Here is a 144,179-nt window from a genome sequence, read left to right as displayed (position 1 = left end):
GATACAGATAAGTTTCAGGACTATGTAACAGGAATTTGAGAGTGTTCCTGATTTGGGCTGGATATTTGTAAGAAGGAAAATATTTTACCCAGGAACTTTCTCAAATTCCTGTGGCCAAGCCTATAGACTTACTGCATTTTCCCTCACCCTTAACTTCTTCTCTTCCGTGGAACAGAGAGCTGCCCCTCCACCTCTGAAGTCCAGTCCTCCATGTTCATACTGACCTTGTTCTCCTCCAGTCTGCCCTTTACAGTGTGGCCTTCCTCTTCATCACTACTTCCTTCTCCAGCTCTCCTTTCTTTCTTCTGTCTTTCACGGTTGAGTTGTCTGTGCTTGCTGTTTCTGTTTTCTCACTTGCTCTGTCTCTGTGTACTTTAATCTCACCCCACTGACTCCACGGCTGAATAGTTCTGAGAGAGAGATCCAGGTCACCAAGTCCAATGGCTGCTGTGCTATTCTCATATTACGGGAATTCCAGTAACACTTCACCTAACTGACTTTTACCATCTTGAAATATTCTCTTCCCTGGTGACACAACACTCTTGGCTTTCCAGTAAACTCCCTACCCACCTCAGTCTTTTTTTGCTGAACACTTAATGTTGGAATAACACAAGGTTCACTACTGGGCTCGATCGTCTTCTTCCTTGATTTCCTTTTCCCAGTTTATCTCATTCATGCCTGGAGTTCCAGTTGTCCAATTATACACTCTAAATTTTGTCTCCAGCACAGATCTCTCTTCTAATAAGTCCAGATGAGTGGTATACCCAACTTCCTACTCAGTTTTTCCACTCAAATATCTCACAGGATCTTCAAACTCAGTGTATTCAGAACTGAGCTCCTAATCTCTCTCCATGCCCTTCTTCCCAGTCCACCCCAGTCTTGGCCTCCCTGAGATAGTATATACTGGTTCTCCCCCACCCCACATATGCTGTATAGGGGATGGTTCCACGATTCACCCAGCTGCACAAGTAGGACTCCAAGCCTCTTATTTTGTATCTCTTTCTTCCTCATTGTTAATATCTAATCAATCACCAGTTTCTAAATGTCATTTTATCTCTATGGCGACAATCCAAGCGGGCTCATGCAAAGCCTTTTCATGAGTGGGTGTGCCACACCCACACTCCTCTAACTAAAATTCTGCAATACCCTCAGAATGCATGGGGTTGGGGTAGGGGCAAAATAGGTGAAGGGATTAAGAGGTACAAACTACTCTGTATAAAGTAAATAAGTTGGGCTTCCCTGGTGGCGCAGTGGTGGAGAGTCCGCCTGCCGATGCACGGGACACGGGTTCGTGCCCAGGTCCGGGAAGATCCCACATGCCGCGGAGCAGCTGGGCCTGTGAGCCATGGCCACTGAGCCTGTGCATCCGGAGCCTGTGCTCTGCAACGGGCGGGAGAGGCCACAACAGTGAGAGGCCCACGTACCGCAAAATAAATAAATAAATAAGTTAAAAGATATTGAGTATATACTCAATATCCTGTAATAACCTATAATGGAAGAGAAAGTAAAAAAAAAAAGAATATATATATTGATATATATATGTATAACTGAATCACTCTGCTGTACACCTGAAACTAACACAATATTATAAATCAACTGTATTTCAATAAAAATTTAAAAAAATAAATAAATAAGTTACAAGCATATAAAGTACAGCACAGAAAATATAGCCAATATTTATAATAACTTTGTATGGAGTGTAATTTATATGAATATCGAATTACTACCTTGTACACCTGAAACTAATATAATGTTGTAATTCAACTATACTTCAATTAAAAAAAGAATGCATCTATCTCAACATTACCATCACATTAATTTACTTTGTGACTTAAAACTCTAAAATTGACTTCCATCTGAGTATTTCCCCGACTTCTTAAAACAGTTCACAGACCTCTACACTATCTGGTCCACTGTCCACCAATCTCACTGTGCCCATCATCCCCTAGGTCCTCTCTCTCCAACCACACAGTTTCTCTGGTTCCTCCACAGAGCCAGGCTCATTTATACTCAGAATCCTCATGCATTTTATTCCCTCTATCTTCGCATCTCTCCCTCTTTGCTTTTGCATCCTTTAGATTCAGCTGAAATTGTTTCATGAAGTAAGTTCTTATCCCCCAACAAGACCAGTTCTCTATAAAATATGCTCTTTCATATAATGCCTTCACGTCTTTACTCTTTGATCTTTTAAGTATTATAAGAAATGTATTTAAATTACTAATTATAAAATTAGTACTTTAAGGCTCATTTCTCCTCTTCATGAAGACAGAGAAAAAATTGTTTTGTCTTGTTTTTTACTGCTGAATCTTTCTGCTATAGCAGGATTTTTGAAGTCAACTGATAGTTACATGAATTTACAGTAAGTTAATTTGACCTACTGCTATCACAGCTAAACTGTAGAGGCCAATCTATAGAATAGGGAACAAAGAAAGAATTAAAAACCCAATAACAGTAATAGTTGCAGTACTAAAACGTTATTGACAACTTTGCAGCTACATATCTTTCTGAGAAGTACAAATACAGATACCTTAAATTAATCTTTTTGAATGCAAGTAGAGCAGCCTTTCTCACCTTTTTTTTTTCATTATTGCCCTCTTAGGAGCCATTTTGTTCAGTTTTTTCCTACTTATCCCTCTCAGTAAATTTTAATACCACAGATATACTGTATATATCTGTTTATGTACTACAAGTATATCTGTGCTTTACATATAGAAAAAGTAAATTAAAAAAAAGAAAATATTTTTCACTCTGCAAGGAAAAATTATGGTTACTTTGGGGGGCAGTGCTGCCCAGCTGAGAATGTATGAACTGGAGTGATTCTTTTAAGATAACAGTGCATAAGTAACAAATTAATACATACCCCTAAAATGACTGTCAGAGGACTGAAATATGCAGACCACGTCTCTGCCATCTTGCCAGATCTATAGAGTTGTCTCCAGTTACCTGACTGAATGTATGAAGCAAATTATCTGGTTATGGTATCACACTGCTCCATGTGGGCACTGTGGCTCAGTCAATGCTGCCTTCAGGAACGGAAGGGTATATCATCCAGAACTAATTGTTCTATATAAGATCCCCAAATTGCTGCAAATGTTGACAGCCTAAGATATTATTGAACAAAATTTAGGCTTGAGAATATAATATAATACTAACATTATCACAAAGGAAAGAATTTCTGGGTAGAAAGTGGAAGGTTTTGCTCAACTTAGTGTTAATTACAAAATATAGAATACTGGAGGAAATACCAGATGAAGATTATTTTAAGAAAATATACTTTTCTGGAAAAAAGACCCTGTTACTCACCAAATTACTAAACATCTGGAAGTCAATCATAGTTATTATTTGAATCTCTTCCTGCAGTTGATACATTTGCTACATGTATATGGCCAAAAATGTTTCTTCTTGATCCTTTCTTCTATTATTTAAGAAAACTTTAAAAACAAATTAAAAGTTGCATGTGCATGAGCTTGACTTTTCATTGACCAAGTTTTAAGGCTTTGAGGGACTTTGGGCTGGAAACTATGGTGATGGCTTTTGTAAATATCACATTAGCATAATAAGCAGAAGGTTTTGACTTTGCAATGGGAATACACATTTTATCCAGTATTAAAAATAGATTATTGAGATTATCTTGAAACCAACTTTAGTAATCCTAACACATAAAATGGATCATATGAGAAAAATCTTGTGTTCCAAAGGAGTTCATTGCTCTAAGAAGTAAGCAGGTGTGCTGTTGGACACATCATTTAACTAGCTTTCAGTCCTCTTAGATAAATAATTTCTTTTAAAGACTAAGAAGATTCACAAAAGAAAATGACCTCATATCACTTGATTATCTAAAACTACATAAACTTCTTGGAAGAAAAGCAATGTAACAACAGTAAACAAATGGTCCATTTTATATGCATCATTCTTTTCTGGGCTGAAGAGTGTCTTCTTAAGGTATTGTGTTTCAGATGCAAGCATGATGATAAAATACTTACTAGAGAAAACTAAATTGCCTAGTGATCATCTGCTTAGAAGTATTTTCTGTTTCTTGTCAACAACAATATCAAACATAATTTATTAATACATCTTGATGTTTTTCATCATTTTTGTGGATCTTTACTAGTCACAACTGTGTTACCTTCAATGAAAACAGCAGGCAAATCTTCATTAATAAGTCAGTGGTGGCCTTAATAGCCTGAGCCACTGAAATACCACAGAACTTAGGGCCAAATATATCTGGACATGCCTGAAGAAAAAACTGCAAAAAAAATGAGACAAAATTGTAGATGCCATCAAATAAATAAATAAATAAATAATAAAATACCAAAACCAAGTGGGATTTATTCCAAGTGTGCAAGATTGGTTCGATATTCAAAAATCAATTAAAGTAATCCATCCCATCATCAGACTAAAAAAGAAAAATCACATGATCATATCAATATATACAGAAAAAGTATTTGAAAAATCCAATACCCATTCATAATAAAAACTTTCAGTAAACTAGGAATAGAGGGGGACATTCTCAATTTGATTAAGACTATCTACAAAAACCCTAGAGTTAACATCAGGTTGAGAAACTTGAAGCTTTCACACTAAGATCAAGTACAAAGAACAGATGTCCTCTCTCTTACCACTCCTTTTCAACCCTATACTGGAAGTCCTTGCTAATGCAATAAAGCAAGAGAAAAAAAAGATATACAGATTGAGAAGGAAGACATAAAACAGTCTTTGTTCACAGATGACATAATCATCTGTGTAGAAAGTCTGAAAGAACTTAGAAAAATCCCTAGAACTAATAAGTGACTAAAGCAAGGCTACAGGATACAAGCATAATATACAAAAGTCAACTGATTTCCTATATACCAATGAATCAGTGGAATTCAAAATCAAAAACACAATATCATTTACATTAGCTCCCAAATAAATAGAATACTTAAGCATAAATCTAACAAAATATGTACAAGATCTATAGGAAGAAAACTGAAAAACTCTGATGAATGAAATCAATGAAGAATTAAATGGAATAAATGAAGAGATATTCCATGTTCGTGGATAGGAAGATTCAATATTGTCAAGGTGTCAGTTTTTCCAAATTTATCTATAGATTCAGTACAATATCAATCAAAATCCCAGCCAGTTATTTTGTGGATATTGACAAACTCATTCTAAAGTTTATATGGAGAGGCAAAAGACACAGAATAGTCAACACATGGTTAAAAGACAAGAATAAAGTTGGCAGACTGACACTACCTAACTTCAAGTCTTACCATAAAGCTACAGCAACCAAGACAGGGTGTTATTGGCAAATAAGAGATCAATAAAACAGAGTAGAGAACCCAGAAATAGACCCACACAAATATAGTCAACTGTTCTTTGACAAAAAAGAAAAGGCAATACAATGGAGCAAAGATAGTCTCTTCTACAAATGGTGCTGGAACAACTAGACATATACATGCAGAAAAAGAACCTAAACACAGACCTTACACCCTTCACAAAAATTAACTCAAAATGGATCACAAACCTAAGTGTAAAACACAAAACTATAAAATTTTTAGAAAATAACATGGGAGAAAAACTAGATGAACTTGGGTATAGTGATCTCTTTTTAGATACACCACCAAACACATGATCCATGAAAGGAATAATTGATAAGCCACACTTCATTAAAATTAAAAACTTCTGCTCTGCAAAGGACAACATTAAGAGATCAGAAGACAAGCCACAGTCTGGGAGAAATTATTTGCAAAAGATACATCTGATAAAAGACTGTTATCTAAAATATACAAGGAACACTCTTAAAACTCAAGAATAAGAAAACAAATAACCTGATTAAAAAGTAGACCAAAGCCCTTAAAATATACCTCACCCAAGAATATATACACATGGCAGCTAAGCATATGAAAGATGCTCCATATCATATGTCATCAGGGAAATGAAAATTAAAACAACAATGAGATATTGTTACACACCTATTAGATTGGCCAAAATCCAGAACACTGACAACACCAGATCCTGGCAACAGGAACTCTCCTACATTGCTGGCAGGAATGCAGAGTGATACAAACACTTTGGAAGACAGTTTGACAGTTTCTCAAAACCATACATACTCTTACTATACAATCTATCAATCACACTCCTTGGTATTTACCCAAAGGAGGTGAAAACTTATATCCACACAGAAACCTGCAAGGATGTTTATAGTAGCTTTATTCATAATCACCAAAACTTAGAGGTAACTAAGATGTCTTTCAGCGGGTGAATAAATAAATAAGCTGTGACACATCCAGACAAAAGAGTATTATTCAGCACTAAAAAGAAATGAGCTATCAAGTCATGAAAAATCATGGTGGAAACTCAAATGCATATTACTGGTGAAAGAAGCCAATGTGAAAAAGGCTGCATGGTTCCAACTATATGACATTCTGGAAAAGATGAAACTATGGAGTGAGTAAAAGGATTAGTGGTTTCTAGGGATGGGGGTAGTAGAGATGAACAGGCAGACCACAGAGGATTTTTAGGGCAGTGAAAATACTATTATAATGAATGTTATTATAATGACAGATATATATCATTATACATATGTCTAAACCATAGACTATACAACACCAAGAGTGGACCCTAAGGTAAACTATGGACTTTGGGTGATTATGATGTGCCGATGTAGGTTCATCCTTGGTAAAAAAAAATGTACCATTTTGGTGAATGTTGTTGATAATGGGGGAGGCCATGCACGTTGGGAGCAGGGGTTATGTGGAAAGTCTCTGTACCTCTCTCTCAATTTTATCGTAAAGCCAAAACTCTTCTAAAAATAATAATAAAGTGAAAAAATTGTAGGTTCTGGAAAGCAGAGTTGTAGAGTATAAAAAGGATACTTAAAGATTGTGGTGGTTGTTTTGTTTTGGTTCCCCCCTACTCCTAAGAATCAGTACTACTTAAAATAGCTAAAAGGATTTCTTCAGTCTGAAAGTAGAATTATTGAAAAGTTAATCTTTCAGCTTTTTCTAAGAAATTAATTATCATGCAAATCTCTCTGATATGCTGACATCATTTCCTTGACATAGACATTGTTTTGGTTGACACAGCAAAAGAGTGTCTTCGTTTGGTCTGTGTACATAATACACTTCCTAATTCAGCTTCATGCATGCTCTCTAGAATCAGCTTCCAATGACCACAATCAAGATCCTGAATGTGGAGTAAGTACAGAGAAGACAGAAATCCCTTTCTGAATCAAAAATGTGCATTTTTTTGTCATGAAGAACCTAGGGGTAAGACAGGAATAAAGACACAGACCTACTGGAGAATGGACTTGAGGATATGGGGAGGGGGAAGGGTAAGCTGTGACAAAGTGAGAGAGTGACATGGACATATATACACTACCAAACATAAAGTAGATAGCTAGTGGGAAGCAGCCACATAGCACAGGGAGATCAGCTGGGTGCTTTGTGACCACCTAGAGGGGTGGGATAGGGAAGGTGGGAGGGAGGGAGACGCAAGAAGGAAGAGATATGGGAACATATGTATATGTATAACTGATTCACTTTGTTATAAAGCAGAAACTAACACACCATTGTAAAGCAATTATACTCCAATAAAGATGTTAAAAAAAATGTCCAGTTTTTGATGCTGTGACTACAAGAAGAAGCCTACTACAATCTCATCTGAGTTGCATTAATGACCTTGGCTTCTTTCCACAAGCCATTTCTTATTTTTTCATCTTTGTTCTGTCATTTTAATTAATTAATTAATTAATTAAAACAGGCCTAATATTTGTTCCCAGAATACCTCTCAATGTTACTGATAACAGAAATTTCAGCTTATTTGACATATATTTTAAGTACAGCTATCTGGACAGGATAATGCTATTTAAGAGAAGTAAAATACCAGATGTTTGTAAGATGAAATAACAAGCTGTACTTTTATTTTAAAGTTAAGGTAGAAAATAAGTTTTACATGCAAGGAAAATGGAACTTTTGGTTTGGTTTGTAAATATGTATCATATTAATGTATTAATGTCCACAATATTTCCCTATAATGTCTACCTCTATTGGGCTTATATAAAAGATATTCATCTGTTTCAAAACTTAGATTTTCTCATGGACTGGAGAATGTTAGAAATATATTACAATGGGCTTTGGGCTTTGGGCAGAGGTCCCAGGAATACCCACATTCTATCCCAGCCCAGCCACTCCTCCTATGAGAGCCTCTGGTGAGTAGTTAAGCATGGAGGAATGTGGCCAGGAAAAGTACTTTCCTAGCTGAACGCTTGGCCCCTAACCCAAACATAGAACATTCATGAGGAAGGCGATGGGTGCCATGAGTTGCTGTTGCCTACAAGCCATCTTGAAATAAGAAAAGCAGAAAAGCCTATTCTTTGTCTTTGCATTGGAGCCCATGCTTGCATCTTGACTGTTGATGCTGTGGTGGGAAGAAAGCTCAGAGCAGAGCATGCTGGTCACTTCAAGGAGGAAGTAAGCACAGGGACAAGTGAGTGATACTGCCTCCAATGCAGGGAGAGCCTACTCAAATCTACCAATTCCAGGTTTGTCTAAGCCTGAGGATCTGAGAACCCAAAGAAAGACTGAAGAAGGGAGCCAAAGAAAAAGTGAGATTCCTCCTCCCGTATTCTAGGAACAAAACATACCCAAAGGAAACAAAAGATGAAAGAAGTGGATGGGCCTTCTCCCCGCTATGGTGGAAGAAACACAGAAAGAAGTGAAGCTGCAGCAAGTGTTTGCCCCAATACAAGTGCCTTCACTATAGACACCACATTAAAAACTATGGCTCAGTTAATATCCTTGACTTTGACTAAGTCATAGCCACATTCTTCCTTAGGAAATCTGAGAGTTTGAGGACTTTGATAAGAGCAACTATGGGTTTCAAGTCTAAATTTGTCATGATTTTACTCTCCAAGGTATTTTTACACGTCATATCTTTGCATCTTCATGTACAAATACCTGTACATGCACATAGTCACATGCAAATAGCCTCCTCCTCTAATTTTAAGTAGAATACTTTTAAAGTCCTTCATATTTATTAGCTTCTGTTTACAGTAGACAATCCTTGAGGTCAGGAACCATACCTTGCTCTACCAACTCAGTAAACATGAACAAAGGATTATGAACCAATGAGAATAAAGTTGACTAAAGGTGATCTGTCTTGCTTCGTATATCCAGGAAATCTTCACTAGTCTAAAATTCAAAACAGATGGACAACTTGAATTTTTTTATTTCCATTTTTGCTGCACACCTGGTAGTAGTTCCTATTCTGTGAAAGTATAAATTGCATTATAACAGGGGTCTGTTGTTTTGGGAATTGTCAAATTACCCTTGACTGTGAAAGAAACATGTGCTATATATGAGTGGTCAAATCAAAGAAGTCTGTATCCAGAATTGAACCTCAGTCTTTTTTCAGGGGCTGAGTCACTTCACCCAACATTTATCTACTGACTATTCTGTGCCAGGAATTGTCATAAGTGTTGGAGATTTTAAGACAAATGAACACTATCTGAACCCTCGTCAAGCTTATAAAATATAGGGAAGACAAATAGAAACTTAGGGCTATAAACTCATCTCTCCCAAGAAGCCTTTTTGTAACTTAAACCATGCATCTACACTAACTCTGATCCCTTCTATTGGCACCAATTTTCACTTCCGAACTCCTGACCTGAAGGCCTGGACCCTTTTCATGGTATGCCCCATTCTCACATCCTTCTGAACATGCCTTTGAATAAAATACTTCCAGAACCTATTAGCATGAAACCCTGTTTATGATTTTTACTACAGAGGCTCTTTACCCCCAAAAGCTGTGTGAGCTTTTCCAATAGAAGTAGGTTTAATCCCACGTCCTCAAAGTGGTACCCTGGTGGCACATGTCAGAAGTTAGCAGGGAAGAAGCCTTCCTAAAGCATCCAAATTCTGATAATTATACAGAAGAGATTCTCCATACTCACTAGGCATCAGAATCATGAATGGGAGTTTTAAAGTGTACAGTTTACTGGACCCTAATCCCAGACAGTCCTGTTCAATTGGTCTGAGAATGACTTCAAGCATTGTTTTTTAAATTAAAAAAAAATTTCAATCTCTAGGTCATTCTAGGGTGAACGAGGTTTGAGAATTGCTCTATATAAAATTTGAGATGGGGTGAAGCATTTTCTCAGTGTGAATGATGTTTGACTGATGTTGAAAAATAATAAGGGGGGATCCTTATTCTGCTTCTTGAGACCCTGAGCATTTGGTATTTCTGCCTCTCTTATTAAAGTGATTTAATTTGTGTATGGCCAGCTTCTCAACTCATTCACTCTCTCTTCCTGCCTGTGATAGGCTGAATGTGTCCCCCTCTCCCCAGATTCATACGTTGAAGCCCGAATTCCCAACGTGCTGGTATTTGGAGCTTGGGGGGTAATTTGATTTAGATAGAGTCATGAGGGTAGTGCCTCCATGATGGGATTAGTGCCCTTATAAGAAGAGAAAGAGGCGGGATCTCTCTCTCCTTGCCATTTGAGGACACAGAAAGTGGCTGTCTGCAAGCAAGAAAGAAGGGTCTCACCAGGAGCCGAATCTGCAGGCACCTCGATCTTGGACTTCCCAGACTCCAGAACTGTGAGAAATAAATGTCTGTTAAGTCCCTCAGTCTATGGTATCTGTTACAGCAGCCCGAGCTGACTAAGATACTGCCCTTGTGTAAAACTCTAACTTGCTGACTCTTTTTTAGTTCCTCGTGATGTTTACTGCCGCCTTACAATTTTCAGTGTTGAATGAATGTTGTTGTTTTTCTATGATCACATTTCTCAACCCAAAAGGAAAATTCAAATTTTGGCCAGATGACACTTTATCTGCTCCCAAATTTTGCTGATCCCAGGAGTCACACAAGAATTCCAAGCACTGATTGTCACTTGCAGAAAAGCAAGACACATTATCCTTTTGGAGCCTTATAACTGCTGCATACTTATCACACGGTGAACCCAGTGAGGCATTAGTCACTCCACAAGGAAGATCAATGTCCACCTCAAAACCCCAGTATTCCTTGCAAAACTGAGACTTCAATTATCCTTTAAAAAGTATACAGGGCTTCCCTGGTGGTGCAGTGGTTGAAAGTCCGCCTGCCGATGCAGGGGACACGGGTTCGTGCCCCGGTCCGGGAAGATCCCACATGCCGCGGAGCGGTGGGGGCCGTGAGCCATGGCCGCTGAGCCTGCGTGTCCAGAGCCTGTGCTCCGCAACGGGAGAGGCCACAACAGTGAGAGGCCCGCGTACCGCAAAAAAAAAAAAAAAAAAAAAAAAAAAATATATATATATATATGCATATGTTCAATAAGATAAATTAAAAAATATACAAAGGATGGCTTTTGGCTCTGAATTGAATTCAGACCCCAAAATTATTTTAAATATTTAAACTGATCACTTTTATTAAAATAAGGTGCAAGTCTTTTTAAATGACTTGCCTGGAGATCAATGAATGAAAACTATCAATTCATCTGAATGGGTTGGGGCGTCCATAAGAAACGAGGTGCCCTTGTGCATGGCTCAAAACTCATAAAAATACTTGTTTTAGCAAGGGCTTTTGGGCATTCAGGTAGGTAATTGGTTTTGAAGGGTTTACACGTCAGAAATCTTTAACTGAGCACCTACTATGTTGCCAGGACAGTAATAGAACATCTGGGAGGTGGAAAAGTTACGAGTTCTGGTTGAAGAAGACAAGACACATACAATATGAAGACAGTAATGAGCCATTCTGGGGATTCTAAGTAGAGGGAGGTCAGTGGGGGCTAGAATCATCAAGAAAGGCTTCTTGAAGGAGGGAGACATTGAGGTGGGCCTGGAAGGTTGTGTAAGATTTAAATAGAGATGAAAAAGAGTGCATGTTAGGCAAGAGGAGCAACACAGTTGAAGAAGTCGTGTCAGGTTATGTGCAGCGTTTAAGAGAACGGGTCTGACAGACCTTGAGCATATGTTACTTAACCATTCTGAGCCCAGCTCTGCTCGCGTGTTCAGTGGAGACAGTAAGAATCAGCTAATGAGAATAACTCATAAGGTAGTTGTGAAGTTAAGTGAAATCAGCCCTTACAGTAGGGTTTTGAACAAAAGGCATGCAATAAAAGGTAGCATGGTTATGATATTTAATATTGCTATCATTATTTAATCAAGTATCCAACAAGAAAAAAGTGGAAATAACTACTGGCTGTAGAATGTGGCTAGATTATGGAGTACTATAAATTTGAGGAGAATAAATAATGAGGAGGTAAATGTTTTGAACAGGTGAGTAACTTAATAAAAAAACAGTCAAGGGGGACCCAGGAGGTGGGTTGGGGTGTATTTATGGGGGAGTGAGAGACATTCTAACACTCTGTGACTGACCAACTTATTGACTTATAGACACCCTTTCATGAAAGAATAACCAACTGAAATGCTATCATCTGCCTGAAAAGAGATTTGGGCAGAAAAGTGTGACTTTTCTCACCTCACTTATTAAAAGTCATGAAAGCCCCTTCTCAGTTATTCTTAGAAAGTCAGATATGTTTTGGCAACCACATACCATTTAGGAAGTGGGAGCAGTTTATTCCGAACACCCCTTTTAACAAGGGTATTCCATTCTTATGACATGCTGAGATACCTATTTCTGGAATTCTGGGGCGGGTGGTGGTGGTTGGGTTGGGTTGGGTTTGGGGTTTTTCAGGAGAGAAAGCGAGGAAGTGACTCGACAGTAAAACACTCCTTCATGGCAGAAACAGATCCTGGGGTTTTCATTAGGAAGCAGTGTAGTGTCTGTTCAGCTGAGCAGTAAATCAGGGGTCTGTGGGGATGGCCGGCTCTGACAACTGAGGTTCAGCTCTCCTCCTTTCAGAAGAAGTTGGCCACTCATCCTCACATTAACTTCAGGCTTAACTGCAGAGTAAGGCTTGGCCTTCCAATCACACTCCACCCTATTTCCACCAGCAAATGCAAAAAAGTAGAGCCAGCTACACCCTACAGAGCCTGGGAAAGGCTCTGTGTCACTTTCCGGCTTAATAATTCTCTCTACGCCCATCATTTTGATTCATCCCGCAGGAAAGTGTTCAGGTCAACACCTATTATCTCCAGGGGAAAGAGTCTCAGAAATTACAAAGTGTTCCAGAGCAATCTCCTGTATTTTAGGCATAGGAAAAAAAATTACCCTGGACAGAGGAACGCAGACTGTGTTCCTCCCCAATTAAATGCATTCAAGGCAATATTCCTAACTGAAACCATTGCGGCAGGACACACACACATGCATAAAGCATCCTGTTTCTTCTCTCTCATCTGAGTGCCTAAATTTTACACTTTTGTTGATAATCAGCATTAGAAGAATGTCCTTAAAGGGATGATACATCAATATTTCAAATTTGCTACTTTTTAAAAACTATAAAAGCTTTAGTGTGAGTGAAGGTCAAATGTGTTGGTTGAATTATACTTCTCAGATTATGCTTGTTTAATTGTGCATTTAGCATCACTAATGCTGCCCTTGCAGAGAAAAATCAGAAGCTGACTATTAACACATAAAGGATTACAGAGAAACTAAATGTGATGAAAACAATAGGTAATTTTCCTTTATGAATTTGTTTTCTCACATGCAATAAAGTTTTCCTGTGTGTGTGTGTGTGTGTGTGTGTGTGTTACGCGGGCCTCTCACTGTTGTGGCCTCTCCTGTTGTGGAGCACAGGCTCCGGACGCGCAGACTCAGTGGCCATGGCTCACGGGCCCAGCTGTTCCGCGGCATGTGGGATCTTCCCGGACCGGGGCACGAACCCGTGTCCCCTGCATCAGCAGGCAGAAAGTTTTCCTTTTTGTGGGATTAAGGTGAGGGGTGAGGATGGACATGAGTAATTAGTATAGAAGATAAGGTCTTAAACTTCTCTCTGCATAAAAACCACCCGAGGGACCCTCTTACAGCAAAGATTCTAAGGTGAGGCCAAGGAATCTGCATTTTTAACACACACTCCAGGTAACTTTGATTTAAACTGTCCTTGAGCCACACTTTGAGAAATTCTGGTAGAGCTGAACCCCTTTAGCCGCTGGTATTGAAGGAAGGAACCATCTCCCACCATGTAGCCTATATGGTAGCATTTTGGGGAATTTGCTATAGCTGAAGCCCCATTGCTATAAGGCATGGATTAGCAGGTTGGCTTGAGTGAGGGCAAAAGCCTAAATACCCATAGGTTGCCAAGTGTCAGATGTATACATGACATCTTATTAGGTACCAGGGAATTAACAAATATCCTCACTTCTACCAGGCTCTTCAAAGGATGTGCTAAGTTTCACACTAGAGCTATTTGTTAGTTCAGGAAAGAGAAAGCCACGTGAACTCCAAACTACTCGCCATTTTTTACGGTGCATAAAAATTCCCCCCAGGGGCTTCCCTGGTGGCACAGTGGTTGAGAGTCCGCCTGCCGATGCAGGGGACGCGGGTTCGTGCCCCGGTCCAGGAAGATCCTACATGCCGCAGAGCGGCTGGGCCCGTGAGCCATGGCCGCTGAGCCTGCGCGTCCGGAGCCTGTGCTCTGCAACGGGAGAGGCCACAACAGTGAGAGGCCCGCGTAATGCAAAAAAAAAAAAAAAAAAAAAAAAATTCCCCCCAAACTATTTTTGGTCTCTTTTCAGAATAAAAGTTAGATTTTTTTATCTAAGAAAATTTCATGCTGTACAGATTTTAAATTTGTAGTTACCAACCCACATATTTCTAAGAATGTTATGAAATTTTAGTCATGAAGCAAAAGGTATAATAAAGCCTCTTATAAATAACAATAATCTTGGAAACTTAAAAAAATAAATCAGACATCAGTAAGAAATGTCTATTCTTGATCATGCTTCCTAGCTCCAAGGCACATCCCAAGAAATTATTGGAGATGATTTATTAAAATCTCCAAGCCAATCAATGCTGAGGAAAAGAATCTGGAGGGTTAAGAGTAAGGTATGAACTCTAATGGACACATGGGCTCCCTTTAAAGCTTCCTCCAGGAAGGCACCACTGTGCTGTTATCTGCAGAAAGAGCCCACATCTTGGCTGTACCTCATATCAGCTGTGTCACCACAGGCAGCTTACTTGGCCTCTCTGATCATCTGTTTTCATATCTTTAAGCATGGAGATAACAAAGCCTACTTACAATTGTGATTATTTGGAGCAAATGAGATAAAGTAAGTGCAAGCATTTATCACGGTACTTGACTCAGAGGAGCTGCTCAGTAAATTTGATATTTTCCCTATAATAGCATGAAAACATTTAATTTTTGAAAGAAAGGAACGCAAGTAAGGACAAAATAATTTAATTGGATTGGAGTCTTATTTTAAGTTTTTGAAAAAATGTAATATATGTGATCAGGAAAGTTTAAGACATGGCTTTTAGAGAAACTCAGGTTTAAATCCTAACTCAGCCCCTTAGTAACCTTGTTATTTGAAGTTTTTAGGCTTGGGCTCCTCATTTATAAAAATGGGACTAACATAGAGATACTGTGAGAATTTCCAGGAGAAAGAATATAAACTGCTTAGTATAAGGTCTGGGACAAGATGAACCCTTGGTTTGCAATAGTTGTTATTCATATCATTATCTCATTATTATCATTATTATTCATTAACGATACAGAAAAGATCAAGGCCCTTGAATGTTCATTTATAAGCAAACTTATTTGGTACAAGTCCCGTAAGTTCGCAAAAGGTCAAATTGCATGATCTTGGCCTTTTGGCAGAACAACTTTATCAGCCTCAGAAGTAACCTCTAAACTGTTTTCCAGATCGTTGGAGGCCAGCCACATAATATTTGGCTTCCAAGTCCTGGAATGATTGTCATCTTTGCAGAGAGCTCCAGCCAGCCGAATTGGAGACCTGGCCCACTCCTTACAAAGTAAGCAAATCCTGGCCCTTTGAGTAAGAATGTGGGCATTAAGTTAACCCTTACAGTTTAAAACACAAAGAAATGCCTGTGTCTCCAAGAATCCATTCAATTCTGAGAAAATGGGGGTCTTGTATACACTTAAAGGGATTAAAATGTGTATAGATTCAACTAAATTTTTCAGGGTAATAAAAGATTTATGCATGATATGCAAATTAGGTGGCAGATATGCAAATCATAAGCCAAGTCTTTCTTTGAACGAGAAACAATTAAGAATTGGCTCCACCAGTTACTTCCAAAGAGGATAGGTAGGGAAGTGTAGCCCTCATCTGGTTCCACACAACTAAAATATCCAGGTGTTTGGAGGAGGGAGGGGGCAGGAAGTGGATCTGAGTGATTCTGCTATTTCAGACCCTTAAAAACGATGTCTAGGGTGAGAAGGAGTTGGGAGCTTCTGCTCCTCAACCTGACCCTTGTTATTTCCAGCATGTGTTGTCAAGAGCTAGTGGCAGCAACTTTCTCAGAATGATTCTAACCGGCAAGGGATTCTGAACTTGACACTGGTTTTAGGGTTTTTGGAGAGATCATTAAACAGGCACCTCTAATGCATTGGAAGACGGCCATATTTATAAAACCTATTTTCTCTTTTTTAGAAAGATAATTTTCTCCCCATACTTAAAGATTTACTTTTACAAATATTTCCTGTGCCAGGCCCTGTATGAGGTACCCATGTACATTATTTCATTGCATGCCCCATGACGTAGGCACATCAGCCCCAAGAGACTTGGAGCTCGTAACGTCCACCTCATAGCCTATCCTGCTACAAGTCACAAAGATAACAAGTGGCAGAAGCTGAGAAAAAGGGGGGTTGTGAAGATCTATCTTTGTAATAGGGAAGAACAAATCTGACTCCATTTTGGATGTTTCTTTTACTTTAACCTTTGTATTCTATTGCTTTTGCTGCAAGTTAATCACAGAAGGGATGTAGCCTACAGCCTAAAGTATTATAATGGCCCATCTCCCGGAACCCTGCCTCCCAGGTAATGAGCATTAAGCTAAAATACCTTTGTTCAGCTCACAGGAAACATCCTGATCGGGCTCACCTATGAATGGATGCAGAAAAGAAGAAATTAACACATCCCCTCCGAATTTATCACCTTTTTTACTTTACCTCTTCACCTCCCCCCCCTCTCACGTTCTATAAAAGAAACTAACATCCAAACCCAGGCAAGATGTTTCTTCGGAACACTAGACCACCATCTTCTTGGTCTGCTGGGTTTCTGAATAAAGTCTCTCATTTTCCTTGGCCCAACAACTTGTCTCTCGATTTATTGGCCTGTCATGGGATGAGCAGTACGAGCTTGGACTCAGTAACATGCTGACCTCAAACCCATGTTCCTTCTCTAGACATTAATGAAAAGCTGAAAAAGGATGATGCCGAGTCTCTGTCCTGAAGGAGGAGGGTACGATCTAGCAGCAGGAATGTACCCATGTGACACCAAACAAGGTAGAGAAAATAAACAGAATACAACTGCAAACAAAATCCTTGCACGGGGGTCGGGGGGGGGGCACTTAAAGAAATGAGAAGTTGCATCTGCTTGGAACAATCAGGAGACATTTCATGGAGGAGGTTTCATCCCAGAGGTGTTAGAGTAGCAGAAGGTAAAAACATGCAAGGAGGATCCAGAAAAACACTTTGTAGAATTATCCTAGAAGGTAAGTTCCATAATGGTGACTGAACACATACTGTACTAGTTAATACTGTTGGTGATGAAGTTTCAGTACTTTAGCAAGGGAAGCAGTGAGATAAGAACTGTTTTTTGGAGGATTAATCTGGAGCCGTGAATAGGAATGAGCAGGTTGGGGGAGACAGAAGGCTGGAAAACTCATCAGAAAGCCCAGTAAGGGTCTGAATGAGGATGGGGGAGGGGAGCAATGGAGGAGGGGCCAGTCAGGACTCTCTGCCTTCACCAATCTTTCCAACACAGAGCACAGTGCCTGGTACTAAATTGGTTCTCAGTATGGAAGAATGGAAGCCAGGGAGGAAAAGAGAGAGAGAATGAGGGAAGGAAGGAGGGAGGAGGGATGGAGAGAGGGCAAGTATTGGCATTGCCCATGAAGATTTGGGGAACTCATATTGAGTATTTTCAACTTGCAAATGTCAATCCAAAAAAAAAAAGTGCATATAAAACGGGTTAAATCCAAGTGAGATCTGTTGTCTCGTTCACTGTATTCTGCCAATGTCAATTTCCTGGTTTTGCTACAATCCCATCCTATGTAAGATGCTAACATTGGTCAAAGCTGGATGAAGGAAACATGGGACTTCTCTACATTTTTTGCAACTTCTTGTGAGTCCATAATTAGTTCAAAATATAAAGCTTTCTAAAAAGTGAATACAAGTTGTAAAATACATTCATCCGCTTGTCCTATCGGACAGCTGTCCTTGCACTTACTTTCTTTGGCAGTTCACCAGGCTAAGTTAGAACAGTGTGACCTGTGGGATGAGACAGTGTCGGTTAAGGATCCCAGTCTCAGGGACATGCCCCTTAATCTCTGGCATTCCTCAAAAAGCCTTTATTTCCCTAATCTCCCAAAAGAGCTGTTATTTTTTCTAGTTGTATCAAAGTTCACAAGTTTTCCATTCCAAAACCATTTCTATTCCAAGACCCAGTACATCAAAAGAGCTAAAGATGTTACCTTTATATTCACATTTTCTATTAAATTTCCTTCATCTCAGAGTTGTTCAAATCAGTTTATGTTATTCTGTAAATGTTCTATAGATCTTTGTTCTTCCCCAATTTTATACCTATGTGATATTTTCAGCCTCTTACTTTGCCACAAAAAACCCACTTTTCTGTAAAACTCCTAAAATCCTATAAATTTCTCCATACCACCTCTGGTTTTTAAGATTCCCTGATTATATGATGAAATAAGCATATTCATATAAAATGCTTAGAATAGTTCCTGTGTCAAAATGGGAAGTTAGTAAATTATAGATAATACGATCAGTAAGTTTTATTTGCCACCTCGCCCGATAATGCCTTTTAGAAGCGTGACTTTTTAAAAAATTCTTTAGCTTAGACTTATAGTTTTACTTTTGGTATTATTTAATATTTTGCTTTATTTTAAATCTAGTGAAAGAGAAACATGTAAAGTTAGAAAACAGAAAATATGAGAGCAATCTCCCACATTCAAAACTGGTTCTGAGAAGAAAGCATTTTAAAAGTTCTCCAATCTTCATTGCCTACTGCCTGTAGATAATGTTCCAAAAGATGTGGCATCTATTTATAAATCTATAATCTATTAGTCTGTAGTTCAGCAATTATTCTAACTTAGAACAAATTAACTTAAACAAAGAATCAAAAAGCTGAGTCATCCTATTGGAAAACCAGGTCTTCCATTTTTATTTTAGGCATTCAAGCTTTGCTGCCTAGAGCTTATGTTTACTGTAGAGGTAAAGAACTCTCATTTTCTTGGGACCCCTTCTTGGGAGGGGGCCACTTATTGGAAGGGTGAGGTCAGTTCCAAAATTACTGGAGAGAGGTGTCTGTCTTGTAACAGAAACAAGAGCTTAGAGAGAACCCAATTGAGCTTCAGGAAGGGGATCATTTTTAGATTTCGCCCTGCGGGTATCACCATGTGGGCGGCAGTTTCCAGGTGAGGGCTGTGAAGATGGCATCTCCAGATGGAGAGAGGCTGGGAGATAAGAACCAGAGAAATTGTGCCAATCCTTTGGAGTTGAGGAGTATACATCTATATTAGTCTTCTAGGGCTACCATAATCAATTCGATTTTTAGCTTAAACAATACTTGTTTTCTCACAATTCTGGAGGCCAAGAGTCCATAATCAAGGTGTCAGCAGATTCAGCTTCTGGTGAGAGCTCTCTTCCTGGCTTGCAGATGGCCACCTTCTCTCTGGGTCTTCATGTGATCTTTCTTCTGTGCATATACTTGGGGAGAGAGAGGTAGAGGGAGAGAGTTCTCTAGTGTGTCTTCTTATAAGGGTACTAATCCTATTGGATCAAGGTTCCATCCTTATGACCTCATTTAACCTTAATTACTTCCTTAGAGACATTGTCTCCAAATACAGCCATATTGGGAGTTAGAGCTTCAACATATGAATTTGGGGGAGGGGAGACACAAACATTCAGTCCATAATAACATTCTAAGAAAGTGTGCAGAGCAGGTCACCTGGAAGCCATCACTGAGACATCATGACACCTTAATGGTCATGTCCAAGTAACAAAGATCCCCTGTGTACCACCCACTTAGGGCTCTACCTAAGTTCTTGTTTCTGCTGTGAGAGACACCACTGGGTAGGATCTGAAAGTTATTCTTTTAAAAACATGCTGTGTTTAACCTTTACATGGAAGCTTCTGGATTTATTTCTCTTCTTCTTTCCTTGGTATATGTAAAGTCTGCTCTGAGTTCACTTTGTCTACATTCAGATTTGGGACAGAGACCTGAGCAATAGAGCACTGGCTTCCTGGAGTTATAGAGTCACCACTGGAGGTGGGGTGGTGATAGTTAAGGGTCCAAGTCAAGGCAGCTGACTCAACCCCCAGACCCATCTGGAGCATCTCCTTTCAGATCAAATCCTGAAGGTTCAGAAGTTACGAACTTAATAAGTTAGGAGGTATTCTCTTCCATAGTCCCTCACTTTTCTACTATTATGTCTAATTTATTTCCCTTGTATTCTGTTTGCTAGAATATCCTGAGAATGTTTCCTGAATGTTGGTTGTTATGTGTTGAATTGTGGCCCCACAAAAAAAGTCTTAACCTTCAGTACCTCAGAACGTGCCCTTATTTGGAGATAAACTCATTACAGAACTAATCAAGTTAAAAGGAGGTCATTAGAGTGGACCCTAGTACAAAATGACTGGTGTCTTATAAAAAAGGGAAATTTGGACACAGAAACACATACAGGGGGAAGATGACATGAAGACACCCACAGAGAGAACACCATATGAAGATCAGAGTTATGGTGTGTAAGCCAAGGAACTACCAGAAGTTAGGCAAGGAGACAGTAAATTTCTATTGTTTTCTGTTGTTTAAGCCCCCTGGGGGTAGTTAATTGCCACATCCCCAGAAATATATTGGCGAAACAAGCTGAGTCAGGTTCTTGTTGGCATTAGATTACACACATCTTGCTTTATTCCTTGCAGTAACAGCCACTGAAAATTGGGGACCTTTATGGTTGATTAGGTCAAAGAACTATATGCCTCAAAAGGTGAAAGACTGAAAAGGACAAGATGGGCATTTCAGACAAGACCTATCCCCCAAAATATTGATTGCAAGGTAGTGAAGGATGGTGTAAAGGGAAAATTATAGAGATGACAAAATTATAGAAATGGAGAATAGATCAGGGTTTCTAGGGTTTCGAGAAGGAGGGAAATGTGTGACTATAAAGAGGTAATACTAGGAGCTCCTTAGTGTGGCAGAGCAGTTCTGTACCTGATTGCTGTGGTGGTTATAAAAATCTATACATGGAATAAAATGTCATATACACACACACCCCAAGAAAATAATGAATACATTCAAAAGCTGGTGAAATACAAGTAAAATCTATAGTCTAGTTAGTTGTATTGTTCTAATGTCAATTTCCTGGTTTTGATAATGTATTGTTGTCATGTAAGATTTTAGTTACCACGGAAGGAAGCTAGCTGATGGGCACACAGCCTCTCTCTGTAATATTTTTGCAACTTTTTTTGTGAATTTGTAATTATTTCAAAATAATAAATGTTTAACCAAAAAGAGAGCTTAGCTGGGAGATACGAGATAGCGATTTCAATTCTTCTTTAATTTCTACTACCCACATGGCCTCAACTTTTGACCTCAATGGCCCCAGTTTAATCATCTGTTAAATTAATATCATAGAATGTGAATATTTTCATAATCACAACTAGTTTTAAAGAATAGATTTCAAGGGCAACAAGAGCAAAATTTTAAGCATGTACAGTTGAACTCATTAGAATTTCAGCTCTTAGTTTAATATTTATTCCAGCCTCTCTACTAATTTCTGCTCTAATCAAACCCTGTTAGATACTTGAAAGTAATATAAAAATGGAACCCCCTTGGGACTGTGGCACAGGTGGACTCCAAAGCAACTTCATGATTCATCAGTTGTCAGCTGGCAATCACTGCAATTATCAAATTCAGATTACCTCTAATCCTGCACCAACATTAGTTTTACTTTTTAAAAAATGAAATAATTGATTCTAATAAGTGGTCCCAGACTTGTCATTAGGGTCTTTTCAATTTCTCCCTGGTGTTTCTTTTGAGCTCTAATCAGATCCAGTTCTCTTCAGTACAGTTTGCAGGCAATATTCATATATTCTATTTTCAAGATTTATTTTTAAAATGATGGTACTTAAGATGCTTGGTAACTGAATAAACAAGCTACAGAACTGGATTATGGATAGTCACATTTCTCTATGAAATACATGTGCGTGGGTACAGGCACATTACATTTATTTTAATACATTTATAGAAAGAATCTGGAAGAATAGACTCCATGCTGTTATCAGTAGTTATCTCTGAAGGATTGAGATTGTAAAAATGCATTTTCTAAGGAAAATGTTTCCATAATATTTAATCAATAAAGATTATGTTACGTTTGATGCCCTCCCCAATCATATTGGCCAACAATATGCATATATTAATCCCATTCCTAGCTATCTATACATCACCACACACAGACACACACACACACACACACACACACACACACACACACACAGCAGATCACCAACCCTGCAATAATAATGCAGAGGAAAGCTTAGATTACAGGGAAGAATCACAGGCCTTGTCATTCTTTCCTCTTACCTTTTAATCCAGCCTAACCTAGACATACATCTCAATGCTACTGGTCCATTATATCCTGTTCCTAACACTTTGACTCCCTGTCTGCCTCTGAACCTCCAATCCTAAAAAATTTGTGTTTACAAGTAGCCTGTTGTGTTTGAACCTTAGCTTGGTTTACTCCTATGGCAAGGAAACTTTGTGGCAATTTTTCCCCTTGGACCCAGCCTTGGGAAAAGATCCCAAGCCTAAGCCCATCTGTTCTGAGAGTGGTAGCCACAGCAAAAGATGCCTAGTAGGGTGGGTAAATAGTCAGGGAGGAAGAGGGTTCTCAGTGCTGACAGCTTGACAAACATGCAAGAGGGACTGAAAATGCTTGTTCTTACGTAGAGCATCACCCAAACATAATGACATCATTTCTGTAAAAAAAAAAAAAAAATTAAGAACATAAAGAAGAAGGAACAGAAGGTCACTGCTGATGTGGCTTTTGTACATCCAAGTTCAATACACATGTATGTATTTCAGTCTAAGAATTAAGAGAGAGCTAGAGTTCTCCATGAACAAAGGAAAAGGGAAGACAACATATGTAATGTGTCACTGGTCTCCCAAAGGGGAGAGCGGATGCTACCTGGCAGATTGAAGCATGGTGGAAGGAGAGGGGCTGCATGTTGCAGGGGACCTCCAAGTAGCAAGGAAGTCTTCAAACACTGTGTCCTGCTGAGAAGTTGGTTCTTTGGGGGCCACTGGCTCAGGACAAAAGATAAGTCTGTTGGCAGTCCAAGCTCCCTTTTACTGATAACCTTCCCAGCCTACATACAGAATTGAGCCAAAAGTCATGACACAGTCATGAAGAGATTGTGTCATGAAGAGATCATGAAGAGATTCTTCTGTGGGAGAAGCCAAAGATCAGTTCACAAATTGTCAGTATTGTGGTGAGGGGACCACAGTTCTGAAACGTTCATGAGTCATAAGCTTGAACTCTGATGAGTTCTAGATGCTGTTGCCTGAAGAATGTGTCCATGTACACTCACAGAGAAGTTTGCATAATCTCAGGGATTTCAAAAACCCAGCCTAAGAACTTTTAAAAAGCTGTATTTCCTTGCAGAAGGTTAAAACTCAGTGGAAAAACAGGAAGTTCTTAGCGTGGAACTTAGAATACTTAAGAAAAATTGGGGTAAATGAAAATAGGAAAACTAATAACAAAAAGAAAGCCAAGATTAATGGGCTTAGTAAAATAGCAAAATCTCTTTGGACCAGACTTTAAACAGAAAAGTCATTTAGTAAAGCTGAATGTTTCCTCAAAGGAACAATAGAAAAACCTCAAGTGTCGGGATGGGGGTGGGAGGCTATCGTATATGAAATAAATAGAGAAGGAGCAAGAAGAAGCCAAGTTGACTATGCAAACACCCAAATTACAAATTAACATTACAAAAAGAAACTTGGCCAGGACTTCCCTGGTGGCTCAGTGGTTAAGAATCCGTCTGCCAATGCAGGGACACAGGTTCGAGCCCTGGTCTGGGAAGATCCCATATGTCAGGGAGCAACTAGGCCCGTGCACCACAACTACTGAGCCTGCACTCTAGAGCCCACAAGCCACAAGTACTGAGCCCATGTGCCGTGACTACTGAAGCCCATGCGACTAGAGCCCGTGCTCTGCAACAAGAGAAGCCACCGCAATGAGAAGTCCGCCCACCCCAACGAAGAGTAGCCCCTGCTCACCACAACTAGAGAAAGCACGCATGCAGCAAAAAAGACCCAACGCAACCAAAACAAATAAATTAATTAATTAAAAAAAAAGAAACTTGGCCAGCTTACCTAAGAGAGCACAGGGAGATAGCAGGTAATTGGGCTAAAATCAGAAAATAAAAGCCAGAAATGAGATGCAAATTGCAAGACGCAAGCAAAGACTTGTACAAAGAAGTTTTTTAAACGTAAGGCACAAGAGACAATTACAGGGATGCTGGCCTTCAAATTACTTTTTAATAAAAGATTTTTTAAATCTCTTAAGTACTTATAACTATACAGGAATTTAGTTTGCAAAGTTCCTAGCAGTCAATGATTGCAATAACGATAATAATAGTAATAATCATAATATTACCAACACGTCCCCAGCATGAAACATAAGCTCCAGACGTGAAACCTTGTTTCCATTCATTTATTCCCTTAACAACAATTTTCGTATCATTTTAGTGGAGATCTTAAATTAATAAATTCACATAAAGCATTAGATATTAATATTCTTATTGTTATCAATGTTTCAACTTGCTCAGCACCCATTCACCCTTTTGTAATTCAAGAATCCCTGTTCTCTTTTTGGAAACCACTTTCTTCCTACTCTGAATCCGTGTGGGTTGGATAGGGTTGACCTCTGCTCCAAAGGTTCCTGAAGATCTCCTGACCCCAACTAAGGCAGTCAGAGTGTCACACTCCTCAGCTATGATTGTGAACTCATGGATCGCCCATGACCGAAGCAGACCAGTGAAAACCCTACTTGTGATATTTGCTGAAATGATCTCTTTCTAAGACATGGGGTACTGAGGAGCAGATAAGGCTGGAATAACCAGAGCCATCTTGGCCCCTACAAAGGCAGAACATGACTGAGAGTGAAAGCAATAAAAGGAAAACCAAAGGACAAAGTTTGAGTGCAGAGACATAGGTAGGATGAAACCACCCATTTCTATTTCTAGACTTCCTAGTTACATGACTCATCGATTCCTTTTTCTTGAATAACTTGGTGTGAATTGCATTTCTCTAGCTTGCAACCCAGAATCCTAGCCAAAAGAAGTGTGTGCCGCGTGCGTGGTATGTGCTGGAGAAATGTCAAGGTCTAAGCTAGAAGAGGTCTCTGTCTTCGTGGAGCTCAGAATCTACTGAGGAAGGCTGGCATGAATAATTCATTGTGATGTATTGAGAGTAATAAGGGAGGAGTGCAGGTATCCAATGCCAAAGTTTAATAATTGGTACATCTCACCTGGTCTGAGAGATCAGAGAAGACTTCCCCAGTGAAGAGATACTTATTCTGAGATATGAAGGATGAAAAGGAGTTCATCTGGTTTAAACAGATGACATTGAAGAAACAAAATTCTTGCACATATACAAAACCCTTGAACAAAATTCTTACTCTATGATATAGAAGGAAACTGAGTTGACTAATAGAACAGGCATATCAGAAATGCAAAGCCAAGGATACACATTACATAGAAATCAAGGACTCTATAGATTTTAAAATATGTGAGACATATTAATTTTTATAAACAATGGGAAATTATATACAAGGGGACAGCTAAGGAAATGTACATGTGTTCATGAATACACAGTGTTGAAGATCATTCACTCTGAGAAAACGAACTATTGGGACAGATTAGATAGAACAAATGTGTTCTACCAAAGGGTTGAGGCATGAGGAGTTCTGAGGACTGAAAATTACTTTTGTGGTCTTAGAAAAGTTATGTAAACCTTTAGGCATCAAGTTTTTATTTAATCTAAAAGAAGACACAGTGGTAACTAGAAGATCCCTAAGAGTCTTTGCACTAGTTAAATTGTGTGATGCGTCTCCAGTCTAGCTTGTCAAAGCTTAATTTTGACATATTAAAGTATGATTCTGACACCTACCAAGGGCTCACTTTCCTGAGTTCATATTTCACTAGGGCCTTTGTATTGATTATTCTCTGCTTGTAGGATTGTAACCTACCTCAAAAACTTGACTTTCAAAGAAAGATAGAAGCTAAAGTCCATGTTTCACGTTGTAGAGCATAGGATGTTGGCACAGTGTGATGCTTTTAAAAATCAAACAGACCTCTCAAAGCTATTCACAGAAATATGTCTAGATTGAGAAATGACTGAAAGTAAATTACGTGCATGACATATGAGTATAAAGTAATGTGTCAGGCTTCCAAATAAAAGTACCAAGTGGGCATGGTCTCTTTCAAAGAATTCCATTGGGAGATGAATCCTTGATCTGAGACCTGTGCTCAGCCACTTTTGGAAACTACTTTCTTGAATTTCCTTTAGAGACATGCTTGCTCTTTTATTTGTTTATTTATTTATTTATTTAGGCTGTGTTGGGTCTTCTTTGCTGCACGCGGGCTTTCTCTAGTTGCGGTGAGCAGGGGCTACTTTTCGTTGTGGTGCGCGGGCTCCTCATTGCAGTGGCTTCTCTTGTTGCAGAGCACAGGCTCTAGGCCTGCAGGCTTCAGTCGTTGCAGTGTGTGGGCTTAGTAGTTGTGCAACACGAGCTTAGTTGCTCCGTGGAAAGTGGGATCTTCCCAGACCAGGAATCGAACCCATGTCCCCTGCATTGGCAGGCAGATTCTTAACCATTGTATCACCAGGGAAGTCCCCATGCTTGTTCTTTTGACTACCCTTAAGAGTGACAAAATTTGTCCTTTGGATGATTTTTGAAAACAATGAAAATGTACTTTTAGCTCCAAGCCAGGTGAATAAAGTGGGTAATCAAGCTGTAGAATTCCACTTTGATCTGAGACATGAAGCAATGAGTTTTATCCCCCTGAGCTCAAACTGACTGTAGGGCAATTTCAACTAAGATCTAAAAAAAAATTTTTTTTTAACAATGACAATATCTTGAAAATACGTGTCTCCTGCTAGGGTGACTACTCAAGTACATAATCTGGGCTGACAGAACATAGGTAATTTTTAAGTCACTTATTATACCAAATCGAATATACATAAAATTAAAATTGGGGGCCCTTCCAATAATTCTCTGTGAATTCATGATTCCAAAGTATTTTGGAGTCTTTAACACAAACCATGCCTGTGCATAACAGGCACTCAAAGAATAAGTATAGTCTCTAATCTTAAAGTAGGGTAGCAGCAAATAAGTACTGGAGCCAGTCCTTGAGTTTACATTCCTATTGTAGGACCCCAGAGAGCACCTGGCAATAGACAGTAACAACAACATGAAAATTCAAGAGTATAGTGATGGGACTTTTGAGAAATTAAATGCGATTTCTGATCGACATTTTGAAAAATTAACGGGATCGAACTAAATATATGTTTTCCATGCTCAAGAGACAAGACAAGCTTCCTCAATTATATTTGGAGGAACACCTTTGAACAGATCTCCAGCTTCATATGACTTCTGACCCCCAAACCAAAGTTCTGTAAGAACTTAAGAAACTTAGACTATTGTCTTTCCAACATGTTTACTGCCACTAGTTGTAACTCTGTACAGTGAAATTAGTAATATTCAAATCCCACATTAGTTCGCAATCTATTTTTACCTTTTGGAGAAGAGATACTTTGTCAATTTAAGTCACTAAAAATTCAAAGAAATTTACCAGTTAATTTTTAAATCCATAATAAAAATAATAGTATCCTAGTCTTCCCAACTTACTTAGGCAATACTCAATGTGAACAAAGAGTTTTCTGAGTGCTTTTAAATTTCCAAAATGATTGGGTGGAAAAATTGGTAATATGCATTACAGTTTTTTTTGGAAATCTATGTGTATACTGAAGGAAATTATAAGATATACTAAGAAAAGGGAGAAGACAAAAGAGAACAGTTTAAGATGATCATACTTTACCATTAGCAGAAGTCTTCCCCTAACACACTGCACACGTTTACTCTGCAAATATCTTTAATTTCCACTTAGGAGAATTTCAATGCCTTCAAATAGTATTCACTTTAGGTCAAAAGCCATCTAAAAATGTTTCTCTAAATTTATCTTTAGTTACTAATGTTGAAGCCAACATTACTCTTAAGCAAATATGCTAAGTACCAATAAGTGGAAAAAAAGTATTCGTTCCTAAGACAAGGAACACACTCTACTTCCTCCATTTTATAAAATGACCTAATTCAAAATCGTGACTGCATCAAGTCACCCAATTCATCCACCCAGAGTCTCCGTTAGAAGATTAGGGGTATGCCATCTCAGGGTGTAAATTCTATAAGGGAGCTTGTAATACTCTGCTCAAATGGAATTGATTTGAGCCAGAAAAGATTTTACGAGGCCAAACTGTTCATATTTTCTGGGTCAGCACAGTCCCATAGAGAGAGTATAGTGGTCCCAGAGGCATGGGCCAAGTTCTCCAAGAACCTAAATATGGTTTTTGGAAATGGTTCTCTTTCAGTTGAGATTTCTGCCATTCCAACTCCTTCCCACCCCTAAATTCATATAGAAAATAAAAAACATTCCTAGAACAGAGATTAAAGCTGAATTTGATACTTCCTTTTGTTGCTTGATATTATTTTACAGTTAAACATTAAAACAACCTTGCACATTTTCACAATTCTCATGTTTTCTCCATGTCTAATCGATTGACAAATACTAGTTGAGGCTCCTCTGTGGGCCTATGGAAAAGGGCCCTTGCCTTTGCTGGATTTGAGGTCTAGTTGGACGGATAGGAGACCCATGGGAAAGAATAGCAAAAACGATAAATAAGGGCTCATTTGTGGGGTTCAGACTGCATGTTTTGGGGGAATTAAGATACTTGGGAGCTGTACTGTGTGCAGTGAACAAGGAAAATGGTCTAGGTAGTGGGCGACAGATAAATGTCATCCTGGTGAGACAGCGTGCTCAGACCCCATGTCTGTCACTTACCTGCAGATTGATGGTTAGGCTGCCTCACTTCTCTACGCATCCAGGTTCTCAGCTGTACAAAGGGGATAAAAATAGTAGCTCCTTTATGAGTTATTATGACAATGGCCAGAAGTGATACTTAGCACAGTGTCTGGCATAAATAATAGCACAGAGCTATTACTTACTCAGGGAGTAACACTCAGTCAAGATTTTGATTGGTGGATTGGATTTTAATGTGAAGAAAGAGAGATTTGGAACAGGGAGGACGTGAGAACAAACCCAGAGGCAGAAGTGATGATACATTTTAGAGATAAACGCTACTGAAATGATCAAGCCTTTTACCAACTTACACTAAGAAAGTACAGTCTTACATAATTAATATTGTGTGTATTTAATTGCAGGAAGAATGTAGATTCCTACTGCTGCTTCTCTAGAGATTCTGATTCAGCAGGTCTATGGAAAAATCCAGGAATCTCTATGTTAAAACATATTACATGTGAGTATTTTTTTTTTTTTTTTTTTTTTTTTGCGGTACACGGGCCTCTCACTGCTGTGGCCTCTCCCATTGCGGAGCACAGGCTCCGGACGCGCAGGCTCAGTGGCCATGGCTCACGGGCCCAGCCGTTCCGCGGCATGTGGGATCTTTCCAGACCGGGGCACAAACCCGTGTCCCCTGCATCGGCAGGCGGACTCTCAACCACTGCGCCACCAGGGAAGCCCCCATGTGAGTATTTTGGTCAGTTAGGGAGTACTCTATGCCAATAAATTGTAAGGCCTAGTATTCAGGACACTAACACGCTAGCCATTCTGTGATTCTATGGAAGCACATTTTAACACAAATTGTTGGATGATAATTAAATTTTTGTTTTTAATAACTCAAGGCTGCATATTCTAGAGACAGAGTTTGGAATAGTTGAGAAGTAGATGGAAAGCACAGATCAAATCCCAGAATCATTGGCAGTTACATTAAATAACACATCTTCATTTTACAGATAAGAAGACTGAGACCCAAAGGAATTAATGACTTAGCATATTCACTAATAGTAACTATATCAGAGGCCTTGGTGAGAAAAAGCCTAGTCTTTCATTTTGTATAAGCAGTTTAAGGAATATAATATTGCTCAGTATGGGAAGGAAGTTGAATAGTCAGAAAGGCCATGAGCCTGCAGATTTGCTAGAAAAGCAGCTTGTCTGTAGATGCAGAGGCAAATCTATTAAAGTAAACAGAAATTGATTTCACTTGGACTCAGTCAAAGGTGTATAAAAACATCTGGGCCTCCGTGGACAAAAAAGTGGCCTTGCCGTGTATCTTGAGATGTACCAACATCTGCGACCATAGCCCACTGTGGGAAAGTATGTCACTTCATCAATCCCTCCCCAGATAAAGTTGAAACTGGACAGAAGCTTATTTCCTAGGCATAATTAAAACTAAATGTAGCTGTCCCAATAACACAAGAAGGGACTTTAGCCATTCCATACATCTAAGTTAAAAACAAACTTCCATAATACCGAACACTCCAGCCCGTAAGTCAAGTTTGCTTTGGGCATTTGTATTTGGCCTGTGATTTTGCTTGGAACATTTATTCATCAAAGATCGGAAATGGATTACAAATTCAAGGGTCTTACTTAGGTCCTAAAACTTAACTCTGTCTCTACCCACTTTTGATCTATAACTACCTGAAACTGGAATGTCCTGTTAACTGCTTAATTTCTAAAATGTGTACATGCCAGGGGAATACTTACTATAGTCTTCCAAATGCTGTCTTCTTTTGGGATATGGTGACCTTCCTAGACTTGCATCATAGTCTTACTCATCATTGTCATCTTTATGGTGCTCTAGAGTAGCAAAGGCCGATTTAAGTTCCATTAAGTTTCACTCTTCTCTAAACTTGGACAAATTCATTCCAGATAGATAAGCCAGAAACCCGAGGGCTGTACTTGACATATAATAATTTCTCATGCCTTAGAACCAATTCATCACTGATATTCACCCCGTAAATCTTTCTAAAATCTATTTTCCTCTCATCGTTTCTAGATCATACTCTACTCAAGCTGCCATAGTCTCTGTGGAACTCTACTCACTGATCTGCCCTCCTCCATTCCAACTCCTCCCTGATCCATTTCCGCCCTGAAGCCAGTTATCTTTTCAAAGTGAAAGTACATTTAGGACACCTCAACCTCCTTGCTTAAAACCAGCCAGCGGCTTCCCGTTCCACACCCAGCCCAGGTCAACCTTCCTAACTGCATGCATCCCTGCCCCTTGCTCTCTGCTCGCCGGTCACGTTGGCTTCTTGCATCCAGTTCCTCTTATTACAGGGCTTTTGCCCTTGCTGCTCTCTCTGGAATGTTCTCTGCCTGCCTGTCCTCCTCTTTATATAGATCCCATTTTTCAGAGGGCAGTTCAAACATCACATCTTGAGGAAGTTTAACTACCCTGCCCTCAATTAAGCTCACTAATTTTATTAATAAACATATGTGTATGTGTATTTTTTTTTATCACATTAGCCTATGATAAATATATAATCAAGGTTTTAAAATAGTTTAATTTATCTACATCTAGTAAGATGCTAAAGTTTGGGGGCATTTATATATACCAATACCCATGGTACCTCCTAGATGGTAAACCTAACTAATCACTACTTGTCAAATCAAGGTTCTTATGTCTTGGCAGTAATTAGGTCTCAGTGAATAAGTGTTTCTTTGGAGATAGAAGAAAGAAGGGGTTATTTTGGAAGGAGGGGACTTTAGGAAAGAGCAGGTTTTTAAGGGAAAGGATTTTGCAATACCAGAAGGAGTGAGAGTTTCTGAGAAGCACTTCTACGAGTTGGTGATACTTCCTAGGGAGTGAAATAGGTGCTGGGCCACGGAAAATCTCCCCTGTGCTGCCAGTCTGGGTTGCCAGGGGCCAAGCTGTGATGTCAGGACTTGTCGTTACGCCTGCAATCCTCAGCTTCCTATCTTAACTGAGTTCCTCTAGCCTTCCCCAGCTCGTCTTCTTCAGCCTGGTATTCATTCCACCCCTCCTCTCCCTCTGGAAGGAGAAGGGAAGAAAAGGAAGAAAAACATCAAAGAAAAAATGATATCAAAGAAAAAGATATATCTCTGACAGTCTTTATCAGTGGGGAGAAGAGGTTTAATTCTCCCTGTTACCAGCTTTTACTTCCTTCATGGATTTACCTTTCCTTTCTTATATTTACTTAATATTTAAGCCTCCCTTTTCCAAGGACCACATTCCTCTTGAACCTACTCCCTCCCTTCACTAGTTCCCAGCCCCAGCTATGCACCAAAATGGCCTGATGTGTTTCCAGAAATACCAGTATCTAGTCCAGCATGTCTGTGGTGGGAGGCGGCAGGTAGAGCTCTGTGCTTCTTAAAGTATCCTGGAGTCTAACCTCATCTAGGGCTGAGAATTAACTGTTACAGTATATCAAGAATCTCTTGAATATTTTATAGCCAAAATGGAGAAAAGGCTGGCAGAATAGAAAGCAGTAGAAGGAGAGAGCAGAAATGGCATTGGAGGAAAACAACAAACAGGAAGGAGAAAAGATAAGAAGGCTCCATTTAGACCCCTAGAATGATTCAGACACGCACAGGGCTTCAGCCTGTGTGAGGCCAGGGACAGCACCTTGTTTAAGCCACACAAGCATAGCCAGGCCTGGAGCCCAGCTCTCCTGAACCCTAGTCCACTGCTTTTTACCTAGAGGGCTTTGAAGGGTAAACCAAACTTGAATCAGATTCCAGCTCCAGTGGTGGTCAGAGGAGGGAGGGATTGGGAGGGAGTTGCTCCTAACTTGAGAGCTTGGACTCTGGAAGCCCAGACGGTTCTGGTCCCTCCTACTGGTCTGCTCTTGGAGCCGGGGTCACAGGTGGACCACTGGGTCAGAGGGATCTGCTGAGCCTGCAGGGTTATGGGTCTCAGTGCCTGGGCAGGGAAGCAGATGGGGCCATGGCAGCTGTGTCCCTAGTGTGAGCAGTCATACTGACCAAGGCTCAGGACTGCAGCAGACGGTGCCTTCCCTGCAAGGCTGAGCTCCTGCAGCCACCACGGACTGGACCCGACTGCACAAACCGGCCAAGACTCCCGGGAGACCCCTATGGGGGACCGATGAACTTGAAGAACATGAACAGGAATGTGAAGCAAACTGAAAAGCCTTGAAAAAATTATCTGCTAATAGGTTAACTGAATATTAGAATGTGTTGTAGCAAGTATGCCTTGCCTTAATTCTGCAGTCTGAAGGCAAAGTATGGTTGATGGGTTAAAGTCTGAAAACCATTTTCCTTAAACGGCATTTAAAATCTATAAACATAATAAAAATCTAAATGATTTCAATTTAAAGGAAACAAATCTTGACTTTCCATTGGCAGACTGTGTATGTTGAGATGGTTTCCATTAAAGGTATTGGATTTCTATTAACCCATTCACATGATCGTCTCCTGTCCCCTTGTGGCCAAATGTGGACACTTGAGAGCCAGTTGCCCCGGGTAGAGCCTCACAGTGCGAAACAGAGCAGGTGCGGATGAAAGTGAGTGCCTCCACCTCACGAGGATAATACCCAACCTAGGCAATGCATGCCCAAGAGAATTCAATTATTTTATGAACTTACAATTAGTCTAAGCTTGTCTGCAGAGGCACATAGCCTTGAGATGACCTTTCAAGTCCAGGAAAGGAAATTTGAGGGGATGGCACCCTCTGCTGCTCAATTTTATCATCACCAGAATTTAATAGCTGAGAGCCAAAGGAATGATTAATATGAGATGTTCGTGTAAACGTGGGTATGGTGAATACGAGATATTCACGCAAGACTGCGACTCCTCCCAGCAGGCCCTCTGACAGTTCCAGAGCTTCACCTCACTTTTCTTTAATAACTGGCCTGTAAATGGTTCATCTTTAGGCAGTTTCCACCTCCCTTCTTTCCTCTAACCCAAGCACCAAGAGTACTTAAGAGTAAGAATAAAATCATGTGATACCTTTGGGGTCCAATCTCGCACTACACCTATTTTTCCGTTCTTCAAGGTCAACACAAATGCCATCATTTCTTATCCTTTATTTATAGATTATCTTCTTTTTCCCTAATTCACTTTTCAGAGAACTCTCCCACTTTCAAAAATGAATTTCCACCACTACCATGGAAATCTCTAGTCTAGATCTAGACCAGCAAAGACTTCCTTATTCAATGCGGGGAGGGGGGGGAGAAGCCAAATAAAAATACACTTTCGTTCAGTTCTTGAAATGTTCCAATACCACATCACGTCTTAGTTGTCCAAATCCTGTGGAAAACCTCATCATTGTTTGCTTCACAGCAAAGGCCAGCTTCATCCTCAGGGTGTCCTCTTCTTTGGTTGGTCCCTCTTCTCCAGGATAAGCGTTCTGTAGTGTCCCCTGGCTGCCTAAGGACCCCAATGAGGACGCCCACCTTTTCCTGTCTTTTGTGAGCCTGTATGTGCTGTGCTCACTGTTTGTTCCTCTAATAACCACTCCCACCAGATTTACAATCATCCACAGTGGTTCCAGACTCCTTTCTTATGTAGTATAAAAATATGTCACCTAGGGCTTCCCTGGTGGCGCAGTGGTAGAGAGTCCGCCTGCCAATGCAGGGGACACGGGTTCGTGCCCCGGTCCGGGAGGATCCCACATGCCGCGGAGCGGCTGGGCCCGTGAGCCATGGCCGCTGAGCCTGCGCGTCCGGAGCCTGTGCTCCGCAAAGGGAGAGGCCGCAGCGGTGAGAGGCCCGCGTACCACAGGAAAAAAAAAAATATGTCGCATAATATCCCAAAGGAATCAAACTGTTCAAAATCTTCCTTTTTCCCAGGTAAGTAGACTTAACTTAAGGAAAGGACATTAATGGTGTGAAATTCAAGTAAGAACTAGACTGTTTTAGCACGGATCCTCTCACATGTTAACCAGTCCACTCACATGAAATTTGAGTGAGCTTTGTAAAATTTTTCAGATATTTCAGCATCTCCACTATGATACTTGAAGCCTCTTTCTCTGCTTTTCGGTATCCGCTGTTATGAGTGGCCAGAGACCTCTGAACTTCTTCAACGTACTCTAAGAATGTAAAATAATGGTAATAATAATAAGCCAGTGCATTTAGTATGGTTTAATTGCATTAATCTAAAGGATGTAATTCTTTTAAGGTTATAATTTTCTCTTTTTTATAATATGGCAAGTCTAAGAAACTGTAAACTAAATGATTTTTCCATGATGCCAAGAAATCACTAGCAAACAGAGACTTATTCACCATTTTCTGCAAATCTTGATTTATTCATCAACTGGAACAAGGCTTTACTCTCTAAAAGAAGCAGGAAGAGAAATACCTCAGCCTTCAGAGTTATTGGACCAAATAAGATTATATCAAAGTAACGGAAACTCGAACTGGAATGGTGACTGAATACTTACCTTTAAAAAGTTCAAACATTAGAGCAAATTTTACCTAGAATGTATCTCTGGGTTTGTTTGCTTGTTTGTTTGTTTGTTTTTGTGGTTCCATTTGGCTTTGTTTGGCAAGAAAAACTCAATTGAGTAGGATTTTTATACCTTACTCATTTTAACAGGAACATGTACGGAGAGACCCAGATTGCCAATCAAGAGTATTTATCCACATGGGAAAATCCTAAGGATGCTAATTATAAATGGCTTATCACCAAGTCAGATGCTGAAAGGAGGGTTGAAAGGCAACTTTGAAAATGGACATTTCGTTCCTCCAAAAATAAGAGCTTTTCTTTTACTTCTTTGGAAATAGCTAAATCTTGGATTCTTTCACTATCAAATCAACAGCTGAGACTTTTCTTATGATTTCCCCCCATCAAGAAGCTATAACGAATCATATCTGCAAGTATAGATAATGACTAGATCCGGATTCTCTGTGGAACACATCTTGTGAGGATGGATATAAACCCAACTCAAGCTGTGGTGACCCCGGATGTTATTGGTCCACTTGTTAAGGTAATTTGCTCATTTCCAGAAACTTTGTACAATTACTAAGTGCACACCTACTATAAAAATTAACTTGCGCTTGGAGCTATGTGCTGCTGTCCAAGTCTGCAGAGAACAGGTCGGGATGCTTTATTCTCAACCACACTGCAAGGGATCCTGGTAAGAACCGCCAAATGCCACCCAGGTATTGTCGGTGAGCTTCCTGTCCTCTGCTACTACCATTCAGATATTGACAATGTCTGCTGCTGTTCTCCTGCCGCTAAGGCAGTAAAGGCCGGAAGTGCTCAGATTTCTACAAATAAAGAACAAACACACTCTGTTTATGAAAACAAAACAGACCAATAAGCTGCCTGAGATCAGCTTGATTCTAAAATAAAAATGCGTATTTTTAAAAGCATGTTGATACCAGCCCCAACTTGAAAATTTAATTAGGGTAATCTGGATGGCAGTGAGACGTAAATGCAGGACCTAGCAGTAATCAGTATCATCTCTGAAGTCTCGTTTTCATTATGTCACTTCCTCCTGTCACCACTGTGAAGGATTGCAAGTGCCTGTCTCATCCATATGGTGACATTTTCTCATACGCTGAGCTGAACCATAGACATCAAATTACCTCCCTGACTCAGAGAATAGCGCATCTGTGAAAGGGCTAAAGTATCAGTGCTTCAACTCTTTCCGAGGAATTAAGAACTCAGAATTAATGGTACTTGATGCTAGTTTTTCATTCTTTCTGATTTGCCAGGCTTCCCTGGTGGCACAGTGGTCGGGAGTCCGCCTGCTGATGCAGGGGACATGGGTTCGTGCCCCGGTCCGGGAAGATCCCACATGCCGCGGAGCGGCTGGGCCCGTGAGCCAGGGCCGCTGGGCCTGCGCGTCCGGGATCTGTGCTCCGCAATGGGAGAGGCCGCGGCGGTGAGAGGCCCGCGTACCGCAAAAAAAAAAAAAAAAAAGAAAACTACGGATGTGACAAAGCAGGCTTTCTCTTGTGCCATGTGTGGAAGTATTGAGTGGTAGAACCTTTCTGGAAGCAATCTGTCCTCATATAACAAGGGCTTTAAAAGGCAAAAAAACATAGCTTGGCTCAGGAATTTCACTGCTGGAAAGTCATCCCAGAACTTGTTAATTTTCCGCTAATATCCATGCTCAGTGTCATCTTTAGGTAATAAAACCCCTACATTTAAGCTGGGGACAGAGCTGTCCAGAATAAGCAATCCATATCCTAGTCACCCCTGCAGCCAAACATGGACTTACTGATTGAGGTCAAGCTAAGAGAATGTAACTGGAAATACCGTGTGCAGGCTTCCAGGAAATGGCCTTAAAAGACAGTTGATACAAGCCTATTGTCTCTCCTTTTGTGCGGCTTGGAAAATGGATGGCAGGGCTATATCCCAGATCATGAGATGAGGTCCTCATGCTATTGGTCAGATCAGAAAACTGGAAGTGGACTGGGTCCCAGACAACTGTGGAGTTACCATGTCACTCTAGAAACTCAAAGTCCTTTCTTTTTCTTGTCACGTCTCTAAAAATGTATTGTTTTTGTGTTAAGATGTTTTATACGCCTAAGTTCTAACAATTGCTTTGAGTCCCTCATCTCTTGGTATGCCCATGTGTATGCACAGCACACACACTAATAAACTTCTCTTTACTGTTCTCTTACTAATCTATCTTCTGTCAGTCAAATGTTACAGGACCCAGCTGGGGAACCCAGGAGGGTAGAAGGAAGAAAGAATATTTTCCTCTCCTGCACTGGAATGTTACCTCAGCACCCAAAGCTAAGTGACTTAGAATCCAATACCACTTTTGTTGAGTCACAGCTAGGAGGAGGTTGGTGGAACCTTAAGTAATTATTGGTCCCTTATGATAAACGGTCCTAAGAATTATGCCTCGTATAATAAAGGTATCACTTCAGTGGCACTAATCACATTCTCAGGGTTGTAAAAAGCAATCCGTACTTCTTATTTAAATGGGAATAAAAGACTTTGACACTACATTGGATTTTTTCATTACCTGTGGAGGTGCTTTTTAAATTCCATTCTATTTGCTTGACTTCTTGCAATGAACAGTTTATAATTATAACCAAGTAAGCTAAAGATATATCTTTCAACTGACAAAAACAAAAACTCAGGGAGCAAAAATAGGCCTCATATTCTTGCTTCTTGCTCTGCCACTGAAGGCTGAATCTTGTGGGACATCGGTTACCACTGATGAGTTATTTTAACAAAAGGGTCACCCTTGCTTCCATGGAGATAATAATTTTCACGGTTTAAAACTCCATTGGAGTAGGACAAAAATTAACAGGTATATCATTTTGCTTAAACGTGTTCAGGAAAATCTAAAATTTCAACAGATAGTTATAGTACATGGAGAGTACACTTTATTCAGAAGAAACTTCATGTGAATCTTTTTATCAAGGAAACCACCCTAGGGGGGCTTCCCTGGTGGCGCAGTGGTTAAGAATCTGCCTGCCAGTGCAGAGGACACGGGTTCAAGCCCTGGTCCAGGAAGATGCCACATGCCGCGGAGCAACTAAGCCCGTGTGCCACAACTACTGAGCCTGCGCTCTAGGGCCCGTGCTCTACAACAAGAGAGGCTGCGACAGTGAGAGGTCCGCGCACCCGCGATGAAGAGTGGCCCCCGCGTGCCGCAACTAGAGAAAGCCCTCACACAGAAACGAAGACCCAACACAGCCAAAAAAATAAATTAATTAATTTTTTAAAAAGGAAAAATAAGAAAACCACTCTAATCCCATTCCCTACCTATAGTTTTTCTTTTTTATAATTTGAATTTTCATGTATTCAGCTTCCTAAAAGATGAGCATATTAAGAGTTTAAATTGCATGAAAGAGAGAGAGAATAACAGCAGCAACAAGAACAATCACAGAAAGGAAACCCTAAAACTTACTCCACTGGTTGGCTGTGTCCATAAAATCAGTGTAAGCAGAGGGCCTCCAGTCTCTTGGCAAATGTAACCCAGGTAACAGTCAGTAACATGTCTACACTGACGACTATCTCCTCTTCAGTCATTAGAAACATTGGGCTCCAGGTTTATAGAAGTCACCAAGAACAAAAGAGCTCTGCAAAAAGAAAACAGTCTTTTAGGCCATTAACTCCCCAAGGCCTGTGATTTGTTTGTGGCTCCTGACAAGCGAGTGGCAGCACAATTTGTCAGAACAAAGATTTGGGTTATGGGTCCTGAGATCCCATCTAAATCAGTGATATTGTACAAACTGCTATGCATACACATCAGACAAATTTGGTTTTTTATTTAAGATTTTTCCAACCTGTACTACAGTACAGAGAATAGGATAACAAATCCCCACGTGGGGACTTCCCTTGTGGTCCAGTGGCCAAGAGTCCGCGCTCCCAACGCTGGAGGTCTGGGTTCGATCCCTGGTCGGGAACTAGATCCCACATGCCGCAATTAAGAGTTTGCGTGCCACAACTAAATATCCCGCATGCAGCAGCGAAGATCCCGTGTGCCACAACTAAGACCCGGTGCAGCAAAAATAGATAGATAGATAGATACTTCTTAAAAATCCCCATGTGAACATCACGCAGTCTGGTAGGCTGAATAATAGCCCCCAAAGACACCAAGCTCCTTAATCCATGGAAGCCATGAATGTTTCTTTATATGAGAAAAGGGTCTTTTCAGGTGTGATTAAATTAAGGATCTTGCCATGGCATGGCTATCCTGGATTATCCAGGTAAGCCCTACTGTATAATCACAAACATCCTTAGAATAAGGAGGAAGAGGGAGATTTGATTTCAGACAAAAGAAAAGACCCTGGGATGGAAGCTGAGAGAAGCAGATGCTATGCTTCTGGCTTTGAAGACGGAGGAGTAGGACCTGAACCAAGGAATAAAAGAAATGCCACTCAAAACACTAGAAAAGGCAAAGAAAGAAATGGATTCTCCCCTAGAATCTCTAGAGGAAGCATGCCCTGCAAACACTTGATTTCAGCTCAGTGGAACTATTGGGACTTCCAATTTCTGGAACTAATTACAGTGTAGAAGAATCAATGTGTGCTGTTAGAAGCCAAGTTTCTGGTAACTTATTGCAGCAGCCATAGGAAACGAATACTACAGCTTCAACAATTATCAGTACACATCAAATCTTGGCCCCTCATTCACACACACACACACACACACACGCACACGCACACACACACACACACACACACACTCTTCCTTCCATCGCCATTAGATCACTTTGAAGCAAATCACATATATAATAATGGTTTATCCATAAATACTTCATTTTGTTTGCCTAAAAGATATGGACTCAAAAATAAGCATAATATTTTAACCTAATTAAAAATAATTAACAAGAAGCTTTTTAAATTAATTAATTTTTTTTTTTGGCTGCATTGGGCCTTCGTTGCTCCATGCAGGCTTTGTCTAGTTGCGGCGAGCGGTGGCTACTCTTCGTAGCAGTGCACGGGTTTCTCATTGCGGTGGCTTCTCTTGTTGCGGAGCACAGGCTCTAGGCACACGGGCTTCAGTAGTTGTGGCACGCAGGCTCAGTAGTTGTGGCTCACAAGCTCTAGAGTGCAGGCTCAGTAGTTGTGGCGCACGGGCTTAGTTGCTCTGCGGCATGTGGGATCTTCCTGGACCAGGGCTCAAACCCATGTCTCCTGCATTGGCAGGTGGATTCTTAACCACTGCGCCACCAGGGAAGCCCAATAAGAATTTCTTAATATAAGTATCCTTTCAGGTTTCAAATTTCCCAAATAGTTCCTAATTGTTTTTATACTTGGAACATCTTATTGGTTTGTTTATTTCAGGATTCAAGTAAACTCCATACATTGCATTTAGTTGATTTATCTCTTATTTTTTAGTTTTTGCTATGCTGTCCAATGTGGTAGCCCTTAACCACATGTGGCTATTTAAATTTAATAAATCGTTTATAAATTAAACAATATTTAAAATCAGCTCCTCGGTCTCATTAGCTGTACTTCAAGTGCTCGATTCTAACATGTGGCTAGTAGTTACCTAACTGGACAGCACAGATATAGAGAATATTTTCATCATCTCAGAAAGTTTTATAGGTTCTCCCTTTTCCTTCCTCCCTTCCTTCTTTCCTTCTTTCTTTGTTTCTGTCCATCTGTCTTTCATTTCTTTTTGCCCAGTAGAATTTCTTATATGCTGAATTTTGCTGATAGTATCCCCATGATGTCATTTAACACATCTCTCTCCCTCTTATGTTTTTTGTAAACTAGTAGTTATATTTAGGAGTTTAATCATTTTTTTTACAAGAATACTTCACAAGTGAAGTTGTGAATTTCCTATTGTATCACATTAAGGTCCAAATGTCTGATGATTTCTTTTTTTGTTAAGATTAATCAGATTAAAATTAGTTGTTTTAGCAATCACTGATCATTGTTTGCTTATAACCAATTTTTTTAAAGAACTGCAAAATTGTAGCACTCTAACTTTCACCTTATTTCCTTTGTTTATTTATCAATTTTATCTATTATGTAGAACATAGAGCTTTTCATTACCAAATATTTGCTTATCTGAGGTGTATTTCATAAAGAAAATGTAGGAAGATAGTTTGACTGTTTTCACTTATTTAGAATTTTGTTTTTTGAATTATCAATTGATTCCTCAGCATCTTCCAAAGGAGACCAATGTCAATGAGCTGGGTTGTTTTTTGTTTGTTGTTGTTGTTTGGTTGGTTGGTTTTGGTTTTGTTTTTTTGAGTGAGGAGGGGAGTATTATCATGAACTCATGAATTCTCATATATTTGATGTGTTTCAATCCATTTCAGGATGTTTTGCTTTATTTTGTTTTGTTTTTACACTCAAATCATCTGATTTTTGGCAAGTAAGAACCCCTTCAAGCTGGCTTTTGAATCCTTCTGACATATCCCCAATAACCTTTGATAGCTTCCTTGCTTTTCATTATAAAAAGATGCCCAAGTTCATCTAATCCAGATCTGGAATTAATCATACCTCTAAGGACCCCTGAGTCCTGTTAGTGAGAAATAACATTAGAAATCATAATCTAGGAGGTCAGGGTGCTTATTTGTACTAGGCTCTGTAACAGAGAAGAACAAACTTGACTCCATATTGGGTCTATTCCTTTAGCTCTAACCCCTGTGCTCTGCTGCCTGTGCTTAGTCATGGAGCTCTGTACCTTTTGTAAGAGAACGTTGACTACACCTTGAAATAGCCCAGTCTCAAGGCTCTAACCTTTAAAAGTATAACACTTTTCCATTCATACAGAGATAAAAAGTTGCAGAACACAGAGTAACATTTGTCTTGTTGGAAGCTTATAGGAACATTGTGACCAGACCTACCTGGACAGCTGAAAGAAAAAAGGATTCCGGCACCAAGAAGTGTGCAACAACCAGCCACACTCCCACCCCTTTTGGTATAAAAGAAGTCTGAATTCTAACTCAGGTAAGATGGTTCTTTGGGACACTAGTCCACCATCTTCTTGGTCTGCTGGCTTTCCAAATAAAGTCACTATTCCTTGCCCCAACAATTCGTCTCTTGATTTATTGGCCTATCATGCAGGGAGTAGTACGAGCTTGGACTCAGTAACAGCTTTGCATAGTTTCTATTTTTAAAATATAGAAGAAAATATATCATAAACTCAAGCTAATATTCCCATTTCAGAGTTTTTGTTTGATTTTATATTTGTAGCTGTTTTCTCTCTGAAAGTTTTGTTTCCTGAAAACATTAACATATTAATTTGCTCTATCCCAATAATATATATTATATACACACCATAGTAAGACTAATGATATGATTATTGAAACTTTTATTTCTTTACAGTTGTCTGTGTATGTATCCTTAGGATTTATCTGATAAAATCTATAAGGTCAAACTACTGTGCTTTCAATTCAAATGAGTGATTATGTAATATTCTAAAGCAATTATTCCCAGTGTTCCCTTAAGATTTAGTAAATAAAGGGAATGAGTCAAGCATTTATCCTCTTTCTGATACAAACTGTGCCACCATCTTTATGTAACCAAACAATAAATGATTATAGAAGTATTCCAGGTAATAAATGCAGAAGAAGAAAATTAGAATATTATTTTACAACCCCCAGTGAATTAATATGTCTAAGCATTGGATATCAACAACTTTGACCATCTTTTTATTTTTTTTTAGTATTTATTTATTTATATTTTTGGCTAAGTAAGGTCTTAGTTGCGGCACACGGGATCTTTCGTTGTGGCACATGGGCTTCTCTCTAGTTGTGGCACACGGGCTCGGTAGTTGCCTGGTGACATGTGGGATTTTAGTTCCCTGACCAGGGATTGAACCCGTGTCCCCTGCATTGGAAGGCGTGTTCTTAACCACTGGACCACCAGGGAAGTCCCCAACTTTGACCATCTTAAAAAGAGACACTCAGCTATTACATATCTCTTCATGGAAGATAATGCATGCTACCACCTATAAAGTAGTCTTGCCACCACCAACATCTTCTCCAAAATAAGAACCTGAATATGATCAATATCCTAGATGCAACTACCAATTTTTTTATCTATAGAAATATAGACACCAGAGGAACCTGTTGAACTATGATACAAGGAAGCAATCTGCAAAATCTAAACTGTGGAACACTCCACAAGACATGGTTCAGAGTCTTCAAAAATCAAATTGCAAGAGAGAGGGAGAGAGAGAGAGAGAGAGAGAGATGAGGGAGCTGGAGCCTACAGATTAAAAGAGACTTAAAATATACAGCAACCCATCAAAATATGTGGATTTATTTGAATCCTCAGTTAAAATTTTTGTATCATTTATGATATAACTGGAAAATTTAATGCTGACCAAATGGTTAGCTCAATCTTAACCTAATCCCTTCCCTTCTCGGGGGAGGCCACTTCCAGTTCTGCTACATCATTTACTCCTGCCTTAATTTTTATTTTAGGTATAACAATGATATTTGTTTAAATATTTTAAATTCTTGTCTTTTAGAAATACATACTGAAGTGTTTGCAGGAAAAAAAGATATGAATTGAATTTGCTTTAAATTAACACAGGAGAGAGAAATGAGTGGGATATAGGTGAAGTGAGATTTAATTATTATTTTTGGAGCTGGGTGATGCATACATGGGGAACAACTTTTTCCTAATAAAAAGTTTTAAAAAAAATCAGGTGGTAGAAAGAAGAGGAGAAAGGAGAAAGGGGAATCAGCTAAATTTATCATAATGGGAAGTTAGTCAAAAATGAGGATTTAAACTGTTAAGTATATTACACAAAATTATAGTTAAAGTAATTCCTAAAAACTAAAAACTGTACAAATATTCCAAACTTCTAGAATATGTGTACACATAAACGTGCCCCCCACACAAACACACTGTTAACACCTAGTGAAATACACTAAAACAAAGGAAGTGTTAAACAATTGAATGACCCTGTAACTAAGATAAAATGTATTTGCCATATCAAACTTGTAACAAGTTACACATCTATCTACGAAAAGAAAAGCCCTTAGCTGGAATTCTAAGCAGAGTCCAACAGAATGGTGTGTGTAAGTGAAGACTCAGCTAGGAACAGTTGAAAATCAAAGAAGGGACAAAGGTCCATACACACAAATGCAGACAAGGGGAAGCAAGAGTCATGGTCACAACCTCAGACAAGGTGGAATTCAGGCACAACACGTAAAATTAGTCAAGAAAAGTGCTTTACAGTGATGAGGGATACAATCCTCAAGGCAGATCTTACAGTTATACCTACCTGGGCACCAAATAACATTGGCTCCAAAATGCAGAGAAAAATCTACAGGAAACACTAGGTGAAATAAAGGCACATCAGCAAAAGGAGACTAATAAAACATCTTTCAGATCATGATACATTAGGTAAGCAAATGAACAAAAAAGAAGACCTAAATCACCTAAGAACAATCTAGATGTAGAAGTAACATGTATCGAACTCTTAAATACTGAAACCTAAGAATTCACCTTCTTTTCAAAGACCTGTAATACCAGGCATCCTATTTATAGGAATTTACCCTGAATATATATACTTTCAATATCACAAAGAAAAAAATCACAATATTATTCATTGTGGTATTATTTGTAATAGCAAAGTAATGGAAAGAACCTAAATCTCATATCTAGGAGATTGAATAAATAATTAATGGTCATCCACTCTATGAAAAAAATATGCTGATGTTAAAAAAAAAAGATAAGAAAAAGCTCTATGAATTGATATGGAGTAATTTTAATGATGTGTTGTTAAGATTGAAAAAGAAAAAACCAAGATACAAAATATACACCATTTGCATAGGAAAAAAGGAGAAATAAGAACCTACTACATATATGTGTGCTTATTTTTGCATAAGGATTAACCAGAAGCTGCTAAGCGTGGGTGAGAAGAGGTGGATGGGAATGAGCATCCTCAGAATACATCTGTTTAAATAGTTTGGGGACTTCCCTGGTGGTCCAGTGGGTTAAGACTCTGCTCTCCCAATGCACGGGGCACAGGTTCGATCCCTGGTTGGGGAACTAAGATCCTGCATGCCACATGGCGTAGCCAAAAAAAAAAGTTTTGACTTTTGTTATATGTTAATGTTTTGTATAATCAAAAAAAAAAAAAAAACAAGCTTAAATTAATACAGGTGAGGAAAAATCCTAAAACTAATTTTTTAAAAAATGAACCTGACTATAGGAGTGCCAGGTAATTTCGCAGCTGAAGTCTATTAAAATATTAAGCAATAGTAACTCCAATGCTATTTAAACTACTCCAGCAAATGGTAAGGAGTGAGAAAGTGAGAATCTTCCAAATTCTTGTCATAGAGCATAATACTAACATCTGACAGAAAGAGCACACTCAGAAAAAAGAAAATTAGGGAGTCATTCACTCATGAACCTCAGAGCAAAAATAGTAAATGACCCATATTCAAAAATAGGCTTTAGCATCACATTAAAATAACAATACCTGATGAGCCAGCGGAATTCAGAGGAGCAATACCAGTGAACTGCATCTTAGGAAATAAAAGAATATATTTGTCATTTTAATAAATTAAGATGGGAATAGAAATCAAATTATCATCCTTATAGATGCCAAAAGGCCTCGGATCAAATTTAATATATATTTATTTAATGGGATGGGGGATAGATGGGAAATTTCTTTATATTAGAATAAGAATATATACATCTTCATAATATACATGTACTTATTTATGTATTGCTGCAGAAATATATTCTACACAAGAAGGAAGTGTCTCTTCGCCACTTAGTGACATGCCAAATAGGAATCTCTTTCAAAACCCGGTCAATCAGAATATTCTACTCCCTGATCAGGAAAAGTTAAAAGTACAGCATAAGTTAATGAGATCTCGGTCCTAGATTTTTGCTGGAGGTACTGAGAAAGAGGCTTTCCTCAACTCAGGCATCATTAGTAGGACCTTTGAATTGTGACTGCAGAGACAGACCAAGCCTTGAGAGTTATGCAGAATCCAACCAGAGTTGTCAAAGCAAATTGGTGTTCTGGGAACTATATCTAACCTCTGGGTCGACATATCTGGACATAGACTGATTGTGGTCTAATTAGCCTATTTCTAAGAGGACTGAAAAGGAATTAAGCCAGATTCAGCACTTCTACAATATAGAAGTTCCTGTAAATCAGTAAGAAAGGGGTAGGACACCTAAAATTTTTTTGAAAGGGTGAAGGATATTAATAGGTAATTCACATAAGAACTAATCAGAGAGATGCCTCACTTCTCTAATTATCAGGGGAAAGCAAATTAAAACAAAACCAGATACAATTTTACAGTCCTTAGTTTGTCAATAATTTGAGGCTTCAGAACACTAAGCTCTGAAGAGGATGTTGGAGAGTAAGAGCCCTCGGACACCGCTGGTGGGACCACCTGCATACAGAGCCGTTGGAGAACAGCCTCCAGTATTCTTGAAACTGTGGCTGCAGATGCCCTGGGAATTAGCAATCCCAGGCCTGTGTGCAAGTACCTGCCACAAAAACTACCTCACAAGTGCAAACGGAGATGTAAACCTGTGAGCTGGGAAAAGCATAGCTTTCAGTAGCAAGGAGTTAGACATAGTGACGTCCATCTAAACGTGAACTACCAATAAAATAGAATTCTATGCAAAGGTTAGAAGAAATTAACTGGCTTTGTGTTTAGCTACATGGATAAATCTCAAAAATACAATGTTGAGTGAAAAAGTAATGAACCAAATGAGGTTAAAAGCACAATGCTACTTAAGTAGGTTTTTGAAAACATGAAACCTACTATGTATACATGTAAATAAAATGATGGAAGTGTGTACGTTAAATACATGAGAAGAGGAAGGAGAAGTGAGACTGGGTATCATAAATGAAAGAAGAAATCAAATTTTAAGAATTTAAATATCCATGCATAGACTTATGATATGTCATAAACGGAGGAGCATGACCACCTTGATTCTGTTCAAATGAGGTCAAAAATGAATAACCTATAAGTTATAAAGCCCATTCCATTTTTTAAATTTAATGAAAACATATAAAATGATAATGGTCATGATTGGGAATTACAAAGCAAATAAAACAAGAAACAGGGCTTCCCTGGTGGCGCGGTAGTTGAGAGTCCGCCTGCCGATGCAGGGAACGCGGGTTTGTGCCCCGGTCTGGAAAGATCCCACATGCCACGGAGCGGCTGGGCCCGTGAGCCATGGCCGCTGAGCCTGCACGTCCAGAGCCTGTGCTCCGCAACGGGAGAGGCCACAGCAGTGAGAGGCCTGCATACCGCAAAAAAAACAAAACCAACAACAAAAAAACAAGAAACAACTAAAACTATTCCTCCAGAAATAAATAGATCAACAAAGGATGGCATATTAGTTCAATAAAATGTCCTCAGGCCCCTAAAAATTAATACTAAGACTATAAAGCATAAGTCAACATTGTAAATTAATATATGGAGAACTTGTTTTGGAAACAGAATGCAAACTATCATATTTCAATGTTAAACAAAAGATTAAAACGTACCGAAAGAAACCCACAACCCACAGAAAAATTTAAAACTGGTGAGCTTTAGGGATGCCTGTGGGATTATGGATGAAATTACCTTTAATGACAAAAATTTTTTTTAATTAATACCACAAATGTGAGCATGAATAATAACAAGAAACAAAGCCAAGAAAAATAAGCCAAGAAATACATTAGAACTGGTTTTTGTAGCAACCATCTCTGGGTTTCAGCTCGCTTGCTCATCTGATTGTTTTTTCTTTTTAATTGTGGCAAGATACACATAACATAAAATTTATCATCTTGACCATTTTTATGTGTGCAGTTCAGTGGCATTAAGTATATTCACATTGTTGGGAAACCACATTCCATCTCTAGCACACTTCATTTTGCAAAACTGAAACTCTGTATCCATTAAACAATAACTACCGATTTCCTCCTCCCAGCCCCCAGCAAACACCATCTACTTTCTGTCTCTATGAATCTGACTACTCTGGGGACCTCATATAAGTGGAATCATGCAATGTTTGTCCTTTTGTGAACAGCTTGTTTCACTCAGCTTAATGGCCTCAGGTTTCATCCATATTGTAGCATGGGTCAGAATTTCCTTCTTTCTTAAGGCTGAATAATATTCCATTGTTTGTATGTACCATGTTTTGTTTATCATTCATCTGTCAATGAACACAGGGGTTGTTTTCATTCTTTGGTTATTGTGAATAATGCTGTCATGAACATGGCTGTGCTCATCTGATTTTTAAGTAATAGCATTTGGGCTTTCATCGGATGCCCCAAGGCAATACCCTCAAGAACTTAAGGTACAGATACTGGAAAGACCACAGCACCCTAGTGATTGCTAATTCCAGCCAATGCTTGACCATTTAGCAATAAGGGGCATGTCTGGTCCAGGCAGAAATAGTATAGCACAGGGAACTATAGTCAATATCTTGTAATAACCTATAATGGAAGAGAATGTAACAAAAGAATATATGTATGTATGCATGTATAACTGAATCATTTTGCTGTATATCTGAAACTAACAGAACATTGTAAATGAACTGTATTTCAATTAAAAAATTTTTGAAACGGCAAAAAAATAATGATCAGGACAGGTGGTGACAGATGGGGGATGGAATAAGCCTGAGGTTTCGTGGAAGGTGCTGTGGAGGTCTGGGGGGTATAGAAGGGATGGGGAATGATTTCTGAATGCCCAGGGTTTGTGCTAGGCATTTTATATCATTTTGAGCTTTTAAAAAACTTTTAATTTTACTTGATTATGAAATAATTAAAATATGTAGACACAACCACGTGTGTGCCTCTTGGATTTAACAGTTGGATACATTTTGTACTTTATTTATCAGAACAATGAAAATAATAACATCTATCTGTGTTTGAAAAACAGTCTTTCCTCTTGTGTTCCTCCTTCTTTCTCATACTACTATCACACTCAAAATAATTCTGACACTTCTGGTCACCAGATGTGTGGGGTTTTTGTTTCCCACACCAAGCAATTCTGTGACACCAGCTGGGTGACCTACACTTTAATTCAGTTCTGGACCAGCTACCTGTAGATAGTGTCAGATCCCACAGGTTAAGGGCTCAGTGCCACAAGATTGCTCCCACCCTACTTCAGATGCCAATCATAAATAGTAAGTCCCCAGGTTACCCACAACTTCTGTTGAACTTGGCTACAAATCAGAGGTTCCCATGATTCCCTGCCCCTTGTATTCAATTATTTGCTAAAGCAGCTCACAGAACTCAGGAAAACACATTTACCAATTTATGAAAGGATATGATAAAGGATACAGATGAACAGTCAGATGAAGAGATACATAGGGTGAGGTCTGGGAGGGCACTGAGCATAGGAGCTTCTGTCCCTCTGGAGCTGGGGTTCATTACCCTCTCAGAATATAGATATATTTTTCAACTGTGGAGGCTTCCTCCTGTACACATCATCAATTATATATTTTTTAATTTATTTATTTTATATTTATTGTTTCTGGCTGCATTGGGTCTTCACTGCTGCACGGGCTTTCTGTAGTTGCGGCGAGCCGGGGCTACTCTTCATTGCGGTGTGTGGGCTTCTCATTGTGGTGGCTTCTCTTGTTGCAGAGCACAGGCTCTAGGTGCACAGGCTTCAGTAGCTGTGGCACACAGGCTCAGTAGTTGTGGCTCATGGGCTCTAGAGCGCAGGCTCAGTAGTTGTGGCTCACGGGCTTAGCTGCTCTGCGACATGTGGGATCTTCCTGGACAAGGGATCGAACCCGTGTCCCCTGCACTGGCAGGCAGATTCTCAACCACTGCGCCACCGGGGAGGCCCGGCATCATCAATTATTAAGTCTATTTCTAGCCCCTATCCCCTCCCTAGAGAAGTGGGAGGGAAGGGGGCTGAAAAGTCCAAGCTTCCATTCATGGTTTGGTCTTTCTGGTGACTGGTCCCCATCCAGGAGTCATCTAGGAGCTCGCACAGAGTTGTCTCATTAGAACAAAAGATTCTCCTAGTGCTCTTATTACTTAGGAAATTACAAGGGTTTTAGAAGCTCCGTGCCAGGAATTTGGGGCAGAGACTATATTTTTTTTTCTTGTTTTTTCCACACTACCTCATAGAGTTGTTTGAAAATTAGACTTAATATATACAAAAGGGCTTAGAACAGGGCTTGGCACACAGTAAGCCTTCTATAAGCATTAGCTACTATTTTAATTAAAGGGAAGAATAGTGCTTATGCTAGAAGTTTCAGACATGTTCTCTTGGCACTGAATCTATACCTCCTAAAATATACATCCAGATGTCAAGCCCTCCCAGCACAGAAAGGTATTACTTTTAGGATTAATGTGATATTAGTACTGTGAAGAGTATTTGCATGATTGTTTCACTTCCAGTTGGTAAGGAATGCTGAATTCAGATGAGCATCTCCAAGGAATAGCTGAGCTTTGGCATAAACCTTGTCCACAAAAGAATTGCTACATTGAGTTCTTTGGTTTCCTTGTGTTACCAAGTCCAAGCTCTTACTGCTGGCTGCATGACAAGCCAATAAATTGAGAGACAAGTTGTTGGGGCAAGGAATAGTGACTTTATTTGGAAAGCCAGCAGACCAAGAAGATGGTGGACTAGTGTCCCAAAGAACCATCTTACCTGATTTAGAATTCAGGCTTCTTTTTTACTAAAAGGGGAGGGGGTGTGGCTGGTCGTTGCAGACTTCTTGGTCCTGGAATCCTTTGTTCTTGTAGCTGTCCAGGTAGGTCTGGTCACAATGTTTCTATAAACTTCCAACAAGACAAATGTTACTCTCCCTTCTGCAAATTTTTATCTCTATATGAATGGAAAAGTGTTATACCTTTAAAGGTTAGAGCCTTGAGAATGGGCTAACGTGTATATTTCAGCCTATAGACAACATTCTCTTAAAAAAGGTACAGAGCCCGAATGACTGAGCACAGGCAGCAGAGCACAAGGGTTAGAGCTAAAGGAATAGATCCAATATGGAGTCAGGTTTGTCCTCTCTTACACTTGCTCAGGAGAAAGAAGCAAAGTGCAATTAGAATTCTAGTGATTTCCCACAAGGGAATTTGAAATATTTGCTTGTAAATGAATTTTAAAATGAGATTTATTACAATAACTTGAGGGCTTGGCTGTTGTCCTGAATATATCAGATTAGAGGTGGCCTGTTGAGAGATGTGGGGTGGACAGGTACACCAGGAACTCTATTTTCTCTAAATGCCTGGCCCATATTCAAGGTTTTTTGTCCTACTGTTTGACCCCTGAAGGGAATTAAAGTCTTTGAATACTTAATCTAAAGGTTTGCAAATTCTTATAAATAACTAAAACAGGAAAACGAAGAAAAAAGAAAGCTAAGGCAAGAGAGAACGCGCATTTGGCAGGTATTACTAATGACCTTTCCCCAGCTCGTGATAGTGCGGCTCTCTTGTGATACAGATGAACTCAATTCAAAGGCAGTTTGCAAAGGTTAGATACTACAAAAACAAATTGAGAGTGCTCATTATGATGGGAATAAATTATTATAAATATATGAGTTTTCTCATTGAAGCTTACATTTTTCATTAATTTATTTTATTTATTTTTGCTGTGTTGGGTCTTCGTTTCTGTGCGAGGGCTTTCTCTAGTTGTGGCAAGCGGGGGCCACTCTTCATCGTGGTGCGCGGGCCTCTCACTATCGCAGCCTCTCTTGTTGTGGAGCACAGGCTCCAGAGCGCAGGCTCAGTAGTTGTGGCTCACGGGCCTAGTTGCTCCACGGCATGTGGGATCCTCCCAGACCAGGGCTCGAACCCGTGTCCCTTGCACTGGCAGGCAGATTCTCAACCACTGTGCCACCAGGGAAGCCCTGAAGCTTACATTTTTCAATGTAATCAAATTAGTGGCATGAATTTTGATTAGAAGTCTAGTAAGACTCGGGGATGGTTGGTTTGATGTCGTCCTTTCATATTTGCCCTCAACTTGACTGACACCAGACCGAAGCTTCTAGAACAAGGTCCCATCTGCATCCTATCTGGGATGTTTAATGGCTGAAGTAGCCGACAGCTCCACAATAGGCATGATCTGGAGATTTGTCTGATGAACATAGTCTAGAAGTGGCTTTTTTTTTTTTTTCTGACTAGCTACCTCTGTTGCAAACCACAATGTGATGGGGAAAACCCAACACAGCCCCTAGCTCTTCAGTCCATATCACAGCTATGGAGCACTTGAAACATGGCTAGTGCAAATTGAAATAAATATGCTGGATTTGGAAGACTTCATAGGAAAAACAGTGTAAAATATCTTATTGTATTGATGGTGTGTTGAGATGATTCTATTTTGGATACAGTGGGTTGAATTAAATACATTACTAAATTTAATTTCCCCTGTTTCTTCTTTTTATTTTTTGATGTGGCTGTTAGAAAAGTTTTAATTACACATGTGCCTCGTGTTATATTTACATTGGACAATGCTGTCCTAAGGGGCTGGCTGCTGCTTCATTTCGCTCACCCTGGCGGAGGCTCAATCGACCCACCCCATTCCTGTGCAGCACTGAATTGTAGACTTCAGAGACTCTTCCCTCAGACCCGTGGGATATTGGCTGTGCCTGCTTAGGAATTTGGGTTTGGGTTGCCAGCCTCTTTCCACCCATAGCATCTTTCTGGGTTGTAGCTCTGTATATGTCTTAATGGCCTCCAGTTTCTTCCTGAGTTTACTCACAACTTTTTTTCCCAGCATGTTCTTTGGCTGGGAGAATGGCATAGTAAACCCTGAGTGGAAGTTTTAACACCACTCTCCTTTAAATAATGAATCTAGAGTAAGGTAATTAATTGGAGACCAGCTGATTAAATACCAGGATAGAAAAAAAGTTTTTTTTTTTTCTAGATGAAAATTTGGGGCTACATATTCCTCCTTTGATGAAATACACTGCTTCATTTTCTTCTCCACAAATAAGAATATGTGGTCTTTTGTACACCTACCCTCTCAACAAATCCATTTTCTCTTGAAACAAAATCCAAACCCTTTCCATGACCTGCTAGGTCCCTTATGCTCTGGTGCCTGCTTGCCTCTCCAATCTCTTCTTAGGCCAGTTTCCTTGCCCATCCAGCTCCCTGCCTTTCCCCTTTTCTAAATGTACCAAACCAAGCCTTCAAACTAAGCTCTTTGCTCTCCTGGAATACTCAACCTTCCCTACCATGACCCCACCCATCCTCCTCTCTTTTCCACCTGCTTTTATTAGCTAAATACAATGTAGCTAGTAAAGCAAGAGAAATGAAAATTTTTCCACAGTAAAATAGATAAACAAATAAAAATCTCATAGGTATCATAAATATCTGATGAGTGAGAGTCATGGCAAGAGTCCTTATTTGAAAAGTATATATCTTGCACAGAATGTCGTCCTATAGGAGGAAAGACAGAAGGATGGCACCCTGTGTTGAGAAGTTACATCTGTAAACAAAGCAGAGATCTGAGAAAAGAAGCTAAGTGTGTGTGTGGGGGGGGGGGGAAGAGGCAGAGAAAGAAAAAAAAACTAAAAATAGAGTTGCCTTATGATCCAGCAATCCCACTCCTGAGCATATACTGAGACAAAACTATAATTTGAAAAGATACTGAGACAAAACTATAATTTGAAAAGATACATGCACTCCTATGCTCATAGCAGCACAATTTACAACAGCCAAGACATGGAAACAACCTAAATGTCCATTGACAGATGAATGGATAAAGAAGATGCGGTACATATATATTGATACAATGGATTATTAGCCATCAAAAAGAATGAAATAATGTCATTCGCAGCAACATGGGTGGACCTAGAGATTATCATATTAAGCGAAGCAACTCAGAAAGAGCAAGACAAACACCATATGATATCACTTATATGTGGAATCTAAAATATGATACAAATCAACATATCTATGAAACAAAAACAGACTCACAGATATAGAGAACAGACTTGTGGTTGCCAAGGGGAAGGGGGGTTAGGGGAGGGAAGGAATGTGAGTTTGGGATTAGCAGAGGCAAACTATTATGCATAGGATGGATAAACAACAAGATGGATAGCTGAGTCACTTTTCTGTATAGAAGAAATTAAGACAACATTGTAAATCAACTATACTTCAATAAAGTAAAAAAAAAAAAAAAAAAAAGATGGAGAGAAAGACTCACCCAAGATGTTATGGGAGTAGTCTATTAATGGACTGGCAGTGGGTGATACTCCAAAGGCATCTTGTTCATTTACATATTTACTCGTTAAAAGGTTTGTGTCATCCTCTTCTGTAAGTATCTTGTTTATTTATTTGTTAAAGAGTTTGTGTCATGGTCTGAAAGTATCTTGTTTATTTACCTATTCAGTTGTTTATTATAAATCAGATTGTGTCACTTCTTTGTAGAAAAACATCCAATTTGTCCTCCAACAACATCACGAGTAAAAATCAGTTCCTCACCCTGGCCGGCGAGCTCTCTGACCTCACCATATCCCACTTGCCCCTTGCCAGCCACACTCCAGCCACAGTACTTCGTTCTGTCCACCAAACACTCAGAATTGATTACCAATATTTAGATCCTTTGCCCAGGCTGTGCTCTGCCGTGAATGTCCTTCCTCCTGAACTCAGCATGGTCCACAGTTGCTGTATAGTAGATTGCTACTCGAAGTCACCTCCTCTGGCCAGTCTTCCCTGAGACCCAATCGGAGGTAACCACTCTCTACCACAGCACTCTCCCAGGTTTTCTGTTCAGCCCCATCTGATACCTTCTCGTGTGTTTCTCTTATTTCATCAACTAGAATGTAAGCTCCCACAGATGCAGGAACATTGCTGCCCCTTCAGAACCTGAAAAAGTACCAAGGGGAATCTGTAATTCCACTCCTGGGGCATAGGAATTAGAAAATGAGAGATGGTCATGATTAACAGACGACATGATTGTGTGCATAGAAAACCCAAAGCTTTTGGTAGGAGAATTTAGCACATTTGCTGGGTATGAAAAACGGTTTACAAATATTAATTATAGTCTAAGTTCCCACAACACGCAACTTAAAAATGATATTTCAGAAGATGTTATCTACAATAGTATAAAAAATAATTTGTACAAGGAACATGCTTTGTGATTAATAACACAAAACAGAATCTTGTGAATAATTTATGTTTGCTACTAATTAGGTGATATTCAAATTCATCCCTATGACCTTACTTCAATGAACTTACATTCTGATGTTTAAAGGGAGAGATTAGTCCTTTTTTATTTAACTTTTTATTTTATATTGGAGTATATCCGATTAACAATGTTGTGATAGTTTCAGATGCACAGCAAAGCGACTCAGCCATACACGTACATGTATCCATTCTCTCCCAGAAGATTAGTCCTTTTTTTACTGAGGTGTGATATTGCAGTTATATCTGCTTTTTTTCCCTAATCATCCTCACCACAAATAAAGTTACACAAATAAATTTACACTCTATGACATAAATCACAGCAAGATCCTTTCTGACCCACCTCCTAGAGTAATGGAAATAAAAAAAAAAATAAACAAATGGGACCTCATGAAACTTCAAAGCTTTTGCACAGCAAAGGAAACCATAAATAAGACCAAAAGACAACCCTCAGAATGGGAGAAAATATTTGCAAATGAAGCAACTGACAAAGGATTAATCTCCAAAATTTACAAGCAGCTCATGCAGCTCAATAACAAAAAAAACAAACAACCCAATCCAAAAATGGGCAGAAGACCTAAATAGACATTTCTCCAAAGAAGATATACAGACTGCCAACAAACACATGAAAGAATGCTCAACATCACTAATCATTAGAGAAATGAACATCAAAACTACAATGAGATATCATCTCACACCAGTCAGAATGGCCATCATCAAAAAATCTAGAAACAATAAATGCTGGAGAGGGTGTGGAGAAAAGGGAACACTCTTGCACTGCTGGTGGGAATGTAAATTGGTTCAGCCACTATGGAGAACTGTATGGAGGTTCCTTAAAAGACTACAAATAGAACTACCATATGACCCAGCAATCCCACTACTGGGCATATACCCTGAGAAAACCATAATTCAAAAAGAGTCATGTACCAAAATGTTCATTGCAGCTCTATTTACAATAGCCCGGAGATGGAAACAACCTAAGTGCCCATCATCGGATGAATGGATAAAGAAGATGTGGCACATATATACAATGGAATATTACTCAGCCATAAAAAAAAACGAAATTGAGCTCTTTGTAATGAGGTGGATAGACCTAGAGTCTGTCATACAGAGTGAAGTAAGTCAGAAAGAAAAAGACAAATACCGTATGCTAACACATATATATGGAATTTAAGAAAAAAAATGTCATGAAGAACCTAGGGGTAAGACAGGAATAAAGACGCAGACCTACTGGAGAATGGACTTGAGGATGTGGGGAGGGGGAAGCGTGAGCTGTGACAGGGCGAGAGAGAGTCATGGACATATACACACTAACAAACGTAGTAAGGTAGATAGCTAGTGGGAAGCAGCCGCATGGCACAGGGATATTGGCTCGGTGCTTTGTGACAGCCTGGAGGGGTGGGATAGGGAGGGTGGGAGGGAGGGAGACGCAAGAGGGAAGACATATGGGAACATATGTATATGTATAACTGATTCACTTTGTTATAAAGCAGAAACTAACACACCATTGTAAAGCAATTATACCCCAATAAAGATGTTAAAAAAAAAAAAAGAAGGCCACAGTTAGAAGAACAAACTACAGGTAGTACATGTACTTCTATATATTTTTTTTAAAATAAATTTGTTTATTTTTGGTTGTGTTGGGTCTTCGTTGCTGTGCGCAGGCTTTCTCTAGTTGCAGCGAATGGGGGCTACTCTTCATTGCAGTGCACGGACTTCTCATTGCAGTGGCTTCCCTTGTGGGGGAACATGGGCTCCAGGTGCACAGGGTTCAGTAGTTGTGGCACGCAGGCTCAGTAGTTGTGGCTCACGGGCTCTAGAGCGTAGGCTCAGTAGTTGTGGCGCAGGGGCTTTGTTGCTCCGCAGCATGTGGGATCTTCCTGGACCAGGGATCGAACCCATGTCCCCTGCATTGGCAGGCAGATTCTTAACCACTGCACCACCAGGGAAGTCCCTATACTTCTATATTTTAAGAGTGCAAAAATCATGCTGTGAAAATTCCTTGTAGGATAACTCTAATTAAAACTAGCTAAATGAGAGACAAAGAAATGAGGAAATAAGATCTGCAATAATGTTATTACTCACATTAAAACATTCTTAAAATTACCATATATTATAATTTAATAATCAAATAAAGCCTATTAATTTTATTTCAGTAAAATATTTTTGTTAGCCTTATTAATATTAACCATGGAGTCAAGGTAATAGTACTCATTAAAACACTAGGAAAACTGAAAATACGACAAAAAAATCTGTAATGCCTGAAGTGGAGTCCCAAATGTGTAAAACGCAGCCTACATTACCGTCAGCTATATTCCTTACATGAGCACCATCTGTCTTGTGTATCCTATGATCCTGTATTCAAATCCTGGCTTTGCCCCTTAGCAGCTGTGTGATCCCAGGCAAGCTATTTAACCTCTCTGGGCCTCAGTCCCACGTCTGTAAAAAGGTAGTTGTAATACTTACCTCCTAGGATGGTTGTATGTAAAGACTAAACTGGGGTCTTCCCTGGTGGCGCAGTGGTTGAGAGTCCGCCTGCCGATGCAGGGGACACGGGTTCGTGCTCCGGCCTGGGAAGATCCCACATGCCATGGAGCGGCTGGGCCCGTGAGCCATGGCCGCTGAGCCTGCACGTCCGGAGCCTGTGCTCCGCAACGGGAGAGGCCACAACAGTAAGAGGCCCGCGTACCACAAACAAAACAAAACAAAACAAGACTAAACTGGTGAAAACATATGAGGCCCAGAACACAGCCTGGCATATAGTAAGCACAGTAAATGTTAGCTATCACTGTCACACCACTGGAAATTTGCACACCCTTCAGAAACCATGTGTAGTTGTCTAAGATGTTAGGCAACACTTCCACTGAGCTTCAAGGAACATTGGTTGACTGCTTTCTCTACACATAGGAGAGACAGCTATTGTAGTCATGAGCCATTTTAAGAGAAGGTCTGGCTAGGTGTTTTTTTTACTCCACAACTGTTTTTCCAGAGAAAGGATCACAGGATCATTCACTCCTCCTCCTCCCTCTGTGCAGCCTCTCATTCAGCTAAGGAAATCGCCAGGCCGAAGCCATGACATCTTTCCCGTAGGAGAGAACTGAACCAACAGCCCCGCTGCCAGCTTCTCAGTCATTCATCCCGGGACAGTTGACCTTGCTGGACCATCTCGTAACCATAATTAAGCAGAATCTGGGTCACTTTAACAGGGTAGAAACTGAGAGGTTGCACAGATTCTTTTTTTTTTTTTGGCCACGTTGGGTCTTCGTTGCTGCGCACGGGCTTTCTCTAGCTGCGGCGAGCGGGGGCTACTCTTCGTTGCGGTGCACGGGCTTCTCATTGCAGTGGCTTCTCTTGTTGTGGAGCGCAGGCTCTAGGCACTCAGGCTCAGTAGTTATGGTGCACGGGCTCAGTAGTTGTGGCTTACGGGTTCTAGAGTGCAGGCTCAGTAGCTGTGGAGCGCAGGCTTAGTTGTTCAGTGGCACATGGGATCTTCCAGGACCGGGGATCGAACCCGTGTCCCCTGCATTGGCAGGCGGATTCTTAAACACTGAGCCAAGAGGGAAGTCTCTGCACAGATTCTTAATGTCTTACCCAACTCTCCTTGGTCACTGGGCCCCTTCCTTTCACAACCTCCATGGGTAGCAGCAAATTTACTATCACAGCCACATGTGGCACTCGAGAAGCAAACATTAATTTATTAAATATGTCTTGCTGATGTTCCTTTAAAAAAAATCATACATACACACAACACACAGATAGAGAGACACAATCACTGCCTAAAATAGAAGATATTTATGGTCTTAGTTTTAGTACACAGTGGACTTAACTATGTAGTTTTTAGGATAACTGAATCATGTCCTCTTCACTTATATCAAGAGAGAAGAGATATGGGAACATATGTATATGCATAACTGATTCACCTTGTTATAAAGCAGAAACTAACACACCATTGTAAAGCAATTATACTCCAATAAAGATGTTAAAAAAAAAGGTGGTAGATGGAGCAGTTTTCAGATTAATAGAGAAGTCAGGAGACATCTCTACTTTTGTTTCTTTCCTAAATTATGGGACCATAATTAAGAGAACTTTCGTCTTAAGAAGCAAACTTCATCTCCCACCCTGGAGTGTCTCCTTTCCATTTGCAAACTGCAAATATTCATGTAGCTAAATTACATGCTAAATTACTTTCACTCCAAAGGCACTGAGGTCTTCTCAGGTGTAAACCAAAGAAACCAAATGGAAACCAAATTTGGTCCATCACAACTGACAAGAATCAGATCAAGGTGGTGGTTTGCTCACTAACTGTACACCCTTTCTCAGCGTTCTGATTCCAGGCTGTCTTTCATTCTTTAAGAGTGCTGTGTTAGGACTTGTCAAGGGAGAGCTACAGAAAAAATACTTATGTTCTTGCACTTAGGGGATATTTCCATGGTGTCTGTGGGCCTTTTTAAAGCGCTGTTGGTTTGGCATGATTATACATAAAGCAATTGAAACAGAGTTCTCCAGTGTATCTGTATCATTTTCTTCTTAATTTACGAGAGATTTTCTGTTAGAAGAAAAGCTGCAGCAATTAATTGAACAGCCCTTGATCTTGAACTAGGGGAATATTAAGAGTGTCTAGGGCTTCCCTGGTGGCGCAGTGGTTGGGAGTCCGCCTGCCGATGCGGGGGACGCGGGTTCGTGCCCCGGTCCAGGAAGATCCCACATGCCGCGGAGCGGCTGGGCCCGTGAACCATGGCCGCTGGGCCTGCGCGTCCAGAGCCTGTGCTCCGCAGCGGGAGAGGCCGCAACAGTGAGAGGCCCGCGTACAGCAAAAAAAAAAAAAAAAAAAAAAAAAAAAAGAGTGTCTAGCACTGTGCTGCTTTCATGATTGGAGCTCAAGAAGTATTTGCTGTTGGGTTGGTTGGAAAAGATACACTGGACGTGGACAGACACACACAAGCCTCCAAGTTGCCTGGGGGGCATCGCTGCTGTGATGTCATGGTGTTTGCAGCTGCAAAAGTCTCGATGGAAACCTATTAATATTAATTAATTAATATTAATTATTAATATTAATTCCCAGTAAGCATTCTAGACGAATGAGGGAGATGCACTGGGTGCAGATTCCTAGCTGTGTTAATTATTACAATATTTTTTGCCTTTTAGATTTAAGGCAATCGAAAACAAGTTTTAGCTCCCCATTTGTCTGTTTAATTAGAATCAGTTTAATGTTTATCTGGAATTTCTTTTCTATGCCTCACCTGTTCAGGATCAAATTAAGAAAATAAAAATAAATTCATGGATGATGAATGCTTAAGGGTAATGCTCAGCTTGAGGGTAACAACCTAAATTAGACAAGGTTTTCTCAGCTAAAAGTTGGTTTTCCCACATCCAACTTTACTGAGAAAACTTAGAGAATCAAAAGAAAACTTCTACCGACTCCAACAGACCATGTCTTCCCACATTCCCACGTGCCTCCTGTCGATGACAGATATTCAAGATCAGGTCATAAAAGACATCATTGCTTATATTTAATGTGATTCCTGATGTAGTTGCGTTTAAAGCTACAACTTATCTGTTTTCCATTTGTTCCACCTGTTCTTTGTTCCGTTTTTCCTCTTTTTCTGCCTGCTTTTGGATCTCTTGCTGGCGTATTAACTATCACTCTCTGTATTGTTTAGTGGCTTCTCTAGGTTCAGAGTGCCCTCTCTACCTTATCACACTCTGCCTGAAAGTAACATTCAGGTATCCTGTAAGAACTTTAAGAAAACATACTTTCATTTCTCTCCTCCCAGTCTGTACACTATTGTTATCACCAAATGTTTTCTACTTATATTTTAAACACCATACTATATTGTTATTGTCTTTGCTTTAAACAAAATAGTTAAATGATAAAAAAGTCTTTTTACTCACATAGTTACTATTTCCAGGGCTCTTTAGTTCCTGTGTAGAACTTCAATCCATGTCTTACACCGTATACGAAACTCAATTCAAAATGGATCACAGACCTAAATGCAAAACCTAACATTATAAAACTTCTAGAAGAAACATAGGAGACAATCTTTATGATGTAGGGTTAAGCAAAGATTTCTTAGATATGATCAAAATCACAATCCATAGAAGAAAAAAAACTGGACTTCATCAAAAGAACAAGTGCTCTTTGAAAGACACTGTTAATAAAATAAAAGCATACGCCACAATCTGGGAGAAAATATTTGCCAGTCTTCTACCTGAAAAAGGACTTGAACGCAGAATATATTAAACACTCTAATCAACTCTAATTAGAAAACAAACCCAGTAAAACAAATGGGTATAAGATTTGAACAGATATTTACTAAAGGAGATAAATGGCCGGCAAATGGACACATTAAACTATGCTTGGCATCACCAGTCATGATGGATATGCAAATTAGAACCTCAATGAGACACTACTACACACAAATTAGACATATCACTACTTTCAAAATAGACTGACCATATCAAGCGTTGGCAGAGATACGGAGCGACTTGAACACTCCTTCACTGCTGGTGAGACAATCGTTCAACCGTGTTGGAAAACGGTTTGGCAAGTTCTTAAAAAGTTAAACCTGTGTCTACCATGTGATCCAGCTATCCCACTTCTTAGGTATTTTCCCAAGACAAATGAAAGTATGCATCTATACAAAGACTATGACATGAATGTTCATAGCAGCTTTGTTTGCAACAGCAAAAACTGGAAGCAGCAAACGGTTGGATAAACAGATCCATAGAGTGGAAGACTACTGCTGCAGTAGCCATCCTGAAACGCTTAGATATCGCATCTGTGTGAAGTTTGCTGGGAGCATCCACAAGGGCTGGAGCCTCCTCTCAGGTGAGGCCCGCTTCCTGGGGACAGGTGCTGGGTCCCTCTCCCGCTGCCCTTGCTCCGCGGGGACCTTGCCCCCGGAGGACCTGAACTTGGACACCAACGTGGTGGGTTTAGGCACAAGCCCCGGCTCCTGCGAGGTTCGCACTCCCCTCGCCGCGAGTATTCCAGTGCGGAGGGATCATTTTAAATAGCAAATAAAAAAACGCCATGACTGGTGGAGAAAGACCACCGGAGAAAGCGAAACGCTGTTTTCTTGATTTTCGAACCAGGAGCCCAACATTTTCACTTTGCGCTGGGCCAAGCAAATTGCGCATCCGGCTCTCCACAGAGCAGATAGAAAAGCAAGGGAAAGCGTAGCCGAGTGAGTGGAGAAGAAGCAGGAAGAGGAGAGCGCGTGACGACGAGGACAGATGGAGCTCCAACACCCAAACCCTTGCGAAAATGGTTTTCGGCTTGCCTTTGGCATCCAGGGTGTGGAAGCCTTCTCCTTGTCCCACCCTTGGCTGTGTGCGTTAATTAAACGATATGTTAAAAAGCAGTTACCACGTGCCCCGTACTGGGCCGGGCACTGGAACTGCTTTACATAGGGTGGTGAGCATCTCTTAAAAAGTGATATTTGGGGCTTCCCTGGTGGCGCAGTGGTTGAGAGTCCGCCTGCCGATGCGGGGGACACGGGTTCGTGCCCCGGTCCGGGAAGATCCCACATGCCGCGGAGCGGCGGCGCCCGTGAGCCATGGCCGCTGGGCCTGCGCGTCCGGAGCCTGTGCTCCGCAACGGGAGAGGCCACAACAGTGAGAGGCCCGCGTACCGCAAAAACAAAAACAAACAAAAAAAGTGATATTTGATCTGAACACAAAGTGGTGTCTGCCCTGAAGCCAGCCTGAAAGATCTGGAAGAGGAGAACTCCAGACCGAAGGAACAAAGCCGCGAAGCGGGAAAAAGCTTAACTAACAGTGGTTTAACAGTGATGTGTGGGCAGAAGTAATTTCCTGGGATATTTAACTGAAGAAAGGCTTCCTCTCTTTGACCTGAAAGTGGGAACTATTTAATCTACTAAATTAGAGGCTTGACCAACCCCTAAAGGTATCATCTTTCACGTCGTCCACTGAAGAACACTGATGAGCTATGGGACATTATCCGTGACCTCTGTTTACTACCGTGGGTTGAGATTAAGCGCTCCTTTGTTACCTCCAGCTTTCCCTAAATACTATTTAGAATAAATGTGTGCATTCAACAAATCTTGCTTAAGCACCTCTTAATGTTCAAAGGTTCTCTAAGAGAAACATCAAGCAATACAACCTTCAGGTTCTTTGGAATCTAGCAGTGGGCAAAAGGCACTTAACCTGGAGAATTTGGTGAATACTTTAAGAGATGCAAAAGCAGTGCCTGCCTTGGGAGCCTAGCTAGGGGAGGATCCCTTTTATCTAAGGTTTAGTAGACAGAGGTTCTGTTTAGTAGACAAGAATCTGTGTATGTCAAAGAACCAGTTGATATCAGGCTAAAAATAGATCTTATACATACTAAAAAACTCAGTATCCTATGTATCCTGAGTTTTCCAACATTTTCCTTAGTTTAGAAGCTTACATAGCTTTTTTAAAAATTAGATTCCAACTATGCTCATTTATTTTACCAAACTTCTCCATGAATCAGTTTACAAAAAGGGTGAGACAAAAACTGGCAGTCAGAGACATTTAGCATTTTTTAAGTTTCCAGTTCTCAGAAACAATGCAATTTAAAACTCTCAAGGTGACTTAATCATAACCTTTATAAAATCTTGTTCTTACACTATGTTTGAAGATTCCTAGGATCTAGACTTCAACATACTTTATAAAATATTTAATTCCATCCTTACATTTGAGAAATAATAAAACCAAGGGCCAAAAAGTCAATTGGCTTATGTAAAGTTACAACCTTCTCTTTCACTGTCCATGATTTTTTTTTCTCAGAATACATATTGGCATATAATAAACTAGATAGGTTTGTAAGTAGTCCTGTCATCTGGCCTGACAATAAAGTGAAAAATAGAGACATAGAAACAGGGATGGTACATCTGCAGAAGTGGAGAAGACCTTGCTTAAGTTACCTCTGTGGGCAGAGCCCCACACATACCAGAAACCTGTGATAGGCAAGCAAAATCTATATTCTGCCTGTTTCTATGGCAACCAAGAATTACGTAGTTAGGCCATGCACCTGAGTCTCTACATAATTAATTTCTTATGTGTTGGGATGGTTAATACTTCTAAACATCACAGAAAAAAGAACCTGATGAAATCTCTTTAAAATATAAAACATACACGCGCACAACCTAAATCTAAAACCACTGTCCTGGGACTTCCCTGGTGGCTCAGTGGTTAAGAATTCACCTGCCAATGTAGGAGACACAGTTCAAGCCCTGGTCTGGGAAGATCCCACATGCCTCGAAGCAACTAAGCCCCTGCACTGCAACCACTGAGCCTGCGCTCTAGAGCCTGCAAGCAACAACTACTGAAGCCCGCGTGTCTAAAGCCCGTGCTCCACAACAGGAGAAGCCACTGCAATGAGAAGCCTGTGAACTGCAACAAAGAGTAGCCCTCGCTCACCACAACTAGAGAAAGCCCGCGCACAAACACCCAATGCAGCCAAAAATAAATAATAATTAAATTTTTAAAAAGATAAAATAAAATAAAACCACTGTCCTTCCACTTGCTCTAACTTTATCCGTTCAGTGGTTTTGTTTTTTGTTGAGAAAATGGAGGGCAGATTGCACGTGCAATTGAGTTTTCTGTCTCAAAGATCTCGCATTTTAGCTAGCCACTTTTGCAGATACTCACAGATTTTTGTCTCATGCATGAGTTAGTTCAGCTCAATCATTATTTTGGTCTGGATGCATATTTGCACAGTGGGCTTCACTTAAGATGTGAAGAGGAAAGATCAGAATACCTATATGGTAAGTGTTCATACCAGTGGCTGCATATTAATGTATCTGGGGAGCCTTTAAAAATAACTATGCCAGGTCAGTTCCTAGGAATTCTCATTTAATTGTCTGATACTTATTAAAAACAGTTATTGTTCATTATTAATCACCAAGTGGTACAAATAAATGAAAGCTATAGGAAAATACCTAAACTTGTCAATTTAGAGATTAACATTTTTAATTAATCTCATTCTTCAACTCAGGAGTGTGATACAATTTAAGTTCCCAGGCTTGAGTTTATTCCTTGAAAGTTACAAGCAGAAGGTTATCACCTACCAAGAATAAGAGCAAAAGGATGATATATAGTTTTAGAGAAGTGTAAGATCCTTTATTTTAACTAAATAAGATATGTTTATTTCTTTATTTTACAGATTAAAAAAAAAAGAAAAGAAAAATTGAGGCTCAGGTAGTTTAATTGACTTGTAAAGACAATTGTTGATGAAGCCAGAACTAGACCACAGTTCATCAGGCCTTGTGTCTTACCTGTCTTGACTTGGCAGTGACCTACAGATATATGGGACCCTCCCTCATGCATATTGAATGCCTGACTTTTCTTTGATTGATTTGCAAGGGTTCGGGGAGTCTTTGGGCTTGAAATTATTGTATTAGCTTTGCAAATAATACATTAACATACTAAGCAGCAGGTTTTGATTTTGCAAGGGTATAAAACTTGAACATCTCATCAAGTACTAAAAATGGATTATTTAGATTATTTTAAAGCACACTTCAGTAATTTCCAACAAGCAAAAGGGAATTTTCAGTCAATGGATCCTTATATCCCCCATGAATTTATTGCACTAAGAACTAAGTGGACACATCATTGATCAGAGATCACTGGCAAATCACATCATCTACCTCCCAGTCAAACCTGTCTAGAAAAAACAGCTCATTTTACTAAGTAATAAGATTCCTGAAAAAATACGACCTCGTGTCACTTGATTACTGCACTTGTAGGAAAACATTTAAACCCAATAGTTAACAAAATAGTTTATTCTGTATCTCTGTGGATATTCATGACTGTGTTACCTTCAATGTAAACAGCAGGCAAATCTGCACTGACATCTTTTATGACTCCCAGAGTGTTTCCTGGATCAATAGAATCATTGGGAAAGATAATTTTGCTTTCCGTCATAATCAGGCCAGAGGAGAACTCATTTTCAGTGACCTAAATGAGCCACTGTAACACACTGAACTCAGGGCCAAAGGTATCTGAAGATAAACTGCAAAAACAGGGGCGGGTGGGGAGGAGGAAATTAAATTTTATATCCTGGGGAGCAGAAATGTAAAGAGAAAGATTGTACAGATTGATTTTTTTGCTTTGTTTTCTCCTGAGAATCTTGATTTGTTAAAATGGCTAAAGGAATCTCTGCAATTTAAGAAAGGGGGTACTGAAAACCCAGTTATCTCAGTATGGTTATTTCTCGTGGAGAAATCTCTTAAATATGCTAGATTATGAGTTCCTTGTCACACATCTAAAGATAGTGTGACACTGCAAAATAGCTTTTCATTTGACCTGTGCATAGATTTACACAAGAATGTTTATATACAAATACTCTTTCCTAGGCAGCTGAAGGCATGCACTGCCACTCTATTCTCTAGACCCTCAACTTCTTATGTACATGATTTTTTGGATTTAGACTAAGTAAAGAAAATTAAACATTTCTTAATCAAAGATGTCATTGTCAAGCTAAGATAAATCCCTAAAATGGAGCAAGTTAGCAGACTTTCTAAATTAAGTTGCATTAGTGACCTTGTATGATCAAGACGAGACTCCTTAGTAGGGTGCAAAGACCCCTTATGATCTGGCCCCACCCAGTGGTCCAAACTTGTCCCCTGACACCACGATGCCACCACACCTACACTCACCTCTCAAACGATATTTCACTTCTGTGTTTTAGCACCAGTGTGGTTCCACAGCTCTATGCCTCTTCCACATCTACTCTTATCTACGTGAAACAATACCCTCCCCTTGTCTGATCTGCAAATTTTTGCTCATCCTTCTGCTAGAATTGAGAGATCGCTTCTTCTGAATTTTCCCCTGACCATTCCCCAGTTGTCTTCTGCTTTGTTTGCAGAGCTTCCTTTACCTCCTTGCCCATGTTCCTAGTAAAGCACTCATCCCCAGCATCTATCACAGTGTCTGGCTTCAAACTGAACCAATCAGAATTATGATTAACAGTTTAGAAGTGTGATTCATCTTAAGTCTTGCAGCTATATCAAGAATCTATGCATTATTGTAGGTGTTTATAGCTCTCAGCAAGCAGGGAAAAAATACAGTAAAAGTGATCTAGAGCTCCTGAAATGGGGGTGAGCAACAGTTAAATTTCCAGATGGGGAGGACAGAGTGGACCCCATTGAGAAGGTGGTTTAAGCAAAGATTGAAGGAGGTGAGGGAATAATGTCCTGGAACATCACAGAGTCAGTGTGTCTGCCCCAGAGTGAGTGGAGTGAGGGTGGAAGGGGGTGAGGTCAAACTGGGTGGGACCCTGCATGGAAGAAAGGACAATGGCTTGTCCTCCAAGGGAAATGGCAATCATTGCATGGTTTGAGCCGAGGAATGAGAGATTTGCTTTGTTCATTGGGGACCACTATAGCTGCTGGGTTAGAATAAATGGAGGGGACAGGGCAGAGGCACAGAGACAGGATAGGAGACCATTCTAAACACCCAGCTGAGAGCAGGTGGCAGCCTCGGAGGCGGAGCAGAGAAGGGGTGGGATTCTGGGAAACTGTGGTTCCAAATGATTAAAAACAGTCTTGGAAATAGATTTGGGATTTTCCAAGTACGTACATCCTGTGACATGGTCTTAAGAAAATTTCTACCTCTGACCTAGACAAGATACTTGCATACTTTGATGTGTGGTGAGTATATTGGGAACACAAAAAGATCTCTTATTGTCCTGTCAACTTCCTTCTCCATAATTACCTTTTTGTTTTTATATATGTGCATTTGACGGGATGTGTAATCAAACTACAGTAATGCAAGTTAAAAAAATACTATTCCCATCACACAGGCATACAAGGAGGGATTAATGCTCAGTGCAGTGGCCTCTGCTCACCTCTCTCAACCCCCAAATGTAAATCCCAAATGTCACCAGACAACACTTTACCTCCTCCGGCACCTCGGCCTTCCCAAGAAGGGTCAGCTGGTCTGTTCACATATTTCTCTAACTTGAGTCCTGGCATGGAAGATCACAGTGGCTGCAGACAGTACAGACAGTGTGAACCAAGGGAGGCATTGGTCACGGTTGTACACAGGTTGTCAACAGTGACCTCAGATCCTCCAACTCCTTGTAAAACCAAGATTCCAATAATCTATAAAAGAATATGCATGCCCAACAATAAAAAGGAAAAAACTACTGATACACACAACCACATGGGTGAACCTCAAATGCATTGTGCTAACTGAAAGAAGACGCAAAAGGCTCCACACTGAGTGATTCCATTTAGAACATTCTGGAAAAAGCAAAACTCTAGGGACAGAAAACTGACCAGGTCTTACCCGATACCGGGGCATTGGGGAAGGAGTCAACTGGGAAAGGTTGGGTGAATTTGGTGGGGTGGTGATGGAAGTGCTCTGTATCTTGGTTGTGGTGGTGGTTACATGACGGCCTCAGTGAAATTTACTGTATGTAAATTGTAACTCAATTTTAAACAATTTTTAAAAGAATATACATGGAACTAGCCTCAAGTCTAAATTTTAATTTGAAACTTATTTTTAAATATCTTAAGTGATTGCTATTATTCAAGGAAGATACAAACTTCGAAAACACAAATTCCTACAGGATGAGATTCCAGGCCACTTGACCTGGAATATGACTGTGCAAGACTATTGTTTGCTGTTTCTTTCCCATTGTAAAAGATGACACCCCCCCCCCCCCCAGGATAGTCTCAACTCACCCAAGCAAGTGGCAGGGGTACTGAAAAATCTCCTTGTGTGAGACATATTTCTTACAATTGTTAATTTGCTTTGGCAATGGCACAGAATCCCTGGGCTTTATGGCCTGTGAGTACATAATGTTTTTTCTTTTTTCTTTTTCTTTTTTCTTTCTTTTTTTTTTTTTTTTTAGTAAAGTGAAAGCAGGTTTATTTAGAGAGATACATATTCCATAGACAGAATGCTGTCTGTCTCAGAGAGTGAGAGTGACCCTGGGAGAAACACACTCCCATAGACGGAGTGTGGGCCATCTCAGAAGGTGAAAGGCCAAAAATGTATTTCCAATAGTTTCTAAAGTTATAAGACTTTGATTGTCATTTGCTGTATCCTGAGGACTGTGGTACATAACCAGAGTGTAAGGCAGCATGCATGTCCCAGGGGAAGCCGGCCTAGATGAAATGACAAGACATAAAATAACAATACATGAAAATTAGCTGCTGACAGGACACTGCAGCTAAGAGGTCAAAGGGGGATTGAGTAATTATGGGAGACTCTGGAGGAGACAGGAACTGAGCTAGACCTGGAAGGTTGTAGAGACCATGAGCAAGTGCATTTCTGGTGGCATCTAGGGCAATCCAAAAGACGGAACTGAGGAAAAGATATAACGCAAGAACTGTCCCTCATCACGGAAGCCAGGCAGTGTCTTTTCAGCTAAGCAGTAAATCTGGGCTTTGATGGTCGGGCAAACCCTGAGGCCTGAAGCTCAGCTTCCCTACATCAAGGAGGGTTCAGCTGTCAAGCCTACCTTCAGTCAGGTCAACGTGAGCCACACTGTTTCCATATCGAGGGCTCTCCAGGGAGCTGGTTGACAAAGTATGGCTGAAGCCCAATTGTTATAAGGCATGGATTAGATGTGTTTAATTGAACAGGGGAAGGAGCCTTCAATAACACATGTGCTGAGTACACAATGGGTGAATGACTCTATATTAGGTGTCCTGGAATAAGTGTTTTTCCCTCAGTTCTCTGGGACTCTCCAGGAACAAATGTCAATTTTCACAATAGAAATATACATTCAGGTCAAGATAAAGAAAACCACAACGTTGTCAAACTGCTTTCCAACCCTTAATGCAAGTTAAACCTCCATATTTAATTTTAGTGTATTCTCATATGAAAGATTAATTTGTATTTTTTTTAAATGGCAGGCCCAAAGGTTTGAAATTTGCAGCTACGGACCCACACATGTTTAAGACTCTTCTGAGATTCTTTGTCCGAAAGCAAAAGGTAGAGCTCCTTAAAAAATAAAAATAAAACAGTGTACTTTGCAACTCAGAAAAAAAATTAGGGATCAAAACAAGCCCAGACTTTGCATCTTCCCATACATAGAAAGGCGTTAAATTCATTAACTTGAGATGTCTGGTTTTCTTTGATTAACAGTAATATTTTGATGTTCCACCTACCTGGTCTTTTGCGGCAAAAACTTCTATATATCCTGGCTCCTCTGCTTGTCTCTTTGGAACAGTTTCTCAGCGTTATCGGAGATGCTGTGTCCTGGGCTTGAAGTCCTCAGAATATCTGCTGAATAAAGCATAACTTTCAACTTTTAGGTTGTGCATTTTTTTCAGTCAATAAACACTTGGTCTCATCATTTTGATGCAGATCCTGCCTATATCCCAATAGACTTGGTGTTTGAAAGTGGACTGTGGTGTTGGATGCTTGATGATTCTCCATGCACCTGGCTCACTCCTTTAGCTCTCAGACCTCCATGGGAACTCTCTTCCCTCGCTCCAGCCTCATAGCAGAAACGCAATACCTGAACCATCCATTTTGCAGGCAAAAGCTTATCTGGAAATGTGAGTAAATTCTTAGGGAAAAACAAGGGTCAAAACAGGATAACATGCTGCATTTGTATTTTATGTAAATGACTTGTGATGTCGTAATTTATAATAAAAAGTACATATTTGGCCTTTGTCCTCATTTTTGACTCAGCTGCTTAAACTCTTGGAATATCCTAGGTGATGAGAGCAACAAATTGTTATGTTATGAGGTAACTTTTGGACAGTACCTAAGGATGGGGGCTGGTTGCCAAGAGAGCCAACCACATGATTTGAGGGTTGGAACTTTCAGTCCCACCCACTGACCTCTGAGGAGGGGAGTGGGGAGAAGCTGGAAGTTGAATCAATCACTGATGGCCAAAGCTAACCTAATCTTGCCCATGTAATGAAGCCTCCAGAAAAATCAAAAAGGACAGGATTTGGAGAGCATCTATGTTGGTGAAATATGGAGATTCAGGGAAAGTGGTGCGCTCAGAAAGGGAATAGAATCTCCAAGCCCTCCCTATACCTTGTCCTATGCATCTCTTCCATTTTGCTGTTCCTGAGTTATATCTTTTTATAATAAGCTGATGATCTAATAAGTAGAATATTTCTCTGAGTTCTGTGAGCTGCACTAGTAAATTAGTCAAACCCAAGGAGGGAGTCATTGGAAGCTCCAATCTATAGCTAGTGAGTCAGAAGCACAGCTGACAACTTGAACTTGCGACTGGCAAATGAAGAGGGGCAGATGGGGGGGAAGTCTTGCAGGACTGAGTCCTTAACCTGTAGCATCTGGTGCTATCTCCAGGCAGATAGTGTCAGAATTGAGCTGAATTGTAGGACACCCAGCTAGTGTTGGAGAATTTCTCAGTGGTATGGAAAAACTACAGCCATGATGGAATTGATTCAAGAGTTTTATACCTAAAGCCTGGTGAATGCCTTGCATGAACTGAAAATGCTACCTCTTGACAAAATACAGTCAAGGCAGAGAGATATCATTTAGGTGATAAATATTAAATAATATAAAGATGGAAGAACAGGCAGCCATTGCCTGGTATTGCATCTGTACATCCAGATTGACTACAAATCCCATCAACAAGAATGAAAGCTAAAAGAAAAGAGTAGAATGGTAAAAATGATATGGGGACTTCATCATTAATCTCCCCAAAAAAGAAACAATCAGAAGAAGTAATAAAATTTTCACTGTTTGCAGATGATATGATATTACACATAGAGAATCCTCAAGATGCTATGAGAAAACTACTAGAGCTCATCAATGAATTTGGTAAAGTTGCAGGATACAAAGTTAATATGCAGAAATATGTTTCACTCCTATACACTAACAATGAAAGATCAGAAGGAGAAATTAAGGAAACAATCCCATTTACCATCACATCAAAAAGAATAAAGTACATAGGAATAAACCTACCTAAGGAGGCAAAAGACCTGTACTCTGAAAACTATAAGATGTTGATGAAAAAAATCAAAGATGACATGAACAGATGGAAAATATACCATGTTCCTGGATTGGAAGAATCAATATTGTCAATTTGACTATACTACCCAAAGCAATCTACAGATTCAATGTAATCCCTATCAAATTACCAATGACATTCTTAACAGAACTAGAACAAATTTTTTTAAAATTTGTATGGAAACATAAAAGACCCCAAATAGCCAAAGCAATCTTGAGAAAGAAACACTGAGCAGGAGGAATCAGGTTCCCTGACTTCAGACTATACTACAAAGCTACTGTAATCAAAATAGTATGGTACTGGCACAAAAACAGAAATATAGATCAATGGAACAGGATACAAAGCCCAGAAATAAACCCACACACCTATAGTCAACTAATCTATGACAAAGGAAGCAGAATATACAATGGTGAAAAGACAGTCTCTTCAATAAGTGGTGGTGGGAAAACTGGACAGCTACATGTAAAAGAATGAAATTAGAACACTTCTTAACACCATACACAAAAATAAACTCAAAATGGATTAAAGACCTAAATGTAAGGCCAGACACTATAAAACTCTTAGAGGAAAACATAGGAAGAACACTCTTTGACATAAATCACAGCAAGATCCTTTTGGTTCCACCTCCTAGAGTAATGGAAATAAAAACAAAAATAAACAAATGGGACCTAATTAAACTTAAAAGCTTTTACATAGCAAAGTAAACCATAAGCAAAATGAAAAGACAACCCACATAATGGGAGAAAATATTTGTAAACGATGCAAACAACAAGGGATTAATCTCCAAAATATACAAACAGCTCATGCAGCTCAATATAAAAAAAAATAATAATAATGACCCAATCAAAAAAGGTTATTGAGTTACTCAATAACCTACTCAAAAAAGGTTATGAGTAGAAGATCTTAATAGATATTTTTCCAAAGAATACATACAGATGGCCAAAAAGCACATGAAAAGATGCTCAACATCGCTAATTATTAGAGAAATGCAAGTCAAAACTACAGTGAGGTATCACCTCACACCAGTCAGAATGGCCATCATCAAAACGTCTACAAATAATAGATGTTGGAGAGGGTGTGGAGAAAAGGGAACCCTCCTACACTGTTGGTGGGAATGTAAATTGGTTACTGCCACTATGGAAGACAGTATGGAGATTCCTTAATAAACCAGAAATGGAGCTACCATATGATCCAGCAATCACACTTCTGGGCATATATTTGGAGAAAACCATAATTCAAAAAGATAAATGCACCCCAATGTTCATATCAGCACTATTTATAATAGCTAAGACATGAAACAACCTAAATGTCCATCAACAGATGAATGGATAGGTAAGACATAGAGCTCACCTTCCTCCCCACAAATACATCAAAAATACATCTACATGTGGAACAACTCCTGCAGAATACCTACTGAATGCTGGCAGAAGACCTCAACTTCCTAAAAGGCAAGAAACTCCCCATGTACCTGGGTAGGGCAAAAGAAAAAACAGAGACAAAAGAGTAGGGACAGGACCTGCACTTCTGGGAGGGCGCTGTGAAGGAGGAAAAGTTTCCATGCACTAGGAAGCCCCGTCACTGGTGGAGACCATGGTGGGGCAAAGCTTTGGAGCCACGGAGGAGAGCACAGCAACAGGGGTGCAGAGGGCAAAGCGGAGAGATTCCCACACAGAGGATCAGTGCATACCAGCACTCACCAGCCTGAGAGGCTCATCTGCTCACCTGCCAGGGTGGGTGGGGGCTGGGAGCTGAGGCTTGGGCTTTGGAGGTCAGACCCCAAGGAGAGGACTGGGGGTGGCTGCATGAACACAGCCTGAAGGGGGCTAGTGCACCATAGGTAACAGGGAGGGAGTCCAGGAAAAAGTCTGGAACTGCTTAAGAGTCAAGAGACCATTGTTTCAGGGTGCATGAGGAGAGGTGATCCTTCCCTGTCTGCTGACAGAAGGCAGAGCACCACCTAAACAAGCTCCGGAGACAGGCGTGAGCGGCTATCAGCTCAGACCCTAGAGACGAGCATGAACTGCTAATGCTGCTGCTGCAGCCACTAAGAATCCTGTGTGGAAGCACAGGTCACTCTCCACACCTCCCCTCCTGGGAGCCTGTGCAGCCCACCACTGCCAGGGTCCCGTTATCCAGGGACAATTTCCCCGGGAGAATACATGGCTCACCTGAGGCTGTTGCAGCATCACGTTGACCTCTGCCACCGCAGGTTCACCCTGCATTCCAATTATAACTACTGTACCACGCCCTCCACACCCACCACTGGCATGAGTGAGCCAGAGCCCCCTAATCAGCCGCTGCTTTAACCCCATTCTGTCTGGGTGGGAACAGAAGCCTGAGGGCGACCTACACACAGAGGTGGGGCCAAATCCAAAGCTGAAACCCAAGAGCTGTGCGAAAAAAGAAGAGAAAGGGAAATCTCTCCCAGCAGCCTCAGGAGCAGCAGATGAAATCTCCACAATCAACTTGATGTACCATGCATCTGTGGAATACCTGAATAGACAACAAATCAACCCAAAATTGAGGCGGTGGATTTTGGGAGCAAATTTAGACAAGGGGTTTGCTCTCTGCGACTGACTTGTTTTTGATTTTTATGTTTACCTTAGTATAGATTTTATTGCTTGTTATAATTTGTGGATTTGTTTATTGCTTTGGTCGCTCTTTTATTATTACTTTTTTAATTTTAATAATATTTTTATTTTTCTATTTTAATTATTTTTCTTTTATTTTTTTTCTTTCATTTTTCTCTTTTTTCCTTTGAGCTGTGTGGCTGACAGGGTCTTGGTGCTCCAGCCTGGAGATTCTGCGGTGGGAGAGCCGAGTTCGGGACATTGGTCCACCAGAGACCTCCCAGCCCCACAAAATATCAATCAGCGAGAGCTCTGCCAGAGATCTCCGTCTCAATGCTAAGACCCAGCTCCACCCAATGGCCAGCAAGCTCCAATGCTGGACACCCCATGCCAAACAACTAGCAACACAGGAACACAACCCCACCCATTAGCAGAGAGGTTGCCCCAAATCATACTAAGTTCACAGACACACCAAAACACACCACCAGACACAGCCTTGCCCACCAGAAAGACAAGATACAGCCCCACCCACCAGAAAACAGGCACTAGTCCCCTCCACTAGGAAGCCTACACAACCCACTGAACCAAACTTACCCACTGGGAGCAGACACCAAAAACAACAGGAACTATGAACCTGCAGCGTGTGAAAGGAGACCCCAAACACAGTAAGTTAAGCAAAAAGGGAAGACAGAGAAATATGCAGCAGATGAAGGAGCGGGTAAAAATCCACCAGACCAAACAAATGAAGAAGAAATAGGCAGTCTACCTGAAAAAGAATTCAGAGTAATGATAGTAAAGATGATACAAAATCTTGGAAATAGAATGGAGAAAATACAAGAAACATTTAACAAGGACCTAGAAGAACTGAAGAGCAAACAAACAAGGACGAACAACACAATAAATAAAATTAAAAATTCTCTAGACGGAATCAGTAGCAGAATAACTGAGGCAGAAGAATGGATAAGTTACCTGGAAGATAAAATAGTGGAAATAACTACCGCAGAGCAGAATAAAGAAAGAAAAATGAAAAGAACTGAGGACAGTTTCAGAGACCTGGAGACAACACTAAATGCACCAATATTTGAATTATAGGGGTCCCAGAAGAAGAAGAAGAGAAAAAGAAAGGGACTGAAAAAATATTTGAAGAGACTATAGTTGAAAACTTCCCTAATATGGGAAAAGAAATAGTCAGTCAAGTCCAGGAAGCTCAGAGAGTCCCATATAGGATAAATCCAAGGAGAAACATGACAAGACACATATTAATCAAACTATCAAAAATTAAATACGAAGAAAAAATATTAAAAGCAGCAAGGGAAAAGCAACAAATAACATACAAGGGAATCCCCATAAGGTTAACAGCTGATCTTTCAAAAGAAACTCTGAAAGCCAGAAGGGAGTGGCAGGACATATTTAAAGTGATGAAAGGGAAAAACCTACAACCCAAGATTACTCTACACAGCAAGGATCTCACTCAGATTCGATGGAGAAATTAAAACCTTTACAGACAAGCAAAAATTAAGAGAATTCAGCACCACCAAACCAACTTTACAACAAATGCTAAAGGAACTTCTCTAGGCAGGGCATGCAAAAGAAGGAAATGACCTACAAAAACAAACTCAAAACAATTAAGAAAATGGTAATAGGAACATACATATCGATAATTACCTTAAATGTAAATGGATTAAATGCTCCAACCAAAAGACATAGACTGTCTGAATGGATACAAAAACAAGACCCATATATATGCTGTCTACAAGAGACCCACTTCAGATCTAGGGACACATACATACGGAAAGTGAGGGGATGGAAAAAGATATTCCATGCAAATTGAAAACAAAAGAGAGCTGGAGTAGCAATTCTCATATCAGGCAAAAGTAGACCTTAAAATAAAGACTATTACGAGAGACAAAGAAGAACACTACATAATGATCAAGGGATCAATCCAAGAAGAAGATATAACAATTGTGAATACTTATGCACCCAACATAGGAGCACCTCAATACATAAGACAAATGCTAACAGCCATAATAGGGGAAATCAACAGCAACACAATAATAGTAGAGGACTTTAACATCCCACTTTCACCAATGAACAGATCATCCAAAATGAAAATAAATAAGGAAACACAAGCTTTAAATGATACATTAAACAAGATGGACTTAATTGATATTTATAGGACATTCCATCCAAAAACAACAGAATACACTTTCTTCTCAAGTGTTCGTGGAACATTCTCTAGGATAGATCATATCTTGGGTCACAAATCAAGCCTTGGTAAATTTAAGAAAATTGAAATCGTATCAAGTACCTTTTCCACCACAACATTATGAGACTAGATATCGATTACAGGAAAAAAATCTGTAACAAATACAAATACAGGGAGTATAAACAATACACTACTAAATAACCAAGAGATCACTGAAGAAATCAAAGAGGAAATCAAAAAGTTCCTAGAAACAAATGACAATGAAAACACGATGACCCAAAACCTATGAGATGCAGCAAAAGCAGTTCTAAGAGGGAAGTTTACAGCAATACAATCCTACGTTAAGAAACAAGAAACATGTCAAATAAACAACCTAACCTTACACCTAAAGCAATTAAAGAAAGAAGAACAAAAAAAAACCCAAAGTTAGCAGAAGGAAAGAAATCATAAAGATCAGACCAGAAATAAATGAAAATGAAATGAAGGAAATGATAGTAAAGATCAATACAACTAAAAGCTGGTTCTTTGAGAAGATAAACAAAATTGATAAACCACTAGCCAGACTCATCAAGAAAAAAAGCGAGAAGACTCAAATCAACAGAATTAGAAATGAAAACAGTGAAGTAACAACTGACCCTGCAGAAACACAAAGAATCATGAGGATTACTACAAGCAGCTATATGCCACTAAAATGGACAACCTGGAAGAAATGGACAAATTCTTAGAAAAGCACAACCTTCTGAGACTAAACCAGGAAGAAATAGAAAATATAAACAGACCAATCACAAGCACTGAAATGGAAACTGTGATTAAAAACCTTCCAACTTATGTATGACTGATTCACTTTGTTATAAAGCAGAAACTAACACACCATTGTAAAGCAATTATACCCCAATAAAGATGTTAAAAAAAAAAACCTTCCAACAAACAAAAGCCCAGGACCAGATGGCTTCACAGAGAATTCTATCAAACATTTAGAAAAGAGCTAATGCCTATCCTTCTCAAACTCTTCCAAAATATAGCAGAGGGAAGAACACTCCCAAACTCATTCTACAAGGCCACCATAACCCTGACACCAAAACCAGACAAAGATGTCACAAAGAAAGAAAACTACAGGGCAATATCACTGATGAACATAGATGCAAAAATCCTCAACAAAATACTAGCAAACAGAATCCAACAGCACATTAAAAGGATCGTACACCATGATCAAGTGGGATTTATCCAGGAACGCAAGGATTCTTCAATATACAAAAATCAATCAACATGATACACCACATTAACAAACTGAAGGATAAAAACCATATGATCATCTCAAGAGATGCAGAAAAAGCTTTTGTCAAAATTCAACACCCATTTATGATAAAAACTCTCCAGAAAGTAGGCATAGGGAGAACTTACCTCAACATAATAAAGGCCATATATGAGAAACCCACAGCCAACATTGTTCTCGATGGTGAAAAACTAAAACCATTTCCACTAAGATCAGGAGCAAGACAAGGTTGCCTACTCTCACCACTATTATTCAACATAGTTGTGGAAGTTTTATTCACAGCAATCAGAGAAGACAAAGAAATAAAAGGAATCCAAATCAGAAAAGAAGAAGTAAAGCTGTCACTGTTTGCAGATAACATGATACTATACATAGAGATGCCTAAAATTGCTACCAGAAAATGACTAGAGGTAATCAATGAATTTGGTAAAGTAGCAGGATACAAAATTAATGCATAGAAATCTCTTGCATTCCTATACACTAATGATCAAAAATCAGAAAGAAAAATTAAGAAACACTCCCACTTACCATTGCAACAAAAAGAATAAAATACCTAGGAATAAACCTACCTAAGGAGACAAAAGACCTGTATGCAGAAGACTATAAGACACTGATGAAAGAAATCAGAGGATACAAACAAATGGAGAGATATATCATGTCCTTGGATTGGAAGAATCAACATTGTGAAAATGACTATACTACCTAAAGGAATCTACAGATTCAATGCAATCCCTATCAAACTACCACTGACATTTTTAACAGAACTAGAACAAAAAATTTCACAATTTATATGGAAACACAGAAGATCCTGAATAGCAAAAACAATCTTAAGAAAGAAAAATGGAGCTGGAGGAATCAGGCTCCCTGACTTCAGACTATAATACAAAGCCACAGTAATCAAGACAGTATGGTACTGGCACAAAAACAGAAATATAGATCAATGGAACAGGATAGAAAGCCCAGAGATAAACCACACACATATGGTCACCTTATCTTTGATAAAGGCGGCAAGAATATACAATGGAGAAAAGATAGCCTCTTCAATAAGTGGTGCTGGGAAAACTGGACAGCTACACGTAAAAGAATGAAATTGGAACACCTCCTAACACCATACACAAAAATAAACTCAAAATGAATTAAAGACCTAAATGTAATACCAGACACTATAAAACTCTTAGAGGAAAACATAGGAAGAACACTCTTTGACATAAATCACAGCAAGATCCTTTTTAACCCACCTCCTACAGAGATGGAAATTAAAACAAAAATAAACAAATGGGACCTTTGAAACTTAAAAGCTTTTGCACAGCAAAGGAAACCATAAATAAGATGAAAAGACAACCCTCAGAATGGGAGAAAATATTTGCAAATGAAGCAACTGACAAAGGATTAATCTCCAAAATATACAAGCAGCTCATGCAGCTCAACATCAAAAAAACAAACAACCCAATCCAAAAATGGGCAGAAGACCTAAATAGACATTTCTCCAAAGATATACAGATTGCCAACAAACACATGAAAGGATGCTCAACATCACTAATCATTAGAGAAATTCAGATCAAAACTACAATGAGGTATCACCTCACACCGGTCAGAATGGCCATCATCAAAAATCTACAAGCAATAAATGCTGGAGAGGGTGTGGATAAAAGGGAACCCTCTTGCACTACTGGTGGGAATGTTCATTGATACAGCCACTATGGAGAACAGTATGGAGGTTCCTTAAAAAATTAAAACTAGAACTACCATATGACCCAGCAATCCCACTACTGAGCATATACTCAGAGAAAACCATAATTCAAAAATACGCATGCACCCCAATGTTCACTGCAGCACTATTTACAATAGCCAGGTCATGGAAGCAACCTAAATGCCCATCAACAGATGAATGGATAAAGAAGATGTGGTACATATATACAATGGAATATTACTCAGCAATAAGAAGGAAAACTGGGTCATTTGCAGAGATGTGGGTGGATCTAGAGACTGTCATACAGAGTGAAGTAAGTCAGAAAGAGAAAAGCAAATACTGTAAACTAACACATATATATGGGAACTAAAAAAAAAAATGGTTCTGATGAGCCTAGGGGCGGGACAGTAATAAAGATGCAGACATAGAGTATGGACTTGAGGACATGGGGAGGGGGAAGGGTAAGCTGGGATAAAGTGAGAGAGTGGCATGGACATATATACACTACCAAATGTAAAATAGATAGCTAGTGGGAAGCAGCTACGTAGCACAGGGAGATCAGCTCAGTGCTTTGTGACCACCTATAGGGGTGGGATACGGAGGGTGGGAGGGAGACACAAGAGGGAGGGGATATGGGGATATATGTATACATATAGCTGATTCACTTTGTTATACAGCAGAAAATAACACAACATTGTAAAGCAATTATACTCCAGTAAAGATGTTTAAATAAATAAATAAAAACAGATGAATAAAGAACATGTAATACATATACGCAATGGAATATTATTCAGCCATAAAAAATGAAATAATGTCATTGGCAGTAACATGGATGGACGTAGAGGTTATCATACTAAATGAAGTAAGTCAGACAAAGACAAATATCATACATCACTTGTATGTGGAATCTAAACAAAGTGATACAAATAAACTTATTTACAAAATAGAAAGAGACTCACAGACTTAGAAAGCAAACTTATGCTTACCAAAGGGGAAGTGTTGGGGGGAGGGATAAATTAGTAGTTTGGCTTTAACATACACACACTACTATATATAAACTAGATAATCAACAAGGACCTGCTGTATAGCACAGGGAACTCTACTCAATATCCTGTAATAACCTACATGGTAAAAGGATCAGAAAAAGAATAGATATATGTATACGTATAACTAAATCACTTTGCTGTACACCTGAAACTAACACAACAGTGTCAATCACCTATACTCCAATATAAAATAAAAATTATAAAAAAAAGAAGTGGTACTCACCTCTTTAGATTAAACAAAGTGATTGGGGACAGGTCATGGAGAGGGTACCCTGAAGTAGCAGGGGCCTCTAAAAAATGGTCGTCTGCTTTACTGTGGAAAAATCTGTCCCCAAGAGCCACTGTCATTACAGAAGGAAAGTTTGTTGACAACTTGGGCTCCCTCCTGAAATCCCCCTCACAGTAGATAGCATTGGACAAGGGGCAAGACACAATAATCAAGAAGAGCCCTATCACTCAGCATCTTAGAAAAACACAAGTGTTGGGTCACAAACTATCAGCAAGTATTTGTGGTAAGGAGACTTTTCACATCTAACTTTTCTAAACTTCTTCTAGGTTACAAACCTAAAATTTGATGAGACCCCTGACATTCTCCCCAGGGAAATGTCCACGTGAACACTCAAATTTACATTCAGTTTCAGAGACTTTAAAGACCTCCTACTGCCTATGGATGCCAGGTAAGAACCTTTGGAATCGAAGCTAAATCCCTTGACAGAAATTAAAACATGGTGGGAGAATAGCCATTCACATCTACCATATAAAACAAGGAATTGTTAATACAGAGTGTACAGGGGAATGATGGCCTTTAACACTACCTTGTTAGTTTGAGGAGCAAAGGGTCCTTAGAAACAATTCACATCTCATAGCTCTAGCTTGCAAAGTTCTTAGACAACAGAAATAACAACGATAGTCAAAGCAAAGGTCATTTTGCACCAGCCACATGCCAGGCCTCTGGCACCAAACTGTTCATTTATTTAACAAGTAGTTATCAAGAATTTTAGTGGTCATTTTAAATAAGTTAATACACAGAGGAAGCTTAAAGGATAGCTTGACATACAGCAGGTACTCAAGATAAGTTAGCTATTATTATTACAGTCAGGAAGTACTAAGGTATTGGGGGTTTAGTAAAAAGGCCCACCAGGGCACCTGACACCACCCCTCCCTGAGAAGTCATTGACCCACTCAAAACATAATAACCAAATATTCCCCTTAAAGCTTATATTTTGGTTAAGACTGCCAGGAAACTATATTTAGTGCAAAAACCCAAAACTACTGCTGAAACCCGGGATCGAACCAGGGACCTTTAGATCTTCAGTCTAACGCTCTCCCAACTGAGCTATCTCAGCTTGTTCAGGTGACTTCTCCTGAATAACTATAATGGAATAATACTTGTTTTATAATAAAAAAATCAATACTCAGAGTCAGCTGGAGGTAGGCATTTAACAAATCTTCAGAGATGATGAGGTAAGTTCCCTGTTTACAAGCTAGATGTAATAAATAATTTCACCCTTCTCAGTTCTGTGTTTAACTGCCCTGAAATCTGTTTTTTCAGTTTAAAAATAAATCATGGGGCTTCCCTGGTTGCGCAGTGGTTGAGAGTCCGCCTGCCGATGCAGGGGACACGGGTTTGTGCCCTGGTCTGGGAAGATCCCACATGCCGTGGAGCGGCTGGGCCCGTGAGCCATGGCCGCTGAGCCTGTGCGTCCGGAGCCTGTGCTCCGCAAAGGGAGAGGCCACAGCAGTGAGATGCCCGTGTACCGTAAAAAAAATTAAAAATAAAATAAATAAATAAATCATGAACTTTTTTCACGTCCAAAAAATACACGTCTTTACTTGGAATTTCCATCCTAATATATGCTTAATTTCTAGAAAAATGGCAGCTTGGTCCACTTAAAAATTTAATTAAATATCACTTTTTCATAAAAGCAATGTTCCCAGACTTCCCTGACTGTCTAGTGGTTAAGACTCTGTGCTCCCACTGCTGGGGGCACGGGTTGAATCCCTGGTCAGGGAACTAAGGTCCCACACACCACATTGGCGTGGCTGAAGAAAAAAAAAAAAGCAATGTTCCCATAAGCTCAATAACATAGCCAAGATTGGAAACTAGCTGAAGACTAAAGCTCCAAAGAGATCACTGAAGTGTAATGCAGACCAAAAATATATGAACAAGAAAGATGAAATGAACTGAAAAGCTCTGTGGTAACAGAATAACAGGTCTCCAAAGATACCCAGGTCCTAATGTTACCTGTTGCTGGGTCCTGCTGCTCACTGCTCAGAAAGCTGCTCAAAACTCAGGACTCGAGAGAGAGACAAATGTTGGCAGAAAGGAAAGCAGCTTGTAGTCAGAACTCCGGCAATCTGGGGTTGCAGTAGACTCAGTGTCCCCCAGAAACCATCTCTGAAGATTCTGCTTGGCCATGGAAGTTTTTAAAGGGAAAAAGGGAGGTAATCTCCATTAATCATTGAGATGGGGGGTCAGGGTCATCACCACCCTCCGCTGTGTGCAGGCTTGTTGACTTCTCGTGATTTTTCTTTAGATGCTATCTCGTGCACACAGTTTGTTCATGAGATGACCGAAGGGGAAACTAGGAAAAAGATCTGGTTATCTGTTAATTACTTATTCTTCATTTCTACTTCTTTGATCTATGGAAAGAACCAACAGATTAGGCAAGGTGTTGTGTGATCAAAAGATTTGAAAGGTGTGTTAGGGCTGGAGATGAGTAGCGCATGGGGGTCCCTGGTTTAATATTAGTGACAGAACAAAGAGGATGCCTCCTGCAGAGATCTCATTCCTGCCGAAAACTGCTTATGAGCGCCCCCTTGTCAGAGAATCATTCCATTGCTGTGGGATTATGGGCGAAGGTGGGTCTTCTGGAACTTCTTCGTGCTGACATAGGGCACCGTATTCTTAGAGTAGAAGATGTCAACATGGGTCTGAAGCATCTCTTTGTTGACCATTGTAATTGCCTGTTTACATAACCAGACAGAACAAGCTACAATTATTTTGATGCCTACAAAGATTATAAGCAGCAGTGTTAATCCCATCCTCTTACGGCCAGTTCTTGGAATTATGTTAGCCATAGATTCAGTATTGCTCAAGATGGAGCAGTTTATGTCATGGCTACTGCCTGGTCATCGTGCAGTCAGCTTTTTCCCTCCCGTGGCAGTCACAGTATCTGTAAAACAACTCAGGAATGTGCATCAGACACTTGAGTCTGTGACTTTATTGTCCTAATCATTAGCTGCTTGAGGAAGCTCCTTTGTGACTCCGGGGGGGGGGGGGGTTGCTGGGAGACTTCAGCTTTTCTATAAACAAGAGACGGGAGACATGAAGAGGCCTTTGTACTTGGAGAGGCCACAGGGTTCTGCTCAGTCCCACTAATCCCCAGACAATACAATATGTTAGGAAACCTGGAAAAGGAGAATCAAGGTTGCAGATGGAATTGTTTGCTAATCAGTTTACTTTGAGATGAGGAGAGCATCCTGGACCATCTGGATGGGCCCAAGGTAATCACAAGAGTTGTTATAGGTAGAACAAAGTGGCAGAAGAAAGAACCAGAGAGATGGCAGCACAAGAGGAACCCGGCCTGACACTGCTGGATTTGAAGGTGGAAGGGGGCCAGGAGGAATGTGGGCAGCAGCCCCTGGGAGCTAGAAAAGGCAAAACAATGGATTCTCCCCTGGAGCCCGCACAAAAGAAGGCAGCCCTGCCAACACCTTGATTTTAGCCCAGGGGGGCTAATTTTGGTCCTCTCACCTCCAGAACTGTAAGATAATAAATTTGTGTTATTTCAAGTCACTACATTTGTGGTAGTTTATTGCAGCAGCAACTGGAAACTAATAGGTTTGTAAAAAACATATTTATTAGTAAGTTAAGTGAATATTGGAATTTTAGAATGTCTAATATTAGAATTTTTAATACCAAATGTGCCTTGGATTAATTCTGTAGTTTGAAGGTAAGCTATCTTTGATGACTTAAAGTCTCAGATTCTTTTATCCTAAATAATTTTAAAACCTACAAACTCAGTACATATGGAAGGTAGGGTTGTAGCTAAATTCTGATATTGATTTTAAATAGATTCTATGTGATTTAAAGTAAGAGACTGAATCTAACACCATTTTTCTTTGTCGCACAAATTTCTACATTTCCTAGATAGTTAGATAAAATTGGTGTAGTAAAAGAATTGGGCAACTGAATGCCCTGGACCTCATTTTCCTCCATTTCCTCTATAAAATGGAGATAATGTCTGTTATGGACTGAACTGTGTTTCCCCCAAATTCAGATGTTGAGGTCTCCACTCCCAGTATCTCAGACTGTTACCGTATTCACCTTGTTAAAGAATGATCGTTAAAGTGAGGCCCTTAGGGTAGGACCTTAATCCAATCTGACTGTTGTCCTTATAAGAGGAAGAGACACAGGGGACACTGCTGCACAGAGGGATGACCATGTGGGGAAAAACTGGCAAGAGGCGAGCCCTCTGCAAGCCAAGGAGGGAGGCCTGAAACAGATCCTCCCACCACGGACCCCAGAGGAAGCGCACCATGCCTGCACCTTGATCGAGGACTTCAGCCTCCAGAACTGTGAGAATTTAGATTCCTGTTGTTAAGGTACCCATTCTGTGCTATTTTCTCACAACAACCCTAGCGAACTAATACAATACCCAATTCACAGAGTAAATAAAGAGATCATGTACGTTAAAAGCACTCGGTAAGTATCTAGGGGAGACAGATATTGGGAGTAATAGAGATGTTGAACCAAAGACAAAATTTTAATTTTTTTCAGATCATTTTTAAATCTCTAGGATTAACTCTTTGATCCTTTTGTTTTGTCCAGTAAATTTTTATTAAAAAAGTACACTTTTGCCCCCAGAGTAAAACTCCTAGTTAATATTGCAAACACTTCGGGGATATACAATATATTTCAAAAAACCAGTCATTTATCTGAAATCATTCAGAAAGCTAGGGTCTGATAGTTGGATAATCATTGCAGTCACAATTTCTTTCCACAGCAACTTCGTGGAAAAACGTACTTTGTTTTTGTTTTTTTTTTTTGCGGTACGCGGGCCTCTCACTGCTGTGGCCTCTCCCGTTGCGGAGCACAAGCTCCGGACGCGCAGGCCCAGCAGCCACGGCTCACGGGCCCAGCTGCTCCGCGGCACGTGGGATCCCCCCGGACAAGGGCACGAACCCGTGTCCCCTGCAGCGGCAGGCAGACTCCCAACCACTGCGCCACCAGGGAAGCCCCATACTTTTTAATAAGAGAACATACATTGCTTCATCTGCTTCTTAGGCACATTTAAATCAGTTATTTACATCATTCCTAAATCTTTCTTTGGAAGATAAAAGCAAAACATTCTAAGTCAGGATACATTTAAGTTGTGGATTTCAGACTCTAGAGTTTGAGAGACTTAAACCCTTTGAATCAAAAAGGAAATCATGACAGAAATGTTTTTAGTAAACCTCTGAATATTGAGGAAAAACAGCTTTTACCAAAATAAAACGACCACCCCCCCAAAAAAAACCTTTCAGAATTATAGGCCACTGGTATTTAAATCAAATCTTATCCTTAAGTCTGTGACATTTTCTTGAACAGCTTTGCTCTTTTGGGCCTGTTTCCCACAAGCGATTTTCCTCTGGACAAGCAATGGCGGTCTTACCCCTCCTCAGAATAAGCCATGGTGGTGTTACACTCATAATAACCGCTGTGTCTTTTCAAATTAGGTTTCTTCTCACTTGCATCCACAGAGACTCCCCCGCTCCTATGCAGTTCTCCATTCCTTTTATCCCAAAGCCAAGTGAAACATTGGCTCTAGGACGAAAGAATCTGAGACTTAAATTTATCAATTATGACACACTTTCAGTCTACAGAATTCATTCACAGCACATCGGGTATCAGAAATTCTGATGTTAACTAATAAATACTCTTCCCAAAGCCTGTCTTCATGTGCTTCACATTCCTGCTCATGTTCTTCAAGTTCATCAGTCCACTGTAGACATCTCCCGGGAGTCTTGGCCGGTTTGTGCAGGCTGGTCCAGTCCGTGGTGGCTGCAGGAGCCCAGCCTTGCAGGGAAGGCACAGTCCACTGCAGTCTTGAGCCTTGGTCAGTATGACTGCTCACACTAGGGACACAGCTGCCATGGCCCCATCTGCTTCCGGGCCCAGGCACTGAGACTCACAACCTTGCAGTTCAGCAGATTCCCCTGACTCAGTGGTCCAGCTGTGACCCCAACTCTAAGAGCAGACCAGGAGGGACCAGAATTGTCTGGGCTCCTGGGCCCTAAGCTTCAAAGTTTGAACCATGTGTTGCTGCCGCATTCCCTGATATGCACTGGAATCTGATTCTGGGTTCGGGTCTCCTTCGCACTAGACATCCCAGGCTTCCCCAGAATAGAATGTACTCCTAGAAAGCAGAAGTGCTTTTTAGAAGTTGCATTTATGATTATGGGTTTCTAGATTCCCTGTGGATTTGTCATACTTGATGCAGGTTTGGACAAGGCGAACCTGCCAGTTAGAGTTTTGATACTGTGTCCTTCACACTGTGAAACAAACTGTCCAGTGGACTCAGAATACATGTTTAACCCCTATTAGCTATGGTGAAACCTTAAAATCAAACATTTCTGGGCTTCAGTTTCCTAACAAGATGTTCTCTAAGATCCCTGTCTGGACCAGCTTCTAGGATTCCATGGGGCATTAGCCACCTGCTAAGCCAGAAGAGATGGCGGTGGCCAAGGGGTTGTTATAATTTTCAGGGATCAACCGTGAGGACCCAAGGTAGTGCCCCCCAGCCCTGAAAGATTTGGTGCACTTCTACAAAAAGCCTTCATCCCCCAGTAACGCTTACTCTGGGTATGTTTCTCTGTTGCTGACTCACCATTGGCAGACTGTGTACTTTAAGCTAATTTCTTATTAGAGGTGTTAGATTTACACCCATGCATTCACAGTTGATGGGACTAGAAGTTCTCTCATGGCACAAAGCAGAGCATCTCTCATGTGCTCTGAATTTCATAAAAATGAGCCTCTAAGAGGTCCCATAGGACCCTGGTTCCCAATGTATCAAGTCAAGTGTTAAGGAATTCCCCAAAAAGGTGGCTAGAAACTATGGATTAAATAGCAATGTAAGTTAAAAACTGCTGTCACCTAGAGGGTTTTCATTGGTCGTGACAGTGTTTTAAAATCATTGCAAAACTTTAAAAACAAAATAAGAAGCAACTTCACCTGATTAAAGGAAAAGACTGCCCTTTATGCTTCTGCCCTGTTAGATGCCAGAGTGATTGGTTAGAACAATCACGCTGAGAAGTGCTTTGAAAATGGTCTTCTAAATGCACTGGGTTTTGTTTTGCTTTGTTTCTCCTGTTGTAGACTTTCTTTACCTAAATTTTGTGAGTCTTTAAGTTACTGCTAACTTGTCCTAACTACCTCTAACTTGTTGATCCAGTCGATTATAGCAACCGGGTTACTTCATGAGCCTCCCCAAAAAAGACAGTAATCCACCTTTCTGTCAAGACATAGAACCTTCGATTTGACCATTGGTAACTGTCAGACGACCTTAGTCGACTACAGAACAATGTTTCAGAAAATGGCCTCCCAGATCCCTCTCCCTCCTCCTCCCCCACCACTGGTAAGTTTTATTATCGAAAGTAATTGTTGGAAAACCAAAGGAAGGACAAAACTGTGAGTAATGTTGACAAAGTCTGAACATGAGCTTTCTAGTCTATGTCTCAGGTCCCTTCATAGCTAGCAAAATTCTCATTTTCCAAAGTAGGTCCTCAGACTGTTCCAGAACTGCCCCTTGACCTTTCTTTAACATTTAAAAGAAGAAACTGCTTCTTAATCCCTCCCTATTTTTTCTTGATGCTACAACCCCCTAAAGTATAGCCTTTTCAGGGCTAACTCCCAAGACAGATATGTGACCACCCTTCAAGGAAACAGTGAGAACCATTACTTTTCATCCTTTAATTATATCTTGTTTTCTTCTATTTTCTCTCTTCTATAAAATGCTCCTATTTTCTGATAGGAACCTCTTTTCCTCCCTTTTAAAGCCAAACTCAAAGCAATCAACCATTCATAAGAGTTTCACTTTCAAGAGGAAAAACTATCTCAAGGTTAAAAGAGAACTTGTGCTCAGTTCCTGAGACTCCTAGAACCACGTCATGGGTTCAGTAGCCCAAAGTCTTCCGTCCAATAGCTAAGAGGAATACTGTGTGGGCTAGTGTCCAGGGTCACCCCTCCACCCGTGGCGCTTGCTTCTTCTTTAGGGGACTTTCAGGTACCCTGGGATGTACCTGCTCCCACTGTCCTCCTTGAACTTCCTGCTGTGGAATCCAACATCTCTCTCTCTGATCTCCACCCCAACCCAGCTGAAAAGTATCGTTTGAGACTGGGACCTTACATGATGGTGATAAATTATCAGAATTATGTGGCAGTGCTAAACCTCAATAAGTTACCTCTAAGCAGTAGGCCTGAACTTAATTAAGGCCATGTTAGTAATGGTGGAAAATTCAAACTCATGGCAGGTTTTCAGACTGACATGTCACAAGACTCTCCTCTGCATTCTCATGCGCAAACCTTCACTGACTTGAAATCATTTGTCAACTTATCATTGTTTTCTGGGCTTTTCAGCATTTCCACCATGACACTGGAAACTTGTCTCACCATTTCTGGGTGTTTGCTGTACTATGCAGCCAGAGAATTTTGAATGACTTCAAGGTATTCTAGGATATAGGGAAAAAATTATACAAGATTGTTTAATATGATTTAATTTTGGTAATTCAGAAACCAGAATACCAAAACAATGTAATTCTTTTAAGTTCTCTGTGACCTCCTTTTTAATACAGAGATCTAGAAATTGAAAAATTAAATGATTTTGTCAGGATGGAACAAAAAGTCAATGTTAGAGCAGAGAAGTATGGCCGTATTCTGCCAGTCTTGATCTATTAACCAACTAGGACCCAGCTCTGCTGTCTAAAAGAGGCAAAAGAATAAAAATCCAGTTCAAGGGCTTTATAGACTTGGAAGAGAATAAGCATATAGCATGACTATAGAAACTGGAAGTAGTGTGCTATTAATACTTGTTGACCACTGAAATATTTGAATATTACAACAAATTCTGCCTAAAGTACAATCTGAGATTGCTTTTTTCAGAAGTATCTATCTGGTTAGAAGTTTTATGCCTTTTCCAGTTTAATATGAATGATAGGTGTTTAGTCACCTACAGCTCAATATCCCAAGACAGTAATTGTACATAATTTACCAAAAAATAGTTAATTATCACAGGTTATAGACAAGAAAAGAATTAAAAGATAATTGAAATTAGATAATTACACCTATCAAAAGTATGAGTTTTCTTTCATTATTTTGGAAATCCTGGAATACGATTTACTTCACTATGAAGTCACAATTGAGAGAACCCATTTTAAAGCCAATCCAGTCAGTTACCTTTAGAAATGGATAAATAACTCTTGACTGTGTATGGCTTGGGTATCTCTCAGGGAACTGTATCACATGGTGGGACTGGGGGCAGACACAGCTCAAGTTGGATGACCCTGTGGGTGATCAACTGATTTATCAAGTGATTAACCCACCTACAGAAATATGTTTCTACATTAAGTATTTACTACCATTAAAGTAAATTTTTGCTTGGCTTGGTACGCCAACAGATTCAGGTATTTTATTCTTAACCACACCACAAGGGATCCTGAGTAAGAACCACCAACTATGACCCATATATTGTTGGTGAACCCTTACTTTGTCTGCCATGATGGTTTGGAAGTTGGCAAGATCAACCAAGGCTTGCTTGCCTGCTGCTGAGGCAGTGTAATAGGAAAGAACCTTTGTATTCTATTAGAGGCTAATCACTAAAGGGATGTTGCCTACAAGCTTAAGTTATACATAATGGCCCATCTCTGGGAACGCTGCCTCCCAGGTAATGGAAGCGTTAAACTAAAATATCTTTGTTTAAGTCACAGGAAACCTCCTGACCAGGCCTGCCTGTGAATGACTACAGGGAGGAAGAAATTAACACAATCCCTCTGGAGGCTGAACGGGACAAGGAAATGTTTGACTTTACTCCCTCCCCTTTTAGTATAAGAGAAGCCTGAATTCTAACTCAGGCAAGATGGTTCTTTGGGACACTAGTCCACCATCTTCTCCGTCTGCTGGGTTTCCGAATAAAGTCACTATTCCTTGCCCCAACAACTTGTCTCTAGATTTATTGGCCTGTTGTGCAGCGAGCAGGACGAGCTTGGATTCGGTAACGTAGTGGAGGCTGTTAGGTCTCCAGCGTTAAAGCATAAACACACTTTGCTTATGACAACAGTTAGAGCAGATGTGCTACTTAATACATGCTTGACTATGAGGCCAAAATGCAAATATTGAGAACATATTGAGACTTTTCCCCCCGTTTCCGCTTTAAATATTTCAATGAAGGTGAGCAAAAGGACATTTTTATTAATACTGACACATTAAATGCAGGCAGCAGAAAGCAGGAAGAGCTACCATTTCTCAAGTCTCATTTTGAGTATGTCTTCCCATCCTGGGCACTGGATGTGAACCCCAGATAGGCTCCCATCACAAGATGGTTTTTCCTCATGCACTCTCACACAGTACCAGGGCAATTGACTTATCAGCCTGACTCCAAGGGTAGCTCTTATTTGAAAGAGATAAGCTGGCATTGCTTCACTGTTTTCTAAGAATTTGGAAAATCCATGGTTAATGGTGTGGAGGGTATTTTCTAGTCATTCTGGTTTGCCTGCGACACCCAGATAAAGCCAACATGAGCTTGAATTTCCTAAGTTATAAAGGACCCAAATAACAATTACCATCAAGCTGTTTTTCAGTAGGGTTTTCTATAAGTCTCAGGAAGTCTGTTTGCGTTAAGGTTGTTTTTAATCCTCAACATCAGAAGAAACAAATTCATTCTCCACTTGCTAGACATACTAATTTCAAGCAGCATAATACCCCAAGTGTCTGAATGCAGATATCAAAAAAATGTGCTAAAGACATAAAGAACAATTCACAAAGAAGAAATGCAGTCAATGAACATATGAAAAAAATTTAGTCCTACTAATAGTCATAAAAAGGCAAATATAGTGATGATTTTTTTTCTCCTATCGAACTGTCGAATATTTTGTTTCAATGATAATATTAAATGCTGGCAAGAGCTAGATGAAGCAGACACACTTGTGCAATATTGGAGAGAATAAACTAGAAAAACATTTCTGGGGAGCATATTGGCCACTTATATCAAGGACCTTACAGAAAGTAAAAGAGCTTTTGACTCATTTCCCTACTAAGGGCTGTAACAGGGAGTGCTAGGTGGACCCAAATATCCATTCTCCCCTTCTCTTAGAAAAGAAAGGTCAGCTAGACTCATAGAATTAAGGCTGCATTTCCAGAAACAACAATGTCACTGAAGGAAAAATAGTATATAAAACCTAAAACAGTTTGACTCTGTTTGGAGAAAAAAAAAAACACTATATTTTGTTGACCTAAAACAAATAGACTGCCAGTTATTTTGCCAGCAAAAAATGGATTTATTTGGGATTAGCAAAGAATTGCAGTTTGGGTTCTACAATCATGGTGAGTCACGTGCAAAACCAGAATTCTTTTATAAAGGGAAAAGGAAGTTGGGAGGGAGATAGTAAACAAAGAGTCCATGGCTTTTCATTGGCTAAGTTGTGACTGGCTCTCATTGGCTGAGCTCTTGCCAGGGATGAGAGCTCCCCCTTCTAGCTTCTCAACACTATTTGAATTGAGGTTTATATATATATAAACGTCAATTATATATTGTAATATATATATTACAATATTTAACCATAGAAAAAGAATAAACAAATGTAAACCAAGATTTTAGCGACCATTATCTCTGATTGGTCAGTTACATGCTGCACCCAAATTCCAACATGTGTGTCGTGGTTTTCCCACCATGCAATGGTTCGACACCAGTTGGGTGTCCTATAATTCAACTCAATTCTGACACTATCTACCTGGAGATAACATCAGATTCCATAGGTTAAGGGCTCAGGCCCACAAGACTGCCCTTTATTGCAGATGCCAATTGCAAGCCCAGGTTGTCACCTGTACTTCTGACCAACTGGCTGTAAATCAGAGGTTCCCACGTCCCCTCCTCCGATTCAATTGATTTGCTAGAGTGGCTCACAGAACTCAGAGAAGCATTTTACTTACTAGATTATCGGTTTACTATAAAAGAATATAACTCAGGAACAACCAGATGGAAGAGATGCATAGGGCAAGGTAAGGGGTAAGGGCAGGGAGTTTCCATGACCTCTTCAGACATGAAACTCACCCTAAATCTTCATGTGTTCACCAACCCAGAAACTGTCCAAAACCCGTCCTTTTGGGGTTTTATGGAGACTTCATTACACAGTCAAAATTGATTAAATCATTGGCCATTGATAATTGATTCAACCTCCAGCCCATCACCTTTTCCTGGAGGTCAAGAAGGTGGGAGTGAAAATTCCAACCCTCTACTCACATGTTTGGTTCTCCGGGCAACAAGCCCCCATCCTTACGTGCATCCAAAAGTCACCTTAACACATAACAAAAGACACCTTTGTCACTTAGGAGATTCCAAGGGTTTAAGGAGCTCTGTGCCGGAAGTGGGGAGGAAGATCAAACATATATTCCTTATTATAAATCACATCTCAATCAGATTATGAGAAACATTTTTTCTTTCTTTATAATCATCTATACTTTCCCCCCAAAATACCAATTTTAAAAATCAGGAAAAGAAATGTTTAAAACACCACTAAAGGAGCTTCCCTGGTGGCGCAGTGGTTAAGAATCCGCCTGCCAATGCAGGGGACACAGGTTTGAGCCCTGGCCCAAGAAGATCCCACATGCTGCGGAGCACCTAAGCCCGTGCGCCACAACTACTAAGCCTGCACTCTAGAGCCCGCATGCCACAACTACTGAGGCCTGCGCCCCTAGAGCCCGTGCTCAGCAACAAGAGAAGCCACCGCAATGAGAAGCCCGCGCACCGCAACGAAGAGTAGCCCCTGCTCACCGCAACTAGAGAAAAGCCTGCGTGCAGCAACAAAGACCCAACACAGCTAAAAATTAATTAATTAATTAATTAAAAAACAAACAAACAAGGGACCATATAATGTGATTCATAAATGTTATACGAGTTAATACAGTAAGAATCCCTATATTATATAGTAATCATTTACTGTAACAGTATGACAGATAGTAATCTAGGCTACAGTAATACATGCTAAAAAGTTTGCTTCTTTAAAAATTGTTTAAAAATTTTTTTCAAAAATATTGATTTCCTAATCCCTATCAGCCTTCAGTTTCTATTCGAGATAGAGCAATACCCTGAATAAATTATGAGGAGAGGTGTCCCGCTGATTCCCACCAGGGTTCTTGGCCTTCCCCAGTCAATAGACTTTGACTAGAGGCCAGACAAGAAATTCAGGCAAGGCTTTATTGGGGCTCCTGGGGCCGCAGGAGGGAGTGAGAACAAAAAACAGGTTCCCTGGCTCACTCCCCAAGGGGGAAGAGCTGGTTCCTTACATGGGGTGAGGGTAGGGGTGTGTCCAGGGGTCAGGCTGGAGGGGTAGCTTAGGTGGTTTGCCCACCCCTTTGGTAGTGTTGAACGCAGGGGGTATGTGAAGTACCCTGCTTTTGCCCCCAACACCCTGTGTTTGCTCCCAGCTCTTCAGAAGTGGCAGGGTTTTTTTTGTATCTTTTGTATCTTGTTGTCTAGAATTTGCCCCAACTGCACATGCACACCGTTATTTTTTGTCCCTTATAGTTTTTTTGTATTTTATTACTCACGGAGACATTTGTCCAGGGGCAAGCATTGCAGCAAATCATCCCAGGTCCAAGCCTGTCTCAATGTTGCTCAGGGGTCATTCTGTGAAGTCACATTTAAAGGACAATTTAACAACCTACAGTAATTAAAACCCACAGTCATTAAAAGAGAATTCTATTCTTAGCAGGCGAACCGCAAAGCACATTAATGAGGATAGAAGTCATGACCCACCTTTGACCCTTCTGTTCTTCCTTATTCTGTTTGGGAAACCTCACAAGCCAAACCCTCATACTCTCTTCTTAGCCCCAGTTCAAGGACCTTATTTTCCTTTTCTCCAAAATTTTTTATGTGTTTCAACCTAATCTCTTTCCCAGCTATCTTGGTGTTCTCTTCAGTGATTAGAAGGTAGGGTGGACACAGGGAGGAAGGGATCCAGCAAATATAGGATTTTCTGTAGCAAATGGAGAAGGAAGGAGTGCCGTAAACACTGAAGTCATATAAGTTTTGTCCTAGCAAATAAAGAGCAACTCCACCCCAAAACAATTTATTGGATCCCTTGGATGTGTTACAGGTTAATTGAATTCAGAGTCAATGGTTATTTCTGACCTTGTCAAATACAGGCTGTGACTTCGGTCAATACAGTTAGTACCTCCATTTTTGAAAAGTGTTTCAGGACCATACAGAAAACCTATATCGATATTCCAACAACACCCACCGACAAATCACAATTTCTCATTGAAGAAAGGTAGAGCTCATGAAATTATCGGACTGTCACCACATCACGAAAAAGTCAGTGACTTAGAATTCCAAAAGCACATTTTTTGAAGCTAGAAAGAGACCTCTGCTATTAACATAAAGTTATTAATAGCTTTTCACTGTTAAAGGGTACCAAGAATTATGATTCTCATAATAAAGATATCACTGCGCTGACATGAATAGCATTCTCGGAGTTGTTAAAAGCAATGCATGCTCCTTTTAAAATGAGAGGGAAGACTTTGCACCCAATTTTTAAAACTTTTAGAAACACTTTATAATTCTTTGTTTGGTTTCATAGAATGATAATAATTATAAGTAAGTTTTTTTAAAAATCACACTTTTCCACTGCACAATACACATAATACTAGGTGGGAAGGATAACACACTGAAGAACAACCAGGCCTTCTATGCTGCCTCGGCACTGTCTCTGTAAGGCAAACCTTGGCCTTACACTTAACAATGACAAACTGTTTTTAATACATTGGTCACTACTGCCTCTGAGTGGTGGTTATTTTAAGAGTTTAAATTTCATTAATTTTAAGTCCTCTCAGCCTAATAAGAGAGAATTTTGAGACTGACAAAGTATATATCTTTTCAAGTTTAAATTCTGAAATGAGGTTATAGCTTAAGAACATGAAGAGTCTATTTAATTTAGAGCAAGAGAGTACAAAAATCTCATAAACGTACACAGTTGGCAGGCTTTGTCCATAAAATCTGGGTTCCACAAGGAAGAGGGCTCCCATGTCTCAGTGTTTTTCATCCGGGTAACGCTCGTTGACATCCATGTTTTGCCTGGCAGCACAGTCATTAGATGTGCTGGGCCACCATGTTTATGGAAGTTATCATCCATTAAATGCCTCTGTGGCAAGAAGAGCATTATTTTAAATCATCAACGCACCACAACTGGGATTTGTCTGTTTGCTGTTTCTAACAGTAGGGTGGTAGTACAATTTAGTTTGTCAAAAATAAAGATTTGGATGATGGTTCTGAGGACGGATGTAAGCAAGTGACATTGCAAGTTGCTGTTCCTACAAACTGCAGGTACATTTTGACAATTAGCAGCCAACAATATCATTTGCTCAAATCAGACCTAACAGAATTAGCATATTAGACTTGGGATTATATGATGTTGAAAGGTGTTTCTACCATCTTTTTCACTCTGAAATGAACCAAATGCACAAAAAAGGATAAAAAGAAATGGCAACTCATTCTCTGAGGAAAATAGAAAACACTAAGAATCCAAATCATGGAGAGAGTTGGGAAGAGCTGGCAAAGCACAGACTTCTCCAAAGTGATGAAACATCCACGGGGCAAGCCAATGACCCCTAGCGTGATACAAAATGATCTGTGAGGGTGGACTGGGCTGGGGGATGCAGACACCCCCTTGAACCCCACTTGACACCATAGGGTGAAACAGGTAAGAGCAGTAATAAATAAATGAGGTATCCAACCCAGCTATTTAGACAAACATAGACAAAATGGCTCCAAAAGAAGTAATAAAGATAAAAGCAGAAGTCAATGAGACTGAAAAATGATAGAACTAGAAGAATAAAACCATCTTGCTCTCTAAAAACAAAATGAAAATTTAAATAACCCAGATAAACTGTTATCTAATGTAGTAGTTCTCAACATGGGCAATTTTGCCCCACCCTCACCCCCAGCAGACATTTGGCAATGTTTGGAGATATTTTAGCTGCCACAACTGGGGTGAAAGGGGGTTGCTACTGGTATCTGGTGAGTCAAGCTCATGAACGCTGCTGAACGTACTACAATATTGGGACAGTCCGCCACAGCAAAGAATCGTTGGGCCCCAAATGGCCGTAGTGCCAAGGCTGAGAAACCCTAATCTAATCTAATCAAGAAAAAGGGTAAAAGAGTACATATAAATAAAATAAGAATGAGAATAGAGAAATAATCTCTCAAAGGCATTCGAAAAATTATAGAGCTGTTCACTCAAATCTAAGCAAATAATTTTGTGAATCTGTATGTAATTAATGATTGTGTCAGAAAATATGCATTATTAAAAGACACTGCAGAAAAGATAGAACTTCTAGACAAATTATCATAGAAGGAATAGAGAAATTTGAAAGAAGAGAGAGAATGAAAGAGAAATACAGTTGACCCTTGAACAGATCATTTTCATGCTATTTATTTATTTTAATATTTATTTATTTATTTGGCTGCCTCAGGTCTTAGTTGTGCACGTGGGATCTTCTGTTGTGTCGTGCAGGCTTCTCTCTAGTTGTGGCACGCGGGCTCAGTAGTTGCAGCGCGTGGGATCTTAGTTCCCTGACCAGGGATCAAATCCACTTTCCCTGCATTGGAAGGTAGATTCTTAACCACTGGACCACCAGGGAAGTCCCTTCATGTTATTTAAATAGCTCCAGAGCATAGAGTATGGAGGAAGTCTTCCCTTTTTCAAAAAAAATTGGAGTTACATATGATATCAAAACCTGACAAAGAAAATCCATGAAAAAGAAAATTACAAGGGAATTTCAGTCATAAATATCGATGTAATAAAACAAACTATTAGCCAGAAGATTCTATCAGCACTTTAAAGCAATAATACATGATGCCAGGTGGGATGCATATTAGTGATGGAAGTTTCAACATTAGGAAATCTAATGTAATTTACCATTTTATAATTACCAGTTTAATAAATCATAGAAAAATTATATGATCATCTTCATTATTTCCAAAAGACATTTGATAAAATTCTACATCTATCCTTTAAAAAAGGAATACCTAGGTACCTTATATCATGATTTTATGCATCATATAATATCTATAAGATATACACCCATACATTAATACGTAGTTACATTTAGTTAATTATAAATGTATGTGTTTAAGAAAAAACATATGTTTTTTCTTAATATCACCATGAAGAAGAGAAAGCCTCTTTCTCAAGACAGGACAGTCCAAATATTTCATAGTCCAGGATACAAAGATTATTCCAGAAATGAGCACACAGCACAAACAGAACCAAGTTGAGTTCTCTCACCTGGAACTGTGGTTTATTCTTGGAAAGAGGATTTTTCTGCTCTGAAGTGTCATTGGTATGAATTTGGATTTGTGACAGCAGAGCCTGACCAGTTCTTCAGAGGTGTGCAGAATTCAGTCAGATGTGCACAAAACTATAAATTTTTTGTCCTGCTAGGTAAGAAGGATATGAAAAGAATTTAGAAGAGAATCAAAGAATTAATAGCTGAATCCAGTCAAATGCTGAAATCATCTGGTCAGGGGCTTATAGTCTCAAATCTGATTTCAGAATTAAATAATGTATACAGTAATTTGAGAATGGCTGTGAGGCCACCCCATTTGATAAGCATGGACTCAAAGTCCCTGTTGGCTCAATGGCCCTTAAAGAGAGCTCTGTTTGTCCCTCTTGACGAAAAATACCCTCCCAGCATGGTACTCCAGATCTTATGTCCTGACCAAGACTTCTGGTTGCATTCAACTTCATCACATATGGAGATAAAAACAATCCGTGCACATTGGATATTTTAAGCACTGGTAATGCTTAGGAGAATTTGAGTACTTAACAGGTTAATCCAGTCATTCCAATGAAAAAGCACATTTGGTAACTGACTTAAACTTGAGTTTTTCAGGTGAAAGGAATAAGAGAAGTTGATTAAGGTCGTAAACAGTATGAGAACATTTAAGAGAATTTATGAGTCTCCATATGAACAATTTTAATGTATTTGACTTATCAGAACATCTAGGTACTTGGGAAGGTTAGTTTGTTAAACTAAGATTTTGAAGGACTTCAAAGAAAATTGAACATATTAAATTTACAAATAAAGTTTAAATATTTAAGAGAATTTTATTAGATTACAAAAGCACCCTTAAAAGTGACTGTTAACATTTGTTAGGTTTATAAATAGGTAAGATCTGTAATTTAATTTTTAAAGTACAAAGAAGAATTAGGTTTCTAAATTTGTCACTTACTAAAGAGTAGTAGAAAGGACTTGATAACTTATTAAAGTTATAAATTTTAGCAAAGTCAAATTTTGACTTACTACAGTCAAGTAATAATTTTGTATATGCCGATTAGACTCTGAGTAACCTTGAGTACAGACGCCACCCTCAGTGACACCCAAACACTCCCTTTGACAAGGAGATCACAAGCATCCCTTAGCTTGGAGAGCCCAGGGGTGGTCTCTGTTACTGTCAAGAGGAAGCCTGTCCCACAGCAAGGCAAAGCCAGAAGCAAGAGATGATAAACTCTTTCTCTGTGTCTCTCCCTGCCTGAAGCCTGACCTCCCTGAACTTTTGAGAGCCAGTACAGTCCTCCTTTATGCTTAATTTGAGTTGAGCTTCTCTTGCTTGCAAATAAAAGCACACTGTCTCTGGTGTTTGCAGCTCAGAGCTTCTCCCATCTTGTGACCTTTTCATCTTCTCTCCCAGCTTTGAAATTGACAGCTCATGTGAGGGTTACAAATATTTAACTTTCTGTGTTAGCTTATTTAGACACAGATAAATTGTTTTTAGTCCATTTTTAACGTGACTAGAAAAGAATCAGGTTAAGGTATAGCACTTTTAATATATTGATGGGACTCCTACAAATGAGAGGGGAAAAAAGACAAGACACCCGATAGGAAAATGGATAGAGAATAGTAATGTTCAATTCACAAAAGAAAACTGACCCCTCACTAGAAACAGAGAAGTGCAAATTAAAACAACGCTGAGGGCTTCCCTGGTGGCGCAGTGGTTGAGAGTCCACCTGTCAATGCAGGGGACACGGGTTCGTGCCCCGGTCTGGGAAGATCCCACATGCCACGGAGCGGCTGGGCCGCTGAGCCTGCACGTCCGAAGCCTGTGCCGCACAACGGGAGAGGCCACAACAGTTGGAGGCCCGCGTACCGCAAAAAAACAACGCTGAGAACTCACAGATACAGAGAACATACTAGTGGTTACCAATGGGGAGAGGGAAGAGGGGAGGGGCAATACAGGGGTAGGGGATTATAGAGGTACAAATTATTAGGTGTAAAATGAGCTACAATGATACATTGTACAACACAGGGAATACAGCTAATATTTTATAATAACTATAAATGAAGTATAACCTTTAAAAATTGTGAATCACTCTTTGTACACTTGTAACTTATATAATATTGTACGTCAACTATACCTCAAAAAAAACCACACAGGAAAAAAATAAAACAACCATGAGATGCTATTTTTACCCCTCAGATAGTCAAAAATTCAGAATTTCAATAAAAGCATTTGTTGGTAGGGACGTGGAAAAACAAGAACCCTTATGCATTGCTGGTGGGACCATAGCTTGTGTGTTCATTTGGAGAGCAATATGGCTGGATTTTGTGAAACTGAGAAACCTGTACCTTCAGATACAGCTTTTCTCCTCCTGAGTCTACTTCCCAGAAAAATTTTCTCATAGATGCATTGGGGCTTCTAGTAGTTAGAGACCATGAAGTTGTCCATAAAAACGGGAACAGATAAGTAAAATGTGCACCACCACGCATAGAGATTGCTGAACAGAAGGAAGGAAGGAGCTAGCTGTGCATATAACACCAAGGACAGATCTCAAAACCTCATGTTGATTGAAAAAAGAAAGTAAGGAACAGAATTGATTTAGGGCATGATAACATTTAAGTACATTTTCTAAAACAGAAAGCAATACATATGTTTCTCATGAACATACATGTAAAGAAACTTACAAAATCATTTGGAAAGGTATATAGTAAACATACCAGACACAGGAGGGGAATAATATTAGGAACGAGGAGTGAGGAGAGAGGAAAATAAAATAAAATCGTAAAAGAGAGGCTGCAGCGTAGAGTGATGGTGATTATATGCCATGAAATTAGTATGATCAGCTCAGTTCTATGCATCTAAAAAATCTTCATGATCGTAATTTGGAATTGAAAGAGGTAAAAGCAAAGCCAAGAGAAATAACATAATATTTCCCCTAAAGGAAATGTGGGCACACAAACTCAACAGAATGGCTGGTAAGCAAAGCCATTTTCCATGGATGCTAACAATAGAGTAAGTTTATGAAAGAATATTCTGTGGCCATGACAGAGGAGAAACAGAGCTCCAAATTACATAGAAACTATGATTGTAACTACATGAAAAGGAGAAAAACGCATGAGAGCACAGGGATATAGAAACAGTTATGTAAGGAGGGGGAATTATGAGTAAAATTTCCTGTAGTAAAAAAATCATTAAAATATTTTGAAAATAAGACACTCTGTAGAGCACAGGGAACTGTACTCAATACTCTGTAATGACCTATATGGGAAACGAATCTTAAAAAGGGTGGATATATGGATAACTGATTCACTTTGCTGAGCAGCAGAAAGTAACACGACATTGTAAATCAACTATAATCCAATAAACATGTTAAAAATAAATAAAAAATAAACATCCCAAATTCCAAAAAATAAGACATGAACAGAATATACGAATAGATATCAAAGATGAGAACCACATAACAACTGGCCTTCTTGGAAGACAACTATTTGTTTCGGCTTCCTTGCTTTCTTATTTTTAAAATTGTACTAGCTGGTCTTCTACCACATGCCGCAAGCAACGATGCTGAAAAAGACCTCAGAAGAGATGGGGAGGGAAGAGATATGGGAACATATGTATATACATAACTGATTCACTTTGCTATAAAGCAGAAACTAACACACCATTGTAAAGCAATTATACTCCAATCAAGATGTTTACATAAATAAATAAATACAAATAAAAAGTCATTAGGAAAAACAAAACAAACAAACAAAAATAAAGAGATGGCGAGAAATTCCACAAAGTGTTGACATCTGTTAGATGCAGCTACAGGGGTATCCACGATGTTCTTTTCTGTACTCTTGTGCGTATTTGAAATATTTCTTAATTAAAAGTAAAAACAGAACAATGAGATAGGATGCAAAATGCCTAGTTCAGAGCCTGGCCTGGAGGAGGCAGGTAGAAAACTTTGGTTCCCCTCCCCATCTGTGCCCCTACTCCTCCCCTATCTCCGTGGAACCCTCCACAAGGCCTCAGGCTTACGCCACCCTTCACCGGTCGCCACCTGCCCTGCTTATGGATTTTTACCTGTTGCAAGACTTACCCGTTACCATCGCTTAAATGGTCAAAGTTTTGCTGGAACCACTGGTCCTTTTCATTCTTCGCAGTTGATGGTGGAGGAGACCTATCTGTCTGGGGAAGAAGCTCTGGGCAGAGGAACAGAAGAGAAGCAGCAACGAGTGCAGCAGCCACCCAGGAGCTCGGCCCTCATTGTCCCCCTTGGAACAGCGTTGGCCCCGTTGCTCTATCTACTGCCCCGATACAGGTTCCCCAGGCATTGGCACTTTGTCCTTGGCCCCTGGACCTTCTTGATGTCAACAGTTTAAGACGCCTCTAACCACCACCCTGTGATTTAGGGGACATTCTAGTAAAAAGGGTCTAAATATGGGAGAGGGTGACATCTAGAACTTTCCCACCAGCAAGAGCCAAAGCTGCCTAACAGTGACCTCTCACTTGTTCTGCTGGGGAGGAGACCCCTGGTCTGTGGCTCCCAGGGCCGCAGGAGCCCCTGAGGGTAGGTGCCAGGGTGAGAGCAGAGGAGAAAAGTGCCTGCATTGCCTTCCACTGAGCAGTTTCCTTGACGTTTTTCCTGGGCCTATGAACAACCATGCCTCTCTGTTGTCTCCTGCTAGATACCTCTAAACTCCAAACAGAAAATGACAAGATGCCAACGAAAGCACCACGAGCCCGGATTGCACTAAGTGTCACCATCCTGCTTGAATCCAGGGCTTCTGAACCTTGAGTCTTCGTGTCATCCTTCCGATGTCCCTGGTTCTACTGATATCTGTCCCTTGCCAACTTCTCCCCCTGTTCCTCTTCCTTCCTCCTCATTCTTCATTATCTATCTGATTATCAACCACAAACACTACTGAGTTCCTACAAAACTTCCAGGGCTTCCTTGAGAGCTAAAGGCTGTTGATGGGTTCCCCACCACCGAAAGAGCTTCCAATTTAGTTGAGAGAATAAGAACTACATGAAATGCTGTAAAAGCAATTCGTGTACCTGTGCCGAGTATGAAGTGGGAGTGGTGGTGCCTGATTCTTAGGGCATGCAGAGCCTCCTTGGACAGTCCTGGAGAGACTTGGCCACTCAGCACCTCCTAACCAGGCAGGAGCCCAGTCCAGGTCTTCAGAAAGATTGAATAGCCAGTAAGAAAGGTCAAAGTTTCAGGTGGTAATGGAGGCTTTTAATGGTACAAGAATCCTGCCCTCTTGAGCACTCAGTTGCTAGCATTTTTCAGAGCTGAAAACTAAAAGAAATACTGTAATTATAAGGAATAAGAGGGTATGAGTTTAGGAAGGGCCTCAGACATGCTGTCTTGGCACTGACCCAGAAATCAATAATTACACCCAAGAAATCAACCTTGCTCTGATGGAAGGGTATGCAGGATAAACAAGGACCATGGGTGTCATGGCCTCAGGAAACCCTAACGAATCTGTTATCTGAGCATTACCCCAGAGCAGCTAAAGGATTCTTATCTTCCCAGTCTTAGTTCCACACAGGTTCCAAAGAGCCATATTAAAACAGGGAGTAACGGGCTTCCCTGGTGGCGCAGTGTTTGAGAGTCCGCCTGCCAATGCAGGGGACATGGGTTCGTGTCCCGGTCCGGGAGGATCTCACATGTCGCGGAGTGGCTGAGCCCGTGAGCAACGGCTGCTGAGCCTGCGCGTCCGGAGCCTGTGCTCCGCAACCGGAGAGGCCACAGCAGTGAGAGGCCCACGTGCCGCAAAAAAAAAAACGAAAACAAAAAAACAAAACAAAAAAACAGGGAGTAGCTTTAACATTAGTCATCTCTTGCCTGAGTCCTCTAGTGTTTTTCCTGGAAGATTAGAATGACATCATTGTTCAGGATGTGTTTCAAACTAACAGTTCAGAGATCCTTATTTGATCAGGCAACTCCTCCTTTTAAACAGTGGGTAGCTTATGTATTCTAGGATCCCGATTTGTTCTTTATTTGAGTTATTGCTAAGAATATCTGAATAAGGCCTAGATTCTTATTTTTAACCAATAAAAACAATAAGACCTGTATTTGCCCTCTACAAACACATACTCCTTCCATGCTCAGCAAAGAACTTTCCTGTTCAGAATTAGATAACAACATTAAAAGTTATGAGCACTGCCCCAGTGTTCACTGCAGCACTATTTACAGTAGCCAAGACATGGAAGCAACCTAAGTGTCCACTGACAGGTGAACGGATAAAGAAGATGTGGCATATATATGTATAATGGAATATTACTCAGACATAAAAAAGAATGAAATAATGACATTTGCAGCAACATGGATGGACCTAGAGATTATCATACTAAGGGAAGTAAGTCAGACAAAGACAAATATCATATGATATCACTTATATGTGGAATCTAAAAAAAATGATTTGAATGAACTTTTTTATAAAACAGAAATAGACTCACAGACATAGAAAACAAACATGGCTACCAAAGGGGAAAGGAGGGGGAGATAAATTAGGAGTTTGGGATTAACAGATACACACTACTATATATAAAATAGATAACCAACAAGGTCCTACTGTATAGCACAGGGAACTATATTCAATATCTGGTATGTAGATAACCTATAAGGGAAAAGAATCTGAAAAGAATCTACCTTGCTGTACACCTGAAACTAACACAACATTGTAAATTAACTATACTTCAATTTTTAAAAAGTTAAAAAAATAAAGACACCAGGAAAAAAAAAAGGAATGGCCACTGAGATGAAGAAGTAAGAGAATGATGTCCAATTAGAAATAATAAGATTCCAGGAAGAAATATTGTAAGAACAACTTCTCATGAAAATAGTGTCACAGCCACCCACAGATGGCCTTCAAGAAGCGAACAAATTGCAGAGGCTCTTGAGAAAGAAACTGGTGCAAATTGCATAAGAGGCGGATGACATTTAACATCCATGATCTTGGGCTTCCCTGGTGGCGCAGTGGTTGGGAGTCCGCCTGCCGATGCAGGGGACACGGGTTCGTGCCCCCGTCTGGGAGGATCCCGCGTGCCGCGGAGCGGCTGGGCCCGTGAGCCATGGCCGCTGGGCCTGCGCGTCCGGAGCCTGTGCCCCGCAGCGGGAGAGGCCACGGCAGTGAGGCCCGCGTAGAGGAAAAAAAAAAAAAAATCCATGATCTTCTCATGCCAGGGGTAGGGGTGCTATTTTTGAAGCACAAAAAAAGGTTTATGTTAGTTTAGAATCAATGTAAAGGTTTTCCTGCCATATTTTATTTTATTTATTTTAATTTTCAGTGGTTGGGAATGTTCTCTTTAAATAAGGTTTACAGGGGAATTCCCTGGCCGTTCCGTGGTTAGGACCCAGAGCTTTCACTGCCATGGCCTGGGTTCAATCCCTGGCTGGGGAGCTAAGATCCTGCAAACCATATATATATATATATATATATATATATATATATATATATATATATATATGGTTTACAAAATATTTAACCTGATTTTGTAATAATTCTCTTACCACCCTGACCAAGTGTGCTGAATCAAACTCAGAGGCAGCTCCAGTCATCTTTGACGATTAAATTCAGAGAGCTTTTTAATAGTTACCCTGAAGGGATGTCTAAAACCCTTTAGAGTTCCTAGGATTTAATCTAACATGTGTCCTGCTATTTTCGGTATTTGGTCTCAAAGCTACTATAGTCAACTCATCTGAGAAAAATAGGTGTGGATTAGAGACAGTTAGTGACACTGGCCCCTTCCTTACTTCTAATCGTTTGGGGTGGTTTTTTGCCCGCTTTGGGTTAATGCAGAGTTCTGTTTTGTTTTGATTTTAGTATAAATTCTTGTAAATATGTATAAAGCAACAAAACAAGAAAAAGAAAGAATTGATCAAAAGTAGGTGAAGGTAGCTAATTCATATTGAAATGAAATATTACAGAATCAATTCCCAGAATGAAAACACTTCTATCTCTGATCACAAGGTGGCAGTAGTACCCTACTCATATAATACAGATAACTGATGCTCTGAGGATTTGTGAATACTCATTAAATCGGTGAGAATGTACATCTGTGACTCTATTTCTGTTCTGTAAATGAGTCACAGATGTAGAGAACAAACATGGTTAGTGGGGGGTTGGGGGAGGGATAAACTGGAAGATTGAGATTGATATATATGCACTAATGTATATATAAAATAGATAACTAATAAGGACCTACTGTATAGCACAGGGAACTCTACTCAGTATTCTGTAATGACCTACTTGGGAAAAGGATCTAAAAAAGAGTGGATATGTGTATATGGATAACTGCATCATTTTGCTGTACACCTGAAACTAACACAACATTGTAAATCAACTACACTCCAATAAAAATTTTAAAAAACAAAAAACGATGAGAGTGTATATTGCAGATGTGTGACACATTTTCCCCATTCAGGTCAAGATTTTTTTTCAACGGAATTGGATTGTATGAATATTTACTGAATGCTAGTCTGAGGGAAGCCCACACACATTTCCTTGGTTTTGATATAGTCCTTTCAGGAACACTTCCACACATAGTATAGGCTTCAGGAGCAAGATGGAAACTTGAGGGGGTCCTCGGCATCATTTAGGGTTGTACTGGCTTGGAGAGCTCTAGTAAGGCATGGTCTTGGAAGCTTCCCAAATGAGAATCATCTAAAATTGGCTCCTTGTGATAAATTACCACAAATAGCCGGGGTTCTTTAAAACCAGCTTTCGGGCTTCCCTGGTGGCGCAGTGGCTGGGAATCCGCCTGCCAATGCAGGGGACACGGGTTTGATCCCTGGTCCGGGAAGATCCCACATGCCGCGGAGCAGCTAAGCCCGTGGGCCACAACTACTAGAGCCCATGCAACTAGAGCCCATGCTCTGCAACAAGAGAAGCCACCGCAATGAGAAGGCTGCGTACCGCAGCGAAGAGTAGCCTCCGCTCTCCGCAACTAGAGAAAGACCGCCAGCAGCAACGAAGACCCAACGCAGCCAAAAATAAATAATTTGAAACCAGCTTTCTTTTCTCCTGTTCTTGCAGACGGCCTGGCTTGAACCTGACCTCCCTCCATACAGACCCCACCCTGACCCTTCAGAAGTGTCGTCCTCCCTGACTGGCAAGTGACTGTGACACTTCGAGACATGGTTTGGGGCTTCTAGCCCTACTCCCTGTGGGTGGTAGCTCTGTACCCATCTCCCTTACCATTGGCCATGCCTTGTCCCTGGACTGGCTATTGCTGCTCCCAGCTTGCTCGCTGGGATGGAGATAATGGCATAGCCCACCCACTGGAAACCCACCCACTTACCGAAGCCAAGCCTTAATACCATCTTTTCGTTAAGAAGCGCATTCTAACGTAAGACAATTAACTCGAGTCCATTTGAACAAACGTCAGAACAGAGTATCGTAAAGAGTATATATTTCTTTGAGCTTGATGAGATTTTGTGTGTAGATATTTTTCATTCATTCAAAACACAATCATTCTTCTCCCCACTGAGAAGAACATATCGAACCTTCCACAGCCACCCTCTCACCAAGTTCATTCTCTGCCGCTGCTGTGTTCTTTTAACTGTTCCATGCCACCTCCATCCAAAAGTACTGGGCCCCTTTGTGGTTCTCGGGAGCCAGACTGTCTAGGTCGGTAATCCTAGTTTAGACATTTACCAGCAGAATGCCCTTGGGCGAGTTACCTAAGCTAGCTAAGACACCACCACATCAGAAGGTCCAGGGTTCACACATGCGAAGGACATGGCACAAGGCCAGGCACTAAACAAGCGCTTGGTTAACAGTCACCATCATATTCTCACTGTTCTGTACGTCTGGAAATAGTTTCTTCATTTGGATTAAGCGTGTCTTTTTCTTCTGATGCTTTGACATCTGGGGCCTTGCTGACCCTGGAGAGACTGCCCCCCTTAGGACTAGCCAATTCCTAGAGATAGTTGAAGACTCACGTGAGAACATGCCTTTCACTGACAATCCAGCCAGTCCAGAGTCCACATCCAATCACCTCCTTTATCTTTCCCTCACGGAGCTCGCACACTGGACCACTATGCCCAGTCTTACTCAACCCAGGGCCAGATACCAGGCAACTAGACACAGTTCTACCCAGAGTCTGCTGAAATTATTCAAACTAACCAATCCTAAACCTGATCACTTTGCCTCACCTGTTCCTTCCATGGAAACCACAATAAAGGTTCTTGCCCACATTTTCTCTCTCCGCCTCTGGTCTGATCAACCCTGGTGCCATGTGGCCCCACACGGCGTGGTGTGCTCCCCCTCCTCTTGGGAACTGAGAGTAATAAATTATCTGTTCGTGGCAGTCATCTTCTGAAGTACTGGTCTCCCCATGCATGGATACTAATAAAACGTACATTTTAGATTCAAGATAGTCTTGAGATATTGATATTGTCAATGTTATTAGAATTAAACTCTACCCATAGACATAATTGCCAATGTAATTCATAGAATTACTATCTAACATCTACTGTGAGCTAAACACCCTACTATGTGATTTGGGTATACAATAATTTAAAACAGTCTGTAGTTGTCCTGATCTTATCACCTCTTAGAGGAATCAGATACATGTGTAACATAAATAACAGGGATGACAGAACAAACTGTGATCACTGCAATTACAGAGACACGAGGAAATCATGAGAGGGCAGGAAAAATAATGATTCATCCCAGGAAGACATTTCCATTATTAATGGACTCCAACATTTTCATTTTCTCTCAAATATTCTACATGTCTTTATTCTACACAACTAAGCCTTTTCAATGCAATGTGGGAATTGATAAACACTTTAAATTCACTGTTTAAAAAACCTAGCACTTCCTTGATTCATTCAAGTAAACCATTGCCACCTGACAAGATGTTATGTTCCTGTAACACACATTATGAACCTTTACTGCCCACAATTACTTCAAAGACAGAAATGAAGTGTCAGAACTTGTTTATACTTGGAAAACTCAGTTATAATATATATGTGGGCAACTTGTATTTGGCGTCCAACTAGCCTGGCCTAGTGACAACATAGTAGGTTCACTTGGCATAAAGCTTACCTCGAACCGAAAATAAGCAAAAAGTATTTCGAGATTTCTTTAAATCCTTCTATTATACAATTTGACTGCCTCTTTGGATTATCATTTTTTTCACTTAAGCGTGATTTTTATGATGAATAAAGTATGACACACACATAAGGATCTCCTTACCATGAATATTCACTAAGCATTGGCATCTTCCTGTGATGTAGGGGAGCCATCTCACATCTTACATAAGAGTACTGTAGGGATTATTAATATGTGGTTTCTGGATAGCCCCACTCAGATTTCTTCATGAGGATCACTCCCAATGGCAGGTGTCTTTCCTGCCTTTTTCCAGTTGCTGTCTCCTTCTTTCTGAGGTCAAAATAGCCCAGAAAGGACATGGCTTTCCATCCACGGACCCTCTTCCTGCTGTGCCAATGCAAGTGTTCTCGAGCTCCCTGTTAGCCCACATGGTGCCCTCTGTAAATCAGAAAAAGACAACTCTCAGTGCCACCCCTGGGAAATTGTCCTAGCAAACAGGGGTTCATGTGTGTTCAAATGGTGAAGGCAGCCCTGGTGTGTGCACATACAACCTGTGTACCATATGATAAGCCCTGCTCACACCTGTGAAAGAGAAATGTACACTCCTTGCCTATCTCAGCACTGGGTGCCGATGTCCAGGACTGTCTGACAAAAAGCGTAGTGTTTTGCAATTAATACAGGACCAAGGTTTGTGGATTCTTTGCATTTTTAATTATGTAAGATTCCAGCTTATTCCAATCAGACCTCACTTCCTGTCACTTGCATCCTGATGAACTTTCTGAACAAAAGCAAAAAGATGAAGCTTACACTGGCAGAATGAAAACATCCCCAGATCTTAACCCCTAATAGTGGGCTGGGATTTGTGTGTTGAGTTGTCATTTTTGTTTTTCCTTCCCTTTCCTTATCCTTCTAACCACGGATACATTTTTATTAAGGAAAGGACAAGGGGAGATGAAGAAGCATGAATAGAGCATCTCCATCTGCATTTTTGGAGTGTAGTATATTGCTGTGAACATTTCTGTGGGCATCAGTGGAAGTGAATCACCAAATCAAATGAATGAGGCAAATAACAACGTGTATCATTACAAGCAACCAAGTAAGGTTTGCATAGGTTCGTTCATCAATACCACCTACCTGTTAATATTCTTTGTGGGGTCAAAGTAGTAAGTTTTAAAATAGTGTTAATAGTGAATAATAATATTAGAGTTTTCTTAAAAATGAATTTATATTACTTTCATACGACTGAATCTCATACTTAAAACATGTGCTCATTATGTCTTGCCCTCACCAAACACATACATGCACACACACACGTACATATACATACACTATTTAATTTGGTGAGAGTCAAAATGAGAGCATATGCCTTGAGGACATACATCACCTCTACGTTTTTCTATGAAAAGAGTTGAGAATCATGGTGCACTCGTTTCCAGTGGCTGCTATAACAAATTGCCATGAACTTAGTGATTTAAGTCAACGTGAATTTATTAATATTATCGTAAAATTCTGGAGGCCAGAAGTTCGAAATAGGTTTGACAGGATGAAAGCCAAGATGTTGGCAAGGCTGGCTCTTCTGGAGGCTCTAGGGAAGGGCCTGCTTCCTTGCCTTTTCCACGTTCTAGAAGCTACCTGCTCATGCCTCCTTCCTCGCATCACATCACCTCTGCCTCTTCTGTAGTCAAGGCTCCCTCTTATAAGAACACTTGTGGTTACATTTAGACCCCAGGGGAAAACCCAGAATAATCTCCTCATCTCACCACTCTTAACTTAATCACATCTGCAAAGTCCCTTTCATCACATCAAGTAACATTCACAGATTCCAGGGCTTAGGAACTGTATATCTTTGGGGACCATTATTCAGCCATATATTCACAAAGAGTAAGGTAATGAAGAGTCAGGAATTCCAGCTCAGACAGCCTGGGCTCTTTCTACTTGTTGTGCGAGTTACTTATACTCCGCCTCAGTTTCCTCATTTGTTAAATGAGGATAATAATCGTACCTCCTTTGTAGAGTTGTTGTGAGGATTAAATGAGTTAATATATGTAAAAATCTTAGAAACTGAACTGTACAAGAAAAAAGTCTTAGAACAGTGCCTTGGATATATTGAGTGTTCATTATGTTTGAGCGATGATTATTATCCTACTAAAGACTTGTGCATCCGCTCGGCAGACAAACAGACACACACACACACACACACACGCACACACCTCAGCATCACTTTCTCTTGTCTCCAGGTCCTCACCTTAGTTCCAGGCCCAAAGTCAGTGAGCTCTGGATCTGAGCGCATGTTGGCTAAGGCACCATGTCTAAGATTCTCCCCATGGCAACTCATCTGAGAGCATCAGGGAATTTGGTTCAGCTCTTGTCACATTAAACAAAAGATCCTGCTTCCATGGTCATTGGCAGCTGAGAACAAGATCTTGGCCTGATTCTTGTCCCTACTCGTGCTCCTGTGATCAGCTTCCATCCCAGTAGACTCACTCCTTCCTTCTACCCCAACTGCCCCTTGTCTGCAAAATAAAACCACTGACCAGGGACACAGCCCTCTTTTCTTCCTTCAGTCTCTCTCTTGGGACAGAACGGCACCCCCAGTCACTCTCAGCTCTCCGAATCACTCACTTATCCTGTGGAAGTTGACCTCACTGGATCTTTTTGTGACTGTAACCCAGGGATAACTGAGCAGAAACTACAGAGCTATCGACTCAAAGAAGCAAAGCCTTTGCCTTCCGTAAAGACATCTGAGATTCTGGCACCTCTTTCTTAATAAGAGGTTGCCTTTTCCCGGGCACCCTCTGCCTCACTCCTCTTGGAGCAAGGGAACTGGTCCACCACAAGTGACAGCCATGAGGATATTGGTTTATTTCCACTACGTACCTTTCCATTTTCATCCATCTCTGTAGCCTCTCTGCAGAAGTGAACTTACAAAACCTAACAAAGTCACAGAAATTGATCATCTTCATTTCAGTACAATATAGGACAGAAAAATGTCAGCCTGTAGTATAACTGAATGGTGTGAACATATTGAGTTCAAGAGGTGACAGGGGTGGCACTTTTCAGACTTAATAAAGAGTTCCCAGGACACAGCTATACTTTCACCTCTTTCCAAAATTATGCTCACAACAGAAGAAAAAATTTCCTTATGAAGCAGAATTTAATTGCCTCATTGGAATACCTCATTTTCATATGCAAAGTGCAAAATAGTCCCAAATTCAAATTTCACACTAAGTTACTCAGCCTCACCAAGACTTTCATGGGTGAGACTGAAAGCAGACTCTGGTCCCCATCAGTGCGGGAGAAACCACTGAATAACCATTTAAGGAGGCAATTGACTCCCTCTTGCAAGAGCACTGGAGTCACATCTAACTGCTGAACAATCATCGACAGGGAGACACTGGAACTCACCAAAAAAGATACCCCACATCCAAAGACAAAGGAGAAGCCACAGTGAAATGGTAGGAGGGGCACAATCACAATAAAATCAAATCCCATAACTGCTGGGTGGGTGACTCACAAACTGGAGAACACTTATAACACAGAAGTCCACCCACTGGAGTGAAGGTTCTGAGCCCCACATCAAGATTCTCAACCTGGGGGTCCGGCAACAGGAGGAGGAATTCCCAGAGAATCAGACTTTGAAGGCTAGTGGGATTTCATTGCAGGACTTCAACAGGACTGGGGGAAAGAGAGAGTCCACACTTGGAGGGCACACACAAAGTAGTGTGCACATCAAGACCCAGGGGAAAGGAGCAGTGACCCCATAGGAGACTGAACCAGACCTACCTGCAAGTTTTGGAAGACCTCCTGCAGAAGTGGGGGTGCCTGTGGCTCACCACAGGGACAAGGACACTGGCAGCAGAAGTTCTGGGAAGTACTCCTTGGCATAACCCTTCCTGGAGTCCACCATTAGCCCCACCAAAGAGCCTCTAGGCTCCAGTGTTGAGTCACCTCAGGCCAAGCAACCAACACGAGGGAACTCAGCCTCACCCATTAGCAGACAAGCAGATTAAAGTTTTACTGAGGTCTGCCCACCAGAGCAACACCCAGCTCTACCCACCACCAGTCCCTCCCATCAGGAAGCTTGCACAAGCCTCTCAGATAGCCTCATCCACCAGACGGCAGACAGCAGAAGAAAGAAGAACCACAATCCTGCAGCCTATGGAATGAAAACCACATTCACAGAGAGAAAGACAAAATGAAAAGGCAGAGGACTATGTACCAGATGAAGGAACAAGATAAAACCCCAGAAAAACAACTAAATGAAGTGGAGATAGGCAACCTTCCAGAAAAAGAATTCAGAATAATGATAGTGAAGATGATCCAGGACCTCGGCAAAAGAATGGAGGCAAAGATTGAGAAGATGTAAGAAATGTTTAACAAAGACCTAGAAGAATTAAAGAAAAAACAGAGATGAACAATACAATAACTGAAATGAAAACTACACTAGAAGAAATCAATAGCAGAATACCTGAGGCAGAAGAACGGATAAGTGACCTGGAAGACAGAATGGTGGAATTTACTGCTGCAGAACAGAATAAAGAAAAAAGACTGAAAAGAAATGAAGACAGCCTAAGAGACCTCTGGGACAACATTAAACACAACAACATTCACATTATAGGGGTCCCAGAAGGAGAAGAGAGAGAGAAAGACCCGAGAAAATATTTGAAGAGATTATAGTTGAAAACTTCCCTAACATGGGAGAGGAAAGAGCCACCTAAGTACAGGAAGTGAAGAGAGTCCCAGGCAGGATAAACCCAAGGAGAAACATGTCGAGACACATAGTAAACAAATTGACAAAAATCAAAGACAAAAAAAAATTACTAAAAGCAACAAGGGAAAAATGACAAATAACATACAAGGGAACTCCCATAAGGTTAACAGCTGATATCTCAGCAGAAACTCTACAAGCCAGAAGGGAGTGGCACAACATATTTAAAGGGATGAAAGGGAAAAAACTACAACCAAGATTACTCTACCCAGCAAGGATCTCATCCAGATTTGACATAGAAATCAAAGGCTTTACAGAAAAACAAAAGCTAAGAGAATTCAGCACCACTAAACCAACTCTACAACAAATGCTAAAGGAACTTCTCTAACTGGTAAACACTAGCAAAGAAAAGGAATTACAAAAACAAACCCACAACAATTAAGATAGTGGTAATAGGAACATACATATGGATAATTACCTTAAATGTGAATGGATTAAATGCCCCAACCAAAAGACACAGGCTTGCTGAATGGAAACAAAAACAAGACCCATATATATACTGTCTACAAGAGACCCACTTCACACCTAGGGACACATACAGACTGAAAGTGAGGGATGGAAAAAGATATTCGATGCAAATGGAAATCAAAAGAAAGCTGAAGTAGCTATACTCTTATCAGATAAAATAGACTTTAAAATAAAGAATGTTACAAGAGACAAGGAAGGACACTACGTAATGATCAAGGGATCAATCCAAGAAGAAGATATAACAATTATAAATATATATGCACCCAAAATAGGAGCACAACAATACATAAGGCAAATGCTAACAGCTATAAAAGAGGAAATCAACAGTAACACAATAATAGTGGGGGGTTTTAACACCTCACTTACACCAATGAACAGATCATCCAAAATAAAAATAAATAAGGAAACAGAAGCTTTAAATGACACAATAGACCAGATATATTTAATTGATATTTATAGGACATTCCATCCAAAAACAGCAGATTACACTTTCTTCTCAAGTGCTCATGGAACATTCTCCAGGATAGATCACATCTTGGGACACAAATCAAGCCTCGGTAAATCTAAGAAAATTGAAATCATATCAAGCATATTTTCGGACCACAACGCTATGAGATTAGAAATGAATTACAGGGTAAAAAAACGTAAAAAACACAAACACTTGGAGGCTAAACAATACGTTACTAAATAACCAAGAGATCACTGAAAAAATCAAAGAGGAAATCAAAAATTACCTAGAGACAAGTGACAATGAAAACACGATGATCCAAAACCTATGGGATGCAGCAAAAGCAGTTCTAAGAGGGAAGTTTATAGCTATACAAGTCTACCTCAAGAAACAAGAAAAATCTCAAGTAAAAAACCTAACATTACCCCTAAAGAAACTAGAGAAAGAAGAACAAACAAAACCCAAATTTAGTAGAAGGAAAGAAATCATAAAGATCAGAGCAGAAATAAATGAAATAGAAACAAAGACAACAATAGCAAAGATCAATAAAACTAAAAGCTGTCTCTTTGAGAAGATAAACAAATTGATAAACCATTAGCCAGACCATCAAGAAAAAGAGGGAGAGGACTCAAATCAATAAAATGAGAAATGAAAAAGAAGTTACAATGGGCACCACAGAAAAACAAAGCAACATAAGAGACTACTAGAAGCAACTCTATGCTAATAAAATGGACAAGCTGGAAGAAATGGACAAATTCTTAGAAGGGTATAACCTTCCAAGACTGAACCAGGAAGAAATAGAAAATATGAACAGACCAATCACAAGCACTGAAATTGAAACTGTGATGAAAAATCTTCCAGCAAACAAAAGTCCAGGACCAGATGGCTTCACATGTGAATTCTATCAAACATTTAGAGAAGAGCGAACACCCATCTTTCTCAAACTCTTCCAAAAAATTGCAGAGGAAGGAACATTCCCAAACTCATTCTACGAGGCCACCATCACCCTGATACCAAAACCAGACTGAGATACTACAAAAAAAAAGAAAATTACAGATGATGAATATCACTGATGAATATAGATGCAAAAGTCCTCAATAAAATACTAGCAAACAGAAGCCAACAGCACATTAAAAGGATCATACACCATGATCAAGTGAGATTTATCCCAGGGATGCAAGGATTCTCCAATATATGCAAATCAATCAATGTGATACATCATATTAACAAATTGAAGGAGAAATACCATATGGTCATCTCAATAGATGCAGAGAAAACTTTTGACAAAATTCAACACTGATTTATGATAAAAACTCTTCAGAAAGTGGGCATAGAGGGAACCTACCTCAACATAATAAAGACCATATATGACAAACCCACAGCAAACATCGTCCTCAATGGTGAAAAACTGAAAGCATTTCCTCTAAGATCAGGAACAAGACAAGGATGCCACTCTCGCCACTATTATTCAGATAGTTTTGGACGTTTTAGCCACGGCAATCAGAGAAGACACAGAAATAAAAGGAATACAAACTGGAAAAGAAGAAGTAAAACTGTCAGTGTTCGCAGATGACATGACATTATACATAGATCATCCAAAAGATGCCACCAGAAAACTACTAGAGCTAATCAATGAATCTGGTAAACTTGCAGGACACAGAATTAACGCACAGAAATCTCTTGCATTCCTAGATAATAACAATGAAAGATCAGAAAGAGAAATTAAGGAAACAATCCCATTCACCTTTGCAACAAAGAGAATAAAATACCTAGAAATAAACCTACCTAAGGAGGTAAAAGACCTGTACTCAGAAAACTATAAGACGCTGATGAAAGAAATCAAAGAAAGATGACACAAACAGATGGAGAGATATACGATGTTCTTGGATTGGACGAATCAGCATTGTGAAGATGACTATACTACCCAAAGAATCTAAAGATTCAATGCAATCCCTATCAAACTACCACTGGCATTTTTCACAGAACTAGAACAAAAAACTTCACAATTTGTATGGAAACACAAAAGATCTCGAATAGCCAAAGCAATCTTGGGAATGAAAAATGGAGCTGGAGGAATCAGGCTCCCTGACTTCAGACTATACTACAAAGCTACAGTAATCAAGACAGTATGGTACTGGCACAAAAACAGAAAGATAGATCAATGGAACAGGATAGAAAGCTCAGATATAAACCCATGCACATATGGTCACCTTATCTTTGATAAAGGAGGCAGGAATGTACAGTGGAGAAAGGACAGCCTCTTCAATGAGTGGTGCTGGGAAAACTGGACAGGAACATGTAAAAGTATGAGATTAGAACACTCCCTAACACTGTACACAAAAATAAGCTCAAAATGGATTAAAGACCTAAATGTAAGGCCAGAAACTATCAAACATAGGCAGAACACTCTATGACATAAATCACAGCAAGATCCTTTTTGACCCACCTCCTAGAGAAATGTAAATAAAAACAAAAATAAACAAATGGGACCTAATGAAACTTCAAAGCTTTTGCACAGCAAAGGAAACCATAAACAAGACCAAAGGACAACCCTCAGAATGGGAGAAAATTTTTGCAAATGATGCAACTGACAAAAGATTAATGTCCAAAATTTACAAGCAGCTCATGCAGCTCAATAACAAAAAAACAAACAACCCAATCCAAAAATGGGCAGAAGACCTCAATAGACATTTCTCCAAAGAAGATATACAGATTGCCAACAAACACATGAAAGAATGCTCAACATCATTAATCATTAGAGAAATGCAAATCAAACCTACAATGAGATATCATCTCACACCGGTCAGAATGGCCATCAACAAAAAATCTAGAAACAATAAATGCTGGAGAGGGTATGGAGAAAAGGGAACACTCTTGCACTGCTAGTGGGAATGTGAATTTGTACAGCCACTATGGAGAACAGTATGGAGGTTCCTTAAAAAACTACAAATAGAACTACCATATGACCCAGCAATCCCACTACTGGGCATATATCCTGAGAAAACCATAATTCAAAAAGAGTCATGTACCAAAATGTTCATTGCAGCTCTGTTTACAATAGCCCGGAGATGGAAACAACCTAAGTGTCCATCATCGTATGAATGGATAAAGAAGATGTGGGACATATATACAATGGAATATTACTCAGCCATAAAAAGAAACGAAATTGAGTTGTTTGTAGTGAGGTGGATGGACCTAGAGTCTGTCATACAGAGTGAAGTAAGTCAGAAAGAGAAAGACAAATACCGTATGCTAACACATATATATGGAATCTAAGAAAAAAAAATGTCATGAATAACCTAGGGGTAAGACAGGAATAAAGACACAGACCTACAAGAGAATGGACTTGAGGATATGGGGAGGGGGAAGGGTAAGCTGTGACAAAGTGAGAGAGTGGTATGGACATATATACACTACCATACGTAAAATAGATAGCAGGTGGGAAGCAGCCGCATAGCACAGGGAGATCAACTCGGTGCTTTGTGACCACCTAGAGGGGTGGGATAGAGAGAGTGGGAGGGAGGGAGACGCAAGAGGGAAGAGATATGGGGACATATGTATATATATAACTGATTCACTTGGTTATAAAGCAGAAACTAACACACCATTGTAAATCAATCATACTCCAATAAAGATGTTAAAAAAATTAATAAAATAAAATAAAATGGGGGACCGAGATCCATACGTAACCCAACACTAATGCAGTGAGTTAGGAGCTCACTAAATACACTGATGCCGTGCTAATGGCACACAATCCAAGGAAATCAATTCTTTCATTCCTTTATTCAATCAACAAACACTCACTGAGTGTCTTCTCTGGTTCTGGCACTGTTTTAGGCCTTATAAATACAGTTATAAAGGTGGCAGGCAGGTTCTAACTCTGATGGAGGTTATATTTGTGTGTGTGTGTGTGAGAGAGAGAGAGAGAGAGAGAGAGAGAGGGAGAGGGAGAGATAGAGACAGAGTAGTGTGGGCTAAGGGAGAGTAACAGGCAATACAAATAAATAACTAAACCAGAAAATTATAAACCATATAATTATAAGGGTCTATAGTGGGTTGAATGGTGGCCTCCCAAAAGTTATGTCCCTCTCCTAACTCCCAGAACCTGTAAATGTGACCTTATTTGGAAAAAGGGACTTTGCAGATGTAATTAAGTTAAAGATCTTGAAATGAAATCATCCTGAATTATTGGGGGCGGATGACCTAAATCCAATACCAAGTGTCACTGTAAGAGACAGAGAGAGATATAAGAAGAGAAGAAGGTGACTTTGGAAATGGAGTCAGAGATCAGAGTTTTGCAAATGCAGCCAAGGAACGCCTGGAGAAGCTGGAAGAGGCAGAGGAGCATTCTCCACCTGGGCCTCCAGAGGGAGTGTAGCTCCACCAGCACCTTGATTTCTGACACCTGGCCTCCAGAGCTGTGAGGGAATACCTTCTGTTGTTTTGCACCATGACGTTTACACTGTATCTGTTACAACAACTCTAGAAAACTAATACAGCTTTTAAAGAAAACAACATGGGCTGATGGAGGCCGGATACTGGAAGGTCTCATGCTGTCAAAAACTATGCTCTTTGCAAGGAAGAGGAGACCAGGAGCTGCATCCAGGGTCCCCCTCACAAGTACTATGCAGAAGGTGCTCTTCCTTGGTTACCAGCTACAGTTGTGGCCAGGAGTGGACCTCTGCTTCCGTTGCCAGCCAACATCTCTTCTCACTTTTTCTGATTAATAAAACGTCCCTTTCTTGTGTGGACCCACATGTTGTTCAAGTGGGTCTGACTCCCTCCCTGTGTCCCTCCAAATCTCATTCACACAAACAGACACAGACACAGTGTCACCAATCAGAGAACCCCATCATCTGGGCACAGTGATTGGTCCAGGAATAGACATGTGACTCAGGCCAGGCCAATCAGAGAATTTTCTCTGGAACTCTGAGAAGAGACTTCCTGTCTCCACTAGGAGACGCGGCTGGTGGAATGTGATGCTGGGGCTGTGATTACCTGATGCAGGCTTTCAGTTAAATGACCCTGTAGCTTTCCTTCTTTCCCCCTTTTGTTTAAATTAGTTCTCAGTCTCTCTTGCTTGTAAATGAAAGGGCTCTAGGTTGAGGCCCTGTCCTGGTGACCTAGGCCAGACCACATGTAGCACATAGGGTTCTTTCCATCTTCCCTGGACAAAAGTCTAGAGGCAGACCTACTTCTCAGAACGGACCCTGCACCCACTCTGCGTCCAGTCCTTCTTCGCCTGCTAAAGGGTAGGGGGCGGGTCTTCTCACTGTCTGGCCGTGAGGGAGAAGAAAGAAGCAATCCAAGAGGAAAAGAATCAAAGCCAGGGGAACTTCAAAGAGACACTGAACCCCCAAACGACCGGTTTTTAACATCTTTATTTATCCCTTTGAAAATGCAATTCCCTTACAATGTGCCCCAATTTTGTTCTTGGTCCGAACCCCGATCAGTGTTTCACTCTGTATCAATCTCAGTTATTTGGTGCAAGAACAGAACTGATTGTAGCCGATGCGAGCTGAGAACGGATTGATCAGAAGGCTGGAGAACTGGCTCAGAAGATACAAAAGAACAAAAGGAGGATGAATCACAACCAAAAGCAGGCCCCTGGACCAATGTGGGGTAAGGGCTCCAAAGCCAAAGACTGACGTCACTTCTCCCTGGGACTGCTGCTGCCGCCTCCCCCGACCCTAAAGGAGTTTTTCCACATCAAGACTCTAGGAGAGAACACCTGATTGGCCTAGTGACAACATCACGAGGGGACGCGCGGATGGAAAGTATTTCAGGTGGGCTCTGCCTCCTGCTGATACTCCTATGGGGAAATTTCCTGAACAGAAATTAATTTTTAAATATCTGTAATACTTTGTGCTCTCTCCGGCTGAAGCAAAGGGGAAAAGCTTGGAGACGCCCCCCGCAGTCATTGGATAGTGTCACAACAGTGCCCTCTAGTGACAGACTAATGATGGGTGAAAAACAAGGTAAGTATCGATGTTTACACACCCCACTAAAAACGTCCTGCTGAAATTCAGTCACGCTTAGTTTCGTGATTCAGACCATGGCACAAAGCAAGAGAAAATTCCAAGATGCAAATGCTAAACTGTGAAAGGGATATAAAAAGGACTGTGACTTATAATAGATGTTAGATTGCCTCAACCACAGTCCACGCCCACGGGAATTCAAACACCCCTCGTGGTGAGAGCAACAGTGTCATTTTTGCTCTGACTGTCTGCCCATGGGAATTCAAACAGCCCTCGTGGTGAGAACGTAAGCGTCATTTTTGCTGTGACTGTCCAGTGTGGCTACTTCCTTGAAGATAAAACCTGCTCCTTTGGAAGTGAGGCTCACTGGCCGAGGTGCAGGGAGTCTGGACAACCTCCCAGAGTTGAAGGCAGAAGGTGTGGGGTATCTGAGGGTCCACTTCCCGGGGGTCTAGCACACAGGACGCATTTGTGGAATGGACGGAGGAAGCCAAACCTTTGATAGAGCACAGCAGCACCAACAATGAAGGAAAGGTACAGGGACGCTTATACACTAAAGAGGACCAGGGGAGATAAGGAGGGAGGTTCTGTCAATTGTCATAGGTCTGCAGTCAACAGATAAAGGAGGGAAAGTACACACCTGATAAATGGAGGAAATGCTGGTGAAGAGGGGCTGCCCGGAGTCAACATGGCCCTAGGACCTAGGCAGGAAGGAAATGGTTTATCGCTATTATGGAATGGATGTGTCCTCCCAAATTCGAATGCAGAAGCTCTAATCCCCACTGTGGAGGTGGGGACTTTGGCAGGTAATTAGGTCATGAGGGTGAAGGCCTCATGAATGGGATTAGTGCCCTTATAAGAGACATGAGAAATAAGTCGAGGCGATGTTTTGTACAGCAGGATGTCTATAGTTAATAATACTATATTGCATATATGAAAGGTGTTGAGAGTGAATCTTAAAAGTCCTCATCACAAGAAAAAAACTGTGTGGTGACAGAATTTAACTAGACTTATTGTGGTGATCATTCTGCAATACGTACAAATATGGAATCATTATGCTGTATACCTGAAACTAATATAGTGTTATATGTCAATTATACCTCAATTTTTAAAAAATCGGAGACATGAGAGAGTTCTCTCCCTTTATCTCTGGGCGCCACAAGAGGACACAGAGAAAAAGTGCTGGTGCAAGACGGAAAGAGAGCTCTCACCAGAAATGGGCCATGTTGGCACCTTGATCTTGGGCTTCCCAGCCTGCAGAGCTGTGAGAAGTAAATGTCTGTTGTTTAAGCCACACAGTCTATGGCAGCCCCAGAAGACTAAGACAATCCCTTGTCTCTGGCTTCTAGAGAATGGAAGCCTCATAGGTGTTCCCAACCCTTGTTGTGCATTCATTGAACAATATACGTGTAAAGGCACCTACTCTGGTCCTAGGACTGCAACAGGGACTGGTGCCTGGGCTGCTTTAACAGGACGCCATCTAGTCAAGTCCCTCCTGACAGTGGACTTAATTTGAGAACTAAAGGACAAAAAGGGGCCCACCAGGGCAGGTCTGGGGCATGCTGGAGGAGCAACAAGGAAACCTGGGTGGCATGCCAGTTGTTGGGGTACAAGGTATGGAGGTAGGGTGGCACCGTGTGGAAGTGGAGGTCTCCCTTCTTGCACGCCCTTTGGGGAGCAGGACAGTAGCATGATTAAGGGTGTAGATGCCAGCCTGACAGCCCAGATTCTAATCCTAACTGAGCCGCTTAGTTATTGTGCCATTCCTGATTAGGCTCTCGACCTCTCTGTGCCTCAGTTTTCTCATCTGTACAATGGGGGTCATTGTAGCACCGACCTCACAGGATTGGTGTAAAGATGGAAATACTCAAGTAAGAAATGCCCACCTAGGAAGGGGGTTCTCAGGTCAGCCATCATCAACTCAGATTTGGTATTATTGTCCTTCTTTACAATTACTCTTCTTAAAAGAAACACCTCAGAATCATCTCTGGCAAAAATGGAATCTGCAAATAGAATGCATTGCGCATGCTAAGCAGAGACCTAGTTATGTCTTCAGTAGCTCAGATGGAGTCTCTGGAATAACTAGACTTTTTCAATGATGTGTTTGAAATGAAGTTTAGCAGGCTTGAGTTCTTAATAACATAAATCCTAATTATGTGCTCTCTGGGGCCATAAGCTCCTTTTGTTTTCCTATCACAAATTACAGACAATATTTTAAATTGCTAATTGTAAGAAATGCTCAGGAAACATCTCAAACCTCAGAGAAAGGTTGGACAGGTGTGAAAGGAAGGAGAGAGCTGTGGGGAAGAGAGACCAGCTCGTTGCTAAGTGATGTGGGTTGAGCAGTCCCAGAGCAGAACCCCAACAATGAATTGGAATGTAGCGAGAATTTCCTCAGAGAAGGAGCAAATCTTCTTTCTGATCCTCTCAGAGCTTAGCCAAGGGGCGTCAGAAGTTGCAGCTACAGGTCAACCCCTTGAGGAATCTTGGGAGATGCTGCAAAGACAAAGTATTTTAAACAAAGTGAAGAACGAAGAGAGTATCAAATTCGCACACACACACACACACAGAGGAAGAGAGAGAGGAAGAGAAAAGAAGGAAAGAAGAGAAAAGAAAAAGGAATGAAAACGGAGGGGAATGGCGAAAAAAGGAAGAGAAAAAAGGGAGGAAAAGCCCACACACTCTGGCTTGGAGAAGACTCAAGAAAGGCAGCCAGGGTTAAGTTATCCCAGGAATTTCTAAGTTTTATAGCGAGGAGATGAAACTTAGGAGTTTCCAATCAACAGAAAATGGGTGTGTGCTCATGGCCCCATTCTGCTCTCTCCTCTCATCTTCCCCTTTCTCCATCTTTCTCTGGGAGGGAAGGAAGGGGTTCTCACCTCCTCCCACTCTTGCCTCCATCCCTCTCTGTGCTATCAGCACCTCCCATGCATAACTGCATTGTTGGTAGAGCAGTGGAAAGACCAGCGTCACCACCACAAAATCCCATTGTAATAGGGAAGAACAAATCTCACTCCATGTTAGATCTGTTTCTTTTACCTTAACCTTTGCATTCTATTGCTTTTGCTACAACTTAATCACTATAAAGGAATATTATCTATAGCTTAAGTATACATAATGGCCCATCTCTGGGAACCCTGTCTCTCATGCCTGAATATTAAACTAAAATACCTCTGTTCAGTTCACAGGAAACATCCTGACCAGGCTCACCTATGAATGGCTGCAGGAAGGAAGAAATTAACACCTCCCCTCCCAAGTCAGGCCGGAGCCAGGAAATATTTGCAACAACTTATCACCTTTTTTACTTTACCTTCTCACCCCACCCTGCTTTGTTCTATAAAAGAAACTAGCATGCAGAACCCCAGCAAGGGGCTTTCCTGGTGGTGCAGTGGTTGAGAGTCCGCCTGCCGATGCAGGGGAACGGGCTCATTCCCCGGTCTGGGAAGATCCCACATGCCTCGGAGCGGCTAGGCCCGTGAGCCATGGCCACTGAGCCTGCGCGTCCGGAGCCTGTGCTCCGCAATGGGAGAGGCCACAACAGTGAGAGGCCCGCGTACCACAAAAAAAAAAAACAGCAAGATGGTTCTTTGGGCCACCTGTCCACCATCATCTCAGTGTGCTGGCTTTCTGAATAAAGTTGCTATTCTTTGCCCCAACTACTCGTCTCTCAATTTCTTGGCCTTTCATGAAGTGAGCAGTACAAGCTTGGACTCGGTAATGCCATCAGAGCTGAGGGCAGATGGGGTATAGCTGAGGCACCTGTGCCACTTCCCTTTGTAAATCAAGGTGTGTCCCTCTCCTTCCCTGTCAGCCTGCAAATCCCCTGCTCTACCTCCGCTAAGAGACAAACACATTTGCAAGTTTCTAAATGTTACCATTTCTATTAATGCTTAGCAATATGCAAATAATGCTTGCAAAAAATGTGAACTACTATTAAGGTGAAAAATAGCCAAACAACTGTAATGCAACTTAGTTTTAATATACCTATAAAAATATTAAATTATCTGACCATCAGGAGTCACTTGTGATACATTTTACATTTCAAAATATACAGTATAGGGCTTCCCTGGTGGTAGAGTGGTTGAGAATCTGCCTGTCAGTGCAGAAGACACGGGTTCAATCCCTGGTCCGGGAAGATCCCGCATGCCACGGAGCGGCTAAGCCCAGGCGCCACAACTACTGAGCCCACGTGCCACAACTACTGAAGCCCGCATGCCTAGAACCCGTGCTCCACAACAAGAGAAGCCACCACAATGAGAAGCCCACGAACCACAATGAAGAGTATCCCCCGCTCACCACAACCAGATAAATGCCCACACACAGCAATGAAGACCCTACACAGACAGAAACAATAAATAAATAGAATAAATATATTTTTAAAAATACAGTATAAGTAAGTAAAGAGTCTGGATAATTTGATAATTTGGATTAAACTAGTTCATAAGTTTGTCCCTGTTATATATAAAATCTCTTTTGAACTTAAGGATCTATTTGATCCTTTCTATCCATAATTTTCCTCCTAGATGTGTAAACATAAATGACACACATAGTAAAACTCTTAGAGAGTTGGATTTCTTTTTTTTAATTGTAGCGTTGCTTTCACTAAAAGTTGATTCAAAAAAAATCCTTTGTTGTTAAGACATTTTAAAAATGTGGGTCGGAAGGACCATTTGTGATTATAATGTTACAGATTTACAGTGTTTAAGAGTACCCAAATGCTTTCATGTGCATAATCTTGATTCCCTATAACAACCTTAGTACAGGAGACGAGGCAACAGAAGACCGAAGAGTTTAAGTTCACATATAAATAGTAAATTTTAAACTGAGACCAAAATCTGGGCCTCTGTCACATAGCCCACTGGCATTTCCATCCCATCATGCTGTAAATTGGATTCCTATAGTGAGTAGGAGGATACAATAGAGTACATTTTAAAAGTACAGTCTAGGGCTTCCCTGGTGGCGCAGTGGTTGAGAGTCCGCCTGCTGATGCAGGGGACGCGGGTTCATGCCCCGGTCAGGGAAGATCCCACATGCCGCGGAGCGGCTGGACCTGTGAGCCATGGCCGCTGAGCCTGCGCGTCCGGAGCCTGTGCTCCGCAACGGGAGAGGCCACAGCAGTGAGAGGCCCGCATACCGCAAAAAGAAAAAAAAAAGAGTACAGTCTTATTTTACAAGTCAATTTTGTAATCATTCAAATTCCTCACTATTCTTTATGCTTTCCATGTACTTATATTCCTACCTATGTATTATGTTAAAGGAATTAGATAACCTCAAAAAAGTCGGAAAGAAACTTCAAAACCACCTGCTGTGCTTTTCAAAGCAGCTCAATAATTCAACTTAAATAAGACTTTCATTTTTTTTAACTCTTATTATAGAAAACCATACCAAAAGTAAGTTCTTCATTCCACATTCTAAGATCTAACTTTAATCTGAGGGAAAGAAAGAACATGGGGATAAGAATATACTGATAGTATAAGGACAGAAATCCGTTTAGAAGTCTTGTCTTCATCCATTTGCAGCTCTCTTCCATTTCTACTCTTTTAGGGGGACAGAGCACACAAACTCAGTCCAGTCTTGCTGCCATGAGATTCATGCTTAAACCTGAACTCATCCTTCTCTCCAATTAGGTCTACTCAGTATAGGGGTCTCCAAAAGACCCGGCTAAGTCAGCACTTATAGTCACATAACATCTGTTCTGGAAAATGGAGTTCTTGGAGTCAAATAACCTTGTAAATTAACTGAAACACACAGCCCTCAGATTTTTAAAAAATGTGTGTATAGACCCAACCAAATAATACATCATATGAGCAACTAAGAATTCGTCCATTATGATTATAATCGCAATTCGTAATATGCCCAATCTCCATCCACAGGCTGTGAATTCTTACCACAGCCTGTGCAGCAAGTGTGGTGATCAGCTGTGGAAAAGTTTCCCAGAGAAATAAGTTTGAACTTCCACCTGTTCTTAAGAATTGATAGAATGGATTTGTGATACAGTGAAACCATAAATAAGTTTTGGGTTTGATGGCCACAGAATGTATGTGTACCATATACCAATGTCTTATTCAAAGGTAAGTATTTGTACACTGTGTTGCACGAATGGATGTATAAATGAATGAATAAATGAACGAGTACTGCAAAGGAATTCGGGAATTTGAACATGGCCAAAAAAACCCAAGTCCGGCTCCAGTGACCCAACCAATGCAATCTTCCTGCCACACTCAGTGGAGATCTCAAATCATCCAATCACATTCCACTCCTCTCTGCTTAATTATATGAACCATGGGCCCCACTGGGGTAGTGCGGAAACAAACAAGAAATGGAGGAGCCGGAAAACCCCCTAGAGCCTAGCTTTCATCTTTAACTTAATTTTTTTGGTTTCCAGGGTTGCTGCTCATTAAACAGGAGAGAAAGAGAAATGTTTGTAATGTTCAAAACACTTTGCATGTTAACTCATTCCAGATGCAAACAACTTTAAAGGCAAAAGTCACTAGAGGTGAGTGGTGAACAGGGCCTAGTTACCAAATGAGGTCACATAAAAACTAAAAAACACTAAAGAATAAATAGCCCATGCTGCCCAGGGGAGATGAACAATGCAATGCAAGTAAAAATTAAAACCAAATTACAGACTCTAATCAGCATTGCATAACACATCCGACTTATTTGCATATAACGCAATTATCCTGATAGGTACTGAACTCAACACACCCAGCTGTGTTAGTGTGTCTCCAAGGACGTGAGGCATTGGGCTTTTTCCCTGTGTGTTGGCTGTGTTCCCTTATGACCATGACGGCAAATAAACAACCACTCACCAGCACTGCTAGATTTTGAACATTTGAAATAAAAGTGATACAGATCTGTGCATGGCTAGCATTTAGAGCCCCTCAGATGAACAAGAAACAGGCTGATTCTGGGTCAGTGCTCCATTTCTAGAACATTCTATTTGATTTTGTGTTTTAGAAAACCACAGTTGTTTTATGCTATATAAAGAATTCTTCTTCTGTATCTTTTTCTTCACCCTGGACTGGCAGAGGAAGGGTACATTTTGAGATTATCGTCCTGGAACAAAGGTCCCTTTGGTCAGCAAGTGACAGAGGATGAAAGCTTTCCTTAAAGATTCTGTTGTTTTTGGAAGCAGCTGCCCCTAAGGAAGAGGTTGACAAGCAGGATGGTGGCTGGTGGGTCCAAAGATCCCTTGGAAATCTGCTCAGAAAAGATTGCCTGGGTCCAGAGCTGACCACGGTGAATCCTGTGTCAACATTCGTCTCTGCCTCTTGCTTCTCAAAGCTGTTTTCCCGTCTGAGGACCTCTATTCTGGCCCCGGGTTCGAGGTGGAGAGAAGGCAGAGGCAGCTGGGAGTCCGTAGCTGGGCTGCTGGGCTGGGCTGAGCGGCCAGGGCTTTTCCACGGAGTGCCACTAGCGCTGTCTGACGCTGTCCGCCCACCAGGCTCAGGCCGCTCCACCGACCCCACCTTGAACCTCCTGCCCCGGCTCCTTCGGCTTCTCGGCTCTAGGGTCCTAATCGCAGAGACAGGGGTCAGCCTGGAGCCCTGGGGGAGCGTGTCAGCTCCCGAGGTGCCATTCAGAAAGGCAAGCTCACCATTCCTAACACCAAGTCCTGGATTCAACTGGACCTATGGGACAAGGAGAAGAGGAACAGGTGTAACCGATGTTTTCCATTAACTAAGTGTCAAGAACAGACTACGTCCTATTCAGCCTTCTGCCATGCTGTGCCCATAGCAGACTTTCAATAAAGTCGGTTGAATGGAATAACAGTGACAAGTACAATCCTTCAAAGGGATGAGCTGCCACCTTTGCCTCCTGGAAGGTCATTTGACATTATATTCTACCTTTTTTTTTTTTTTTTTTTTTGATCCAATGAGGTCTTTTTCTTCTGGAAATGGAAACCGGCATGGCTAGTTCCATATTCAGAAATCGCTCAGGGTTGATATTAGACTATCCTATCTAGAGGAGTCTCTTGTCATTAATTTTTACTTGAGCTCCGGTAGAATTTTACAAGACTGCCCTTTCTCTTTTACATATGAAGACTTCTTCTCCTTAACCTTCTATGTCAACATGTTCTTCTGGATTTTCTCCTTCCTTTCCATCACCCCTTCTCAGGGTCCACTGAAGGAGCCTCCTTCCCTGTCAACTTGTGACAGGAGGTAGTTCTTCAGCGCTAAGCGGCCATCTTCTTTTTTCATTGTACACACTCTCCCAGCCAACCTCGTTGAATCCCCTGCCTTCAATTATTTTCTAAATGATGAAGGCTTCTGAAAGTCTAATTATAGTTCAGTTCTGTCTCTTAAGCTTCATACCTACCTATCCAACTGTCTTCCAGGCACAAGGTCCTAAAAGTCAACATGTCCCAAATTGAACTCATCCCCCTTCTCACCCTAAATCTGTTCTGCTTACTCTTCCCTGTCTTAGAACCTGGCATCGTTTGCCCCACAGTCACCAAGCAAGAGCATCATTTTCCCTTCTCTATCCCTCATGTCACGCATTCCCATGGACTCTTTCTCCCAAAGATCTCTCACATCTTCCCGTCTCTCCATGTCCACTGCCATTAACCCTAGGCAGGCTGTCATCATCTCTAGTCTGAATTACTGCAACAGCCATCGATGGGACACCCCATGGATGGCCTTGCCTCCCTCTAATCCATTCTCCACTCCACTACCAGAGGAGCTTTGAAAACAGTTTTGATCATGTCACCGTCCTACTTCAAGTGGCTTCCTACTCTTCTTAAGAAAAAAACCTAAGCCCTTTAGTATGGGCTCCCACACCCTTCACAGTCTGTCCCTTCTTACTCCAGCCTAATTCGCCACCTCTTCCACTTGCCAAAATTGAAATTTGTTCAATTCTTTGGACATTATTTGCTCTTTCTTAATGCCAGTGTTTGTGTATATTATTTCCTTTGTCTGGGATATGTCACCTCTGACCCTTCATACCTGTTGTTAACTCCAAGCTTACCATCATTTCCTCTTAGAAGCCTTCTCCATGTCACTGAATCTGAGTTAGGTACCCCTAAATATTGTCTCTGCCACTAATTAGTTGTGAGACTTTAAACAAGTTACCTAATTTTTCTGTGCCTCAGTTTCCTCACCTATAAAAGGAGATCATAATAAGTACCAATGTCAAAGAGTTGTTGAGAAGATTAAATGATAACAGGGCCTGGAAATAGTAGTGCTAAACATAAGTTGGCTATTATCATCATCACAAATATTATTACTAGCTGTCCTGGCAGCCTGTAGTTTCCATATCATAGTAGTTACCACAGTATTTTGCACCTGTTTGCTCACTTCTCTGTATCTTCTTCTAGACTTTGCCAGCTGGAAGTGCCGGGATTGTATACACCTTCCTCACCATTGTATCTCCAGTACCTAGCACAATGCCTAACACGTGGTAAGTAATCAGTAGATGTCTGTTGGACAAATAAATAAAGCTTAATGCCTAACAAACCATAAATTATTTGCATACAGAAATGTATGGCCCCTAATTATTAGCCATTAGGTAGCTACAAAGTCTTACTGAGAAACTGCCACAGGACGTTCATCCTGTGGATGGCCCTTTCTGCAGTCTTTTAAGAGAGAGAATATCAACTTTTCCTTTCTTAAGAGAAGTCCTTAGACGATATGGCAAAAGAAAGCACAAGATTATTGATGTAGAAATGCAGGCGTGTGCAGTTGGGGTGAAGAATTTCCAGGAGAAACATAATGTCAAGTGGTTGAGATAAATCTCTTGAGAGAGAATAACGCTCCTCTTGCCAAAAAAGCAATTGAAATGCATTTGTAGGAATTCTGATCATTTAGAGCCCATCTTTCTAAGAAATATTTGTAAAATGTTACAAATTGAGAGGTAGGTGTTTTCGAGTTTCAAGGAACATTAGTAATTATCTTGATGAACAGGAAGATCATTGGTCATTCATTTGGCTCTAAATACTTGAGAAATAAGGGAATACACATCACTGAAACATGATTAAGCTGTTAAGGGGCAGACTGACATCATGAAGGGAAAATAATATTGTCTTTTGCTAAAAGTGATTCCAAGAGATAGCAAAAGAGGATTTCTCCTACACTGAAAAAAAAAAAAAAGATTGCATGGGAACAAATTATATAGATAATAAGAAACCCCAAAACAATGCCAAACTTGCTTACTTAAGAGTTGAATCTAGTCTCTTCCAATTAACTGATCTTTTGAAAGGTACTTATTTTAATTTATTAACCAAAACCAATGATGTTAACCCACCATCTTATAGCAGCAGCAACCTCTGAGCCATGCTTACAAGGATTCCTTCAGGGCAGCAGAAAGCAAAGCATTGAGTGAGAGCGGGCGTGTAGGGTTGGAAGTGTGTGTATGTGTGTGTGTGTGTCTGTGTGGGGTATGAAGAATGGGGAGGAAATGAGGAGAGAAACAAAGCGGGAGAAATAGAGTCTGAATGAGTGCCTCTGAGAGACTCAGAAATGAGAAAGGAACCCAGAAATGCTACAGAAGAAGCAAATGAATTACTCACTTCACGAGAGACTATCTTCTTTTATTTTAAATGGCTAATAAAGAACATCAAGATGATCTTAGCTAAAGGTCTGTTGATAAAATGAAGAGAAATATATGTTTGCTTTTGCCAAACTAGCTTCTGGAATATTTACTTTTCTGAAGAGAAACTTATTTCCTGACAACAGGCAGTTAATCAATCAACAAATGGTTCAGAAGCAGCTGTCTGTCTGGTACTCTACCAGACATAAACATTTACAATAAAATACCGAAAAGAGATGGCGAGTCATAAAGTCCCAAATTATATGGTACAAGAATGAGGAAATCTATAATCAGTTGTGTGATACAAAGTTTCGGTGTAAAATGTTCTAGTTAAGAATGTACTTATAGCAGATTTCACAGAGGAGGTGGTGCTTGCACAGGGTCTTAAAGGATAGACAAATGAAGAGGAAGAGAAAGACATCTCTGGACAAGGAACAGCTCAGGCCGTATATAAAGGCAGATATCCATAAAATGCAATATTATTCAGCCTGTGAAGGAAGGAAATTCTAACACATGCTACAACATAGATGAACCTTGAAAATGTTCTGGAAATAGATAGTGGTGATGATGAAGTACAGTGTAAATGTACTATTAAGTACCATTAGGCACTGAATTCTACACTCAAAATGGTTAAAGTGATACATTTTTATGTTATGTATATTTTACGACAAAAAAATACATGGGTGCGGGAGTGAGCCTAGAGGTCTGGAAAGAAGGTTGGAATAACTAGAGAAGGAGGGAGCAAAGGAAACATTCGGGGGGGCCTGATTATGAAGAGCCTTGAAATTCGGACAAGTGAGTTTTGATTTTATTTGCTAACTTTTGCTATTGAGCTGACAAGGAACATAAATCCAGCCATCATTTAAAAATGTATTCAACAGGGCTTCCCTGGTGGCTCAGTGGTCGAGAGTCCGCCTGCCGATGCAGGGGACACGGGTTCGTGCCCCGGTCCGGGAAGATCCCACATGCCACGGAGCGGCTGGGCCCGTGAGCCATGGCCGCTGAGCCTGCGCGTCCGGAGCCTGTGCTCCGCAACGGGAGAGGCCACGATAGTGAGAGGCCCGCGTACGGCAAAAAAAAAAAAAAAAAAAAAATGTATTCAACACTCCTGTGCAGGATCAAGCAGATGCCTGGAGCCAGAGTGAAGAGTTAGAATGCTGTAATACAATGCACATTTGAAGTTCGGTGGGTTTAAGGAAGGAAAGAGAAAAAAAGAAATGGCTCCAAAGGGAAACTTGAACAGTTTGGGGGGGGCTGCCTGAATGTGGGTCTTCCAAAAAGAGAGGCTTTAAAAACGACATATTTCAAAACCTGTGCAAATGGGAGGGTGACCAGAGCTGGAGAAATTGGGGGCAGGGCTGCAGAGGATGACTTTGGTTTTGTTTGGACTGAATTTGAGATGAGGAGACGTTATGTTTAAATGGTCTTACAGGGAGTTGAAAAAGCCAAAAGCTCAAGAGATAGAGGAGATGAAAATACAGGAGTAATTTGAAGAAAGAGGACAACTAAATGCCCAGGATGGCCTTTATTTCTTAATCTTAGGGAAACCTTAAACTTAGGACAGTGGTTCTCAACTGGGGGAAATTTCACCCCCCAGAGGGCATTTGATAATGTCTGGAGACATTTCCTGTTGTCACAACTGCAGGGAAGTGGAGTCAGTTCTGGCATCTAATGGTAGCACTGAGGATGCACTAAATATCCCGTAATGCGTAAGACATCTCCCCCACGGCAAAGAATTATCTAGTCCAAAATGTCAATAGTGCCGAGGTTGAGGAAACCTGATTTAGGGGCAAAAAGAGTTGAAACTTTGAAAAAAAATGTCCAAGTGATAGAGAGATAGGATAAATCCTTTAATTAGAAGATCCAAATTATGGAAGCTCACAGAGGAGAAACTTTCAAGCAAGGAGTGGTCAGCATTTGCCAATACTGCTGACCCTGACCTCAGGCACCGGTGGCCTTAGAGAGAGCAACAACTCTTCTAGCATCTGCATGAGAGGTGGGGACACAGGGCAAACAGCAGCCCCCAAGATTGGAGAGACATACGAATGAATGCGGGGAGTCATGGCTTCCCGGAAAAGAGGATCCAAAGTGGAAACCACTGCAGGAACCAGGACGGGGCGAGGAAAACCTGAACTGTAATTGGCAAACAGCTGGAGGCTTAGTGTGGACAACTCTGAGGGTTAAAAACTCCAGGGGACCCAGTCCCGCGGGAGCTCCCCCCCCCCAGTTTTGTGAGATTTACCTCCAGGAGCGTGACTAGACTCTCACAATAAATATCAGAGAAAAATCCCCTTGTGCTTCCGGAAAAAGAAGGAGAAAAGGAACCTTTTTTTTTATTGAAGTATAGTTGACTTACAATGTTCTGTTACTTTCTGGTGTACAGCAAAGTGATTCAGGTCTTTTTCAGATTCTTTTCCATTATAGTTTATAACAAGATATTGAATATAGTTCCCTGTGCTATACAGTACGTCCTTGTTGTTTATCTATTTTATAGATAGTAGTTTGTATCTGCTAACCCTAAACCCCTAATTTATCCCTCTCCCCTCCTCTTCCCCTTTGGTAACCGTAAGTTCTTCTGTGTCTGTGAGTCTGTTTCTGTTTTGTAAGTAAGTTCATATGTATCATTTTTTTTTAGATTCCACATATAAAGTGATGGCATATGATATCTGTCTTTCTCTGACTTACTTCATTTAGTATGAGAATCTCTAGGTGAAAAGGGATCATTTTTAAATACTCCAGAGCACTCTGTTCTTACAAGTCCTTCTCTCAGGGGAAACTAGTTAACCAGAGCCTAACATGCTGGCGTATTATCAGAGCCTAACTGACCTGGGTGAAGAGAAATACCCAACTCCAGCTTTCTCTAGCCTTCCATGTGAGAGAAGGGAAGTACTCAACTCCAGCCCACTCTAGCCATTCTCGCCCACATAAGCAAGGAGGGAAAAAAAAAATTAAACACTTGCAAAATTCACAGTTCAAGGCATAGACTCACTAAGACAGAGACCTAATTATAGAATGCTTCCCCTCCCCCAACTCCTTACTACCACATTAATAAAGGCTTATTTGCAGCAGTTCCTATACCTGCTACATCATGCCTGCCTATCAAGAAAAATTTACAAGGCATTACAAAAGGTAAAAAGCACAATTTGAAGAGACAGAGCAAGTATCAGAAGCAGACATGGCAGGGATGTTGTAATTATCAGACCTGTAATTTAAAACAACTCTGATTAATATGCTAAGGACTCTAATGGATAAAGTAAACGGCATGCAAGAGCAGATGGCAATGTGAAAAGAGAGATGGAAATCCTAAAAGAAGAACCAAAAAGATAAAACAACAACAACAACAACACTGTCACAGAAATAAAGAATGCTTTTGATGGGCTTATTTGCGGACTAAACACAGCTGAGGAAAGAATCTCTGAGCTAGAGGACGTATCAATAGAATCCTTGAAAAAGAAAAGCAGAGAGAAAAAAAAAGCCTGAAAAAAAAAACCCAGAACAGACTATCTAAAGACTATGGGACAACTAAAACAGGAGTGGTAGACAAATAATGAGAAAGAGAATGGAATAGAAGAAATGTTTGAAACAATAATGACTGAGAATTTCCCCAAATTTATGTCAGACGCCAAACCAAAGATGCATCCACTAAGGACTGAGACAGCAGAATGAAAACTGCCAAGTGGAGAATAGGGTAGCCCAAGGTATGCATTTAATAAACACTTGGTGGATGGATAAACATTTGACATACCTGCTTTTGTATTCAGACATTCATTCATTTACTGAGCATCTACTAGGTACCCTAATATCAATCTCATCAAAAATACACATCCTAGGCTCTAAGAAGCATCAGACAGTGTGCGCTGACAGGAGGTTATGTGGGAAAAGACATGGAGAGACAGCTAGCAGCCTTCTTACACAGACACTAATTGTGCTACAGTTTCTACTGTACAAAGCACCTCCATGTATACTCTCCTTTTTGATCCTCATAATGCAAATTGTACATGTCAGTACCATTCGGTGGCTCTGTCAGTGACTGCTGCTTACAGTCAGAATAAGATAGAAGCTAATTGGCAGAGCTTTTGCTCATTCACACTAGAATGGATTTGCCCACCATGTGCCAGATGCTGTTCTAGGTACTGGGAGTATAAGAGTGGACCGAATATATAAACAGCTCATGCAGCTCAATCTTAAAGAAACAAACACCCCAATCCAAAAATGGGCAGAAGACCTAAATAGACATCTCTCCAAAGAGGACATACAAATGGCCAAGATGCACATGAAAAGCTGCTCAACATCACTAATTATTAGAGAAATGCAAATCAAAACTACAATAAGGTATCACCCCACACCGGTCAGAATGGGCATCATCAGAAAATCTACAAACAGCAAATGCTGGAGAGGGTGTGGAGAAAAGGGAATCCTCTTACAGTGTTGGTGGGAATGTAAATTGATACAGCCACTATGGAGAAGAGTATGCAGGTTCCTTAAAAAACTAAAAATAGAGTTACCATATGACCCAGCAATCCCACTACTGGGCATATACCCAGAGAAAACCATAATTCAAAAAGACACATGCACCCCCATGTTCATTGCAGCACTATTTACAATTGCCAGGTCATGGAAGCAACCTAAATGTCCATCGACAGACGAATGGATAAAGAAGATGTGGGACATATATACAATGGAATATTACTCAGCCATAAAAAGTAATGAAATATGGGTCATTTGTAGAGACACAGGTGTACTTAGAGACTGTCATACAGAGTGAAGTAAGTCAGAAAGAGGAAAACAAATATTGTATATTAACGCATGTATGTGGAATCTAGAAAAATGGTACAGATGAACCAGTTTGCAGGGCAGAAGTTGAGACACAGATGTAGAGAACAAACGTATGGACACCAAGGGGGGAAAGCCACAGGGGGTTGGGGGTGGGGGGGTGATGAATTGGGAGATTGGGATTGACATGTATACACTGATGTGTATAAAACTGATGACTAATAAGAACCTACTGTATAAAAAAGTAAATAAAATAAAATTTTAAAAAAAGAGTGGACCGAAAAAGGTCCCTGTCCTCGTGGTGCTTACCTCCAGTGGCTGACCACGTGCCTGATGATGTGGCCTCTGCCCACCTGCCCATCCTCCCCCGCCCGACCCCCTCCCTTCTCTCCAGCCACATGGAACCACAGGCACTTTTCTGAACATGCCTGCTAAGGAAATCCTATTCCACACATTGTCACCCGCCATCTCCTCTGTTTGGAACACTTTCCTCCCTTCCCCATCTAGCTACTTCCTTCCGGGCCATCCAGCTCAGCCAGGCCCAGGCATCACCTCTCAGGGAAGCTTTGCCCATCACCCTCATTGGGTCTAGCATCCCCCCCTTCCCCCCCCCACCTCACACACATGTCCATCCTGGAGGGGTTACACATGGGGAAGTTAACTTGTGATTAAAGCTCTCCCTTAAATAGATACTAGTTTCTTTCGCTGGTGGACATTAGTCATTTTTGCCACCCAGCATTTGTCCCCTCACTGATCTTCCTTGGGGACCCTTGTCCCCCGCCTCCATGAGTACCCAGAGAGTCTGAGTCCACAAAAAATCTCAGGATGCAGGGTAGTAGAGCCTTTGCCTCAGAACTAAGCTAATCCACCCAATCCCATTCCCCAGAATGCAATGATTGATTTAGAGAAGAGAATCGGATCCAAGTTGGTCCAACTGACGTGAAGTCCAGAAGTTTTGTTGGCCCATTGTACGGTGAGGAACTCAAAAGGGTAGTCCTCAGAGCTGCTGGCAGCCAGCTGGTGACCACAGGGGCCCGTCTGAGGAAGTGGCGGAGCTGGGAGTCAGCTCCTAAGCCTCAAGACTCAGGCTACTTACTTACAAAAGCCAGTTCATTTGCCCCCCCCCCCATCCTCTCTGCCCCCAAGGAAGTTTGGGCTGGGTTTTCTATCCGGAAAAATTCACCCCATTATAGGAGTGAAGTAGCTACCAGGTATTATCTTTTATAGTGTATTAGAGCCAAGCCTCTGTATATGCTTCCTTCAGGGATTTTTATAGGACACCAGAAACAGAAGTTTCCAGAAGATAATCGTCCGTTTTGCTGGCAAAAGCCTAAACTCATTGACGTCTTTATCCAAAAAACTATTCTTCACTCCCCAAATTTGACTTAACTTTCCAAAGGAGCTAAGTTGTATAAGCCGTGGTTCAGAAGTTAAAATGTCAGTTAGCCTTTGAAACAGAAATGCGTCCCCTGCTGCACACACATCTTAAATTTTTGCTTGACAGTGAGGTTTAGATTCTGGAGATGAACTAAGGCTGAAGGAAAAACTTTAGATGCCTTGGAAATTAGTCAGCTATGTAACAGGCATCTAAGAGAAACCATGCCTGTCCACCTTACGTGAATGAGAAGGTAAATAATTTAGAGATCATCACATACACTATCAATATGACTCATGTTTTATTAATAACTCAAAGCTGATGACAACAAAATTAATCAAAAGGAAAGATAATTCATCTTCTAGCCTGTTTTTACTTTATCCAATAGGCCTTAAAAGGGTTACTGACCATTTCTCAAGGACAGAAATTTTGCTGTGACTATCACGTACACCTCCCTGCCTGCACACACTTACACACACATGCACAACAGCACTGGACTGCAGTGGTTAGCTGCCTGGCTTTGGAGCCACGTAAACACTTCCTCTTGTGTCTTGGGCAAGTAACTATTCCCTCTACCGCTCAATTTTCCCTTCTGCAAAACTTTCTATGTTGTAAGAAGGACTAAATAAAACAATCAACGTGAAATACATGCTCTAGGGCATAATATGAACAATAACAGCTAAAATTGCATTCTAGGCACTAAAGCACTTTACAAATGTCAGGTCATTTAGCAGAGATAACAACCTGTACTCCAGGAAGATGCTAATATTACCCTCATTGTGCTAATGAAGAACCCAAGGCTCACAAATCCCACAGCTACTGAGGAGCAAGGTTCAACTGCCGCATAACCCTTCATAAGAAGTTACGCGTGGTAGCTGTCACGATTGTGCTTGCTTTCAACAGGATGCCTACAGGAGAAGGCTTTAATTTTAAGATTTTATTTTGAAGGGTTCTAACTATGTAACTTTTTGGGGGGTACAATTTGACAGTGATGCAAGATGCTTAACAATTAAGTCAATAGGACGGCATACTTAACATCCCCAACCGTAATTACAGCTTCAGCTTCCTTAGGTCCAGATGGAAAGAACTAATGATATTTCTGGACCCAAAGAGTGGGCAAAGTATTTGTGTATAGTTGAGTAGCATGATGAAAGGAAAATCTGAGAAGTCGGGGGCTGCCTGATTCTACTGAAAACTACTTGTGCAAGTTACCAGCTCACAGCGTCTGAACTTCCTTATCTGTCAGGGGAAGGGATTTATTAAATCAATGCCTCTCAACCACGTTACATCCAAGGAGCTTTTAAAAAAATTACCCAAGCCAGTGCGCCCGCAAGATTCTAATCTACCTGACCTGGGGTGCAGCCACGGCATGGGAACGTTTGAAAACCCCCCAGAGATTTTGGTGTGCAACCCAGGTTGAGAACCACGACATTAAATCATCTCTTGGATGTCCCATCACACAGTTACACGTGCATCTAAAGATCACAGAGACCAAACAGAAATACCTGAAGTAGAATCTTGTTGCCATCATAGTCCTGTGTTTGCCACCGGGTGTGGCTGATGGGGACGCACGGATGGGGTAGAAGAGGCACTAACTGGCCAATCTCTTGAACCTTGAACTGCAACACTGAAGCCTCTTTGGGGTCCACCGACACCCCAGGGGGCAGCTGCTTCAGTGAGAGCTGCAGGGCAAAGCTCTCTGTGGAGTAGAGCGCGAAGAAACAGAAGCTGCTCTTCTGCAAGGTGGCTTCCCTCTGCAGGATCATCTCGTAGAGCCTGATGGCATCCTCGTAGTTACCAAAACTGCAGTAGAGCGTCACTCTCAGGATCTCGGTGCCGCAGTGCACCTGCCTCACGCCCCAGACGGGCATCTGGTTGTCCAGACTATAGAATTCCTGATTGGCAAGAATATAGGGGCACGGTCTTCCCTGCGCCTTCTGGGTGGGGTAGCACTGCCACGGCCAATGCTGTAGGGAGTCAAGGACGCGAAACAGCCGCTCCTCTCCGAGGCTTTCGTGCAGGAAGAGCAGAACAGACATCCCCGGGAAGCGGGACCGCTTGGAGTGGCATTTGTCATAGTATTTCACTGGACTGACCCGCTCAGACACCAGAAAGACACGGACCTCTGGGCAAATGCAGTCCAGGAGCTGGTCCAGGGTTTGCTGCAGAAGCGAGCCATGCCCGGAGTTGGCCAGGAGGTGGACAGTCATGGCCGGAGGCTCCCGTGTCTCGTCCATTATGGGGGCCGAGGATGACAAAGGATGCAAGCGAGCAGGGCCCACTGGTTCAGCTTCTGAAATGAATGGAGGGATTCCCACGTGCAGCCTTCAGCCCACCAGGAAGGCTTCAGGATTTCAGAGCCGCGCTCTTACCCTGTGCTGCTGGTCGCCGCTGGCCACACTCGGAGAGAATCTCTGCAAATCAGGCACAACAGCTTCCAGGACACACCACAGCGGCAGGGTCGATGTCACCCAGCCGGTGCATAATGTAACCGCGTGTGTGGGGCTGCGTTGGGCGCTCCCAGGGTTTCTGTTTGACCTAAAAAACCTATAATCCTGAGAAACACCCGAGTGGGTGGTTCTTACAGACACTCAGTAAAGGAAATGACCAGGCAAAAAGGAACATGAGTCGGCTCTGTGAGGCTGATAGCAATCTGTTTAGCTGAAAAGACATCCATTTTATGGACCCACAATGGGCTCTGATTTCCTCCTTACCTCCCTCCCTGTTTATAGTAAGCCACCTGAATACAATGACTGCTTTAAAACAATTCTCAAAACTTGTCTCTTTGCCAGGAATTTTTCCCCTTTGTCTTTTTATTTTATTTTTGAACAGTTGATGCCAAGGCATTGAAGAAAAGTTACTTTATCTAAATAATTTTGACTGTTCACTGAAAATGCTTCGCTCTGCTGCAGAGTCTGAGTGTACTCAAAAGACATTGATTCATGCCAAACCTTTAGAAAGAGTGTGAGCTTTCCAACGTCAATAATAATCATTGTTCATGTCTATTGAAGATTTACTACGTGTCCATCATAAACTGTTCCAGAGCTTTACATAAACTGATTTAATCCTCCAGCAAATGTATTTTGGGGACTATTATCCCCAAATTACTGAGGAAGAAACTGAGGCACAGAAAAGCTAAGTAACTTGCCAAGATCTTGCAGTGAAAAAGTGACCGAGGGAAGATTTGGACCCAGGAACTGCGTGGTCTCCCTGTGAACCACAGAGGAGGTGCCTCTCTGGGACCCGGATGTCCCAGACCGGATTTTTCTTCCTAAGTATAAGGAAAGGATGCCCAAGCAGGCTCTTGTTGAGGACACACATTTCCCAGAGATTGTGTGTGCTGTTGAATCTTAAACTGGATAATCTTCGGAAAGAATACCCAAGCTCTAAACATAACACTCACCCTAATGTGTTCTAAATATCCATTTAAAAATCATTTGCTACTCTGAAAGCTCAGCTTCTGAAAACGTGGACAAGCACATTTTTCTAAACATAATTCATAACATAAGCAATTTATTAATGTTTGTAGTAGAACATGGTGTGACTTGATGTTTTACAAATTAAAAGCCACTTTTGTGATGAAAACTATAGTTTACTCTAACTTTATTTTATATATGTTGATTGCTTGAGTAGTAAAAGAACCAAATTTAACATCAAATATTGTTATCCGTGGAAGGGAATCATTTCTATTCGGATTTCCTTTCTAAATCTAACCTACACTTCTAATCATTTGCGTTTCATAAGTCCTATACCTTTGCATTGGAAAAATCTATAAATATAGTTTATTACAGGTAAGTTGTTTTTTAATTACCACCAGTGATTCAGTAATTAAATTCATTTTGCTTCAACTTTCCCAGCATCATTCAAGTTTTTTTTTTTTAATGGCATTATAGTTCTGAAGCTTTTTAAAAAATTTGATATAGGTTACACACTGGCGTTTGAAAGGCAATAACTTTTTCATCCCCCAGTATGACTCCCCTCACCTCTCCCCTGTCCATCCACACGTGGAGATGACTCGGGCATTTGAGACTTTAGACACAGTTTTTGAAAACAGTCTTTGCAATTCTGGAAATAGCTGTAAAGATTGAGGAGAAAAATTATACCCGTGAGACAAAGATATTAACTCGCAACATTGTGTAGAAGACAAGTGCTTATGCTCTTATATAGAAAAGGTTTTGCTTTTTGATGTTGTTGTAAATCTTCCATCCAGTGCGAAAACATTCTTTTTCCTTGTGAGGTTGTCAATTCTGTGAGGACCGAAAAGATTTCGTTAATCTGATGCCTGCCTAAATGCCAAGAAACCGGGGCACGGGACAGGGGGGCACAACGATACCTCTTTCTGACTGACTGCCTCTGCAGTTATTTCTCCAAGAACCTGAAATATTGACCTCCCAACCTCACCTCCAGTGACGGCCTCCGATCCTCACAGACCCCTCCACCCACGGCAACGGCCACATCCTCAGCTGGGCTCCACGGCGCTCTGCATTTTTGCACACTGCCTCTGTTGAAAGCACAGATGAATATTTTAGGGGAAGTCATCGGCTTTGCCGCCCAGTACCTGGACAGCTGATACTCGATTCTCTACCTTGTTTTTTCCCTGAAACTTGGCAAAAGATGCCCAGGTATCTGTCAGTCACCAACTCCTGGACAGTCCCCAACTGGTCAACTCCTCACAGCGAAGTGGAGAAGCTGGTGACAGGAAGCACCGGGAAATCTAAGAAATCAGCTAGTTAGGAGGATTTGTTGGAACCTGCAGACATCCTTCAGGATTTTTCCCTGCGGCAAATCTCAGAAATGTACGGGGATACATTCAAACCCTGAGATCCTACCCACACCCCAAGAAAACTTTGAGAAAGAGTTTCTTTCCCCCTTTATAAAATGTGTTTATTTATCCCACATGCTGAGAGCCAGCCACTGTGCCCGGAGCAGAGGAGAGATAATCACCAAGTCTCGCTTTGGAAGAGCACCTTCAATTATGTCATCAGGGATCAAGGTCACTGCAGGATACCATGGAAACCCCTAGGAGGAGCCACCAACCTAGATGAGAGGGCCAAGGAAGCCCAAGGAAAGGAGATGCTATTTGAAGTTCTGGAAGGTGAGAAGAAAGGAGTCAGGCAGGTAAGGAGACTGGATGTGGGGAAGAAGGAGGGATTCCAGGCACAGGAAGCTGATGGGGACAAAGTCCCCCCCTTGTCCCCATCAGGACAAGAGTGAGGGCCCTGGGACCCACAGGCTGAACTCAAGGTGGCTGCCAGGTGGGAACAAAGAAGGGGGTAAAAAGCTGGAAAGGCAGCCAGGCTTCTCAGGTCACCGTAAAGGCTCTGGATTTTCTTCTACCAGGAACAGAACCCCAAAAGAGTTGACTTGAAGAAGGACCCAGCGATGGGTCCAAGGATCCTCCCAGCATGGTGCTTACAGGTGAGGCTGTCGGCCATCAAATAGGAAATGCTGGAGGAAGGAAGCTGCTGGGAGTGAGGTTGAGGGGTGCGGTTTGGACACGGTGAGTGTCAACGCCTACAGGTCATCCAAGTCGAGATGGCAGGTAGTCATTTAAAATGGAACTTAGAGGAGAGCCACAGACCAGAGAATATGGGCGGGGAACCATTGGTCTTTGGGTAACCGTGGGACTTCACCTGATGATCCAGCTGGAGAATACACAACGAGGATAGGAAAGGCGAGAAGAGGATGGGACTCCGGAGTGCCCAGATCGAGGGACATGCGGCATGTAAGTGGCATCCAGAGAGAATTGAAGAGTGGGCGTGTCATCCAAACCCAGCGTGGGTGTCTGTGTCTTGGGTTACAAGGATTTCAGGAGGTGGCTTGGCTGGGCAGACCACGATGCTCAGTGTCAAAGAACAGCATTTGTGACTCACTCGACCTTCTCAACGGAGGAAACT

General features: G+C 40.7%; 1 protein-coding gene, 1 long non-coding RNA gene and 1 other non-coding gene across 9 annotated transcripts; all 3 read right to left on the bottom strand.

Moving 5' to 3' along the window:
- Nucleotides 1-34,238: 34,238 nt before the first annotated feature.
- LOC137226147 (uncharacterized) lies at nucleotides 34,239-104,090 on the bottom strand. Of its 6 annotated transcripts, none has more exons than XR_010944200.1 (11): nucleotides 98,893-104,090; nucleotides 96,576-98,341; nucleotides 95,156-95,234; nucleotides 83,600-83,761; nucleotides 70,741-70,858; nucleotides 54,651-55,312; nucleotides 51,147-51,277; nucleotides 45,998-46,043; nucleotides 44,795-44,848; nucleotides 39,003-39,174; nucleotides 34,239-36,393 (listed from the first exon to the last, which is right to left on the bottom strand). It is a non-coding gene; the product is annotated as an uncharacterized lncRNA (long non-coding RNA). The 6 variants fall into 6 exon arrangements; XR_010944203.1 differs by having other exon boundaries at nucleotides 70,741-70,855; XR_010944201.1 differs by having other exon boundaries at nucleotides 96,576-96,747.
- TRNAF-GAA (transfer RNA phenylalanine (anticodon GAA)) lies at nucleotides 82,628-82,700 on the bottom strand. Its single transcript has one exon. It is a non-coding gene; the product is annotated as a tRNA-Phe (tRNA).
- Nucleotides 104,091-109,995: 5,905 nt separating the features above from the next.
- FAM124B (family with sequence similarity 124 member B) lies at nucleotides 109,996-141,106 on the bottom strand. Of its 2 annotated transcripts, none has more exons than XM_067740402.1 (2): nucleotides 139,788-141,106; nucleotides 109,996-110,380 (listed from the first exon to the last, which is right to left on the bottom strand). In XM_067740402.1, the coding sequence occupies exons 1-2, from the start codon at nucleotides 140,517-140,519 to the stop codon at nucleotides 110,279-110,281; spliced, it is 834 nt and encodes a 277-aa protein (XP_067596503.1). In that variant the 5' UTR covers nucleotides 140,520-141,106; the 3' UTR covers nucleotides 109,996-110,278. The 2 variants fall into 2 exon arrangements, with proteins under 2 accessions (XP_067596503.1, XP_067596502.1); XM_067740401.1 differs by lacking the exon at nucleotides 109,996-110,380 and adding an exon at nucleotides 125,563-129,238.
- Nucleotides 141,107-144,179: the final 3,073 nt, after the last annotated feature.

The sequence above is a fragment of the Pseudorca crassidens genome, chromosome 6 (genome assembly GCF_039906515.1).
Source record: "Pseudorca crassidens isolate mPseCra1 chromosome 6, mPseCra1.hap1, whole genome shotgun sequence".
Taxonomy (NCBI): Eukaryota; Metazoa; Chordata; class Mammalia; order Artiodactyla; family Delphinidae; genus Pseudorca; species Pseudorca crassidens.
The sequence above is the reverse complement of the archived record's forward strand: the minus strand, read 5'-3'. Positions and strand labels throughout refer to the sequence as shown.

Excerpts from the sequence above, each read along its gene's own strand:
- FAM124B (XM_067740401.1), bottom strand. The coding sequence starts at position 140,519 with ATGGACGAGACACGGGAGCCTCCGGCCATGACTGTCCACCTCCTGGCC. Across the intron at positions 129,239-139,787 it reads GCAACAAGATTCTACTTCAG|GTCCAGTTGAATCCAGGACT; the intron begins GTATTTCTGTTT and ends CTTGTCCCATAG.